The sequence below is a fragment of the Bidens hawaiensis genome, unplaced genomic scaffold, assembly GCF_021521415.1.
Source record: "Bidens hawaiensis isolate Kalapana, Puna unplaced genomic scaffold, B.hawaiensis_p1.1 tig00014036_1, whole genome shotgun sequence".
Lineage (NCBI taxonomy): Eukaryota > Viridiplantae > Streptophyta > Magnoliopsida > Asterales > Asteraceae > Bidens > Bidens hawaiensis.
In genome coordinates this window covers 70,900-215,078 of record NW_027492207.1, presented here as the reverse complement: position 1 = coordinate 215,078, position 144,179 = coordinate 70,900, and the positions used below count along the sequence as shown (strand labels likewise).

Here is a 144,179-nt window from a genome sequence, read left to right as displayed (position 1 = left end):
ACATAAAAAATGTTACAAATATTACAATGAGATATAACAATTATTGTTTTGATTAAAACGTTTAATAAAGTACAATAAAATTCAAACTTTGTAATTTAAACCACCATTTTAATACAAACATCTATATATCCAGTCGCACCGACATTAACCATTCCTTCACCAACAGTAACCGTCTCACATCCACCGAGGTTTTCACTCGCACCAACAACATTTTCACGCGCGTCATCATTAATAAAAACTATATTATTTATGGGAATATCCGGATCTTCCATATTTAATACACAAATATTATTATTGACTGCCCCGCCTACATTTACACCCGCACCCATATCGACATCACCATTCGCGGCCACACCATCACGATTAGCACTAGTTCCAACATCCGCTTTTACACCAAGACCAAGACCAGCATTTTACCGTGAACAGGATTTAAAAAGACAAGTTTGTTTTCTTGAATATAGGAATCTTCTGTGTTTAAGACACAACAATTAAAGGTAGAATCAACAGGCAAATTAAGGCTATTATTAGCAGCAGATTCTTGATTGTTATCAGCAGCAGCAACAGGTTCTTGATTGTTATCAGCAGCAGGTTCTTGATTGTTATAAGCATGTTCTTGATTATCAACTTCGGCAAGTGAATAAGATTGCTTGGAAGACATTTTGAGTAATGTTTTGGGAAGAATGAAGATTAAAAAGATTATCAGGGTTTTCACACTTGTTTGTTATGAAGAAGAAAGAGATTTGAATAATATGAACAAATATTGAGGGAAATGCCGTTTTATTCAAAATTTCTAACAACTGGCCCTTCAAGTTTTTAACAATACAACAATAACCCTTCATGTTTCTAAAAATGGTTAAAAAAATTATTTACTTTCTTTAAAACAACACTCTCTTTATAGTTTTAAAGAAAGTTTTTGGTCATTTAAAAGAAAAACAAATTGTAAAAAGTTATAAAATTTAAATGAATAAAGAATAAATGTTGTTCACTTAAAAGAAAAACAAAATGTAAAAAATTTATAAAATTTAAATGAGTAAAGAAGAATGTAGAGTTTAATACTTTACCAACTAATACCCCTTTTAGACCATCTGTAGTCCAATGTTATTATCGGTGTTTTGGCCAATAACGCCGGGGGCACACCGCCCCCACCGGCGTATTGGGGTGTTTAAATTGGTGTGGCGTTTTGTGTATAACGCTAGAATGGCATAGAATTTAAAAAAAAAACCTTCGTTCCATGAATCTTTTCTCTTCCACCCTCATCAGAATCTTTCTCCTCCATCCTCATCGGAATCAATGGCAGCTCCGGACCCTCATCAGAATCTTTCTTCTCTTTCACAGGAAATGGGTTTCGGAGGATGAAGAGAAAGATTGAAGATTTGTGGGTGGTGTTGAGAGAATAGCCATTAATGAGTTTGGTAGAGAGTGAGGTTTTAAAGCATGGAGATGGAGGCTGAGAATCGGTTGGAATGTTAATAAAGATATTGGGGAGTTTAATAAAATATTATTATTTGATTATTTTTAATAAAAAAAATTTAAAAAACATAAAAGTGTAAAAGTGACTGGCCGTCACGTGGTACATAACGCCTGGTGGTGTGGCTTTATGACTATACAGGGTCTTAAAAACAAGAAGAATAATTAAAAGTTTATAGAATTTTAATGTGAAAAAGTAATGTAAAGTCCAATTTTTTACACGTATACCTAAAGATTTAGTTATGACCATAATTTTTTAAAAATCAACAAAATAATTATAAATATGTTTTTGAAATATTGAAGTATAAAAAATGAATACTTGTAACATATAAGTAAATAATTTTTAAAAAACTTACTAGAGCTATAAAAATAATGTAAAGTTCAATTTTTTACATGTAAACCTAAAAATTTAGTTATGACCATATTTTTTTTAAAAATCAAAAAATAATTATAAATCTGTTTTTGAAATATTAAGTATAAAAAATGAAAACTTATAACAAATAAATAAATAATTTCTAAAAAATTTACTACAACTATATAATAATAATTACTTTCTAGTTTCTACACAAACACAAAAGAAGAATTAAAAGTTTAAATCCTTGGTATGTAAACCTATATTATGTAATGTTAATGTACAAACATAAACACTTATTTATATATATATATATAATAATTATCTTATATATAAATAAAAAAGAAAGGATTAAATATGAACCTCTTTGGTTTGGTGTTTAAATAGATCTAGATCTAGCAACTAATCAGCCAGGATTTGATGGGTCCGGCGAACAAGCCAGCTCTGATTATCGATTTTGTACAAATAGATATAGATCTAAGCTAGATCGATAATCGGAGCTGACTGATTCAGCCGGACACATACTAGACGATGATGAAGCTTGGTTGCCGAAGGCTATTTGTGGTTGTTTAAACTATATAGAGAGATCTAAGAGGTGTTATTTTTAGAGGAAGATGAGAGTTTTGAAAGTTTGAGTTTGAGATACAAAGGTAGAGAATAATAATAATAATAATAATAATAATAATAATAATAGATCTGAAGACTCATCATATGTTTGTTTATATAGAGAGGTTGAGAGAGAGAACGGCTTATAGGTTATTCACTTTTATCTTTTGAGCAATTACGGAAATAGTCCATGAACTACATGTGATTGGTGATATGTATCTTCTAGAGGTACAAACGAGTCGACTACACATGGTTTTAGCTCGTTTCGAGCTCTATTTTCAAAACTCGAGTTTGGCTCGTGAATAGATTTTCAAGTTTGAGTTCGTCTCGTTTACTATTTTTCAGTTATTTTTAATATAGTTATAATTATTAATATATATTTTTTCTTTATAATTTTATGTATAAATAATATATATTATTTAGTTGTTTTTATTTTATTGTTTCATAACATTGTATATTAATTATAATTATTAAATATATATTTTGAAAAATTATATAAACGACAGCTCATTTAGGCTTACTGCTGGTACATGATGTCAGTAGTTCAGTATCTAGTGTCTCTAATTATGTTAGTTGGTTTAGTTATGTGTTAGTTAATGTGTTTCACAAGTTCGCCCATCATAAGCGAACTTGTGGTTTAAGCGAAGTCAGTGACAACTTCGCCTAGCATGTTAGGCGAAGTTGTCGAAGCGTATTTAAGTTAGGCTACGGGTTCTTTTGTAAAACGATTTTTTCAGTACGTGTAATGGTGATTGGGATATCACGTGTTATTAGTTGCAATACAACGTGTCTTTTGCATATTGTAACGTGTGTTTGCTTGTGTTTAACGTATATCGCTTCTACGCTCGTATCGTCTTACGTAGGGATTCCGCACCTACGTAGAACGAGATATTTCCGTATAGATCCGGCTGGGAACCTACAATTGGTATCAGAGCGTTTGCTCGTGATTGTGTGGTTCGGGATTATCACACGGGTGTAGAAATCGTTCCGTTCGACTATTCGCGTGTAAGGCCCCGTTACCGGTAGCCCTACTTTCATGTTGGATTTACTCATAAACGCAGTTCTAAATATCAGAGTTAATTAAAACATTCGCGGAATATAAAAGCTTTCATAAAATTTTTCATAACAAAACACGTCTTGCCTTAAAACATCATTTTGTCTTTCAAAATAAACGAAACATTAAACTTAAACGTCTTGAGTCTTCCGATGCCAGCCTCTTATTCAGTGCCACGTGTCTCCTCAAGCGAGCTGCCTCATCCTACTCACCTGCGTGCATACTAAAAGTCAGCTACGCTGAGTTAGTTCTAGTTAATCATACACTATACAATACACATAAACTTATATTCTTTCATTCATACTTTCATACTTTCATACTTTCTTTTGTATTAAGTTACTTTCATATCTTACGTTATAAAGAGCATTCGCCCTACATTCCTCGAGTATTATTAGGGCTCGGTACCCTCATTCCTCGAGTATTATTAGGGCTCGGTACCCTCTTTCCTCGAGTATTATTAGGGCTCGGTACCATCTTTCCTCGAATATTAGTAGGGTTCGGTTCCCTAGTTCTCGAATATTAGTAGGGTTCGATTCCCTCTTCGTTACCATACAACCATACATCATACCTCGAGTATTATTAGGGCTCGGTACCCTCTTTCCTCGAATATTAGTAGGGTTCGGTTCCCTAGTTCTCGAATATTAGTAGGGTTCGATTCCCTCTTCGTTACCATACAACCATACATCATACCTCGAGTATTATTAGGGCCCGGTACCCTCTTCGTAACCATACAACCATCCTTTCCTTCTTTTATTAACTTTATCACATTCATACACATAAGCATACATATCATACTTACCTTATACTTAGCGTTACAACCTGACAGTACGTGCAATATCCGAAGATCGTTCACGTACCGTCAAGCCATCATTCATACATATCACATTATTCACATAAGGCATACACTTATCTCTTAGGATAAGCGTATTAACAAACATATCGAGTATGCACACAGCCCCGAAAACATAACACATAAATGGGGCTAGAAACTCACCTGAACTCTGCTTCTTCCTCCGATAGTTGTAAATCCCTTCTTTAACTGAGCTCGGCTGACTGTATAAGTTACACGTATCAATACTCGCCTGATTTAATCTGGTGGCCTAGTATTAGCTTACTTTTACTCATCGTTTTTAATTTATTTTCTAATCGAACTTGACTTTAGGCGAAGTTAAACCTTAGGCGAACTTAGCTTTAGGCGAAGTTAAACCTTAGGCGAACTTAGCTTTGCAGGCGAAGTTGTCATCAGGCGAACTTAGCTTTGCAGCGAAGTTGTCATCAGGCGAACTTAGCTTTGCAGGCGAAGTTCATCAGGCGAACTTAGCTTGCAGGAGAAGTTGTCATCAGGCGAACTTAGCTTTGCAGCGAAGTTGTCATCAGGCGAACTTAGCTTTGCAGGCGAAGTTCATCAGGCGAACTTAGCTTGCAGGCGAAGTTGTCCAGCTGCAGGTACTGTTCGTCCTTAAATCCCTTAATCATCTTCGTTTCTTAACCAAATAACTCGATTTAGGTATCCACGGAATCGTCTGACCAACGCCTACAAACCCCAACCATCAAATCGACCTAACATCGATGTTTAAAGGGTGCGATTTAGGCATATAGTTTACGGGTTCTTTTATCAATCGATTAACCCATCAAATCATATCCATTTTCAGTAAGTTTAACTTTGTTGGATTCGTTTTTACCATACAAACACAGATCTATCATTTCTATACTAATCCAAACCTAAACGAACAAGTTCTCGATATAAATGTACCGTAAATGAGTCGAACTACGAACACTAGCTGGTCTTGTTGCTTTGGTTCGTCACGACGATCTAGCACCAACGAGCTCAGGTCCTCGCCTTTGGATCTTGGTTCGGGTTGTGTGTGTTTTGGAGTGTGTAGAGATTAGGATGGATAAATGGATGGAATGGAAAGGATTGGGGTTTAAGGGGGTATTTATACTCCCTTAAGCCCATGGACCGAAGGCCCATATTTCCTTTTGGTCCATATCTAATCCCATCTAATTATCCTACTAAGTCTTCATATTTTGCTATTATTATTATCGTTCCACTAACTCGTTTATTTCACCCAACAAAATAATATAATAAATATTACTTTAGAAATTTCGGGATGTTACATCGCGGGACGAGTTTACGTTGAAATACCGAGTTATTGTGTTCTACTCCCCTCCCTCCATCAAAAACAACCCATTACACCTTCGAATACCTCGCAATACATCAAAATCAAACCTGCAAAAACGTTGTGTTCATCAGGCGAAGTTGCCGCCACTGTTTGTAGGGTTTAGGCGAAGATATAAGTTTAAGCGAAGTTATCATTAACTTCGCCTACCTCACAAGTTCGCTTATCTTAAGCGAAGTTGTCATCAAGCGAAGTTAACATCAGGCGAAGTTGTGAAGAAAGCGAAGTTGATAGATTAGACGAAGTTAGACATAAGCGAAGTTAAAAAATAACTTCGCCTACTGTACTGTTCAGAATAATAAATTATTTTTGGTTTCTTTGAGTGCTCGTTCGTATTTCTTCCAAAGATGACTTCTATAAATATTACGGAACTGGTGAAAATGGAGGTGGAAGCAGGTTCAGCTACTAAGGCTCCGAAAATGCTTAAGGGTATCGATTTCGTTGCTTGGAAAGATCGGTTTGAACAATATGTCAAATATCAAGATGCTAAGATGTGGGTGTGCATTCAAGATGGTTACATTCCACCGACGGCTATGTTTGAGGGTCGTGAACAAATAAAGAAGTACAATAAGATGGAAGAGGAAGAAAAGAAGATGTATGAGGCAGAAAGCAAAGCTCATGCTGCGATAACAATGGCTCTTCCGCAAGAGATTCTTCACACCTTCAGGAAATACAAAACCGCCAGAGAGCTATGGGAAGCACTTGAAAACCGATATGAAGGTAATGTGGGGATACGTGCATCCAAGATTAAGCTTCTCAAAACCCAATTCACGGTGTTTAAGTATTTAAAGAATGAGTCACTTGATGATATCATTACAAGGTATTACCACTTGATGACCGAACTCAGAAACTATTCAATTGACTATAAAGAAGAAGAGATCGTAGAAAAACTTCTTGATGCTCTTCCACCGAAATGGGAAATGTACATTGTCTTGATGAGAGAAAATAAAGAGTTTGCAAACATCGACTTGGAAACAGCAGTCAATAAACTACGAACTTTTGAACTTAACATGGTTCGAAAAGAGACATCAACTGATCAGGTTCAGGATTCGGGAATGTATGGTGCGAAAGTTACTTCAAGTTCAAGTTCAAAGTCAGAATCATCTGCTTACTACTCAAAGGGAGACTCGAGCTCTAACTCAACTCAAGATGGTCATGTAACTCTCAACATGGATGGTGATGTGTGTTTCGTAGCTGGTGGAACAAATTCTTCTAAACCTCAAGCAACAACTGGTAGTTTTTCCTCAAATGTTCCGAACAACAACTACTCTCAGATGCCCATGAGTGTTAAGTCTGCTGAACAGCAGTTTGCACTCTATGCATCTTTCATTGCTTCTTACGAAAATTACATCAAAGGTAAAATTGTCGACCCTGCTACTTTAGACGAAGACTATGATCAGATCGATGCTGATGATCTAGAAGAGATGGATCTGCAGTGGCAGATGGCGATGATAGTAAGAAGAGTTAAAAGGTTTATGAAGAAAACTGGTAAGAAGTTCATTGGCGAAAGACCAGGTTTTGATAAGTCAAAGGTTCGGTGTTATAACTGTCAACAGAATGGCCACTTTGCTAAAGAATACACAAATGAAAGAGTAGAACGTAGTCAGAACAGGCCAACACAACCAAATGGGGGAAGTAATGAGAATAGGGCAATGGTATCCAGACAGAACGGGGGATACAATTGGAATCTTCAGGTTGAGGAAGTGTTCGAACAGGCCAACCTGGTTAACATCAAAACTGAAGGAAGCGACAGAGAGACAAGAGAAGATCAAGCTTATATGGCGGAGGTGAATGATCAGCTCTCTGAGGTAAGTTCTGAACTCCCTTGTATGCAATGTGAAAATCTGTCTGAACAATTGAAAACATTAACTGATCAGTTTGTTAGTCTGGACACTCAATTTAAAACATTAAAAGAAGATCATCATTACACTAAAACTAGAGAAAATAGTTATTCTATAAAGATTAAAGCTAGTGAAAAAGATATCAGGAGTCTTAAAGTAAGTCTAGCTGAAAAAATACAAGTAATTGATCTTAGCTATTAAGTGTTAGAAGAGAAAACCAAACTTATTGCTGAAAGGGATAAACAGATAGCTGACTACCAGGTGAAAGTGGTGGAATTAAACAGAAAACTTGAGCAGTTTAGAAATTCCTCTGCAATGCTTGATCATCTCGTAAGTGATCAACGTTCCCCAGTTAAAAGGGGAGGAATTGGATATTCTGAAGTTCCACCACCTTATAATCATAACTATACATATGATCCTAGTAATTAGAAATCTATTGATGTTGAGATTAGTCAGACAGTTCCTGTCAAAGTTTCTATTAAAAAATCTGAATTGAGTGAAAAAGATACGACAAAGTCTGTTTCGAGTGTTAAGATTTCTGTTCCAAGTTCTGTCTCATCAAATTCGGACAAGACATCTGAAGCTAGTGAGACAAATGAAGAGGTAGTGATACTAAGACGTGGGGAGGAATCTAAACCTACTGAAAAGAATTCCCCTCTAAACCCGTATGTCCCATCATATGTTAGGCAAACGGGTAGTAATGCAACCTCAACATCTGAAACAACTGTTGAGACGAAGGTTGAACACAGGAGCTGTTTCAGATGCAATCAAATAGGACACCTGATTGCTGATTGCCCTCTGAATAAGAGATTAAGAGGTATGAGGCCTCCGAAAACTGAGAATAAAACCAACAGTAATTACTATAATGGTAAGAATGCAAACTCATCAAAGTTCAGACATTGGACTAATCCAGGATTTCAAAGAAATCGATCTCAGTTTTTCCCTGTTAACAACCAAACCACTAGTTATAATTCATTTAATTCACGAAGGTTTGGATGGCCTCATAGTCAATCTACAAGAAGGTATCCTTTTAGGACTTACAGAAATCATTCTAATACTAACTTTGGACAGCCAAAGTACGGGATGCCTTTTAACAGATTTAATCGACCCAAGACCTATTGGTCTTGGGTTCTCAGATTTTAATCCTTTGCTTTAATCGTGCAGGAACAGTTGAACAGGGCTGCAAACAATCTATGGGTTGTGGGTAGCGGCTGTTCCCGGCACATGACTGGTAACAAGAATTTGTTACACGAATGGAAACCTGTTCAGGGAGGTAGAGTAAGTTTTGCTGGAGAGAGTGGTGGTAGAATTACTGGAATTGGGACAGTGACTAATGGTAAAATGAAGTTAGAAAAGGTGAATTTCGTTGAAGAGCTGAAGCATAATTTGTTGAGTGTGTCTCAGATTTGTGACAAAGATTACACTGTGCACTTTACCAAAAATGAAGCGATTGTACTGTATCCTGGTTTTAAGATACCAGAGGCATGGATAGTGATGAAGGCTCCAAGGGAAAAGAACACATACGTAATGGATATGAGGTCGACTGAGATGGCAACAGATGAGTCATGTCTTTTGTCAAAAGCAACTGAATCAGAGTCCGAGTTATGGCATCGAAGAATGGGGCATATACATCTTCGAAAAATGAACTACATTGTCAAGAATGGGCTGGTACTTGGTGTTCCCTTAAAAAATTTCAACTTTGAAGACCAATGCTTATCGTGCAAAAAGGGAAAGCAACACAAGAAACATCATCACACCAAGAAGATCAATTCAATTGTCAGTACCCTAGACTTACTTCACATGGATCTCTTCGGTCCCTTGAATGTAAAAAGCCTAGGTGGAACATCGTACTGCTTGGTGATAACTGATGATTTCTCTCGATATTCTTGGGTATATTTCCTGAAGACAAAAGATGAAACGGTTCAGTTGGTAATTAACTTGATTACCAAGGTTGAGAACATCGTGGGGAGAAAGGTTAAATACATCAGGAGTGACAATGGGACAGAGTTCAAAAACTACCAGATGGAGATGTTCTGCCTACAGAAAGGGATAGACCACCAGTACAGCGCCCCGTATACTCCGCAACAAAATGGGGTGGCTGAGAGGAAAAACAGGACGCTAATTGAAGGAGCCAGAACAATGCTGGCTGATGCTAAACTTCCTGTGGTGTTCTGGGCTGAAGCTGTTGCAACAGCCTGTTATATCCTTAATCGAGTTTTAACTAAGTTGATGAGAGAAGTGCTACGCAGATTCTTTATGATGAGGAAGAAAGTTTTGTGCAACGACCGCAGTACGATGAATGTCAACCTTCCTCGTCAAGTGCTGTTGATACCCCTGCTGCCTCTACAAAAGACGAATTCTTCAATCATTTTCACTCTCAACAACAATCGCCCATTGATGAACTATCTTCGAACCTGGAAGACAATCTGAAAGTCAGTACGGTTCCGACTACTGGAGTTCACAAAAATCACCCTTTGGAGAACGTGATAGGTGATCTGTCCGACGGTGTACAAACAAGACGAAGCTTGAATGAGCACACTTGTGTTTACACAAGCATTAAAGAAACATGCATCATTAACGAATGCTTGTACACCTGCTTCATCAGCCAGATTGAACCAAAGAACTATCAAATGGCTCTGAAAGACAGCTCGTGGGTCGAAGCCATGCAAGAAGAGTTAGCCCAGTTCAAGAAGATGGAGGTATGGAATTTGGTTGCAAAACCAAAGAATGTGCATGCATTCGGCACCAAATGGGTTTTCAAATGTAAGAGAGATGAGAAAGGAATAATAATCAGGAACAAGGCGAGGCTGGTTGTGAAAGGTTTTAATCAGCAGGAAGGGATTGACTACAATGAAGTGTTTGCTCCTGTGGCGAGATTGGAAGCGATTCATTTGTTTTTGGCATTTGCTGCACACAAGGAGATGAAGGTGTTCCAGCTAGACGTGAAAAGTGCGTTTCTTAACGGTAAAGTCGATGAGGTTGTGTACGTTGAGCAACCTCCGGGATTTCCTGACCCAGACTTTCCTGATCACGTGTACAAGCTAAGTAAAGCGCTATATGGGCTACATCAGGCCCCTCGTGCCTGGTATGCAACCTTATCCGATTACTTGCTTGAGAATGGTTTTGAAAGGGGAAATATCGATAGCACACTGTTCATTAAGAGAAAAGGATGAGACTTTCTTCTGGTTCAAGTCTACGTGGACGACATCATCTTTGCTGCATCAAAAGTCGCCATGTGTCAGGAATTTGAAGAAGTCATGAAGAAGAGGTTTGAAATGAGTGCAATGGGTGAATTAACTTTCTTTCTAGGATTGCAGGTGGATCAGAAGAAGGATGGGATGTTCATCCATCAGACTAAATATGTCCAAGACGTTCTCAAACGCTTCAAGATGGAGGACAGCACTCTATTTGATACTCCAGTTTGCGTCAACCACAAACTGGGTGCTGATTCAGACGGTGATGCAGACGTGGACCCCACACAATGTCGGGCAATAATAGGTTCTTTAATGTATTTAACTGCATCCAGACCTGATATTATGTTTGCAGTTTGTCTTTGTGCTCGTTTTCAGGCAAACCCAAAGGAATCTCACATGAAGGGTGTGAAGAGGATATTGCGATATCTCAAAGGCAAGCCTAAGCTGGGGTTGTGGTACACGAAAGGGGGACACTTGGAGTTAGTCGCTTACACGGATTCTGACTATGGAGGATGCAATCAGAATCGGAAGTCGACAACAGGTGGATGCCAGTTTCTTGGAGGCAGATTAGTGTCATGGCAGTGCAAGAAGCAGACCTCAGTAGCCATTTCTACCTGTGAAGCAGAGTACGTGGCAGCATCGAACTGCTGCTCCCAGGTTCTTTGGATACAACAGCAATTGCGCGATTACGGTCTGAATTTCACTCATACTCCTATTTGCATAGATAACACTGCTGCAATCTCAGTAACTAACAATCCCGTAAAGCATAGCAAAACCAAACACATTGACATTCGTCATCATTTTATACGGGATTGTGCTGAGAAGAAATTAATAATGCTCGAAAAGGTTGATTCGTTAGATAATTTCGCTGATTTGTTTACTAAAGCGTTTGACATAACTCGTTTTCAAAACCTTGTTGAGCTTAATGGGATGATCAATCCCGAGTAACCGTATTTCTCGTTTTTACTTAAAAAAAAAACGTCACTATCGCTTAGAATTATGTCGGTTGCTTCAGTTTGAAGGACATATCTTCGGATGTGTTTGGTCCTCACTTCTACCAGTAGATTACGAGGATAGCCATTAACCAACTGACTGAAAGTGATCGGGGCGGTTTAAGATGTGTTTTTATTCTTTCGCTGAAAATTAGTCGTTCATACTTAGTTAGAAGGACACATACTCGTATGTGGTCGGTCCAGCTGATCCATTGGATCTTCATGATAGCCGTTTACCTGAAGACTTTGACTTGATCAGGGCGATAGAATTTAAAATATTTTTAAGGGAGATGATATAATTTTTCAAGTCTATAACTTCGTAAGAAGTTTCTTTACTATGTTTAAATGAAAATTGATCCAACCTTGGAAAGTGATAGACAAACTAATTCTGTGTGCTTAACTAGTGAAGTCATTAGGCCTAAAAGACTTTAGAGCAGTCATTGTATGTCATGGTAGCCTTTTTATGGTGCGTAATAGTTGAAGTGATACTAACTAAATCCTCTCAATTTAAAGGGACAACTCATTAAGAGTTGTATATGTCTCCATATATATCTTTCCGAATGATAGGCAGAAAAGTGATTACCCAGTCATACACGAGCCCGTGAGTGTTCTGATTCGCGAGAAGATAGTGTGTCAAGAAACTGCAGTGATCCAGATTCTGGACTTGCAGTAGTCTACTGTTTAAGGCTATGGAAATCTTTAAAAAAAAATTATTATGATTAAGCCTTCTGAAGCCTATTATGTTATACTTATCAATCAAGAGGCAAGACCGAGAACGAGACGAAGATCAAGATGTATTTACAGCTTAATCAGACACTACGGGTCGAGGTCAACTCGGGGTGACTTGGGGAAAGCCAAATAAGCTTTGAGAATAGATAGGAGGCATCACAACCTCTGATGTGGTGTCCATTTATAATTTGAGCTCAATTGAACCTAACCCGTATCACTGAAGAGATGAAAACCATACTAAGTTGTTTACCTACTTACAGGCTGTTTCTTTATGTCATAATACAGCTGAACATGGATCTATGTGACAGTCACTTAATTAGTATGATTCCTGTTCGGATTTTTTCTAAAAACATGTTGGTCCCCGACAAGACTGAAATTTGATCCCGTGTTCTTTATTTCTAAAATTTTCTTTACATATGTCGTTTCTTCTGGTTTAATACCTGGTTACTTGGTTTTTGATCGTAACATCTAACTCTTTAAAGGAAGTTTTATAAGGTAATTGCATAATGCTAAATTGTTAAGGGTTGGTTATGTAAATGTTATTACTAAGCGAAGTTCTCTTAACAGTTTTTAACGGCGAACTTGTTAAACAGGCGAAGTTATGGGGTAAGCAAAGTTAACCCTAACTTCGCCTGTATAATATAAACAGTATATAAAGAAGACTTATAGTCAAACACTTTTCACTTTTCTTTAAACCCGGCGAACTTATCATCAATTAACCATAGGCGAAGTTGTATCTTAATTCAATCAGTGTTATATTTCCTCGATTTCAACTCGTGTTAAAGGTATGTAGGTTTTGTTTAGATGATAATCTATGTCAATGGCGTAAATCACAGGTCGTTTTGGTCCGATTTGTGACCCCGTTCATACAAACTTTCAACACCCGCTTTTCAAACTTATTTTAACGTGGTCGTAATCAACTTGATCGTCTAGATCTTCTTAAACACATGTCTTGTTGAGTCCTCAATCACCAAATTATCCAACTCTCACCTCGTTTAGCCTCTAAACTGTTGCCGCTTCAGTTCAGGCGAAGTTACAGTTTAGGCGAAGTTATCCTTAACTTCGCCTAAGGTTTAACTTCGCCTGTGCTTTATTAATTAACAAATCTTAAGCGAAGTTGTTCAATGGCGAAGTTATGTTTAGGCGAAGTTGTCCATAACTTCGCCTCATACCTAACTTCGCCTGTTTAATTATTTCATTTAAAATTATATTAACTGTTATCAGGCGAAGTTGTGGTAAAGGCGAAGTTATTAACAACTTCGCCCTTTCCCTAACTTCGCCTATACACAAACTATCATAACTACGCTCATGGTAACAGGCGAAGTTGTGATTTGCTTTGACGTTTATCTAACTTAGACCGTTTGTGGTGCAGATATGGCAGCTGTAGAGGGAGCAGGTGGTGCTGGTGGTGACGATGGAGGAGATAACAATCGTCAGTTTTTCCCGGGGCATAACATGTACATCACTTTGGACCCGGATGCGAGCGGCGTTGATGATTATCGCGAGATCATCTCTTTTCTTATCCGCTCGCGTATCTTCCACGCTATTACTACAAATCTGCCTATCTCTTTACCAAACATAGAAGATTTCTGGCAGACTGTTGAGTATGATTGCAGAGTTGAGCCCCTGGTTATGCGTGCAACGGTTAACAATCAGGAAGTGCAGTTCTCGTCAGAACAGATAAGGGTTGCTTTGCAGTTTGAGGATGAAACGAGAAATGATCCTACGGACTTCGTGGCTCCATTCAGAGATGGTGCTTTTCAAAGAACGGGCTATTCTTGTCCATTGGGGGACACTCAGAGACGCAAGGGGTTTCTGTTAGATCAATGGCGCTTTCTCATGCACGTGATGATCGTGTGCATGTTGGGTAGAAAGGCTGTTACGGATGGAATGGGTGCGACCATGCAGTCGGCGATGACAGCACTGACTTACAACAAGCGTTATAGCTTCAGTCAGATGGTGTTCTATGAGATAGACCGTCAGAGACGAGCGGTGGCACATGAGAGGTTCTTGATGTATCCAAGATTCCTACAAATGATCTTGAATCACGTGGCTCCCTCGTTACCTCAGCGCCGTCCGATTCGGTATGTGGAAAGTGTCAGCAAGCGAATCTTCGCCCAATGCAGATCATCAAGTGCTAGAAGTAAACCTGAGCTCCGTCCTCGACATACTTCGTTATTTGGGTACTTGATCAACCTTGAGTATGTTGCAGCTCGTGGGGACGAGTTTCGGGATCCGACACCGCAACAGGCTGGAGCACCTCAACCACCACCTGAGGTACAACAATCTCCGCCTGCTGCTCCTGTTGGGGCACCGGAGGAACACGTCGACCTTGAAGCTACTTTCGGCGGTCAAGGATTTTTCGATATGGAACGTGTTGATCCAGAGGAAGAGGTACATGCCTCGTCTGCACAGGTTACGAATGTGGATGTGTCGATGGTAGCTACAACTGTGGCAGTGTCTGAAAGAACTGATTCTGACTCCTCAAATGATGATGTGACTGAAGCAAGACAGATTCTGATTACTCAAGAAAGAATTCACGGGAAGAGAAAGAGAGACACAGATGATAGTGAATCAGATTTTGAGGAGGATCTACAACGGTTGGTTCGTCAAGCAAGAAGGGCGAGAAAGGGTGAAGGATCGGGAGCTGGTGAGAGCTCGAGGGTGGTTCGTTTTTCTCCACCCGCACTGTCTGGTATGACTATGGTCCCTACATCATTGACAGTTACAGGGCCGATCACCTCGGGGGTCCCCGTCTTGACTACCTCATCCTCCTTTGGCATACCACCCACTACATTTCAACTCTCGGCTCCAGAGATTGTGTCCTTGCCCCCTCCAACTCTTACTCCATCGGAGGTCGTTGCAAGGTTTGTTGAGTCGACGGTTGTTACCACTGCAGGGTTGTCTGTTACGATACCACCTGCGGTTACGTTTCCATTTGTTTCTGATGTTCCGGTTACCTTGGGAATCCCTCCTCCGTACGCTCAAGACATTTCACATATGAGGTTTGATTTCGATGCAACCCTATCCGACTCGGAAAGAATAGCAGCTCTTGAAAGGGTCGTGGCAGAACAGTCAAGAGTAAATCTGATCCAGACTCACGCTATTCAGCGCCTCGTTGCAGAGAATCAAATTCAGTCATCCCTCTTGATTGAGCATGGTAAAATTTTTGATGCTTTGAAATAGTTCTTGGCATCTCAGGGGGAGACGAGCTGTAAGGGTGATGAGCTGAGGACGAAGATGAGAAACGATCGAGACGATGATCCCAATGCATCGAAAGATGCAGGTGGAGAGTTTCCAAGAACTGAACAAGCTCTTGGGACTTCCACAACTCAGGGGGAGTCAACTGGTGCAACTGGCGGATCGGGGGGTGATGACGTGGTGGTAGTGGATGCTGAGGAGGTGTTGGATGATGATGTTATAGGTGATGATGATGTGTTACCGTTGGAAGAGATCGAGAAGATAGGGGCTGAGATTGTGATTGACAATGAAGTTGAAGAATGAGAGATTGTGGAGGATAACATTGAGCATGAAATTCCCGAAGTTGAAAAGTCAGATATGGGTCAAGATATGGGAAACGATGAGACTGATTGGGAAGAGCAGCCGAGATGGAAAGAAGGCTACGCTCATTGGTTCGTAAAGACTAAGAAACCGGCGGTCCCTACTATGTTCAAGAAAAGTTACAACATCAAAGGATATGCTGAATCGAAAAAGGAGATTATTTGTTGGTTATATGATGAGCAGTTGAGGCTCTTTGTGATTAAACGTTATGATGGGGTTCAGTATTTCAAAGAGGTTGTTGAAGTCGTTGAATACTTTGCCTGAGTGTGAAGTGAGGGACTTAGCCAAGTTGGGGTTGATTAACAGGAGTGATGACAACATGGCTAGGATTATTGGAAAGATAGTCTGGAAAGAAAGTATCAAAGAGAAAAAGTTCGAATTGATAAAACCGCAGAAAGGAAAGCTCGTTGAAGATAAAGACAGAGGTATGAGAGCTGATGGCAAACCTTGGATGATAATGAAGTACAAACCGATTCGGTGTCTAAAAGACGTGCCGATGAAACAAATGCCCAAGGATGTCTTAAAAGGTCTGAAATGGTGGTATGTTGATAGTGAAACGACTGAGGCAGTGATGGAGGATGAAGATGAACAAGAGTTGCTGAGAGTGTATGATCCTATGCACTTAGTGAATTTGTCTCAAGCAGACTTGCAGGCGCTGAACGAGAAAAAGATATTTTACATTCCTGCTTGGAAAGAAGAAGCCAAGAAATACCAAAGAGTAGTTTCAGTTTGTGTACGAGAAGGCGTTCATGCTTGAAGACGGGAGATACGAGATGTTTGGGATTACAAGACACGTGATTGAAGATAGAGATATGAAGCTACTGCCAAGGGGGAGTCTGTTGGTACATGATGTCAGTAGTTTAGTATCTAGTGTCTGTAATTGTGTTAGTTGGTTTTGTTATGTGTTAGTTAATGTGTTTCACAAGTTCGCCCATCATGAGCGAACTTGTGGTTTAAGCGAAGTTAGTGACAACTTCGCCTAGCATGTTAGGCGAAGTTGTCGAAGCGTATTTAAGTTAGGCTACGGGTTCTTTTGTAAAACGATTTTTTACGTGTAATGGTGATTGGGATATCACGTGTTATTAGTTGCAATACAACGTGCCTTTTGCATATTGTAACGTGTGTTTGCTTGTGTTTAACGTATATCGCTTCTACGCTCGTATCGTCTTACGTAGGGATTCCGCACCTACGTAGAACGAGATATTTCCGTGTAGATCCGGCGGGGAAACTACACCTACGAGTCAGCTCGAGTTCGAAAAGTGAAGCTTGGGTTTGAGATCGTTTATTAAATGGGCTTACTTTTAGGTTGAGGAGTGAAGCTCCTTGATGAGTGGTTAAAGAATATACTTTAGTTGCGCGATTACAGATTTAAACTGGATTTTTTTGAGACCACCAAACAACAAACATGCAACCGGTTAACAGGTTCGATTGTGAGCCCTAATTCTCTCAACAAGGCAACCTTACTTCTCACATCGTCTCTATAAAGATTTTTACTTTAATTGAAATGCTTATTTTGTGAATTAGCATGTATAGTACGTTATAGTTACAAATACATACTGAAATTCACAACCAAACATTGAACCCTGACCCTATATAGCAAGCGCTGCAAGACTCTATGTGAATGTATAGAATTTATATCAAACGAGGTATACATCGAAATGAAACCTTTTTTTTTCATTAGTGGTTCATTTTACTTTTATCAAAATGTACTCTTTGTTTTTCATAACATGTTTATATAACTCTTTATACTAACATATCCTTGATTAAAAGAAAAACGGTTTTGTTTTGTACTTTTGTAGTCTTATATGCATTGATGGCTATGAGTCTAATTTATATGAGTTAGTAGATTGGATTAAGGCAATTTAAATTTTCATGATAAAATAGTTAATAAGTTGTGAACCAAATGTAGGCTATTTTATTATAATTATCTATTCTACAATTAGAACTTGTGCGAAACAGTTAAGATTTTTTTTACCACGTGTATGTACCGTTTATTAATATTTACCTTTAACATTTTGCTTACAAATTTTTATTATTATTATTATTATTATTATTATTATTATTATTATTATTATTAGCAGCTTTAGAAACCCGTGTATTACACGCGATAAATTAATGTATAAATTACAATGAATAATTTAGTACAAATACAAAAATGATAATTAAGTCTCTTTATATTATGTAAAAAAATGTATTACAAATATAGTCATTTTATATCATCAAATTTCAAATATATCTGAATTTTAAATCGAGAATATGTTGTTCTACCATTGGTATATTGTAGGTTCCCTGGACGGATCACACGAGATATCCCGATATACACAGGTGCGGAATCCCTGTGTAGATCGTTACGGACGTAGAACACAAACACACGAACACACGAATACGATACGAACAAACACACGTTATATTAATAACTCAACACGTGATATAATCACAGTTACAGACTCTCGACCTCACGTCACTTGACTCACACGAACAATAACTTAAACTCACACGAACTTGAACAACCTCTAAACAATAATCGTAACCTATATAAATACACGACAACTTCGCCTCAGGCGAAGTTGTCCATAACTTCGCTTGGTTAACAAGTTCGCCTAAGCGAACTTGTCAACAACTTCGCTTTAAACAAACAAATACATAAACAATATTACAGACTCGATTACAGACACTAGACATATGAACTACTGACATTTATGCACCAACAGACTCCCCCTTGGCAGTAGCTTCATATCTTGATCTTTCAGCTCTTATCTCGTAATCCTGTAACTTCAAGCGTGCACTCCTTCTCTAACACACACCGACACAACTCGTTGATACTTTCTTGCTTCGTCCTTCCAAGCTGGAATATAAAAGATTTTCTTCTCGTTAAGCACCTTCAGATCAGCTTGCGATAAGTTAACAAGATGCATCGAATCGTAAACTCTAAGAATCTCTTGTTCATCCTCATCTTCCATCTCTGCCTCCGCTGTCTCACAATCAACGAACCACCACTTTAGGTCTTTGAGCACATCCTTGGGCATAAGCTTCATCGGTACTTCTTTAAGGCACCGGATTGGTTTATACTTCATAACCATCCAAGGCTTTCCATCAGCTCTCAAACCTCTATCCTTGTCTTCAACAAGTTTCCCTTTCTGTGGTTTCAACAGCTCAAACTTCTTTTCCTTTATGCTCTCTTTCCATACGATTTTCCCTATGACTCTAGCCATATTATCATCACTTCGATTGATCAACCCCAATCTGGCTAAGTCTTTAACCTCACATTCAGGCAGTGTGTTTAACGATCTCAACATTCTTCTAAGGTACTGAACTCCATCATATCGTTTAATCACGAAGAGCCGCAACTGCTCATCATAAATCCAGCATATAATCCCTTTCTTTGCTTCAGCATATCCCTTAATGTTGTAACTCTTTTTGAACATGGTAGGGACTGCCGGTTTCTTCGTTTTGACGAACCATTGAGCATATCCTTCCTTCCACTTCGGCTGCATTTCCCATTCAGTATCTTCAACTGCCGTCTGATCACCCATATCGGCCTTCTCAACCTCTGGAATGTCATGTTCGACATTTTCCTCTACTATCTCTCCTTCCTCAATCTCATTCTCAATCTCAATCTGCTCACCGATCTTCTCAATCACATCACTCGGCAGCACATCCTCATCAAATAACACATCGTCACTGAACATATCATCGTCAAGTTCCCTCAACGCATCAATCACGTCATCATCAACCAACACCACATCATCACCACCAGAACCACCAGCCGCGTCGGCAGACTTCCCCTGAGCTGTGGAAGTACCAAGAGCTTGAGAAGTTCTTGGCAGCTCACCACCTGCATCTTTCGATGCATTGGGATCATCGTCTCGGTCATTTCTTCTTTTCGTCCTTAGCTCGTCGCCCTTACAGCTCATCTCCCCCTGAGATGCCAAGAACTCCTTCAAGGCATCTATAATTTTCCCATGCTCAACCAGGAGGGATGATTGTAGTTGATTTGCTTCTACTAGGCGTTGAATAGTCTTCGATTGCTCTGCCACGATCCGCTCTAGTGAAGCTATTCTCTCTGAGTCTGACATAGGCGTAGGCGAGACATCAGAAGCAGGCGTAACCGCAGGTGGTACCATACCTGATAACCCTGCAGTAGTGACGACCGTTGACTCTACAAATCGTGCAGCTACCACCGACTGAGTAAGCGTTGGAGGTGGTAGAGACACAATCTCCGGAGTCGACATCTGGATAGTAGTGGTAGATGGAATGCCAGCAGATGATGAAGCCACCACGGGAACATCCGCAGCGCTTGTACTTGTAACCTGTACAGAAGTAGGAACGATAGACATACCAGACAGTGAGGCCGGAGCAAAACGTACCATCCTTGAAGTCTCTCCAGCTCCCATACCTGCACCTGTCCTTTCCCGTCTTGAACGTCTTATCAGCTTATGTATATCTTCTTCCTCTTCTGACTCATCATCATCCTCCGTTCTCTTTCTCTTCCCAAAAGTTCTCTCTCGAGACACCATCAACCGTCTCCCCTCATCCATGATCTCATCCAAATCTGAGTCAGCCATCGACGTAGCTGCTCTAGTAACACTCACACCCAAACCCTGTGCAGCAGAGACCTGCACCTCTTCATGTGTATCAACTTGATCCATATCGAAATAACCTTGACCTCCAAATACAGCATCAAGATCTATATCCTCTGCAGCCGACACAACAGGCACAGCGGATGCAGCTTGAGTTGCTCTTGCCTGTCGTGGTTGAGGATCTCTGAACTCGTCCCCAGCAGCAGGAACATACTCTGGGTTGATTAAAAACCCAAACAGTGGAGTATGCCTTGGACGACGTTCAGGGTTGCTCCTCGCACTCGAAGTGCGGCATTGAGCAAAGATACGTTTGCTCACAGATTCCACGTATCTGATCGGTCGTCTCTGAGGTAGATTCGGAGCCACATGGTTCAATATCATCTGGATGAAACGTGGATACATAATGAACCGCTCCCGAGCCATCGCCCTTCTCTGTCTGTCAATCTCGTAAAAGACCATCTGACTAAAACTATAGCGTTTATTGTAAGTCAGTGCAGTCATTACGGACTGCATGGTCGCACCCATACCGTCAGTGCCCGCCTTCCTTCCTGACATGCAAACTATCATGACGTGCATAAGGAAGCGCCACTGACCAAGTAGAAAACCCTTCCGTCTCTGTGAATCGCCTAATGGACCAGAATAGCCCATTCGGAGAAACGCTCCATCACGAAACGGAGCCACAAACTCAGTTGGGTCGTCCCTCGTCTCTTCTCCAAACCGTAACGCCACCCGAATCTGTTCAGAATTGAACTGAACTTGTTGATTGTTCACAGTCGCTCGCATGACCGGGGGCTCAACATGACAATCGTATTCTACTGTCTGCCAAAAGTCTTCGATATTTGGTAAGGATATCGGCAGAGTGTTCGTGATAGCATGAAAAATCCTCGAGCGTATGAGGAAAGTAATAATCTCGCGGTAATCCTCAACGCCGCTCGCTTCCGGGTCAAGGGTGATGTACATATTGTGACCCGGGAAAAATTGCCTCTGATTGTCACCGTCGTCTCCTCCTGCACCTCCAGCACCAGCTACTGCAGCCATATCTGCAACAAACGAACCAAGTTAGATAAACGTTAATGAATAACACAAGTTCGCTGGTTACCATGAGCGAAGTTGTGATAATCTGTTTATAGGCGAAGTTAAAGGTGGGGCGAAGTTGGGAACAACTTCGCTTCAGCCTTAAGTTCGTCTATTTAACATTCAGTAAAATTGATCTAGGCGAAGTTAATGTTAACTTCGCCTCATCACAACATCGCCTCAGGCGAAGTTAATGACAACATCGCCTCAGGCGAAGATAAGCCTCAGGCGAAGTTACGGATAACTTCGCCTAAACCTTAAGTTCGCCTGAATTTGAATCGGCGACAGTAAGGATTATGGAACAACGTGCAGTTGATGTTTTCGTGATTAAGGAATCTGGAAAACATGATGTTAAGGTTATCTAGACGATCAAAGTGGTTCTTAACACGTAAAAACAAGTTTTGAAAATCGGTTTTTAAATTCCGATGGTCCGAGGTTTCGAAATCGGTCCAAACGACCCCTGATTAGCATGAATGAACATGAAATATATGATAAATCGACATCTCGAACCTTGAATCTTAATGAAATCTGGGAAAAATAACTCGGAATCGAAATAAACAATAAGTTCGCCGGAAAATCAGTAAGTTCGCCGGAGAATACGGATAAGTTCGCTGTTTTGGAAAAGTGATGAACAGTTTGACTCTTGAACATCCTTATATAGGGTCTGGGTTATACAGGCGAAGTTACGGATAACTTCGCCTAGGCGAAGTTATTCACAACTTCGCCTGTTTAACAACATCGCCTATATTTACAAAATCAAACCTTATAATTTGAACATTTTTCAATTAACTCTTTAAAACTTCCCTTTAAGAAATAAATGACATGATCAATTCCAAGTAACCAGTTAAAAATCATAAAACTATCTAAGTACAAAAACTTAAAAAATTTAAAGTATAAGGGATCAAATTTCAGTCTAGTTAGGGACTACCACGTTTTTAGAAAAGATCCGAACAGGAATCATACTAATTACGTGACTGTCACATAGATCCGTGTTTAGCTGTATTATGACATATAGAGACAGGTTGTAAGCAGGTATAACTTAAAGTGGTTTTCATCGTTTCTGTGATACGAGTTAGGTTCGATTAAGCCTCAAAATTTAAGTGAGCAACAACTCAGAGATTTTGATGCCTCCTATCTATCCTCAAAGCGTATTTGGCTTTCCCCAAGTCACCCCGAATTGACCTCGACCCATAGTGTCTGATTTTGTAAGTACTCTTCTTCTGGTTCCCGTTCTTCTTCTTACTCTAAGATTGAGAAGTCTTGATATTTTCAGCTCTAGAATGTTTCAATACTCAATTTTTTTTTTTTTTTTTTTTTAACTCACAAATTTACAAAGACTTCAGAGTAGTAAATAACTGCAAGTCCCGAATCTGGATCACTGCAGTTTCCTGAAACGCTATCTTCACGGGAATCAGAACACTTACGGGCTCGTGTATGACTGGGTAATCACTTTTCTGCCTATCATTCGGAAAGATATATATGAAGACATGCAAAACTCTTAAGGAGTTTCCACGTAAAATCAAGTAAAATTAGTTTGTATCACATCTACTTTTACGCACCATTAAAAAGTTACCATGACATACAATGACTGTTCTAAAGCCTTTTAAGCCTAATAACTTCACTAGTTAAGCACACAGAATCAGTATAACTATCATTTTCCAAGGTTGGATCAATTTTCTGTTAAACATAGCAAATGAACTTCTTACGAAGTAGTAGACTTGAAAAGTAATTTCATTTCCCATTTCTTTCAAAATTTCAACATTAATCGCCCCGACCAAAACAAAGTCTTCAGGTAAACGGCTATCCCGAAGATCCAATGGATCAGCTGGACCGACCACATACTAGTATGTGTCCTTCTAACTAAGTATGATCGACTAATTTTAAGCGAAAGAATGAAAAACTCATCATAAACCGCCCCGGTCACTATCAGTAATCTGGTTAATCTCTATCCTCAAAATCTACAAGTAGAAAATGAGGACCAAAACATATCCGAAGACAAGTCCTTCAAACTGATGTAACCGACATATTTTTAAGCGATTAGTGACGTTTTTTTTTTTTTTTTTTTTTTAAATATCACAAGAAAAGCATGGTTACTCTGGATTGATCATCCCATTCAGTTCAATAAGGTTTTGAAATCTGGATTTGTCAAACGCTTTAGTATATAAATCAGCGAAATTATCAAGCGTATCCACCTTTTCAAGCACAATTAATTTCTTCTCAGCACAATCCCGTATAAAATGATGACGTATGTCAATATGTTTAGTTTTACTATGTTTCACGGGATTGTTAGTTACTGAGATAGCAGCTGTGTTATCAATGCAAATAGGAGTAAGTAAGAAATTCAGACCATAGTCGCGCAACTGTTGTTGAATCCAAAGAACCTGAGAGCAGCAGTTGGATGCTGCCATGTATTCTGCCTCACAGGTTGAAATTGCGACTGAAGTCTGCTTCTTGCATTGCCACGACACCAATCTGCCACCAAGAAACTGACATCCTCCAGTTGTTGACTTCGACTCTGATTGCACCCTCCATAATCAGAATCTGTGTAAGCGACCAGCTCCAAGTCTCCTCCTCTCGGGTACCACAACCCCAGCTTCGGCTTGCCCTTGAGATACCGCAGTATCCTCTTTGCACCTTTCAAATGAGATTCTTTTGGATTTGCCTGAAAACGTGCACAAAGACAAACAGCAAACATTATATCAGGCCTAGATGCAGTTAAGTACATTAAAGAACCTATTATTGCCCGATATTGAGTTGGGTCCACATCTGCATCACCGTCTACTTCAGCACCCAATTTGTGATTGACGCAGATTGGAGTATCATATGGAGAACTGTCCTCCATCTTGAAGCGCTTGAGCACATCATGAACATACTTCGTCTGATGAATGAACATCCCGTCCTTCTTCTGATCAACCTGCAATCCTAGAAAGAAAGTTAGTTCACCCATAGCACTCATTTCAAACCTTTTCTTCATGACGGCTTCAAACTCCTGACACATGGAGACTTTTGACGCAGCAAATATAATGTCATCCACGTAGACTTGTACCAGCAGGAAGTCGCTTCCATCTCTTTTGAAGAACAACGTGCTATCAATTTTCCCTCTTTCAAAACCATTCTCGAGCAAGTAATCCGATAAAGTTGAATACCAGGCACGAGGTGCCTGATGTAATCCATACAACGCCTTGCTCAACCTGTACACGTGATCTGGAAAGTCTGGGTCAGGAAAACCCGGAGGTTGCTCAACGTACACAACCTCATCAACTTTCCCATTCAAAAACGCACTCTTCACATCTAGCTGAAACACCTTCATCTTTTCATAAACAGCAAACGCTAAAAACAATCTTATGGCTTCCAACCTGGCGACAGGAGCGAACACTTCGTTATAATCAATCCCCTTTTGTTGATTAAAACCTTTAACGACTAGCCTCGCCTTGTTTCTTATAATAATCCCCTTATCATCTCTCTTGCACTTAAACACCCATTTTGTGCCTATCGCATGCACATTCTTTGGTTTTTCAACCAAAGTCCAAACTTCCATTTTCTCGAATTGAGCCAACTCTTCTTGCATGGCTTCGACCCACGAGCTGTCCTTTAAAGCCATTTGATAATTCTTCGGTTCAATCTGGCTTATAAAGCAGGTGTACAGGCATTCATTGATTATTCCTGTCTCCTTAATGCTTGTATAAACACAGGTGTGTTCATTCAAGCTACTTCTCGTTTGTACACCTGAGGACACATCACCAATCACATTATCCAAAGGGTGATCTTTATGAATTCTCGTGGTCGGAACAGAACCGACATGCAAATTATCTTCCAAATTAGAAGAGATCTCGTCAATGGTTGTTTCTGGCTGAGAGTGAAATGGATTGAAAAATTCTTCTTCAGTCGAGGCAGCGGGGGTACCAGTAGAGTTTGATGAGGAAGGTTGACATTTATCAATCAGCTGTCTTTGCAATAGATTTTCTTCCTCATCAAGTATCATCTTCGTCGCAACTCTTTCTTCTTCTTCAGAAATTTCCAAATCTGGTATGTTAAAAGACTTAAAAAGCTTAACATAGTCGAAAAGCTCAGCAGGTCTATTGCTTGGTTTTGGCGGTTGGTAACTTGTGATGTCGGTGTTACACACCACCTCCACCTTGCAGGTCGAAGTATTGAAGACACGTCTGTTGGGAGTACCAACAACATAACCGACTAAGATTCCTTCATCGGCTACTTCGCCAAATTTAGAATTTGTCTTCAAGATCGAACAAGGGGACCCGAATGGTTCAAGACCACTCAAGTTGGGCTTCCTTCCATGCATAAGCTCGTAACACGTTTTACCAAGTCTCTTAACAGTTAACACTCTATTCAGAACATAGCAGGCTGTAGCAACTGCTTCAGCCCAGAACATCACAGGAAGCTTCGAATCTGCCAGCATGATTCTGGCTCCTTCAATTAAAGTTCGGTTCTTCCTTTCAGCCACTCCATTCTGTTGCGGAGTATACGGAGCGCTGTATTGGTGTTCAATTCCTTTCTGAAGACAGAAGATCTCCATCTCAAAATTCTTGAACTCCGTTCCATTGTCACTCCTGATGAACTTAACTGTTTTACCCATGACGTTCTCAACTTTGGTAATCAAATTCTTCACCATTTGAGCCGTCTCATCTTTCGATTTCAGAAAATATACCCACGAATATCGCGAGTAGTCATCAGTGATCACCAAGCAGTAAGAAGTACCTCCTAGACTTTTTGCATTCACGGGACCGAAGAGATCCATGTGAAGCAGTTCTAGAGTACTGGCAATAGAGTTGACCTTCTTGGTGAGATGGGATTTCTTGTGTTGCTTTCCCTTCTTGCATGCTATACATTTGTCTTCAAAGTTAAAACTTTTCAACGGAACGCCCATCACAAGTCCATTCCTGACAATGTGGTTCATCTTCCGAAGATGAATGTGCCCCGTCCTCCTGTGCCACAGTTCGGATTCCGATTCGCTTGCTTTCGTCATTAAACATGATTCTTCCGTGGCCATTTCAGTAGACCTCATATCCATCACATAAGTATTTGTATCACGTGGAGCTTTCATCACTATCCACTCGTCTGGTATCTGAAAACCAGGCTTCAACACGATCGCCTCATTCTTCGTGAAATGAACAGTGTACTCCTTATCACAAATTTGCGACACACTCAGCAGATTGTGCTTCAACTCTTCTACAAAGTTCACATTCTCAAGAGTCATTTTTCCATTGGACACCGTTCCTCTTCCAGTAATTCTGCCTCCACTTTCACCGGCAAAGCTAACTCTCGCTCCTTGAACAGGTTTTAAGTCGTGCAACAAGTATTTGTTACCCGTCATGTGCCGGGAACAGCCGCTATCTACAATCCAAAGACTGTGGGTAGCCCTGTTCAACTGTTCCTGCACAATAAAGCAAAGGATTAGAATCTAGGGACCCAAGACCAATTGGTCTTGGATCTATACATCACGTACTTCTGCTTTCCAAAGTTAGCATCTGGATAATTCCTGTCAGTCCTATTAGGAAATCTCCTTGGAAATTGAGTGTGAGGCCTTCCAAACCTATGTATATTGAAAGTATTATATCTTGTGGTTTGGTTATTAGCATTGTTAAACTGAGGTTTGTTTCTGTGAAAACCTGAATTAGTTACATTTCGGAACTTTGAAGGGTTTTCATTTTAGAAGTATTAAAATTACCATTAGGCTTATGCTCAGTTTTAATAGGCCTCACACCTCTGAATTTCGGCGTCAGAGGGCAATCTGCAACAAGATGTCCTAATTTATTACACCTAAAACAACACCTATGCTCCATTTTCTTTTCAAAGGTTGTTTTGGATGTCGAGGCTGTGTTACCGGCCGTTCGTCTCACATAAGGTGGGACGTACGGGTTGAGTGGAGTACTCTTTTTATAGGTTTTATCTTTTTCTCCATCAGTGGGTAACACTACTTTCTCTTTTGTCTTACCCGATTCGGACAACTTATCCGAATCTGATGAGACTGGACTCGTAACAGAAATTTTCACACTTGAAACAGGCGAACTCGTTTCGCCACTACTAACACTTGGTTCTTTACTCGTAACCTTGATTGGAACTGTCTGAGGAACTTCAAAATCAACAGATTTCTGAACACTAGGGTTAAAAGTGTAATTGTGTTTATAAGGTGGTGGAACCTCGTGATAACCAATTCCTTCCCTCTTCGCAGAGGAATCTTGACCACTAACAAGGTGATCAAGAATAGCTGAGGAATTTCTGAACTGCTCAAGTTTTCGGTTCAGTTCCACCACTTTCACCTGGTGGTCAGCAATCTGCTTTTCTCGTTCAGCAATCAGTTTAGTCTTTTCTTCTAAAACCTCATAACTTATATCAATTACTTCAATTTTTTCAGCAAGTTTTGTTTTTAAGCTTTTAACATCTTTTTCACACGCTTTTATTTTAACTTTGTAACTGTTTTCTCTTGCTTTCATAAAGTGATGATCTTCTTTAAGAGTTTTAAATTCAGCATCTAAACGAACATACTGATCAGTTATGGTAGCAAGTTGCTCAGACAAATTCTCACATTTAGTACAAATAGGTTTAGAACTTACCTCGGAGAGTTGATCATTGTTATCTGCCATGAAAGCTTTTTCCTTACCAGTAGCTTTCTCTTCTCCGGTAATCTTCTCACATTCTTCATTCTCAACCTTAGCCATATTTGCCTGCTCACTAGTTTCATTCGAATGCAGGTTCCAGTTGTATTCACCTGCTTCTCTGGACATCATGGCATTGACTTCTTTACTACTCCCAGTGTGCTGTGCAGACCGGCCTAGACCACGTTCAACTCGCTCTTTTCTGCACTCTTTGGCAAAGTGCCCGTTTTGTTGACAGTTATAGCACCTCACCTTAGACTTGTCGAACCCTGGCCTGCCACCAACAAACTTTCTCCCCGTCTTTCTCATAAACTTCTTCTCTCTCCTCACTATCATGGCCATCTGCCATTGTAAATCCATTTCCTCCAGATCATCAGCATCGATCTGGTCATAGTCTTCATCCAGCATCGCTGGATCAACAACCTTTCCTTGAATATAGTTTTCATATGAAGCAATAAACGAAGCATAGAGGCCAAACTGCTCTTCAGCAGATTTGACGCTCATTGGCATCTTAGAGTAATTATTGCTTGAGGAACTTGAAGATCCACTAATCTTGCTTGCTGCCTGTTGAGTACCACTTGATCCACCGGCTACAAAGCAAACATCCCCATTTGAGTTTACTGACACATGCCCCTCCTGTGAAGACTTGGCACACGACTCGCCCTTCGAGTAGTATGCGGCAGAATCAGTCTTTGAACTTGAATTGGAGTTTACTTTAGCACCGTACATGCCTGGATCTTGAACCTGATCCATAGATGTCTCTTTTCTGACCATATTAAGCTCAAAAGTTCTGAGCTTGTTGACAGTGGTTTCAAGATCATAAGTAGGGAAGTCCTTGTCTTCCCTCATCAGCACAGTATGCATCTCCCATTTTGGTGGGAGGGCATCGAGAAGCTTTTCCACAATCTCTTCTTCTCGGTAGGAAATGGAGTAGTTACTCAATTCAGTCATTAGATGATAATATCGAGTGATAATATCATCAAGAGATTCGTTCTTCAAGTACTTAAAGACTGAAAATTGAGTTTTGAGCAACTTTATCTTTGAAGCCCGAATACCAACATTCCCTTCAAATCTGTTCTCAAGATCTTCCCAAAGCTCTCTAGCTGATGTATACTTTCTGAACGTATGGAGGATCTCCTGTGGAAGAGCCATTGTGATTGCAGCATGAGCCTTGCTTTCGGCTTCATACATCTTTTTCTCCTCCTCTTCCATTTTACTGTATTTCTTGATTTGGTCTTGACCCTCATACTCCATGACTGGTGGAATATATCCATCTTGGATGCATACCCACATTTTCGCATCCTGGTACTTAACGTATTGTATGAACCGATCCTTCCACGCGACAAAGTCGGTTCCCTTCAGCAACCTTGGGGCCTTTGTAGCTGACCCCGCTTCAACTTCCATCTTTACAAGCTCCGAAATGTTGATCGACGACATCCTTCTTGAAGACTAAGAAACCCGAAAAATTCTGAGTATGTGAAGTTAAAAAATTTCCTCTGAACAGTACTGTAGGCGAAGTTAAGGAAAACTTCGCTTAAGTAATAACTTCGCTGGATCTTTCTTAAATTCGCGTGACTGGGCGAAGTTGAGAATAACTTCGCTTAGGGTAAGCGAACTTAGAAAGTAGGCGAACTTGAAGAAAAATTCGCTGAGCTAGGCGAACTTGATGAGAACTTCGCTGAGTTAGGCGAAGTTGAGGAGGTAGGCGAAGTTGTAAATAACTTCGCTTCTCCTTATATCTTCGCCGAAACCCTACGTATCCTGACGGCAACTTCGCCTGATGAACAGCAACTTCGCCTGACGAACTCAAACTTTCTGCAGATCTGAAAATCGGATTTTAACGAAGTTTTTGACGGTTTAAAGGCTTGAACACACTGGTAGGAGGCTAGAATGAGCAAAAACACCAAAAACTCGTCCCGCGAAAAGTTGAAACGGGACGAATTCTACACCCGCGTGAATATCCCGAACCACATAATCGAGCAAAAGCTCTGATACCAATTGTAGGTTCCCTGGACGGATCACACGAGATATCCCGATATACACAGGTGCGGAATCCCTGTGTAGATCGTTACGGACGTAGAACACAAACACACGAACATACGAATACGATACGAACAAACACACGTTATATTAATAACTCAACACGTGATATAATCACAGTTACAGACTCTCGACCTCACGTCACTTGACTCACACGAACAATAACTTAAACTCACACGAACTTGAACAACCTCTAAACAATAATCCGTAACCTATATAAATACACGACAACTTCGCCTCAGGCGAAGTTTTCCATAACTTCGCTTGGTTAACAAGTTCGCCTAAGCGAACTTGTCAACAACTTCGCTTTAAACAAACAAATACATAAACAATATTACAGACTCGATTACAGACACTAGACATATGAACTACTGACATTTATGCACCAACATATATAATAATGAAGCAATGTCACTGGAAACAACATTTAAAACAATGAGGCCTTTCGATCTGAAAGATGTACCTATAGTCTTTCACAAAAATGTTATACATTCCGTAGTCGACCATAGACAAAAAAGACACAAGGTTTTCCCTTTTGAACAACTTTCATGTTGTACTTATAAACACATTGTTCAACTATCACAATATTCTTATAATGAATATAAAAAATGAAAAATTTATCTATGATATTTAAGACTAAATATTTGTAAAAGAAACTAAAAAAAATTATTATAGTTTTTTTCAATATGAAGATGTATCAAACAATTGAATATTAATGTACTCTTTAAATATAAACTCTTTTATATATACATTTCAGTTTAAAGAAAATATATTTATGACACGTAACTATTATATTAATATCTTTTTACATTAAGTATGCTTAGAATATAATTTATGGCTTTAATAATTTATTCAATGGAGATTGACCAATTAATACGGTATATTAAATTTATAATCAATACTATATTTAGAACCAATATTTTTTTTCTTTTTCATCATTAGAAAATAAGGGGGTGTTTGGTACAGAGAATGGAAAAGGAGAGAAAATAGAAATGGAAATGGAATTGTAGAGAAAGAGAATTGGTATGGAGAATGAGAATCATTTCTCTTGTTTGGTACACGAGAAAATAAACAGAGAACTCTTCCATACCCAACCCCACCTCCACCCAACCTGACACCACTCACCACCGCAGCCCCACCACCACAGCCCCACACCACCAGCACCACCACCACAGCCCTTTCTTCAACCACAGCCCACCACCGGCTGCCGCCACCAAATCCCCTTCTTCAACCACAGTACACAAGAAATTAAAAAGATTCAAATTTTTGGAACATAAGATATAGAAAAAGGAGGCTCAGATCTGTTATCACTGCCTCTTTGGAGATTTTGTGGTGGTGGTTGTGGTGGCGATGATGATGATGATGATAATCAGAAGCCACCTGCGACCACCGCCGATTTCCACCACCACTGTCACCCACCTGCGACCACAATCACCCGACCATCTGAAAACCCTAACCTACCACGAACCACCACTTGAAACCCTAATCTCCGTTCACCCGTACCACCTGCAACCTACAACCGGTTACCATCTCTGTGTTCACCACTGCGAACGGCGGAGACGGGGTGGCGGTTGCAGACTTGGAGACGAGGTGGCGGCCGGAGACGGGGTGGTGGCCGGAGACGAGGTGGTGGTCGGAGACGAGGTGGTGGCCGGAGACGAGGTGGTGACATGCTATGAGGAGGCTGCTGAGAAATGGATTTCTCTTTGTTTTAAAGAGAAATGGAATTCTCTAGTTTTAGAGAAATAGAAAGAGAAATAGAAATGAAAAGTGGAAACAAACAAAAGAAATATTTCTAATTCCATTTCTCCCCAATCAAATCCCTCTACCAAACACCCCCTAAGTGATTTTGACGGGAATTTGATATTGAGAATTAATCTCAGAATGCTATGTGTCCAAAATTATTTTCTTTTATTAGTATAGGTAGATTATTATTATTATATTCAAGCATGTCTCCTCTTCCTAATTTAAGGTATGTCTATTTCTTTAAAAAAAAAATTCATGAATTGTTAATAAAATCTTCACTCGAACTGACGCACCCTTTGTATATTAAACGGTTACTTCCCATTTTGAAAGTTGCAAATCGAACGGTTGTGTCGTTCCGAAAGGGTGCCAATATCATAACAATCATCCCTCATTGTTTTAAAGTGTTTCCCGTTTCCCATTTTTGTTTTTCTTCCTACTTGGTTTAAACTTTTGTTCAACGGTTTACATATCGATGTTTGTTAAGATAAGATAATGTTTTGATGTTGCTATTCAGACCAAAAGGGATTATATATTGTTTGTTCATTGCATCAAATTAATTGAACAACAAAATGCAATCTTGGTTGGAAAAAAAGTCATATTAAACATCAATTCAAACAAAATGTGGAATTTTGATAAAAATAAAGTCAAAATTAAATATCAATTCATACACCTAAATATATAGTTATATAATGTTTCGATTATGTGAACCAAATATAACGTCATAGCATCACCGTTACCCCAACGTTCAAGCCTTCAAGGCATGATTGTAGACTAGTTTATAAAAGATAATCAGATATATTAGATTAAATCATTAAAATACATTTACGAGAAAAAAGAAAATAAAAAAGAATTCATATCAGCTTTAATTAATCATAAATTTATTTAATAATATTAATAACACGAAATATAAACCGTTCCTTTTACAAACCAACCGGAGTGTGTACAACCACCTCAGTGATTAATTTTGGACTAGTCAGCCAATTAATCAAGTCAATGGTCAAATCCGGTGAAAATCGCGATTCGTCGGACTTAGTCAACATTTTTTTTGGCGAAGTTCCGAACAAAATCAACGGTTTCCGATGATGTTCCAGCCAAATTCAGCGGTTTTCAATGAGATTCTGGCCAATTTCCGGCCAAAATGTATATATGTATATATAAAACTGAAAATTACATATAAAAATGTATATGTATATATAAAACTGAAAATTTTATATTAAAGTCTGATCCGATTAATCCCGACTAATCATTAGTCCCCGACTATCGATTTCTACACCACTAGATTTTAATTAATCAAACATTTATTTAATAATATTAATAACACGAAATATAAACTGTTCCTTTCACAAACCAACCGGAATGTGCATAGCCATGCATATGCATGTCACAAGGCATGAATACTGCTACTTATTATCTTTTATCTTCTACTAGATTCTATATATATAAATAGTAACCAAACTAACTAAACAAAACCATCACCTTAATTAACACACTAGCTTCTTGAACCATGGCTCCATCAATCTCCACTATCCACTCAAGCCCACTAAACATTCTTGACTTTGTAGTGAACAAAGGTCATGGGGTCAGGTTATCGGACCTGGGGATCAAGATATTACCATACCAGTACATTCAACCGCCACAAGAGCGGTTTGATCATACTACCAACGAAGAATTTAATAAAGATTCAATCCCGGTTATTGACTTGTCGAATTGAGATGATCCAAAAGTAACAAAGGCGGTATGTGATGCCGCGGAAAAATGGGGATTTATCCAAATAATAAACCATGGAGTTCCCATGCATGTTCTTGAAGATGTGAAAGATGCAACTCATAAGTTTTATGAGTTGCCAGCTGAAGAAAAGCTGAAATACTCGAAAGAGCAATCGGTTACCAATAGTGTTCGGTTTGGTATGAGCTTTACTCCTGAAGCGGAGAAAGCGCTCGAGTGGAAGGATTATCTTAGCTTGTTCTTTGTTTCTGATGATGAGGCTGCTTCCCTTTGGCCTCCAGTTTGTAGGTACAAGTATTTGTTTAATTTAGAAATGATAAACTTAATTAACTAACTGTGTTAAACTAATGTAAATATTATTCCACTTTTGGTATGTAGTATATATGAAGAAACCATGCATATGTCAATAAGTATGTTAACTATATAGACTTTGAAAATGTCACTAGATCGTCAAAAGGTATTATAATCATTTTGAGGTAACAAAAACTGTTTGATTAGTTAATTTGCATAGTTATATAACCTTTTTTTAAAGAAAATGTAAGAAAATATAACCAAGAATCCAGCATTTTTTAATCTATCAGTTTTTGTTAAGAGTAAACTGCGGTTTTCGTCCCCTTGATTTGTCTAAATCTACGGTTTTAGTCTGACAGTTTTAAATATACGATACTTCCCTGTGGTTTCATTTCACATGCAATTAAACCTGATCCCGTTAAGTCTGGTCGTTAAATCCATCAGCGTGCCCCTAACTTTAATTCGCAAGCCCCCTCACATGAGTGATTGGGGTGCATTCGGGGAAAAGAAAAGAACAAAACGGTCTCTCACGTTGATGGGTTTTTAACGATCATACTTAATGGGGTTGGTGGGGTCGGATTTAATTGCAAGTGAAATGAAACCACATAGAAGAATCGTAAATTTGAAACTATTGGAATAAAACCGTAGATATAGACAAACCACGGGGACGATAACCGCAGTTCACTCTTTTGTTTAATGGTTAACTTTAAGGCTATATTTTGATCATAGTTGATGGGAGTGATAAATTATACAAGAGATAAAAGTAACTAGGTTTGATCATTAAATAAGTAAACTGTATCAAATTTGGCACATCTAGTTAGTAGTTATTTATATACTTATATATACTTGACATCATTATAAAGTTTCAAATATGGAGTATCTTTGTCACCACAGGCATCAAGCTTTGGAATATATAAAGAGTTCCGAAACCGTTGTCAAGAAGCTGCTCAAGATACTAATGAACGGACTAAACGTAAAAGAAATCGACGAGGCTAAAGAATCGATTCTAATGGGTTCAAAGAGGATTAACCTTAACTACTATCCCAAATGTCCTAACCCTGAGCTCACTGTCGGTGTGGGCCGTCATTCAGACGTATCCACACTCACAATACTACTTCAAGATGACATAGGGGGGGTTTACGTACGAAACACTAGTTCTATGAAATGGGTTCACATCCCTACGGTTAATGGATCTTTGGTGATCAACGTTGGAGATGCACTTCAAATCATGAGTAACGGTAAGTACAAAAGCGTTGAGCATCGTGTAATTGCTAATGGAAATGATAATAGGATTTATGTCCCGATATTTGTCAACCCGAGGCCTAGTGACATTATTGGACCATTGGCGGAAGTGATTGAGAGCGGAAAGAAACCGATCTACAAAAATGTACTCTACTCGGATTATGTCAAGCATTTTTTTAGAAAGGCTCATGATGGGAAGGCCACAGTTGATTTTGCAAGGGTGTGAAACAAAAGTATATGCTTTTTTTTGTTTTTTGTTTTATGAATAAGGAATAAATGAGTGTCATATGTAATGTATGGAGAATCAAGCTTGTATAAGCCTGTGACACATAGTATATGAAATCAACGTATTTAAACATTCAATTTGTTACTAGTTTATAGTTTTGTTACTTTTATTTTGGGTGCGACGGTTTATTGTACACCATACTTTACCTTAGCAGAGTATTGATAAAGTCCGTGAGTTTGATTGCTATACAAAAAAGTTCACTTTGTCGATCAAGGTTGGACGGGTTACACAAACTACTTTTATTAAGTTTTTATTAAGAAAAAAAACATCTTAGCGGATCAAGTGTTGCATAGGGTGGGGGGGGAGGACCTCGGGCCCTAAGTAAGCTTCATGTGCGTATATGCATTAGTATTATAAGTGGTGGTACGTAGAACTGTCCAATGGGTCCGAACTGACCTAGAACCGATTGTGCAGAAAAATGTGAACCGAAAATCAACCATGAATGGTAAGGTCGGTCTCTGGTTGATGGGTCTTGCAAGACAGGTACCATCGGGTTTCAGGTCAAGGGTGAAATGGTGAGTTGTTCGATGTGTTACCGTTCTTCCGAGTGTGGTTATCGGAGCCCATACATAAGTGCAAAATACGTACCATTTGAAGTAGCAGAAGTAAAGTACAGAATACGAAAAATCCATATATATTTTTTATTTAATAAACAAAAACCTTTTCACTATTTTCTTCGTCAATCCACACCAGTAAAAGTTGAAAAATGTGGATTGACAAACAATAGGGTGTAGGTTTTTGTATATTAAATTAAACAAAAAGAAGTGTGGTTTTTTTTAAAGAAAAAGAAAAAAACAAACTAAAACCACATATGTACGTATTAAAATAGAACACTTTGCACCAATAGGCTTGTAATGTACCATATGTAGAAAAGGTAGAAAACGACTTCTCCCGGCTTTTAGGTGTTGTCTGTTTATTAATAGATAAAATGTTTACAGTTTGCGGATCACATCTGCAAGCATTTATAGCAGAAGAGGTGGAGCAAACCTCTACAGTCTGCAAAAAGAAAACTGTTTGTTTTTTTAACGTATGCAAACTGCTAATATATAACATAAATTTTTGAATAAGCTGAAATTTAAATAAAAAGGTCATTTAACATAGAAATTTAAATAACAGTCAGATAACACTGAAATAATATTCATAAAACCACAATAACATTTTTTTTAAATAATTTCTTCAGTACTTTGCATTAACTACTCAATAATTTCATCTCGTAATTGCGTCATATATCCCCAATCTGATGCAGTGCCATGTGCTTCAACCTCATCTTCTTCAGCATCAACGTGCACATGAGTATTTCTGAATGACACATTGGGTTGATCGTATTGTTCAAACAACTCATCGCTCAAACCTCTTCGATAAGCATTTTAGATGCTCATCTGACCATTTAAAAGAGGTGAGAAGTGAGTGGTCCATGTATGCGCGAAGAAGAGGGTGCGCATATTTTTTTTAATGAATTATCTTTCGGAAAACAAACAGTCTGCAAACCTCAATGTCTGCCCGGCGTAGACAAAAGAGGCCATGAAGCTCTTTTGTGAAAAAACAAGCACCACCGTAGTCTTTGGGTGAATATTGTTTTGTATAGGATAAAAAAATAGAGAAAAAACAGCTTTTAATTAGAGGCGTACAAAACCGATTTGAGCTGTAATTCAAATCGGATTGATCAACAGATAATAAAAATCGGTTTGTATAAAATGGGTTCAAGTTATAACCTCGTTTACGAGGAATAATGCTCAAACCATATCGATTATGGCCAGATTATAAACCCGGGTCGTTGACATGTTATTACCTTGGGCCGGGTCCAAAACTGGTTTCAAACGCTTTCAGTCAATGAGACTACGAATCGGTACACAAAACGGTTAGGATTATAGGTGGGCAAACAAACCGGTTAACCGAACCAACCCGAAAATCGAACCAGTTTGAAACTGATTATGTAGAAACCGGTTTGGAACCGATTTGAACTGGAGATTTGGAACCGGTTTTTAGTTTTCTCCATCAAATCCGGTTTCAACCGGTTAACCAAACCGAAACCGGCCAAACCGGACAACAACCGGTCAAAACCCGAACCGAAACTGATCGTTACATGGTAAGAAACCGATTTCAACCCGAACTGAAACCGATCATAAACTGGTTTTGACATTTGTTGACCAAACCAAACCGGTTTTGAGTTTTAAACCGGCTTGTGTATCTCTAGTTGGGACAGGTCCAAACCGGTTTGGCCCAAACCCGTTTTTTTTACCGAAGTGGGCCGGGTTATAAACCGGGTGTTTTGGAAACCTATAAAATCCAAATCCATACCTCTGCTTCGTCGGAGACTCTCCGGCCCCCGAAGTTGATAATATTATTCAATTCAAAACCTGTATTGTCATTTCACCTTAGCAACGAATCAAGGTACGATCTCAATCTCAGTGATTCCAGTAATCAATTGTCGTAATTTTTTAATCCATAATAAACCCTGAATCTTCAATTTCATTTAAATTAACTGTATTTCAAATTCGTTATGTGTGTTAATTAATGTTTAATTTTGTTGTGAGTTGGATTACATACAGATGGAGGAGCAGTTTGTGCTTAGGGTTCCACCGTCTATTGCTCAGCAGATTGAACGTCTGTTGTTAACTGAGAATAAAATAATAATGCTTCTGATAATGATAATGATAACAACAACTCACTCGATTTGTTATTCTCTGGTGAGATTATGAACTGAATTTAGTTATTGTTTCAATAATAATATTAAGTTTGTTTACATTAGTTAGTTAGGTAGGTGGTTACATTTTCATATGACATTTCATTCCGGATGTTCGAATTTGACTCGAAGACTTAAAGTTCTTTTAACAAATATACAAGAAAAGACAAACACGGAAGACAAAAGCACGGGGCCGTGCCTTCTCAACCACGGGGCCGTGGTCACCTTTCAAATAAGACAAAAAGAATTAGCACATGTCACAATAAAGCATGGGGCCGTGCCTCAAGAAACACGGGGCCGTGGTTGAGTCATCATGTACGATCTGACAACATTTAATGCAATTGGACACCTAGACACGGGACCGTGCCTCAGGAGCACGGGGCCGTGCCACTTACCTTAGTCAGCCTATAAATAGAGGCTCTTGTGGCATTTGATGAGTGTGCTTGAAGAAGGTTCTTAAACAGTTTTCTCTTATAAAACACCCACATTACACTCATATTGAAGATCTTATAGAGTGTTTGAAGGCTTGGAAGTTATCATCATCATCCATCATCATAATCATCCACCATCATCATTAAAAAGGAAGGTCCATATACATTTGATTAGATTGTTCTAGTTTAATTATGTGTTTGTTATCTTCATCTCTTTTAATGTTCATAACCATGCTCATATTGAGCTAAACTCCATTTACCATCTAAAATCTATGAAGAAACTTTGTTTTACTTGATAATTATGTTTAACATGTGATTTAGTTTAGTAAAGTACATGGTTATTTTGCAATTATCTTTTGATGAGAAATGTTTCACTATCTTAATTCAACAATTCAAAGTTGGTGATTGACAATCATTATTGACAATCATTCATGATCGATTTATGTTCTTGAAAGAAAGAATACTTTGATAATTTATCGAAACATGAATCCTTATATTGTACTTAGAAATGATGAGATATAAGTTATGATCTATTTCTCTAGTTTTGGTTTCTGAAATAACATTGTTAACACGATTGCTTAGGTTATCATGATAGTTAAATAAATCATATGTCAACGGAATGTGTAATTATAACCTATTTAAATCAAGGGGAGGTTGTGTGACTAAACTATAACTACCCGAAGTTGTTAGAATTGGTATTTGAGAAATCGAAGTCCATCCTAATCTTTCTACTTTACTAAACGACCTGCCAACTTAAATTGACATTCTCGTGATAACATGACATTGGTTGACTTTAAAATACGCATACTACTTGCTTTTATGTCATAGAATATGTTCACTTAGAAATGAGAGGCTATTCTATCATATATTATTACGGCAAGTTTATCATGCGTTTATTATATTATAATCATCAAGGATGAATGTAATGGATTCTTGATCTTAGATGGTAACGTTCATATAATTAAATAACTTGTTTAAGAATTTCTCTTCTTCACCTATATATTATATATAAGTATTTATATTTTATAAAAAGTTAAAAATCAACTCCAAAATGATTAAAATTCTCGATTGAATTAAAACAAAGGTTCATTATTAGAAACATTTGTGTCCACGGATCGATACTTGGTTCTTACCAATACTATTCTACATGTACGATAGGTACACTTGCCTATTTTGTGTGTGTTTAGTCTTAGTATAAATCACTTTTATAAATTTAAACACACGATCTTGTGCGAAAGCTAAAATCCCAATCGAAAGCTAAAATCCCAATCTTTGTTATAAGATTTAAACTGTAATTTAAGAAGAAAAAAAAATATGAGTTTGACCCATGCATCGTTTTAGTCGGTTGAGAAAGAAATCGATGATGACCTCACTCAACAAGTTCTGGTATTGCTACCGAAAACAATGATGAAGGTTCAAAATAACAAGTCATAAGCAAATTTCACATTTCTTTGATTTTAAGTTATTAAAGTTATATAGAAATCTGATTAACACTAATACTAAGTGCTTATTTATATAGAAAACAAGTTAAAGTATTATAATAATAAAAAAATAAAGATACAAAATAAAAAAATTTTAGGGTTGTTAAACTATCCGGATAATTGATTGATTAATAAGTGGTTAAGTTTTTGTATTATAATAATAAAAAAATAAAGATACAAAATAAAAAAAAAATTAGGGTTGTTAATTATCCGGATAATTGATTGATTAATAAGTGTTCAAGTTTTTTGTATTATAATAATAAAAAAATAAAGATATAAAAATAAAAAAATATGTTCCTACTAGGTGTTAACTATTCTAACATTCGACTGATTGATGAGTGTTGTGGGCGTAACCCACAACTATAGTTTTTGTATAAACTAATTCAAAACGGCTTGGTTGGCCTGTTCGACAAAAACAACTTGATTTTAACGCTTAATTTTTTTTTTGCTTTACACAAAGTCCTACTATTTGGTTTCATAAAGTTCAGATCAACTTTTTCTATAATTTCTTATGGTTTTTAAGTTGTCATAATTTATTTCATACATTAATATATAATTTTTTTAAAATTACATCATAAAAACAAACACTGTTCTCTTTAATCTAAGTTTTCATAATCTAAAAAAATCAATCATCTAACTTGATTATCATTACGCAAGCACCTTTCAAACATAATATAATACATTCCCTTATTCGATTTTCCAAACCGGTTCAAAACCACAAACCGTCAAACAACCTATGATTTCCGGGTTTCAAACCGTAACCCAAGCCGTATAGACGAAGCGCGGGTTACATAATAAAAATAAGCAAACAAAAGGAACACCTATTTTAGGCGGAGAATTCAATCTACAAACAGTATAGTTTCCATCGATAGACACTCAGTTAGCCTTCATTGCTTGACATTATTCACCACACTCTCCATTAATAACTGCTTCCTCTAATTTCTTCAATATTTTGGCACACCTATAACTAATTTCAGACTTTATTGCCCTAATTAAAGTATACCACTCTTCTTCTTATTAATCTTCATTTCCTCACATACTAATCGGATATAATTGTTGTTTTTGCTGCGTTAGGTTTTACGATATGGATTCTGCGGCAGTTGCATTTTGCAGTAAACCTGCTGTTTCGACTCCTCCGGTATCATTACTAGCTTGTTTATTGCTATAAACAGTTGAATTATATTATGATGCTGTATAACTGATTCAATGTATCATTGACTGTTAGGTCATTGTGATTTCTGTCTATGCTCAATTGTCTTACAGTTTATATACCTGATTCAATGCGTGTGTGTTTGGTTATTGTGATTTGTGCGTGTAAATCGTTAATGCTGATGGCTGACATAACTTCTCTAATTTGATGAATATCTAATGTGTCTGTTTGGTTATTGCAGTTTGTGTGTGTAAATCAGGTGGAAATGTGCAGGTTGAGATTTGTCTCTCATTCCACCATATGCTGTTGCCTTATTATGAACCTTAAAGGCTTAAAGAAAATAGAACTATTTTGTGTTAAACATAAATCGCTTAATTAGCTTTATTTGATGACTGCAAAACCTAGCTCCCTTAATACAAAAAGTTTATATTCTTCTGCAATAATCCTTCTAACAGAATCTTGTGGGCTACGAGCGTGCAAACTATAAAATCAAAGCAAATCGATGTATCTTGAGTGAAAAACTTGTTATATTGTTTTGTTTTGAAATGTATATACAAATTCGATTGTTGACTTGCATGTATGTTAAGTGATTGTGTTTGTCACTTTGTCCTTGTACTAAACTGTCATTAAGGTTAATGAATTTTCATTTATTGTTTTACATGTGATGTTTGATTCTAGGGTTTATTTATTGGGAGGTCTAGTGGAATTAAGAGCACTCAGTGTAGCTTCTTGGTGGGAAATAAGGTGAACTTTCCTAAACAAAGAGTTCAAGCTTCTAAAAAGGCTCATAGCTCAGGAAAACGTGAGGGGGCACTCGGTGTTACTTGCCGAGCTGAAAAGATTCTGGTGGCAAACCGAGGGGAAATTGCAGTGCGTGTGATTCGGACGGCTCATGAGCTAGGCATCCCCTGTGTTGCAGTGTACTCTACTATAGACAAGGATGCACTTCATGCGAAACTGGCTGATGAATCAGTTTGCATAGGGGAAGCTCCTAGTAGTCAATCGTAAGTTGACCTATCTTCATCCCATAATATGTGTATGATATACTGGTACAAGATGACATTTATGTATTGAGTTCCTTTTTCTTTCTTAACAGGTACTTGTTGATACCCAATGTTCTGTCTGCTGCCATTAGTCGTGGATGTACAATGTTGCATCCTGGTTATGGTTTTCTTGCTGAGAATGCTGTTTTTGTTGAGATGTGCAGAGAACATGGGATCAACTTCATTGGGCCAAATGTAAGTAGTTTATCATATTCCATCTAGCCATGTAAATGAACCGAATCGAACGTTCAGTGTGCCGTTCAGCGGGACATTCATTTATGAACAAACGAACAGACATGGACAAGTATTTTTGTTCATTTAGTTAAACGAACGAATATGGACACATCACACATGTATCGTTCATTCATTTATGTTCTTGAACGTTTGTTTATGATCATTTAAGTTGGTTCGTTTACGTTTGTTTATATATTTATTAAATTTTTTTGGATCCGCTACATCTTTAATCAAGTTTTTAGGCCAGGCGAATTGATGTTCAGTTGTTCACATTTACTTTAACTGGTGTTGCTCGGTTGTGTTCGTTCATTCAGTTTATTAATCGTTCGTTTATACCATTAACAAACGAACACGAACACACTCATCTTTTTAACGAATGAACACGAACAAGAAAGCCATGTTTGTTCTATTGTTCTTGGTCGATTGTCTGTTTGGTTAAAGTTAAATGAACAAGCATTTGAAAATGTCCCGTTTGTGTTCGTTCGGTTCGTTTACAAGCATACATCCATGTTTAATATCTCTCTTTTGCAGCCTGACAGCATTCGTGTTATGGGAGACAAAGCAACAGCCCGAGAAACCATGAAAAATGCTGGTGTTCCAACTGTACCAGGAAGTGATGGGCTATTGAAGGTATATTAATTCCTTTACATGAAATCCATCATCTATACATCTTTTATGCCAAGACCATTAATTGATGTGTTTTCATTATCTTGTTAGAGCACTGAAGAAGGCATCAAGCTAGCTGATGAGATCGGCTTCCCTGTAATGATTAAGGTAAGCTGTTTTTTTTTCTCTCAAAGCAGATGCATATTTTTGTATTTCTAAATATGTTACATTAAATAATCAAAATAAAAAACCTGGGTTTAAATTAATATAGTTTTTATGCTATGAAGGCTACAGCAGGCGGTGGAGGACGTGGAATGCGTCTGGCAAAAGAACGTGACGAGTTTGTGAAGTTGTTGCAGGTATGAATTAATATCCACCAACCAACTTTAGATAATGTTTCTTGTGGTTTGTAAATCAAATCATCAATTGTGATATTGAAAATGCTCTTCATTTTTGTTTCTCAAAGAGTTTGTATATATATTTTTTTAATATAGCAAGCTCAAAGTGAGGCTGCAGCTGCATTTGGAAATGATGGTGTATACCTAGAGAAGTATATTCAAAATCCCAGACACATTGAGTTCCAGGTAATTGTTTATTTATTTATGAACTAGAACAAAAGGGAACTTATTACGAAATAGAAAAATTCAATGGGGGCAATATAATAAAAAAAGTAGCTTTTTACAATATGCTTACCTTAAATTTCTTTTGCTTTAATATGTACGCCAAGCTGGTACACTAAACCCTGTCACTTAATTTAAAGTACTTGATAAACATATTACAATCATTTTATTTCTGTTTAGTTATTCAAATTCATTCTACTGATCCATCTTAGGTTCCTTTGATAGGGTATTAACGAAAATTTATAATAATATATTTTATATAAGTTAATTATTGTTTTAATGTCATATATGCATATGAGAAACTTATAATAATCCTGTTAATTTCTAACTGTGCTTGTTTAGGTTCTTGCTGACAAATATGGAAATGTTGTTCACTTTGGTGAGCGTGACTGCAGTATTCAGGTACACATCTTTTAGTTTTTTCACTCACCAAACTTGTGCCTATGAGCTGTTTGAACATGTTTTTACATTTTAAATGAACTTAAAACAATATTTATATAGATGAGTTAGTAGTAAGTGTTATAATAACAGAACATGTATTAAATCTTGTGTATGCAGAGAAGGAACCAGAAGTTGCTAGAAGAAGCACCCTCGCCTGCATTGACTCCAGAGCTGAGGAAAGCCATGGGTGATGCAGCAGTTGCTGCTGCAGCATCCATTGGCTACATTGGTGTTGGTACTGTAGAATTTCTTTTGGATGAAAGAGGTGAATTTTACTTCATGGAAATGAACACTAGAATTCAGGTTGGTTCAACAATCTTTGTATGCATATACATACATATATATACACATACGTATATTGACATATATAGATACATATATTTCAGAACTTCCAAATCATTTTAAAACTAAGAACTCTTTAACCACCAATCAGTTTATATATTTGTTTTAATATTATTTGAGGGTAACTTTGTCATTTGTTATATGTAATTTTATGATTAGATATATGTAAATTGGTTATTACACATGTGTAACCTTGTAATTACATATATGTAACCACAAAATTACATATAATAAATAACAATACTACCCTCAAATAATACTAAAATGTAGAAAATAAACAAATAAAATTGTTAGGAGCTCTTGAAGTTCTTAAGTTTTTTGGAGTCCTGAAGAGATCCAAACCCTTACCTATATGTATATGTATATGTGTATTATAAAGTTCATTTTGTGATAAATATCAACTCCCACTTTGTTTTTATTAAAGGTAGAGCATCCCGTGACAGAAATGATATCATCGGTTGATTTAATAGAGGAGCAGATTCGGGTAGCTATGGGTGAGAAACTCCGTTACACACAGGTACTAATTGCTTGTTTCATCTTTTAAAAATTTAGGTATATAAATATTATTTTTGTATTGATTTACTGCAATGTTTTTACAGGATGAAATTGTGCTTAGAGGACACTCGATTGAATGCCGTATTAATGCAGAAGACGCTTTCAAAAATTTTAGACCTGGACCAGGTATGTCATCAATGGTTGTATTAAAATTATAAAGATTAATATATATTTATATAACTTAAACAATTAACAAATTATTTTTGTTGAGCTTTACTGGCTTGAACAAATGTTATATGTAGTCTAATGCAGAGCTAGAAAGTGTGATGATTGTGTATATTTCCGTTCATTGCCACATAATGTTGCTTTTGAATAAATGAGGTCTTGATTCCTATTGTTAATGAATAACAGGGAGGATAACATCTTACTTGCCATCTGGAGGTCCGTTTGTGAGAATGGATAGCCACGTGTATACTGATTACGTTGTTCCACCAAGCTACGATTCTCTACTTGGAAAGGTTAGTAATGTTCAAGAGTTCTTAAGAATTTAGTATTAGTATTGTGGAAATAGAGAAATGAGGTTTCACGCATTTTGGGTGAATTTTGAACCTTTCGACATGTTCAACCTGTTTCCAGTTAACAAAAGTTTTAACTTTTAACTCGCTTGACCCATTATAAACGAAAGTATAATAAAATTGACCCGTTAATTCATAAGCGGGTTGAAATTATGACCTTGAGGGTACAACATCCTTTAAAAAAACTTGTTTGTATATCACTATATCATGTGGGTCGCTTTGTCTCTAACCCATAACTAACTTATTGATGATGATATTAGCTTATTGTATGGGCCCCAACAAGAGAGAAAGCAATTGAACGAATGAAAAGGGCTCTTGATGATACTATCATCACAGGTAAAATTTAACTTCCTCACCAAGTAAATTTAAACCACCATTTTTTGCAGCTTTTTTTCCCTTAGTTATATTTTCTCAGATTTCCTTCCATTTTAGGGTTTTGTAAAAAGTATTTGTTTTTATTATTTTTATATTGCTATTTCAGGGGTTCCAACAACAATCGAGTACCACAAGCTAATCCTTGATATCGAGGTAGGCAACTTGTCATGGTTTCTACTCTTTTAAAATCTTCATGTTTGTCATGTAGGGGTGTAAACGTGCCGGGCTCGTTTAACTTAAACAGAGCTCGAGCCCAACTTGTTTAACATAAAGAGAGCTTCAGCCTAGCTCGCTTAAGTTAAAAGAAATCGAGCCCAGCTCGTTTAACTTAAAACGGAGCTCGATTCCGGCTTGTTTAACTTAAGAGGGCTCGAGTTTTGTTCATGAGTGATTTTACAAGCTTGAACTCTGCTTGTGCTGCATTTAATTTTATTTATTTATTTATTATTTCACTTCAGGACTTCAAGAATGGAAAAGTCGACACTGCTTTTATTCCAAAGCACGAGGAAGAATTAGCTGAGGTAAGTAATTTGTTAATTTGGTATTAATCTTGTCAATATCCTTCTAAATGTTCCTAATACCGTGCCTAAATTTTGTAATCTTATATTTACCCTTCATAAAAGTGTTAACTAAAAGTGTTATTTGTAACACTTTCATAATAGTTAAAAACGGAATAGTTTCATATATACCTCTAAAAACTCGCATAATATATCATACTTATCCCAACAAAGAGAAGTTTGTACCAAGAAACCTACATAAATTACATTAAATTGCATATTTACTCATTTTAGTAAATACAGTTTATAATATGTCCATTATACCCTTCTTATTTTCTTTACACCTCAAACACTTACAGTCATAACATTTGTTATATGTGGTTGCAGCCAACACAGAAGTTGATAACATCAAATGCTGCTAAAGAGTTGCAAAGGCTGTAGCTTAAAGAGTGAGTTCATTGCTCAGTTTTTTCTGTATTAAAAATGTATTATTAGTGTTTTAAGTCCTTTGATCTACAAATGTATTTGAGATGACCTTCAACCCGTGGCATATGCTTAGTTTGCTGCGACTGCCATTCACGATAAAATCTGTATTTGCTAAATAATGTTTATTGTAAATCCTTAAAATAATATTTCAAATTTTGATATATTTGGTTTTTATCGTATAAAAATTTAATACAAAATCATTAAATAAACGAGTCGCAAAAATTGAATTAAACCTGAAATTTGGATTTGTTTTGAACCGAACTCAATTAAAGAATTCAAATTTTGGCTAATGATTTTCAAACCGAACTAACACGATTATAATTATGCATTTATGCTACAACAAAATACGAAGTAGCGTTACAAAATTACACTACTTGTAAAAGTGTGAAGCAGCTTAATTACAAAAATGTAACTGCAGTCACCTTTTCCTTCACTTCTCAGGCGTTGTAGGGTAAAAACCATTTATACATTAGCCCACCCAACTTTATACAAACTTATACTCACACTAATGTTTTTCTGTTATGTTGACATATAATACACACCATTTTCTATTTTTATACTTCATCTAACATATATTCACACTTAACACAAAACCACAATAATTGTCCAGTACCAAACTAAACATCTAAACTGTATTACGTATTTTCAAGACAGTACGAAACAAACCGTTAACTCCGTTAGTCAACGCATCCACACCATCCGAAAACCTTTTCGCCTTAACCGCCATCTCCTTCACACCATCCTCCAACCGAACCCGAACACCCTCATCATCTCCACCATTAACAACCGCCTCAACAAGATCACGCACCACCACCGCTTGCCTCGCCACGTCATCAACCTCCAAAACCACATTCCTCTTCACCTTCACCCAGTCAATAATCCGATCCAGCTCACCGTTGGCTGAGTCAACTCGGAACAAAACGGTTACCAAAACGCTTCCAACGAATACTGTAGCGTAAAACAACCGACGGACGAGATCTATTTCATTGCCATTGCCATTGCCATTGCCATTGCCATTGCCACGTGGCAGATTATCAATCAATACAATCAAATCCTCAATCAACGCCTTTGCGCGTAAACCTTTCTCCGTCGCCGGAGCTTCACCGACGACAAACCTAGTCAAAGCGTCCTTCGCCTTAATCAATTTTTCCGGCGCCGGTAATTCACCGGAATATTCTAGTAACCGGAGACTGTAATTAATCAAAATCCGTTGATTTGTTAACTGATTCACCGCGGATGATATCAAATTACAGAGATCTAGTACCTTAAAACTGTAATCCATATACAAATCCTAATTTATGTGAGCCTCTGCTTCGGAATGAAGCTTTGATAGACACGTTACCGCTTCTGATAGTGAAATTAAACTGATATTTGATGAATCTGGAGATAGATCTAGGGTTTTGAGATGGTTAATTATGTTCTGATTGAGTAATTGAGGGGTGAGTAGGTTAGGGTTTGGTTTGGTTTGGTTTGGGGATTTGTGGTGGTTTGGTTACGGGTGATCGGAAATGGTGAGATTGGATTGCTTTCTGTACAAGAAACATGGTTAAATGATCAGAACGGAAATTGGGGATTAGGGTTTCGTTACGGTGGTTTTATTTCATGATTTGGGGATTGACAAAGCGTGTGAAAGTGAAGGAAACTTCTAGGAAATACCGGAATTGCCCTTGACGGTTGAAGAATTGTTTTAACGGCCAACCACCCAGGTAATCTAATAATAGCAAAAGCCAACACCATACGTCTAAAATATAATCACAGATAGCGCTAGCTATGGAGAGCAAAACGGGTACCGGTACCAAAATTGTTATCAAATGAGTGTCAAGTTTTGAATTTTCGATATTGCTACTGGGACAGTACCGATATTTCCTGAATTTTGCCTTCAATATCATGATCGGTACCAGCTCATCCCTAGCACTAGGTAGGGGTGCAAACGAGCTAAGCAGCTGCGAGCTATTCAAGATCGACTCAAGAAAAAACTCGATCGAGCCCGAGCTCGATAGAGCCAAGCTCGAGCTCCATGTAAGTTCAACGAGCTCGGGTTCGGCTCGGCTCGTTTGCACCATTAGCGCTAAGTAGTCCAAGTCCACCATCTTCTGTTCCGGGGAAAATTCGTTATGTGAAGGTCCACTGTGGTAAAACCAGGTTGAGATCATGCTCGAATTTTAGACATTGCGGCCTTCGGTCTAAATCTTCACTTCTCCTTCAATGCTAGCTGAGCGAAACCTTAACAGTTGAAGATCTTTTTCACAATTATTTTATTTCTGACAAAATGGGAAAGTATTTTAATTCAATATTGCTACCAACAAAGAGAAAATACAAAGTTATAGTAAAACACTATATTGGCTATATCATAACATCTATCCAACATATGTGGCAACAAAATGTTAAGTAAAGAATATACAACGATTTAGTAAAACAAAATATATGCTATATCACATTTTCACAACATATATCCAACGTGTAAATATTACTTGTTATTGCTCGTCAATATGTTTAAGTTGGTGTTGTCATGTACTGTGCACATACGTTTCAATGTTGTGTCAAGACATTCAAATGTTGATACTAATGTTCTTGGGATGTTTGACATTTTAAGAAAAATGTGTAATCTCGAAAGTAACGTGAGTTAAACCCCTTGATAGGGAAACGACACGAAGCTAAGTTTTGTTTAGAAAAAGCGACACGGAATTGACAACATTATTTGGGACGGTCTAGACAGTATATGCTCTCACAAGTGTACTTTCCCACGACTGTCAAACATTTGTGAGAAATGAAAGGCTATGTCAAACATTTGTGAGAATTGCTTATCACGAGTACGATTTGAATATTAAACACGTGTTAATCTTAATAATGATGATAATTAGAATAATGTGGAAAATGAAATGATGTTGTAGGGCTTGTAGCAACTTCTCTACTTTAGTTTTTGCCACCTTTAGATGTCATATCTTAATGCAATAATATGCCCACTTGAAATTATAACATGTGTATCTTACTATACAAGTTAGATGATCAAATGATGATAATAATGGAGTTTCTTCAACCTCAAGCAACCAAACAAAGGCTAAATTGGTTTGTAATAATTAACATAATCAAACTACTTAGTTTTGGATTAATTAATATTAGCCTACAAGGCTACAACTTTGAAATATATTATTGCTCTAGAGGAATAATAACACCATCTAAAGTAATACTTAAACCACTAAACTTAAAACAAACTTTTTTTTTTTTTAGAAAATATTGATCCTTTTATATATAACACAAACCGAACTACATCTGGATAATGGGTAAGCGAGCAACAAGCTGTGCCGCTATCCTCTTTTGAATCGCAAAACATATTCTACTAAATATAAATCCTTGGTTCCTCGGGCTCTGCGAGTCACTGTGGACCACCTTCTGCACCCGCTCCAAGAAGCGAACCGCCTCGGGAGCTAGGGTCCAAAAGTGTCGAAGGCAAATAGAAAGTAGAAACCATAGTCCCTCGTCTTCCTCGTGTCGAACGATGAGTCAGCATCCTGCTGGCCCCACCCGACCCACCACTCGGTCTAAAATCGCTTACATGGCGGCAGAGGCTTGCCACATAAGCAAAGATTATGTGCATAAGCCGCTGCAGGGAAAATATTTAACGGTCTTCCTTGCGGTATCTCTCCACATAACTTGTTTGCTCTGAAGTTAGCATGCCTTAGATTTTCGACCACCAACAAACTTGTCGGTATTTTCCCGCCTATTGAGTTAACCGATATATCCAGCCACCTTAATTTTGTCAAACTTCCCAAACTTGGTGGAATTGTACCTGTTATATAGTTTCTTGAAACATCCAATGTTTTAAGTCCAACAAGTTTGGAGATTGTACTAGGGATACTACCTGCGATCCGATTGTTTGACAAGTCAACCGTCTCCAAGAACCGGCCTGCTGACGTCAGCAGGCCAGATAGCGGGCCCGAAAGCTGATTCGAGTGAAGGTCTAGTGTGACAAGCCCATCTGGTAAAATGATTTGTGATAAGTTGCCATTAAGTTGGTTGTTTGAAAGTTTGACTTTTTGTAAGCTGGTCAACCTTTGAAAAAAGTTTGATATTCCACCTGTGAAATGGTTATCAGAAAGGTCTATAGATGTGAGTGAACTTGGTTTTGTGAATATTGGTAAAAACCCTTTTAGATTACACCCTGACAAATAGACAGCCGACAGCTGTCTGGTTGTTATCCACTTCGGAATGGTTCTTAAATTGAACTTATTGTAAGATAAGTCTATAGATAACAGAGAAGGAATGCCTTTAGACAATGCATCATTAGGTAAAGGATCCGAAAGCGCGTTTTTGGAAAGATTGAGGTACCATAAGTTAGGTAGTTGTGAAATGGATGTCGGGATTTGACCAACAAAGCGGTTGGAACCTAGAGAGAGGGTGGTTAAAGACACGAGCCGCCCTATCTCAGACGACAGTTGACCGGTCAACTCGTTGTGGTTTAACGACAAGTCTTGAAGCTTGTACAAGTTGAACAACGAATTTGGTATTGGGCCTGAAAAGTGGTTATTGGAAAGGTCGAGAAACGTTAGGCTTGAAAACCGGCCCAAAATGACTGGGATCGAGCCTGATAACATATTGTAGCTTAGATCGAGATACTGCAAACGAGCCTGGCTACCTAAAGGTAACGTGAGAGGGCCCGTGAGCGAGTTTCTTGCCAAACTTAGTTGAACAAGTTTGCTCAACTTTCCAAAAGTGGACGGGATTGGGCCGGTTAAGTGATTGCCACTTAATGAAAGCGTTCGGAGTGAGGACAATTGGCCTAAACTTATAGGGATTGTTCCTTGAAGTGCATTATCTTCTAAACCAAGTTGTGTGAGTCGTAAAAGACCCGAGAAACTTGATGGGATCACACCCGAAAGCCGTTTCATACCGTTAATGACCAAAACCTCCAAAAACTTCAAGTCCCCTAAAGTAGGGGAAAGTGTACCCTTCATGTATATGCTACTATCTTGACCAAATGACCTTTGTAACATAACTTGTGTCACCCTGCCTGTAACACTATCACATTGAATACCCTCCCAACCGCCTCCGCAGCAATCTTTACCTCTCCAAGAAGACAAAATGCCAGTAGTGTCAACCAAGATTCTTGCTTTGAACCCAATAAGGGCTGCCCTATCAACTTCAGAACAAACTTGCGCTTTTGACAACCCGGAGACGTAAACTAAGAAAATGATCAAGATTTTGAAAACCCATGTGGAAATCATCATTTTAGAGGTGGGTTTGGTTTGGTTTATGGAAACAATAAGGTTTTGATGGTGAAAACTGAAATGGGGCATCAAAGGGAGTAATGGGGTTTAAGTATGTTTGGTTACTTTGACAAGAAGGTATGATGATGAAATTGTTAGTGGAAGGATTTAGGATTATAAGATGTGACAGGAGAAAGATATGATAGTGTTGATGAAGAATGTTACACTTATTTATAGGATCAGAAAGCATGCAAGGAGCTAGATACCAATGGAATTAAAATGGGATCATAAATTGGTGTAATTGCATTTAATACCCTCATACTTTAGGCTAGTTTTTATTTGTACCCTGGCATGGTATATTCACTATTCAGCCACAATTGCATCTCTTGTAAAGCTAATGTAAAAATTTCTAGAGACCTTTTAAAGCTAATGTAAAAATTTCTGACTTTTAAACTACATTTTTATGAAAGACTAACAAGTTTCAGATATTGCGTTCTTTATTTGGTTAGTTTCATTTAAGATATAATTTGTCCTTTCCTAGTGACTTCTAATACTCAATACAAATTTATTTAGAAAGTTATTAATTTTATTTTTTTTGTAATTTAATTGGAACTTAAGTTGCCCGCTTGACTTCTGTTTATTTAAAATGGGGGTAGCAGCACAACATGTTGTCCGTTTGCTTTATGTTTTAATGTAATCACTACTTTTTAATTTGCTATGATTTTTGTTTTAATGGCATGAAATTAGAACTTGAGTTGTATTGAGAATAAAGTATTGTAATCTCGTGAGATCCAAAAAATGTTTTATTATATGTACAACTTAGTTTCCAATAGAAATAAACAAATTTAGAAAAAAACAGAACAATACATATATTTAGATTTATACCAAAAAAAACTTACAAATGTAAAGAAAAACTAAAACATATATTAAATAAAAACATAACAAGGAAAGTGTTATATTTGGTAATGGAGTTTAAAAAAATGGAAAACCACACCAATCTTACATAACCTTTTATAACATAAAACAAAAAAGAAAAGAAAAAAAGAAAACTGAAATGTTACATGGATTTTGGTAAGAAGATTTGTTTTGGGATTTATTAAATTTTGGGGTTGAAATTAATATACAGCAAAAGTGAAGGGTTGAAAAGTAAAAAAAAGGTTTTGAAAGTTAACGGACTAACGGGGGAGCTTGACTTTGAATAGATTCACATGGGAGTAATTTCACGAGGACCTCAAGTCTCACTGATAGTTTTTGTAACGTTGGAGCGTAATTTTTCAAATAATACTCCCTTGACGGTAGAATATTAAAAACATGTTTATATCCTTTGCAATTATATTAACCACCACTTATAATTATATGAATTACATCTTTTTTTTTATTTGATTGTAATTTAATTAACTAGCATTACATAGGATTTAACAAGCCAGGTTGTTTTTAGCCTGTTAAAGATTAACTTGCTAAATGCTTGAACTGAGGTAAGCTTAAATAAGTTATATAAATGTATACATGTCACTATACAAATTACATCATTTTTTATTTGATTGTATTTTCATTAAATAACATTACATAGATATTAACAACCCAGGTTGTTTGTAACCTATCAAAAATCAACTTGTTATATGCTTGAATTGAATTGAGCTTAAACGAGTTTTATATATGTATACGTGCAAGTCACCATGATAAAAATAAATAAAAACATATATGTTTTATGTACAAAATTAAAATTATAAAAAAGATACGTATACAAATAATAATTAAATTATATATATGCCTGGGCTTAAAAAATTCTCACGAGTCAGAGCTAAATCTTTGGATATAAACATGTCGACTTCAACATCGAGTGCATCTCTACTCATTTGCACCGTAACATGACAAGAAGAAAAATGCTAATTATTTCAACCGTCAATGTAATCTATAATTTAAACTTAATTAATACACACATGAATCATGTATACTTGGTTCAAAAACGATCGGTCGCTACATGTTTTTTTTCCAATGTCTAGACTAATACTAATTTAAAAGTTGTCGAAACTGATCTCTGCCATATCTAAGTTTCGAACAGCCGCGAAGCAAGGAGTTACCACTAGTCGATACAAAATTGAACTTTTTTTAAAAATGTCCATCACAACGGAACTCAATTATTAGTGTTAACAATTAATCGACTGAGATCTAACTTTGATGGCTTACATTGGAATCAATGGTAATGGCAATTTTGTTACTACTATTGCTCCACAACAATAAATATACTTATTTGCTCATGTTCGAACTTGGGACCTCACCTTTAAAAAGCTTGTGTGTGTCAAGTAAGCTAGCCTCATACTCACAAGTGTAGTTTTTAGTTTGAAAGGCATTTAATCAATGTAAAGACTTATTGTATGATTTTTATAGCTCCTAGCTAAAAGTCTTTTATTCTTTGTTTTTTCAATAAAGTAAGAAATAAATGTTGTTATTTATTAAATATGTTACATACTAGTGTTAGTGCATTATGTGGTGTCCGTAGCCTTTCGAATAAGTTAGAGATAGTCTAGTTTGTATATTTATTGTAAAATAGCTCACTCGTTATGGATTGTATAGCTCGTTATAGACTAGCTATTCCTTAAGTTATGAGCCAATTCACTATGGATTGTATAGCGAATAAAGGCCCATTCGTAATGTAATATAATGAATGGAGGCTATACTGTTAATGTATTCCTCATTCGTTATAGAGAGATAACGAATGGGAAGCCATTCGTGAATAGGATCACTCATTCGTTAGTGTTGTATAACGAATGGGGTCTATGCCTATAAATAAGTTGATTCTATTAGTTGAATGTAGAGATCCGTGTTTAAGTTATTGTAGTGTCGTTACCATGTTGGATTCTCTCTAGACATAAGTTATTCACCCTAATGTATTTTCCCCATTAATGTAATGAATAATATTTAACGTATTCGTCTTATTTGATGTATCGTGTTAGCGGCTAGATCTTGGCTCGTAATGTGTTTCAACAGTGGTATCAGAGCAGATGGTTGCTCTTGATGCATCAAATTAAGGTATGAATCTGGTCAGAAAGGTGTTCTTCGTGTTCATCAAGTTTTGGTACTGTTTTGGTCAGATTTGGTTTAAATTAAGGTGTTATTGATGGTTTTACGGGCGGATTCATGTTTATTGATGAAATACGAAGATTTGTGTTCAATCTGGTGGTTAGTTATGGTGTATTGAAGAATCCACCATTGAAGAGGACGTTAATGTTTGATCCGATTCAGATTAAATCAGTGGTTATTAAGTTAATTTGAGGATAGATTCGAGATCGTAATGAAATTCCGAGTATTCGGAGTGAATTTCATGATTAGTTATGATGTTTTGATGAATCTGCCATGGAAGAAGCTTGATTTGCAGATTCCGGCATTGTAACAACATTTTCTGGTTATGTAACTATTTTTTCGGCTAAACACGTTTTTCCGATGAATAATTGCAGATCCAACAACCCATTCGTTATGTTAGTGTAACCTGATGGTCGGTTAATTTGTACATGTTTTAGTTCATTTATTATTTAGTTTTAACTGTTTATTTTAGAACTATCGATACTTCATACGTGTATTATTGGATTTTAGGTCACAGGCGTTAAAGCACTCATTTTGGACCTGTTGTGACACGGAATGAAGACCCGGGATGTACAGCACGCGAAACGATAACATTTTCTGAATATTGGCTGTAGCAGAACCCATCGCGGTACGCGATGGGTGTGTTGAGGGTCCCATCGCGTACCGCGATGGGACTTAAATGAAGATGTTGACTTATGGTCAATCGCGGTACACGATGGGCCATAGACGACCCCGTCGCGTACCGCGACGGGAGTGCAGGCGGGATTTTGAGTTTATATCTTTATTTTCATCAACAACAAACCCTAGGCCGTTTTGACAAATAGAGGCGATTTCCAGCAGCTCCGAGAGGCGATTTCACCATCCTAGCTCGTGTCAAGACCATATCTATGATCCATATCATCCGTATCGAAGATTTGATGATGTCGCGGCTCGGCTAATCTCCTTGAACCGCACCCGGGATGTAAAGTTTGTAACCATTTACAGTGTTTCTTATTTGATTGGGAATACTTATGTTTTGATTATTGAAGATTGATATATGATTATTGATGTTTAGTATTTCTGTGTGTCCGGTCGGTTTAGGTTTACGTTGGTCTGAACGATCTGTTACCAGTTGCTAGATAATTAGTCATATAACTGTTTGGTTAGATTGAAAATGATAAAACGTACAATTACCCTTAACTGAGTCACACTGGCAAGGACCGTTTGATAACCAGTGTCGTGTGTAAAGTAATTGTTGACGTATAAGGTTTTGTCTGGTTGATCAGTTTTTAATTAATCGTTGATAATCAATCTGTTAGGTTGCATGAGATACTGTTTGGTTTCTTACTTGAATTCCCGGGTGTGGTTTGCTTTGTTAACTGCTTAATATTTGTTTACTTGTTCGTTGCTTAGTTCTCTTAATTTAAACTATTACTTGTGTGATCAGCACTAAAACCGTTTACTTCATAATATTAAACATGTTACACGAATTACATTAACCACATACTCCTTGTGATACGATACCCTACTTGCTCTATCTATTTAGAGTAATTAGGTTTTTGATTGACTCAAACGACGGTCAACAAAATGGCGCCGTTGCCGGGGAGTTAGTGCGCTTAGTGTTTTCGTGTTATTTGATTTCTTTGTTTATTTTAGTTTAGTTTAGTAATTTTAATTTTATTTTTGGTTTTTATTTTATTTTTCCATTTTACGAGGGGTGTGTTGTTTGTACAGGTAACATGTATTTACACACCCGCCACTCGGGAAGACAGTCACCCCTTATGGGTCAAAACCAAAACCCATCCCGAAACCCAAGCACGCAACTGTCACTATGAGCAATTATGGTGATTTTTGTTATTGTGAAGACCCGTATCAATATCGGGATTGTCCAGTAGTTGCACAAAATTGGCGAGAGTGTTGCCATGGGCGAAGATATATGACGACATGCTATGAAGATAAAAAGATTTTGTCATATTATTCACACTCTGAACAACACACATCACCAAATTATGATGAAGATTATCAATCAGACATGGATGGCCAATATAATCAAGAGCGTATTATGCCAACTGCGAACCGGAGATGCCCTATTCCTCAAGTTCCCAAGACACGGTGGAATCCAAACTTGACAAATTGATAAATATTATGGTTGAGCATAACAAGGAATTAGAACAACAAAGGAAATCTCTCGAGTCTAAGTGGACCAATCAAATTAATGAAGAATTATACACACTAAACCAGACTGGGATGAGGATGATTATGAATATTCTCATGAAGAAGATTATTATGAAGAAGATGATTATGAATATTCTCATGAAGAAGATGATTATGAATATCCTCAGTCGGTTGATGAAGACCAACAATATATTCTGCACTCTAAGCTCGATACCATCATGAACACGTTAATGGAACATAAGATACAGATGATGGAAGAAGAAAATGAATATGAGTTAAGACATGAAAGAATTTTGGCCTCGCTCAATCCGAATATTAAGGACAATACTGAAATCAAACGAGACCAAGAAGAGTTGGCTAGTGGTACTATGTTTTATGGTGATGAAGAGAATGATGTTGTTGATCTTCCAAAGCAAGAAAGTGAAAGTGTGATTCAAGTAGAAGATACAACTCCTTCAGAGTATGAAGAGCCCAAGGTAGCCAATGTGAATCCTATGCCTTTTCCAGTGCTTATTATTCCAAACAACAAGCGTGGGGATGAAGGCTTGGCAAAGAATAAAAAGAAAGTAAGCTTGCAAGATATTGGGAAAATTATTAAGAAACGACATCACAATAATCATTCAAGTAGCATGCCAATCACTGTAAAGCGGTTATGGACTTGGCATGTAAGCTACCGAGCGCATATTGGAAACTCGGTGGGTAAGTGTGCACTTCGACCACCGTGAGGAATTCAGGTATTGTCGAGCTGTAGACATCAGTTCAGCGCTAACCGGGAGGCAACCCGGGGTTTGTAAGTATCTTTCCAATTTGTTTTTATTTGAGTTATTATCTTCCGTGTTTGATTTATTTGTATATTTTGTTGTAATCGAACTTTGTGGGTGTAGTTCACCATAAACCCTCACGAGACCCCACTCGTCCTCCCGGGCTACCGGGGGGGGGGGTTACAGGGCTTGTTTCATATGCTAAATGCAATTGTGATTCCCACGAAAGTGAGTTAGGTCTTTTAACGTTTTTAATTAATTTAACATAATTTATTATGAAACGAATTAATTTGGTTCGGTAATTGTTTTAATAAATTAACGAATACTCATTTTCATAACTCTTAAAAGACCTATGTTTTATTTTTGTGATAAGCTTGCTTCTACACATCTCGAGATTTTGCAGGTTCGATTGTCAATTTGGTAATTGGATGAGACGAGAGTATACGAGTGTTAAGAGAGTTCATGTCACACTCCGACCAAAGGCGGCGGAACATGCCGAGGTGTAACGATTGCCCATAAGTGCATGACACTATTTAAAGTGACAATATTTAACAAACTCATTTCATTTCACAACATCGAAAATGTCACATAACCAAATATTCGTAAGTCAAATACAACAAAATATAGCAAAATATAGCAAATCAAATATTGTTCATTTTTTCTAATATCCTAACGGTATTTGTGTCATTTTCTTCACCGAACTCCATAATCAACCTAGATGCAAACCTGTAACATTTCATAAAATAAAGTTGTCAACACAAAGGTTGGTGAGCAATTCATAAGTTTGAACAATAGATATATAGTATGAAAAGCCACAAAACTAGTATACAAAACCATAAATAATAGCTATAAACTTGGATAAATTGACAATCGCTAATAGAATTACGTTAGCGCCACCTAGCTACAAGGGATTGCCATGTAGTCTAGGATTTAATAGAATATCGTTAATTTCATTACGTTAACGACACCTTGCTACAAGGGGATGCCAAGTAGTCTAGGATTTATAGATTCCACCAACCGAAAGCGATAAACACATAGGCATATAAGCATAGAACACCAAATCGAGCAATTATTCAAGTAAAGTATACAACAACGTTTGTGGTTTAAGACTCAAGTATAAATCATTTGATTTGAATAAGTATGAAATGTCACCCCAAAACAAAAGATAGAAAATATGAAGTTACTCACGTTCAAGTATAAAACTTGATCGGTAAAAGATGAATAACCGGATGGATGAAGTTTAACGAGCAATGTCTAAATGACAATAAAATCTTGGATTTAGAATGGTTGTCTTGAAGAGACTTGAGAGAGACTTTGGAGAAGATGAACAACCAAAATGGTGTATGGAGCCTTGATTTTATAATGGTAAGAGTATGGTTCATACAAATAGGGTAAAGATGCATGTGATGGTTGAAATGGTCAAACAAGTTTTTGGTAAATGGCAATAATAGTCCCCAAAGTTTGGTTTAAGTCATTTTAAGGAGTTTTACGGACCAAAAAGAATGTTTTCAAGACCCAACAAGTGTAAAACAATATTGTAACATAAAATCCATCATTTTTATTATATCATAAGCTTTGGTTTACAAAATGAGTCGGTTTACATGATAAACGAATACAAAAACGAATACAAACGAGACCCGAAATTGACGAATGTCACAGTATCCCCTACTTTAGGAAATTTCGTCCCGAAATTAAGATGACGATGATGATGCAAACAAGTGTGGATACTTCTCCTTCATTGTGTCTTCTCGTTCCCAAGTGAACTCCGCGCCACGCCGTGATTCCCATCGAACTTTGACTAACCGAATACGACTACGCTTGGTTTTCTTCTCGCTGCGATCCATGATCTCAACGGGTCGTTCAACCATGATCATCGAATCATCGACGTGTACTTCGTCGAGAGGTATATGGAGATTACCCTCGGCTAAGCACTTCTTTAGATTGGATACATGAAAAGTCGGATGAACACCGGCAAGTTCTTCCGGTAGTTCGAGTCGATAAGCCACCTTCCCAACACGTTCAAGGATTTTAAAAGGACCAACGGAACGAGGAGATAGTTTACCCTTCTTTCCAAAACGGACTACCCCCTTCCAAGGAGATACTTTTAAAAGGACAATATCGTCAACATTAAATTCGATAGGTTTTCGCCGTATATTGGCGTAACTCTTTTGACGATTTCTAGCGGCTAGGAGATTCTTACGGATTTGATTAATGACATCGGTGGCTTCTTGGACCATCTCGGGTCCCGTGATTTGAGCTTCACCGATTTCGTTCCAACAAATCGGGGAACGACATTTACGACCGTAAAGAGCTTGAAAAGGAGCCACTCAATGCTAGAGTGGTAGCTATTGTTGTAGGAGAACTCGATGAACGGAAGATGAGAATTCCAATTCCCACCGAAATCAAGAACACATGCTCGTAGCATATCCTCGAGTGTTTGGATTGTACGTTCGGATTGTCCGTTCGTTTGAGGATGATAAGCGGTGCTAAGATCGAGACGTGTTCCCAAAGCTTTTTGAAGATATCGCCAAAAATGAGAGGTAAAACGGGCATCGCGATCGAAGATGATAGACAATGGCAAACTGTGTCGACACACGATTTCCCGAACATAGATTTAGCAAGCTGCTCGACAGAGTACTTCTCGCGAATCGGAATGAAATGAGCAGATTTGGTTAATCGATCGATGATCACCCAAATGCTATCGTTGCCTTTCTGGGTTTTGGGTAAAATGGTGATAAAGTCTATAGCAATGTCTTCCCATTTCCAAACGGGAATCGGTGGTTGCTCGAGTAGACCAAAAGGTCTTTGATGTTCGGCTTTGACTTTCGAGCAAGTAAGACATTTATATACAAACAACGCTACGTCCTTTTTCATACCCGGCCACCAAAAGGTAGCACGAAGATCGAAATACATCTTATCCGCACCGGGATGAACGGAATAATGCGAATTATGAGCTTCGTCGAGAATACAAGTACGAAGGTCATCGCGATCGGGAACCCACAAACGATTGAGAAAATACAAAAGACCATCGGGTTTGGTTTCGAGTTGAAGTTCGGCTCCACATGACATTTTGTCGTACATATTACCTTCTTCGACGGAGGTGCGTTGAGCTTGAATGATACGAATTTGAAGATCGGTTTGAACAATGACGCTTAGAAGTAGAACGGATTTAACATTAACCTTTTGACTTAGGGCATCGGCGACAACATTCGCTTTACCGGGGTGGTAGCGAATCTCGCAATCGTAATCACTAAGTAATTCGGTCCATCGTCTTTGTCTCATGTTGAGATCTTTTTGGTCGAAAATGTGTTGAAGGCTTTTATGATCGGTAAAAACCACACATTTTGTACCATAAAGGTAATGTCTCCAAATTTTTAGAGCGAAAACTACGGCACCAAGTTCGAGATCGTGAGTCGTATAGTTCTTCTCGTTGACCTTAAGTTTCCTTGATGCGTATGCGATGACTTGACCTCGTTTCATGAGAACACAACCAAGGCCTTGATGGGATGCATCACAAAATACAACAAAATCGTCGTTTCCATCGGGAAGGGTTAGAATAGGAGCATTGCAAAGCATGTCCTTGAGAGTACAAAAGGCTTCCTCTTGCTTCGAACCCCAATCGAAGGGTTGTCTCTTATGGGTGAGAGAGGTAAGAGGCAAAGAGATCTTGGAAAAATTCCATATGAAACGCCGATAATATCCGGCCAAACCGAGGAAGGATCGAATTTCTGTGGGAGTCGTTGGAGTTTTCCAATCCTTAAAGGCCTCAATTTTAGCGGGATCAACATGAATACCTTTGTCGTTTACGATATGTCCCAAAAATTGAACTTCCTCGAGCCAAAATTCACATTTGGAGAATTTGGCATTGAGTTGTTCGTTTCTAAGGAGTTCGAGAATGGAACGCAAATGATGTTCATGTTCGGCTTTGGATTTAGAAAAGATAAGGATGTCATCAATAAAGACAATAACGAATTTATCAAGGAATGGTTTGCAAACGCGGCTAATGAGGTCCATAAATACCGCGGGTGCATTTGTTAACCCGAAGGGCATAACCAAAAATTCGAAATGTCCATATCGAGTACGGAAAGCGGTTTTAAGAATCTCTTCTTCGCGAACACGCAATTGATGATAACCCGATCGAAGATCAATTTTGGAGAAACAAGTTGCGCCTTGAAGTTGGTCGAATAAGTCGTCGATACGTGGCAATGGATAACGATTTTTAATAGTAAGCTTGTTGAGTTCACGATAATCAATGCACATACGAAACGAACCATCCTTCTTTTTCGCGAAGAGAACGGGAGCTCCCCAAGGAGAAGAGCTTGGACGAATGAAGCCTTTATCGGAAAGTTCTTCGAGTTGGTTTGATAGTTCTTGCATTTCCGACGGGGCTAGACGATAAGGAGCCTTGGCCACGGGCATCGCGCCGGGCACAAGATAGATTTGGAATTCAATCGGACGGACGGGAGGAAGACCGGTAACATCATCGGGAAAGACATCAAGGAAATAACGAACAATAGGAATATCTTGGATCTTCCTTTCCTTTTTGTCTTTTGTCACGGAGAGAGCTAGAAACGGAACGTACTTTTGGCGTAAGTACTTTTGCGATTGAGCACACGACATAAGGTTTAGCCTTCGTGACGTTGTATTTCCAAAGACTTTAAGAATTTTACCGTTGACGAGCGGATGCGAATGAATTTATCAAAACAAACGACTTCGGCACGGTGCAAAGATAACCAATCCATGCCTACTATAACATCGAAGCTACCCATTTGCATCGGGATGAGATCGATGGAGAATTTATGCTTAGAAAGAATAAGAGAACAATCGCGGACGACGGAATTGATGGTAATAGAATTTCCATTGGCGACTTCAACAGAGAACGGTCGGGAAAGCTTAGTTCGAGGCATTGCAAGTTTCGACTCAAATTTCAAAGAAATAAAACTTCTATCGGCACCGGTATAAAATAAAATAGAAGCCAAATGATAGTTCACCAAAAACATACCGTTCACAACATCGTTTGCCATTTGAGCTTGATTTGCATTCATCATAAAAGCTCGCCCTTGATTACCATGGTTGACTTGAGGTGCTTGTTGTGGAGGTGGATGTGGTGCTTGGATTGCTTGGATGGGTTGGATGAGTGGTGCATTGAGTTGGGGAATTTGGGGTTGATAGGTTTGGACTTGGTAAGCTTGGGTTTGGTAGTAAGGTACGGTCATGGTTTGGTTAGCAAAGGTGAGGCGAGGGCAATTGTTGCGAAAATGGTTTGGATCTCCACAATTGTAACAAGCTCAGGGTGGTTGGGGTTGGTTTGGTGGATAGGGTGCATATCGGTTTTGGGAATTTTGGGGAAAAGTTCTTGGTTGGTTTGGTTGGTTTGGTTGGTTGGGTTGGGCGGATCGGCAAGTAGTGTTGAGATGGCCAAGTCGGTTACAAAAGGTACATTGGCGACAAGGCGAGTTTGTTGGGTGGTGAAATTGGCAAGCGTTACATAGCGGATAAGGACCGGTATGGGGTCTTCGGTTTTGGGGAGCTTGGGTTTGTTGTTGAGGCTGGGTAACGGCACAGTTTCAGTAGTTGTTTTTGGGTTTCTTGTTGTTGTTGTTGTTATTGTTGTGTCGGGAGGAGTTTGAGTAGTTTATGGCTTGTGGTGCGGGTTCAACCTTGGCTTGCGGTGCGGGCTCGGGCTTGTCTTTCTCTCTTGCTTTCTTGAGGGTTAGGGTACCCGCCTTCACGTGATTTTCCGATAGCCAACCGGCTAACGTGATGGCTTCCTCAACATTCGCGGGTTTGCTACTCATGACCGAGTCCCGGATTTTCATCGGTAAACCCCCAATATATTTGTCAATTTCACGTTCGGGTGGGGTAACCAAGTGAGGTACAAGAACGCTTAGCTCGTGGAAACGGAGCGAGTAAGCGGCGTTATCACCACTTTCTTGTTTTAGGTTCCAAAATTCTTCCTCAAGCTTTTGGAGCTCGTGTTTGGGACATAATTTCTTCTTCATAAGCTCCTTAAGCTCGGCCCATGGAAGAGCCATGGCCACATCCGTACCTTGGAGGTGCATAACACTACCCCATCATGTTAGGGCGGTTCCCCTAAACATGCTTGAAGCGAAGTTTGTCATTTTCGCTTCGGGGCATTCGCTGTGTAAAAACACATTCTCCACAGATTCGAACCATTGCAACAAGGTAGTCGCACAGTTGGTTCCAAAGAATTCGGACGGGTTGGCACTAGTAAATTGTTTAAGCAGGTATGATGCGGGTTTGGGTTCAATAGGTGCAACAACGGGTGCGTGTTGGTTTGCTTGTATTTGGGTCATAAGTTCGGGAATCACCGCGGCCATTTGCTTGGCGACGAGAGCAGCCATACATCGGGTGGAGTCATATCGCGGTTGGCGTCTTAGCGGAGGCATGCTAACATTTATAAAGAAAATGGAATAAGTTTTGGATAAAAGGAAATGAATATAAATGTGTATAAAATGAAATGAGATTTCGATTTTGATTTGTGAATCTTAGAGTTAGTATGGAGAAGATGTTAGTTTTAGATAAAATATAAAACTTTGTTTATAAATAAAAAACCGTAAACAAAACGTAAATGATTTTTTTTTCTGAGATAAGGCTTGAAAATTTGAGATTTGGAGATTTATAGAGTCGGAAGAATCGCGCATGAAATCACCATGACTTGATATTCCAACACTAAATAAAAGGTTTTATAAAACACAACGTTGGAGTCCAAACATGTGCACGTAACCACGCGACTTTTTCATGTTTTAGACTCAAATAACAATGATAACACAATAAATCGAGATACAACGTCATGCCAAAACACTAGTCCACGAAATCACCGTAGCCCTATTGTTTTAACACCGAAAAATTAGGATGGCGACCGGAACGCTCGCATTCGACTACTTAAAGAGTTAACATTTATAACACGGTTTATAGCCTAGAAAACGAGCATTATAACTCAAATATCCCAGGTAAGTAAATCACCTTCGATCCTTGGAATCTTTTTGTCAAATGGTCATTTTATAATGTCTCGCTTTCTATGATGGCTACAAACCCGATATAAACGCAACCTTTAAGGGATTTGAAACAACGGGATCCAAGTTAATCTTGTAATCCATAAAACACAATAAAAATCTACTTTTTGCGTTTTAAGGTAAGGATACCTTGGAAATACTATGAAAGTGTGTGTATGTGAACATTTAGGATATTGGTGAATTTTAAACAAGTTCATAAATAAACATACGATATGAACAATAAAATAGAGTAAACACGTATGAACACACGTATAAGACCCTAAGCATAACAATTCTAGGTCGTTACGTCTAACTACCTATCTTAATTTTCATGGCTCTGATACCAATCTGTCACACCCCGACCAAAGGCGGCGGAACATGCCGAGGTGTAACGATTGCCCATAAGCGCATGACACTATTTAAAGCGACAATATATAACAAACTCATTTCATTTCACAACATCGAAAATGTCACATAACCAAATATTCATAAGTCAAATACAACAAAATATAGCAAAATATAGCAAATCAAATATTGTTTATTTTTGCTAATATCCTAACGGTATTTGTGTCATTTTCTTCACCGAACTCCATAATCAACCTAGATGCAAACCTGTAACATTTCATAAAATAAAGTTGTCAACACAAAGGTTGGTGAGCAATTCATAAGTTTGAACAATAGATATATAGTATGAAAAGCCACAAAACTAGTATACAAAACCATAAATAATAGCTATAAACTTGGATAAATTGACAATCGCTAATAGAATTACGTTAGCGCCACCTAGCTACAAGGGATTGCCAAGTAGTCTAGGATTTAATAGAATATCGTTAATTGCATTACGTTAATGACACCTTGCTACAAGGGGATGCCAAGTAGTCTAGGATTTATAGATTCCACCAACCGAAAGCGATAAACACATAGGCATATAAGCATAGAACACCAAATCGAGCAATTATTCAAGTAAAGTATACAACAACGTTTGTGGTTTAAGACTCAAGTATAAAGCATTTGATTTGAATAAGTATGAAATGTCACCCCAAAACAAAAGATAGAAAACGGGGTATGAAGTTACTCACGTTCAAGTATAAAACTTGCTCGGTAAAAGATGAATAACCGGATGGATGAAGTTTAACGAGCAAGGCCCAAATGACAATAAACTCTTGGATTTAGAATGGTTGTCTTGAAGATCTTTAAATAAAATAATTGTTGCAAAAAGTAAACAATTAAAGTTCAATGTTTAAAATGTAACTATTTAAGAATTTATAATAACAATCCTTTAAAAATGTAAGTTTGCTCGAAACCGGTTTAAAGTATCTAACCTTAATATTTACTTAACCAATGTTAAGTAATAAGGTGGGAAAAATGCTAAAATGCAAGTTACTTTAGGACAAAGATACTAAAACGGGTTTTTAACGAGTGTTCGGGTTGTCGATTCGGGTCTTGACAAAAGGTCAAACCCAAAGTCAACTTTCCAACATATTAATTGTTATGAGATAACTCATTAAAATATACTAACACTTAACCAAGTATGTAGATCTATTGTTTAGAACTAACAACGCACGTTAAGCGAGTGTTCGGTTTTTTCGGTCCAAACTATGTGATGAGATCAAGTTGGATCCAACAATTCCAAGTACTTAAGAAAATAATTAAAATCAGTTTTTAAACTATTTTTAAAGAAATATACAAGTCTTGATAGCTAAAAACACACGTGTGTGTCTTAAGCGAGTAAAAGTCGGTATAGTTCGGTTTGGTTCGGTCTCCATCTCACAAATAGTTCATAGATGGTTTCTACATGCCCAAATATCATAGAACTTGTATATTGGTTTATAAATGAAGAAAAATTAAATTTTACAACTAAAAAGTTAACTACAAGTCTTTTAAGCAAAAGTTTCGGTTTAGTTCGGTTTCCATCTCCCAACGAGTTCATAGATGGATTCCATATGCTTAATATCAAAGAACTTGTAAAAATGATTTTTGAAACTCAAATCTAGAAATAAACATGTTTAAACAACTATTTTAACAAAATTAGTAAACAAAAGTTCGGTTTCCGGTTTGGACTAGTTTCGGTTAAACCGAGGTTAGTCTTATACAAATCCACACCATGGAACTTGTAAATAAGATGAACAATCTAAAAGGGTTAGATGTTAGTCATAAGTGATATGTGTAATAAATTATGTGTGTGTATATATATATCAAGAACACGAAGTCCTCCATGAAGCCTTGCCTTATGACATTTGAAACTTAACCAACCGGAGTCGGTGAAGTAACAAATAAAGGAAACAAGGGGTGTGTATTATATATATGTTGTACCACCATATTCAAGTGTTAGTAATATTAGATGAACAAGTTAAAATGAAAGACTATAGTTAGTTGACCTTAAGAAATCAAAATAACAAAATGTTGAAGATGAATGCTTGGATTTGAGAGAGATTTTGGAGAAGATGAACAACCAAAATGGTGTATGGAGCCTTGCTTTTATAATGATAAGAGTATGGTTCATACAAATAGGGTAAAGATGCATGTGAGGGTTGAAATGGTCAAACAAGTTTTTGGTAAATGGCAATAATAGTCCCCAAAATTTGGTTTAAGTCATTTTAAGGAGTTTTAAGGACCAAAAAGAATGTTTTCAAGACCCAACAAGTGTAAAACAATATTGTAACATAAAATCCATCATTTTGATTATATCATAAGCTTTGGTTTACAAAACGGGTCGGTTTACATGATAAACGAATACAAAAACGAATACAAACGAGACCCGAAATTGTCGAATGTCACATCTATGAACCTTAGAATTATTCTCTTGTAGGGTTTAGTGGTCGTGAGTTGAATAACATCTTATTTCTAACACCAGACATTTCTTTTCGTGTACATATGTTGCTGATCAACACACTCATTTTCCTTTGGTACTTCTGAGTGTTATAGTTGATTCGTAAGGCATCAAATTGTACTGCTGAAATTTTTAGAATGTAATGTACTAAAAAATGCATTTATTTCCATGTGTAAGCCCTTAATTTTATGGGTCATGGTATTTTACATTATGATATATTCGGTAATGCCATTTAACCTTATAGTTAGAATTTTCAAGAAAGAATGCATGCATCTTATGAGTTATTTTGATTAGTCATAGGAAAAACTAAATCAAGAATAACTCTAGTGATAGCATTTATTTAAATAAATTATTGATTATCATTATTATAAGAGACATTATGATTGACGCATCCCATTTGTTATGCTCTAGTTTTTAATATAATGATTGTTATTAGAAAGAGCAGTAGGATAGCCATATCATGTCTTAATGAATAATTAAAATTGGGAGAGCTCAATGTTATTAAAACTCTTTAAGAGACAAAATTCAATTGTATTTTAAGATTAGAGTGGATGATTTGGATGAGATCGTTATTTATGGAAGAAAATATAGTGAGTAATATTATGGGATATTAAAATAATATAGATTAAAGTTTATGATCATTAGATTAACGAAGGATCATTAATATGAGGATGATTATATTTTATTGAAGATGTGATATGTCTATCATTAACATCAAACTAATAGACTATAATAGTTCTACTTAAACAAAAAATTTGGTTCAAATCTTTTTAATGATTAACAATTATATTTGTTTCCTATTTTAAGAGGATTCAAATCTTTTAAGAAAATATTAAAACTTTTAAGTTATCCAAGATTTGAAAAAATATTTCCCTAACTAATCATTAACAAATTTTAATCTAGATTTTGAACCAACATATGTATAATTTTCGATAATAGTGATGAACACGAAGAACATCATCGAAAATTTTAACAATTAAACATAAAAAAAAAACTTGGAATCAAAATCTTTAAACATGAAATTAACAGATTTCGAAAATATTAGAGTTTACTAAATATGAATTTTAGCGATTTTAAACAGTTTCATGTATTGTTTTCGTAATAGAACATGAAAAAAGAGAAACCTAAAAAATTAGGGTTTGTCAAGTTTTAGTCCATGTCTTCTGATTCAATTCCAGATTTAGGTAAAACATGAAGAACTGATTAATCAACATCACTCTGATGCCACATGTTGATCAGTTCTTCATGTAAGTAATATAAAACATGATAAATATTAAACCTATGAACCTGTTACAGCATGGAGAGTAGTAACCGCATCGGAGAATGATGTAGACGACATAGTTGTCAGCATGATCGAGTTCCCCTTTAGAATGTATAGTTAAGGATGGTGTTAGGGTTCTTGAGATGAACCCAGTTTAGGAGAGAGGAGGCACACAAAATTATAATGTGTGTGTGATTAGGATATATACACCCAAGGGGAAACCCTTTATTAGCTATTAAGAGTAATATGGCCCATCAACAATTACCAAGCTAATATATAATAAGATATAATTAATTATTTTGACATATTCTTATATAAATGATAATGATGGCCATATAAATAAATATATAAAATATATTTATTCTTACACTCTTTTCTTCCTCCACCAATATGAGATGAAAAGTCACTTCTTTTATTTCTCCATTTTTCCTTTACTTAGCTTTTGATTTGTTATATTAGCGGTGTGATTCGTGCCCCCACAATTAACTTGTCTAACATGCTAACATTTTACTTTTAGAAAAGTTAAAAGGTATTTAATATTATATTTTATTGTGAGGGGATAAACTAACAATTTTTGTGCAAGTTCAACTAATCAGCTATCTTTCTTCCATCCCATTGGACGGACCTTTAATATTGTATATATAGAAACCGAAATTTAAAGATGATCCTTTGGTTTATGACTATATGAGTGTCAACAACAGCAAAGCAAGAAAAAGCTAAAGTAATAAATCAACATTCAACGAATCAAATGCATGTATGTAGTAGTGAATGATGAGAAGCAAGGTGAAATGGTTCTCTTAACAAACCCTTTTCTTCAACCATTTATCACTTCATGCTTACAATTAAGGGTGGCAAAGGTGACGGTGTCGATCAGGGTGGTGGAGGTGATGGTAGTGGTGGGGGATGAATGGTTTTGATGAAATGAAATTTTATGTGTAATGAGTTATTTCATTTCATTAATCAACCAAACATCATTTTTTTATTCTCACACAATGAATCATTTCATTCATCCTGTTATTCATGCATACCAAACGCTACTTTGGGATGCTTTAGCGGGAATGAAATGGACAAGGTAATAGATGACTATATTTCCTTAGCCTACCAAACACTTTTAATAATTAATTTCAATTCGTCTCTCATTTTCACGTAGCAAACACTAGCTAAAAAACTTTCCCTAATAACCCATGTTTAGACCTAAGTTTAAACCATCCAAAGAAACTCTTTTTTAATTTCTTTAACAAGATGAGCTTTCATGAAATCATGATGCATGAGTTTAGCCATTCCAACTTTCCCCATTAACATTATTATTATTAGCAAACCCCTTTCTTTTTCATCTATTTTTGACTTCATACTTACACCTCAATTTCATCTCCAAGTGTTTCTACCAACAACTTATGATGTAATTTGAAGGTTTCAATTGCTCAATTTCAAGGTTAGCTAGTTTTCAGTTACTGTTTCGTAAGGGAATGAATTGATTTCAGATTGTTTCTATGGTTGTTGCTTATTATGATATATATGATATTAAATAGTGGTTCGTCTTAATTTGATAGGGTTAGAACCGTAAGGAAGAAGAAACACCAGTTTAGGAGAAGAATTTGTTAATTTTGCTGAATGATTCGATCAGCCTTAACATTCCAAATAAATAACCATGCAAGTACAGTATTAGTCCCCATACTCAAACATAATGAAAAACAAACCCAAACAATAGAAAAAGGCCTTAATGGTCCTTGACAAATACAAAACAAACAAACCACACTCAATTAAATAAAAGATAAATAAGAACGTATCAATACTCCCCGCTTAACCACTTTTTGTCCTCAAGAAGTGAGCTCGGTAAAATCTGGAAAACGCAGCTTCAAATCATCAGTGAACTCCCATGTCGCGTCTTGAGTCGTCTGACCTCGCCAATGTACCAACACCTTCAAAGCTGCCCTAATATCCAACACGGCTTGTGGCTGAAGTGTAAAACGGGCTTCCCGCGGAAAGGGAATCACTTTAGCGGGCGGCCCCACCGCCTCTTTGAGTAATGACACATGAAACACCGGATGTATGTGTGCTTCTTCCGGTAAGTCTAACTTGTATGCAACCGCACCCACCCTTTCCAAGATCAAAAATGGCCCGAAATATTTAGGCGTGAGCTTAGAATGTTTGTGAACCCGCAACGAATTTTGCATATATGCTTGGAGCTTAAGGTAAACCCACATACCTGGTTCAAAATTCCTTTCTGACCGGTGTTTATCCGCTTGTTGTTTCATACGATTTTGAGCTTTCAACAGAGATTGCTTCAAGACCTTACCGCTGCCTCTCGATCTTGCATCACCTCGTCCACGTCTTTATCCACCGCGTCCTTAGGAATATATGGGATGTGTAAGGGAGGACGATACCCATAGAGAGCCTCGAATGGAGATCGCCCTAGGGATGAATGGAACGTGGTGTTATACCACCACTCTGCCAGCGCCACCCACTTGACCCATGTATGTGGCCTTTCCATTACCATACACCTCAAGTACCCTTCAAGACACCGATTCACCACCTCGGTCTGGCCATCCGTTTGCGGATGGTAAGCCGTAGACAATTTGGCTTCCACTCCTTGCAAGTGTAAGAACTCGGTCCAAAAGGAACTCAGGAATATCGGATCTCGATCCGAGATGATAGACTTGGGACACCCATGCAACTTATATACGTTATCCAGGAAAACTTTGGCCACGTCTTTAGCTGAAAACGGGTGACCCAACACCATAAAGTGTGCATATTTCGTGAGCCGATCTACCACCACAAATATGGTGTCCTTGCCCCTTGTACTCGGGATAGGGCATCTGCTGCTACATTTTCCTTGCCTTTCTTATACTCGATACAGTAATCGTACCCCATCAGTTTTGCGAGCCACTTATATTGCAAGGGGGTGGTCACTTTTTGTGTTAGGAGATGCTTGAGGCTTCTCTGATCGGTGCGAATAATAAAGGGACCTGTGATGAGGTAATAGTGCCACTGCTTAACCGCCATCATAATCGCCAATAATTCTTTTTCGTAGACGGAGAGGGTATTTTGTCTTGGCGATAAAGCTCGACTCAAGAAGGATAACGGGTGGCGATCTTGCATCAGAACCGCCCCTACTCCCCCGGCTGATGCATCGGTTTCAACTATAAACTGTTTTGTGGGGTCTGGTAGCGCCAAAACCGGGGCTGAAGAAAGCGCTCCCTTGAGTCGTTCAAACGCATCTTGGGCCTCAGGATTCCACTTAAATGCGTCCTTCTTTAACAGCTCCGTGAGTGGTTTAGCAATCATTCCAAAGGCTCGAATAAACCGACGGTAATAACCGGCCAACCCCAAGAACCCCCGAAGTTGTTTAATTGTTTTTGGGACAGGCCATTGTCGCACCGCTTCGATCTTAGCCGGGTCCGTCTTTACCCCATCCTTTGATATGACATGACCCCCAAATGTTACAAGCCAAACAGAAGAACTCAACCCAAAAGACTAGTCTGATAGGTGAGGGAACCCATTTGGCTTATAAACCCCACATCAGTTGCCCATACAACCGATGTGGGACAAGTCCCATACCTTGCAATGCTTTCAGTCCGTAACAATGCATCCTCCTCAAGGGCCAACGTCCTCGTTGGTCACGGCCACGTTGGTCACGGCGCTTCCTCCAGGCCACCACCCCGAAGTTGTTTAATTGTTTTTGGGACAGGCCATTGTCGCACCGCTTCGATCTTAGCCGGGTCCGTCTTTACCCCATCCTTTGATATGACATGACCCCCAAATGTTACAAGCCAAACAGAAGAACTCAACCCAAAAGACTAGTCTGATAGGTGAGGGAACCCATTTGGCTTATAAACCCCACATCAGTTGCCCATACAACCGATGTGGGACAAGTCCCATACCTTGCAATGCTTTCAGTCCGTAACAATGCATCCTCCTCAAGGGCCAACGTCCTCGTTGGTCACGGCCACGTTGGTCACGGCGCTTCCTCCAGGCCACCACTCCGAGGTTGGCTCTGATACCAATGTTACAAGCCAAACAGAAGAACTCAACCCAAAAGACTAGTCTGATAGGTGAGGGAACCCATTTGGCTTATAAACCCCACATCAGTTGCTCATACAACCGATGTGGGACAAGTCCCATACCTTGCAATGCTTTCAGTCCGTAACATAATTTGATTATTATTATGTGGTTTTGTTGTGGATAGGGGAGTAAACGAGCCCGGGCTCGACTAGGCTCAGGTTAACTTACGAGAGCTCGAGCTCGTCTCGTTTCAAGTTTTTAAAAATTTTTTAGTTAAAGCTCGAGCTTAGCTAGTGAGTCGTTTTCTCAAGCTAGGGCTCAGGTCGAACTCAGCTTGTTTATTAATTTTGTAATTAATTTATATATGTTTTTAATTATTTTTATATATTTTTAGAAAAACCATAAACTAGGGCACTAGGCAAAGTTTGGCACGAGCTCGTGTTGTACTTAAACAACCAAAGGTTAGCTGTGTAATGTGAAGTTAATGTATAGAAATCCGGAAGAGGTAAAACTATAAAATACACAACGCTCGTTAAGGCTCGATGAGCCTAATGGGCCTCCCATTTAAGGCTCGAGCTTGGGCTCAATAACTAAACAAGATTTATTTGAGGCTCATGCTCGGCTTGAGCTCGAAAAAGCTCAGCTTGTTTCATGCTTTTTATTGATCCGATCTTGAGTGGCTCTCGAGCGGTTCGGCTCGTTTGCACCCCTAGTTGTGGATTAAGGAATCTAGGGATTTAATTTGGTAGGATGTGAACTTGCAGTTTTGAATGATGAATCAGCACACGATTTCGTTCCGATCGGGTGGTGTAGTCAGCACATCTGAGATGATTATGATGAATCATTATTATCCAGTTAATAGTACAGCAACAACAAGCACAAGACTTTTAGGGAAATCCAGTACATTAAACAACAATTTATCAGGATTTACACAATATGGGAGTTCTTGTGGTACTGTTTTCAGTGATTCGGTTTCAGGGTTGAAGCATGATGCAGGTTTGGCTGTTGAGTGGTCTGTTGAAGAACAAAATAAGTTGAATGAAGGTCTTTCCAGGTATGATTTTTGTTCCAAATTTGTATATACTAATGTTAATATATGCTTAATTTACAAAGTCACATAATTTGTGATATCGGTGCTATTGCGGTTATCAGACCTCTAGCAGGATGTCGGTCCCTATAATATCACCGATATTGACCAATATATCACCGATTTTCCTGGTATTATTTTTTTAAGTCTTAATTGTCAATTGTTAGTGTTTTAAGTCTTAATAAGTTCTTGCTACAATTATTAGTGTTTTGTAAGTTGCAAAAGGTTAGTTTGTTAATGGTAGGATAGTATACTGAATTGTTAGTGTTAAATTGCTATATATATGTGTGAACCCTTGGGTGGGCAAAAGTAAAATTGCACTAATTTTTACGTTATTTTACTAATCAAGTGAAAATAACGTTAAAAGTGGCGGAAGGTTAATCAGGCATCATGTGGTGGCGTTGATAGCCGAAAGACAAGGGCACATGCACCAATCAGCCGGTGCCCCGATGATTGAGTGTTATGTGTCTTATGTCCAAAAGACTAGTCTGATAGGTGAGGGAACCCATTTGGCTTATAAACCCCACATCAGTTGCCCATACAACCGATGTGGGACAAGTCCCATACCTTGCAATGCTTTCAGTCCGTAACAATGCATCCTTCTTTAACAGCTCCGTGAGTGGTTTAGCAATCATTCCAAAGGCTCGAATAAACCGACGGTAATAACCGGCCAACCCCAAGAACCCCCGAAGTTGTTTAATTGTTTTTGGGACAGGCCATTGTCGCACCGCTTCGATCTTAGCCGGGTCCGTCTTTACCCCATCCTTTGATATGACATGACCCCCAAATGTTACAAGTCAAACAGAAGAACTCAACCCAAAAAACTAGTCTGATAGGTGAGGGAACCCATTTGGCTTATAAACCCCACATCAGTTGCCCATACAACCGATGTGGGACAAGTCCCATACCTTGCAATGGTTTCAGTCCGTAACAATGCATCCTCCTCAAGGGCCAACGTCCTCGTTGGTCACGGCGCTTCCTCCAGGCCACCACTCCGAGGTTGGCTCTGATACCAATGTTACAAGCCAAACAGAAGAACTCAACTCAAAAGACTAGTCTGATAGGTGAGGGAACCCATTTGGCTTATAAACCCCACATCAGTTGCCCATACAACCGATGTGGGACAAGTCCCATACCTTGCAATGCTTTCAGTCCGTAACATAATTTGATTATTATTATGTGGTTTTGTTGTGGATAGGGGAGTAAACGAGCCCGGGCTCGACTAGGCTCAGGTTAACTTACGAGAGCTCGAGCTCGTCTCGTTTCAAGTTTTTAAAAATTTTTTAGTTAAAGCTCGAGCTTAGCTAGTGAGTCGTTTTCTCAAGCTAGGGCTCAGGTCGAACTCAGCTTGTTTATTAATTTTGTAATTAATTTATATATGTTTTTAATTATTTTTATATATTTTTAGAAAAACCATAAACTAGGGCACTAGGCAAAGTTTGGCACGAGCTCGTGTTGTACTTAAACAACCAAAGGTTAGCTGTGTAATGTGAAGTTAATGTATAGAAATCCGGAAGAGGTAAAACTATAAAATACACAACGCTCGTTAAGGCTCGATGAGCCTAATGGGCCTCCCATTTAAGGCTCGAGCTTGGGCTCAATAACTAAACAAGATTTATTTGAGGCTCATGCTCGGCTTGAGCTCGAAAAAGCTCAGCTTGTTTCATGCTTTTTATTGATCCGATCTTGAGTGGCTCTCGAGCGGTTCGGCTCGTTTGCACCCCTAGTTGTGGATTAAGGAATCTAGGGATTTAATTTGGTAGGATGTGAACTTGCAGTTTTGAATGATGAATCAGGACACGATTTCGTTCCGATCGGGTGGTGTAGTCAGCACATCTGAGATGATTATGATGAATCATTATTATCCAGTTAATAGTACAGCAACAACAAGCACAAGACTTTTAGGGAAATCCAGTACATTAAACAACAATTTATCAGGATTTACACAATATGGGAGTTCTTGTGGTACTGTTTTCAGTGATTCGGTTTCAGGGTTGAAGCATGATGCAGGTTTGGCTGTTGAGTGGTCTGTTGAAGAACAAAATAAGTTGAATGAAGGTCTTTCCAGGTATGATTTTTGTTCCAAATTTGTATATACTAATGTTAATATATGCTTAATTTACAAAGTCACATAATTTGTGATATCGGTGCTATTGCGGTTATCAGACCTCTAGCAGGATGTCGGTCCCTATAATATCACCGATATTGACCAATCTATCACCGATTTTCCTGGTATTATTTTTTTAAGTCTTAATTGTCAATTGTTAGTGTTTTAAGTCTTAATAAGTTCTTGCTACAATTATTAGTGTTTTGTAAGTTGCAAAAGGTTAGTTTGTTAATGGTAGGATAGCATACTGAATTGTTAGTGTTAAATTGCTATATATATAAATGCTGGATGATATTAAAATTACCGATATCCCACCGCCATAACTGATATCTTAAATATCGGTCCTTGACCAATAAACGATATTTTGCTGCATTAACTGCTTAGGTTTGTCGGTTGGAATTATTGCAGTTCAAATAACAAGACATGCATCTTGTAAATATATGTAATTAGTGTTACAATTCATTACCAATGTGGTCTTTATGCTATTTTTTTTTTAAATTTATATATATGTAACCTTTTAACAATGTATGTAGATTTGCGGATGAATCTAGTATCATGAGGTATATCAAGATTGCAGCAACATTGAATGATAAAACTGTTCGTGATGTTGCCATGAGGTGCAGGTGGTTGGCGGTAAGCGGCTCCAACCCAAAAAAAAATATTATTACAATCTAGTGGTGATTTTGAATTTTTGGCAGTAAAAATGGTTTAACAAGATGAGATTTTTGACAGCGAAAACGAAAGAAACCAGATGAACCACATATGGCGAAAAGGTTAAAAGACAAGGATAACAAGGTAATTATGCAGAAAGAATGTGTTTAGGTCGGTTGAGTTAATAAAAACATATGATTCTGATTATTATATGTTTTCAGGATGGTTTGGTTGTATCATCATCAAAACCAAGTATTTCATCAGTTCCAAAACTGGATGTAGCTCCATTTTCCGTTGCCATGAATAATCGGGACCAGATTGACGATAATACTTTTGAAGGTAATTATTTTCACATTTACATGATTAAATATATGTTAAATTACAAAAATACTCATAAATCTATAGACATGTCAGAATAATTTCTACTCATTGATGCAGCATTATGTGGTTCTATAAAGCAATTAGTTGAACAAAACAAACAACTTCATGGTCAGATCTCAGCTAATATTTCTTCAATGAAAGTAAGTAAATTTCTGTTCTTTTAAAATATATATGTTAAAAGAATCACTATCTAACCTATTTTTGTATATTTATCCGACAATTTGTTTTACGAGCAGCTACAAGACAACCTTAACCTCTTCAGCCACACGAAGGACAATATAACCGCCATTTTAAACAAGTAATGGAGATGTCCATTCACTTACTATTCAAAATTTTAGTTTTATTGTTGCTAATATGATAATATTATTATTATAATTATTATTATTTTCAAATGCAGCATGAGGTATGTGCCAGGGCCTCCATTTCATGTATCACTAAACGAAGATCTTGCTCATAATATTCTACCTCATAGTCCTACAAACCAGGTAACGACATTTTATTTATGGACAGAATGGGTTTGGGTCAAACTGGTCAAATCTTTTTCTTGTTTTGAATTATCTGTCTTGATACTTTCAGAGAATGATGTATATGAAGCAAGAGCCTGAGTTTTAACCAAGACATTTTCGAGTTTGACTGCAAAGTACAGAATTAAACCAGATGTAAATTCAATAGGTATGTATTGTGCAATCTGCTATGATTGATGATCCGGGTTCACACCCGGCTACAAAGTAAATTCTTAAAGATCCCATTTTTAGAAAGTTTCGGTCATTGTTTATGATCTATCATGTTAGATTTTGATGGGACCAAAGTAAAGATCTTATATTGTAATGATTTCAGCAAAGAAATTAGCTACTAGGATGACCGGCTTTTTGGCTATTTTGTAATTTCGTTTGATGCTACTTTTAGACTTTTAGTTGAACTTTTTGCAGACATGATGTATCTGAATATTATGTATAAATGCATAGTGAATCTGTTTTTCGGGTTTTGTTTTACTTTTATATTGTTGTGGATATTGAATGAGTGTTAAGGAATGGATACTGGGCAGGCCCGTTTGCCGTACCCGTCAAGGTATCTTCAAAATGTACTGGTTTTGTTTTTCGGGTTTTGTTTTACTTTTATATTGTTGTGGATATTGAATGAGTGTTAAGGAATGGATACTGGGCAGGCCCGTTTGCCGTACCCGTCAAGGTATCTTCAAAATGTACACAAATAGCCGTTTCACTAAGATGAGTGATAATCAATCCATCGCTAATATGGTAGAGATCATCAACTAGTCTCACAATGATCACAAATTGCAACAGACTGTTTACAATGCATATATTGTATTTTTTATCTTTCAAAGTTGTTGATCTTTATATTTTAAGTATCTTTAAAGTTTGAACATTCTGTATGCTTGTTTCTTCTAGTCTTGAACACTGTTTAGAACCTGAATCTTCATGGATTTAGTGATCATTTTGATTAGGGGTGTAAAGATTCGAGCTGCTTAAGATCAGCCAGTTAAAAGCTTGATATGAGTCACTGCTGAATGTCCAAGTTTCAAACCGTGAATCAAAACATTAAACCCTGTTTTGATGTAAGTTTTAGCTATTACATACTATAAAAAGCTTTAGCAGATTTTGCTGGAAGTTAAATGTTGAATCACTAAATACGATTCCTGTACATGGTTAAGCAAACCGGCCTGGTTGGTTGGATCGGTATTAAAACAATTCAGTTTGACGCTTTGATGGTTCGAAACATTTTTTCCTATATATATATATATATAATTAAAAAGTAGTGTGGAATAAAAGTCAATGTTTGACTATTTTATCTAATTTTGACAAAAAAACATACAAAATTAAATAAATAAAATACAATCCATCATTATCAACAATGTTCAACAAGCACTTTTATACATGACAAAAATCTTTAGAACACACTTTGATCCAAAGAAGACTTAAATCACCCAAAGAGACATAAAATTACAATAACATACATCAAAATCAAAATATTTAAATGCATATAAATAGCACCTGCCACCATTGCTCATGAGTTGAACTCGATATCATCTTCGGATTCATGAACCGCTTGAAGTGGACCGCTTCCAAAGACCGAACCATGGTCCTCTGATATGGTGTCCAACGGACCATTTCCAAACAGACACACTTGCGGTTCTATTTGGTTCAACCGTTGATACTCGTCGTCTGATAAACTCCAGTTATATATGTCTACATTTTGTCTTATCCTCTCGGGTTTTACACTGCACGGAAGCACACTTGTTCCTCTTTGGAGACCCCAGCGCAAAATAACCTGCAGGTGAAGGGTAAATTTGTAATTACACATGCAAGATTAAGCAAGCCCTGCTTGCGGTGCGCGCATATAATGTATATATGTGTGAACCCTCGGGTGGGCAAAAGTGAAATTGCACTAATTTTGACGTTATTTTACTAATCTCGTGAAAATAACGTTAAAAGTAGCGGAAGGTTAATCAGGCATCATGTGGTGGCGTTGATAGCCGAAAGACAAGGGTACATGCACCGATCAGCCGGTGTCCCGATGATTGAGTGCTATGTGCCTTATGTCCAAGGCTTGATGCAAAACTACTATCGAGCCGGGGGTCTCACCGGAAGCAGCCTCTCTATCCCTATGGGGTAGAGGTAAGGCTGTTTACATCTTACCCTCCTCAGACCCTACCATAGCTTTGCTATTGGTGGGAAATACTGAGTACGATGATGATGATGATGACATGCAAGATTAAGCCTATGACACTTCAGATAATTAATATATTCTCTTGAAATTCTTACCATAACAACCAATATACTTAATTGTTTTTGGTACATTAAAATCTCAAAACTTCTAAAAAATACATGAAAAAATAACTAAATTTATTTTGTATATTAATGCCCCTAAACTTGTCTAAAATGCAATACTTTATGAAAAAAAAATTTAAATGACTTGTTAACTTTTAATTGGTTAGTACAATATTTTTAAATTGTTGAGTCTCTTTATCAAATTAAAACCAAGTTAAGAGTTAACCAGTTATTATTTAAAAAAACTCGTGCATTTCAGACAAGTTTAAGAACTTTAACATACAAAAAATAATTTAGTGACTATTTCATGTACTTATTTGGTATACCAAAATTAGGTTGTAAGATTTTTTTTTATAAAAATAAGAAAGTATATTAGTTTTTTATTTTATTTTATTTTCAAAATCAATAGGTGAAATGTACCTGTTCGGGAGTCTTTTTATGTCGGTCAGCTATCTTTGCAACAACTGAAAGTTTGAGCATTGGTCCGTGAACTGATCTGGACCGCCTAAATGATATACGGGGTGTTCCTGGTTCATCTTCTTCACTTGATCCACTTTCAGATGGTTTAGGGGCTGAAGTCGGTACCCCTAAAGGCGTGTGAGCAGATACATGCATATTTTTGGACTGACAGAATTTTACAAGTTCATCTTGCCTCCAAAATGGATGTAATTCCACCTGAAATACCAAAAGATTCATTGGGTTATGTAAAGGGTCAAAACAGCTAAAGGTTGAAACGGGTCATTTCAAATACGGGTCAAACGGGCCAGGGCGAGTAGGGTTGACCCGCTAACATTTATTCACTTTTTTATTAGCAAGGAAAATCTTGAGATTGCAAGATGAATCATGAATGGGTCAAAATAGCTTTCGGTTGAAACAGGTCAGCTTATATACGGGCGAAACAGGTTAGGGTGAGTTGGGTTGACCCGTTAACATTTTTTCAATTTTTGAAAGCAAGGTAAATCTGGAGGTGGGAAGAGGACTCATGAATGGGTTCGGTAATGGGTCAAAAGACTAAAAGCAGCTTCTTGTTGGAATGGGACATTTTAAATACGGGTCAAACAGGCCAGCCGCCGGTGTGAGTTGGTTTGACCCGCTAACATTTTTTTACTTTTTTATAAGCAAGGAATATTTTTATTATAATTTATCTTAAACAGAATTATTAACAAGAATAATCAAAATTCAATAATAAGATTCAAGAGGTTGTATGCAACGATGCATCAAAAAAATAATCAAAATTCTACAAACTTATAATCCAACCTGATTAACCGCGGGCACAATTTTAGCAAATTTGAGCAGTTCTTTCATCTGCTGAATATTAAAATTACTAACTCCAACAGCTCGAACGAGGCCCAATTCAACCAACCGTTCCATCATTTTCCACGCGGTTTTCAACTTACTCAAAAACTGTCTATATTCAGAGCCCGAATTCGCAGGCGGGTCAGTTGCATCACCAAAAGCCGAGCTTTCGGGCCAGTGCATCAAATAAAGATCCAAATATGACACCCCAAGATTCTTAAGCGAAACCCGAACCGAATTTTCAATCTTGTTAATTGAATTCATGGTACAGTAAATCTTGGAGGTCAAAAAAAGATCCTCTCTTTTTATCGAACCTTTCAAGAACTCGGTTAAAGCTTCACCGACCACAGCCTCGTTTCCGTACAAGTGTGCACAATCTATATGACGGTATCCCACGGATAAAGCGGTTTTAACTGCCTCGGCGCAGAAATCGCCACCGCTTTGCCAGGTTCCGAGCCCGATGGCCGGAATCTTGGCTCCGGTATTTAACGAAAAATAAGTCCCTGATGACCCAAATTTTCCTTTCATTGCTTATAACTTTCTTGAAGAAATATTAAAATTTCACAACTGTTTGAATGAGATCTCGAGTAAAGAACGAAAACGCAGATGATTAGAGAACCAGGAGGCTGATTAAAACAAAACAAGAAGCAATTCAAGTAAAAAAAAGTTCAAATTTAAGAACTAAACAAGTGCCCACCAGGTGTTTGATGAAATGTCAGAAAGAAGTTTAAGACATTAAATGTGAAATATCACTAAATATCAAGTAAAGAAGGAAAAGCCAGATGATCAGATGTGTAATCAGAAGAAAACAAGAAGCAATTCAAGTGAAAAAAGAGGTGAAATCGAAGAACAAATGAGTGCCTGACAGGTGTTCGATGAAATGTCTGAAAGAGAAACAACAACAATATAGTGATTTGAGTGAATATTACTTACAGACAACCGAATATACCGGAGATATGAATGATTGACTGATCAAGAACACGAATGCAAAATGCCAATAAATTGGACCTTTGAAATTGTGAAGACAAAATTATGGGTCAATAATGTGACTAGTGGCATTCTCACTTATAATAATTTGGGTGATTTTTGGTAATAAAGAACTTGAGTTATAAGTTTGAATTAAGAGCCTTAGTCCCATCGTGTGTTACGTCAAAAAGTGCTGCTCTTGTGGGTGGTAGAACAATTGTTAAGGGGCAGCCGGTGTTATGATTTCATAAGAAACACTCAATAAAAATTTTAAAGTCATTGTGGGCCCGATTAAGACAACATAATCTGACCAGGGTGAAACAACGAGACTTTTCAAATTAAAGAGTGCGATAACCTGACACACAAGAAAGTCGTCATTTACAAAAAATGAAAAAAAAAAGACAGCCGACAGAAGTAATGTCCAAAACATGAGACAAAATAGTTGGCTGTAAATGATGATGATAATGTAATTTAATGTAATCTCCCACGAGGAAATAAAGTACAATATAAGCATCTAATAAGACAGAATCTTGATGTGTGACATTGTGTGATTATTAGAATCGGACAAAACATTGTTTGGGCAAAGGATTTTAAGGATTAATTAATGATGTTTTAATTAAGACAAGTGGATTAAAAGCTTAAAACTAAGCTTTGAGTTTGGGTTGAACTCGAGAATGTGTAGCTAAACGAGTCGTATGTTATATGATTCTGAGAGGTTTATGGTTGACTTGTTTAATGTGTTTACTATTATAATAAAAAAAAAAATGTTTTATGTAATTATGTCTGGTTGGTTATTTGTTTGAAACCGCTACATAGTCCGTTCCATTTCATAGCTGTTGAAATCAGTTTGAAATTGATTTGAACCGGTTCCTACCATTTCAGATTCTCTTTCTTATTCTTAAAAACCGAAATCATAATTGGTTTAGACTAGAACCCGGGTTTTGACTTACGTTGACCGAAACCAAACCAATCTGGTCCAAATCTAGGAGGTGTTGATATGTTTAGCCTAAACCTTTTGGGCAAAGCTCAAATGAGGTATCCTCTATTATAGGCAACATGTTTTAAATGTGTGTGTTTTATATGCAGCTGAATTTCTAGTTATTTTTAGTTTTATTTTTATTTTAAAATATATATATATATAAAAGAAACGATAAAATAAATTATTTGTGTTTCATATAAAATCTATAATTTGGAATGTGGTTTATAACAAATACAACCAACTAGTACATATAAAAGGGTCATTCCCACTTTCGTGAGGTGGTTAAGGTGTAAAATAAGAGGTCATGGATTCAAATTCGATAGAGTGCAAAAAATTTAGTCGTTTAAAAAAAGTACACATAAAAGGAGCAGGACTAGGGTTGCAAAAATACGATGAAATTTAGCATTTGGACCAAAGAAAATGTTGTAGAAGATTCGATGTCGGTTTTAATGGCGACTTACTTTTGGTTCCATTGCTGCCAACAATTAGGAAAACCTATGGTGGTCTAATTATTCAAGTTGCATAAATGAACGTATTAGCGATTACTAAACAGTTAATGCATATGGTCGGTTATCGTAAGAAGTTAGTTTTTCTTGTGTTGGCGTGTATATTTTTAACGAGGGTAGAGTAAACTGCGGTGCTCGTCCATGTGGTTTGTCCAAATCTGCGGTTTTAATCTAATAGTTTTAAATTTGCTATTTTCGTTCTTGTGGTTTCATTTCACCTGCAATTAAACCCGAATTTATTAACACCGTTAAGTTTGATCAATAAACTCATTAGCGTGCCCCTCGCGTGAGGGGCAGTTTTGTCCTTTTTCTCCCCAACAAAACTCAGTTCTAATTCGCAAGCCCCCTCATGTGAGGGGCTAGGGTGTATTTGGGGGAAAAGGGACAAAATTGCCCATCATGTGGATGACACGCTTATGGGTTTAACGACCAAACTTAAACAGAATTAGTGAATTCAATTTTAATTGCAAGTTAAATGAAATTACATGAACGAAAATCACAAATTTGAAACTATTGGACTAAAACGCAGATTTGGACAAACCATATAGACGAAAACCGCAGTTCCCTCACGAGGGCATATACATCCGTATAATTACGCAACATATGTATATAGCCACGTAAGTAAACTTATAATCAACAAATGCATAATCACGCAAGATACAAAACATAATTATACATATATAAATAAAAAATAGTTACCTAAGGCTACAAACTTATAATCAACATTTGCATAATAGTTATTTTCGTTTAAAAACATAATAGCAGGAGATTTACCAATGAAAAAATAGGTTAACCATATCCAGTAGTAGTAGTAGTAACAGGGCCAGATAATTTCACTTAATTAATTAAGTTAAATAAGAATAAAATAATTTAATCCACATAAAGATTCAGTGTCCCTCTGTATAAGAACTCACTAAAGACTTGACATATTTCACAAAATGTATAGATTACTACAATGAACATATACTCCAAAAGCCCTTGTTTGTTATCAAGGGTTATCAAATCTTTTCAACTCCATTAAAACACAAGAATGAAGCTTCATGTCATCTCTTATCCAATAGCATGATATTGTATGATCCCACGCTTCGGTGGCAGTTTCCTCAAAATATACAGAACTAGAGAAGACAGTAGTATCTCCACCAACTGTCAAAAGCAAAGATAAAAATTTATAAAAGAAAGAGTTTAACCAAGATCGAAGGAGTGAAAGATGCTTACCAAGTAGTAGATAAAGTTTAGAACAGGATGCTCCAGCATGTCCAGGTTGGCACCTTCGTTGAATGCATTAAAACCCATCTAAAAGACGACATTTTAATTTTGATTTATGATCAGAACATATGAAAGGCTGTTCGTTTATAAAATATAAAAGACAAAGGCCCTCACCATGATACATCTCACAAGAAAACATGCACAGCAAATTGCTGTCACGTAGCCAACCTGCACAGTTAAATACACAAAATATTACATACTTATTATATACAGCTCAATCAGGATTGTAATTTATTTACACAGGTTACAAATGGTTTAGATTGTTACTGTTATTGTTGATTTTGTAAACCATAATCATGTATATATATATATAGGATCAGGATCATGAGAGAACTTTTTTGAAATTGAGAACTATGAGAACCATTTTGGACCACAAAAAACCTTAAAATAAAAAAAATCATAAAATAAAAAAAACACAAAAATGAAAAAAGTAAAAAAACCAAAATTCTTATTTTAACATCCCGGTTTCATAAAAAAAAACTCGGTTTAGCCAAATTGTATACACATATGTATAATATATACATATATGTACATTTACATGATTTTTTTATACACGTGTATAATTTAAGATAAATGATAGTGTACATATGTGTATATTACGTAACTAAAGATTAAATAAAATTACACATGTGTATAATACAACGTTTTTTTTTGTTTTTTTTATTTATTTTTTATATTTTTTTAATGAAACCGGAATGAAATATAAGAATTATGGTTTTTTTACTTTTTAAAAATTTTTGTTATTTTTTGTTTTATGATTTTTTTAAATATTTTTTTAAAGGTGTTTTTAGTGGTTCAAAATGGTTCTCAAAGTTCTCAATTTGTAAAGGGTTCTCTTAGGATCCTTATCCTATATATATATATATATATATATATATATATATTATAACTGAAAAAACGCCCTGCTTGCGGTGCGCGCATATAATGTATATATGTGTGAACCCTCGGGTGGGCAAAAGTAAAAGTGCACTAATTTTGACGTTATTTTACTAATCTCGTGAAAATAACGTTAAAAGTGGCGGAAGGTTAATCAGGCATCATGTGGTGGCGTTGATAGCCGAAAGACAAGGGCACATGAGTGCTATGTGCCTTATGTCCAAGGCTTGATGCAAAACTACTATCGAGCCGGGGGTCTCACCGGAAGCAGCCTCTCTATCCCTATGGGATAGAGGTAAGGCTGTCTACATCTTACCCTCCTCAGACCCTACCATAGCATTGCTATTGGTGGGATATACTGAGTACGATGATGATATATTATAACTGAAAAAACAATGTATTTGCGATCAAACCGACCTATTTCAAATTTAACTCACAAAAAGATAACTTCTTTGGCCCGAACCCGTATTGACGGATCAACCAACCCACCATCTTTCCACCTCTAATCCTATCTGGGTCAGATTTAACAAATTATAATACACATTTACACACATACCTCATGTAACTTCTTTCGACGGCCTATAGATTCCACAGGAAACCGCTGCAGCATTAGAAATAGCCTGCATAAATATGTGATAAAAAAAAGATTATATTATTGTTGCAAATTCTCCTTTTCTTTAACTTCTATAACAAAAAAAAAAGTAAAAAAAAATACCTTCCTCCATACACAAGAAAGCCCAAGGCTGCGAATAAAGAGACCCCTAAAAAAAGAAACAGAGAGAAATTTAGCTGAAAAAAAAAGAACATACGGTTTTCAACTGTAAAATATTGCCATTTAACCAGATTAAAAAAATACCTGCAAAGAAAACCTTTGACAGAATCACCAAGATATCAATAGGTTTCCACCAGATTACTAACCACAGAATAATCTGTAAACAAATAATAGGACTTGCTTAGGGTTAATATGATTGTCATTTATAAAAGAAATTGTAACAAAGTAATATCATATTAAGGTTATAATTGTCATAAGTTTATTAAAACTATTACCTGAATTGCATAAACAATTGCATTGATTGCAAAGAAACCTGGTCTGAGACTGTCAGTTGAGACGCCTCTTGCCTATCAAATATTCATAACTTTAATCATCAATATTAACACCAAAAAGAAACCAAAAAATATTATAATATTTAAACCTGGTAATATATTTCTGCCCAAAATAAGACCAGGAGAGCATATGTAGTGAAAAATACAAGACTTGGCAAATCAAGCAACATATGTTGTGAAATCTGAAATATAAAACATATATTCATAAATAATTATTCCATTTAATACATATGATTACAAATTACATTAGTGCAATATTAACTTAAAAGTATTTCTAACCTCAGGTGTTAACTGTTCGATATCGCGACGGACGAAAAATGTCAAACATCTAGCTGCAATAATAACATGATTAAAATTCAGTATATATAAAGAAAAAAAGTTAAAAAAATGCATTTTTTTTATTAAAACAAATAATAAAAGAAATATACAGACCCCCATTAACCAAGATATTCAGAAAATGAAAGACCTTCTGGGTAGTCCAACCATATTCAGGAACTCTTTGTTGTATCCTAACTAATTGTACCTGCAATAATCAGACATTATCCAAATCAAAATTAAAATCCTGCTGCAATTTATCAATTAGACCCTTGTATATCATCTATACGAGTAGCAGAACACATGACTAATACGTCAAATTAGATTTCATCACACGATAAACAAAATGTTGTTAGTTTTGAGTAGAAATCCTAGAAATCGAATAAATGCAATTCAGACAAATTACAACAGTACACAGCAAGGTACACCACCATATATGATTCAAAGTTCAAACCCTAGAAAAGCAACTGCAAACTCACCAGCACGATAACTTTTCGTTTAGGTTTTGAAAGAACAAGCATGCCCGTTTTCTTGATAAAGGAACATGAAAAGAATATATTGTTCAATTATAAGTTCGTAAACGTTCAGTTCGTTTAAAGGCCTATTGAATAAAAAACTGATGTCCAAAACTTATACATAAAACTATAAGTTTTTGTGAGATAAAAGCCGGAATCTATACATCACCAAATAGTTTGCTAGATTTAGTATTAGGCTTACTTACACAGAATGTGTAATGTGTAGTGTAACTAAAAGATAAATTCGTAATGTAACATGCCCAAAAGGATATTCGTATGTGCTTTACATCGATAACTAGCCATGTAAATTATCATGAAAATAAATATGTTATGGAATTTAAAAGTTCTCAAGTGAATTATTTTCGGACGTTATTTAATTACATGTGTTTTATATAAATAGTAAAGTTTATATAAAAGTTAAAGAGCAGTCGACATTAAAGGGTGTGTAAGAAACTGAAAAAACTGATCCGAAACAAAAACCGACAGTTTGGATTTATGTTTTTGTAAAAACCAAATTAACGGTTCGTTTTGGTTTTGCATGTAATAAAAATCGAAAAATCCAAACTGAACCGAATTTCTAGATTTTTACTTTAAGTAATTTATAAGAATTTAATGCATATGTAACTCAAATACTTTTGGCCAAATGTATAATAGTCTATTAGTTAAGATTTAACAAAATTATTTATACCTAAATTCATTATTTTCGGCCTAAAATTTTCAAGCTCAAATGGCAAAATCCAAAAAACCGACACCGAACTAAGGGGGTGTTTGGGATTCCTTATTTTACCTCCTTATGACTTATTAAAGTCATAAGTTATAAGTTACAAAGTTATAACTTATGACTTATACGCTCACAATCTTTAACTTTCCCAAACACTAAAACTTATAAGTTATAAAACTCATAAGGATCTAAAATATGCAATCCCAAACACCCCCTAAAACCAAAAAACCAAAACTGAACGGTTTCAAAATTCCAAAACCCGAAACAATGGCAAATTGGTTATATAAGTTTGGTTTTAGCCAAAAACCGCACCACTAGTTGACATGGCAAATTGGTTATATAAGTTTCAAATAAATTACTACATGAAGGGTAATCTAACTAACTAACTAACTGCTAATTTATCAAATTTCATGATACACCAAACATAAATAATTTATTACTTTCAATTAGAAACCCTAGTAATCAAATACCACAAATTCAGATGAAATTACAACACAAACTTAAAATTACCAGCGCAACAACGGCAACGGCGCCGTAGAGAGCAGCAAGAGCATGAAAGATTCGATCTTGCCAAAGAGGTGAATGGTTTAAGTAATCCCATAAAGTGTACGGCTCTTTCAGCGTGTACATCGTCACCCAGGAAGCATCAGCTTCTTCAGGTGGGTTGGCAACACTCATCGTCGGAGATTAGATTAATAAACAACCGGCCGGCGAGATCTGTACGGAAACAAAAATGAAATGGAGATGTTTATTATTATTATTATTATTATTATTATTATTATTATTATGTAGTTGGAGTGTGTGTTTGTATGAAATGATTTGATGATTTATTGGGGTTTGGTGTTTACAAGTTGGAAGTTGAAAACGGCCGGCAAACGTAAACGTGACAAATTATGAGATCACGACGGACGGAAATATAGGGGAGAGCGGCTTTATTAATATCACACGAAACAACCGAACCAAAACCAATTATGTAAAATCTGGCTTGGAACTGGTTTGTAATTTTATCCGCCGAAACCCAAATTGAAACCGATCAAAACATGAACCGAAACTGATCGTAACCTGTTTAATAAACCAGTTTAACTTGAACAAAACCGATCATAAACTGATTTTGACATTTGTTGACTAAACCAAACCAGTTTTTGGGTTTTAAACAGGTTTGTGCAATTCTAACAAAGAATGGGGAAAAGTTAGGGGGTAAAATAATATTTTAATTGCTTTGATTGGTATCCAAATCTTGTAGGTAAAACTAGAGTCTTCCATAAAAAAAATAAAGAAAGAAAGAAAAATGATCTACACTTATTAGATGTATAATTATATAAAATGTATTGCGTGTAACCAAAAGATAAAGTTCTAACATAAGATGCCTAGAAGGATATTGGTATTTGACTTACATCGATAGTAGTTATGTATTATAGCATATTGGCATGCATCATAACATTATATATCAACTTGACAAATGAAGATAATAGCCTTGAATATCATTTGAAGCCATTTGGGGTCTAATAGCCTTTGCCTATACCTTTTATAATCAGAATTGGCTTTCTTTTTGGTGTTATATGTTCATAGTTATGTTTTTTTAGGTGTTATATTTTTTTGTGTGCGTCTAGGATGTTAATATGAAGATTATATCCTTTGCTCAACATGAAACGCGGAAAACTGCGTCGTGATTGCAATCTCGTGGAAAACTGCGAGAAAATGAAATTAGATGTTCATAAAAACTAAAGAAATAATCATTTAAAATTTTACAGGACCTGGTGTTTTGAGGCGCAGTTCAGGTGTTTATTTCTATCGGTTTGAGACCAATTAAACTGAAAACAGAACCCAAACTGATAAAATCATGCTTATGTGTTAATGATAAAAACTAGAAAAAAAGACTCTGGGGATTGATGAACTCATAACTAGTTTCTCAAATGGTCTACCAAGCAATACTTCTTTTATGTTATGATTTTTTAAGCTTAATATTCAGCTTTATTAAAATAAAAAACTAAACATTTACTAATGATTACTGTACTCTTCACAAAATCAATATCAATATTAAAATCAACAATCAAACTCATGCCTCAACAACAAAGTTTGCCATTAGGATTAACATAACATAATAACAGTCTTTAACAATCACAAGACCAAACCGACCACAAACCTTCAACATTCATCTTTTTAGTCCCTAATCATCACCAATATAACCAACCAAAGATAATCCAAACACAATTCAAATTACTACAAACCTTACTTAATCCTTTGTGGTCCTACGCCACGAGTGTTCGCGGCCCCCATCTTGGTCCACAATCTTGATGATAAAGTTCTGAGGAGCCACAACAAGCCTGGACCGAATTTCCTCAATGCACTGGTCTGCAAGCTTGATGGCTTCATCAACAGTCATGTTTGGGTGGTAGTGACGGTCCATCATGGACAGGGCAAAGTAGGAACCGTAGCCAAACGCTGCCTTGTCGACTTTGTGCAGGGTTGCAATGTAGTCGATGAAGTATAGTGACGGGCCTGTTTCCTTGTCAAAGCCCGCTAGCACAATGTTGACCTGGTAAGGATTCTGCAAGAATAATAATTTAGTTCAGATAAAAAGAATTATGCTTACATAAAGTTGATTTAATCAAAATATAATGTCATTCGAATACAATGATTCAGGATGCTTTGACCCGTTCAAACAAATACAGCCCGATTTGACCCGTTCTCATATAAAACCTCCTTATAAAAAACCGTTAACTGTTTTATATTTATACACATTTCGTGAAAGCTATTTTTCAGAAGATGAAATTTTTGTTAGATAACTAAACTAGTATAGTTAGAGATTACGATAGAAACACTGAACTACCGCAAAACACAAAACATATCATGAAATTGTTTTTCCCCGAAAATAATAAAAATAAATTATACCTTTCTCAGAGCCGTGGCGAGCTCACCACGAATGAAATTTGCAGTAGCATTGGTAGTCAGTGGAATATTGTTTCGGTATTGATATAAAGCCACATTTTTCTGTACGTACTCCGTGAATTGAGCTCTAAAAATAAAAAAACAAAAAAACAAGAAATTAAACAACAAATATTTACATCATGACCATTGTAACATAGCATGTAACTCTTGATAAAGTAATCTTCCAACTTATAATAAAATATAAAAACTAAAATATCAAGAAGATTAACTACTTAAACATCAAGAAATGTCTTATGTAACAAAATATGTAAACAAATGCCATCATAATCAATCCATGCAAACTAAATCAAATTACTAGAACACTAAACTGTAAAATAAATGTTACATGCTGATTGAATAAACTGAAGCGGGTAGTTACCGGAGGAAGGTAAGAAAACAAGCTAAATCGGTTGTGAATTCGGGGAATATGAAGAAGAAAGGTATTCCATGGAGTGTTGAGGAACACAGGTATATATTACGTTAACTTTTTTTATAATTTTTTAATTGTTTCGTCTCCATGAACTAAATAACAATTTGCATGAATACAATGTTGTTGGGTTAATGAGTCAATCAGTTTTGTTTAGCGCGGCAGGGGTGTTCTTCGGGTTTGAGCTCAGATTGACCCAAAAACCGATCCAAATAAGATCATATATAAGTTAAACGGGTCGGGTAAATTCGGGTAACAAGTTAAAAATATATATAATGTATATATATATTCACGCTTTAACATCATATATAAGCTCTTTTTTGCTTGTAGTCAGTCAGTCTTGTGTTGCCATTCTTTTGTGTATAGTGCAGTCAAAACTCTTATATTTAAATAACATTATTATCAACTAAAGGCGAATAATATATTATTACAAATTATTATTATGATATACAACAAAATTGGAAATCTGATAAACTTTTGTTTGAAACTAAACATATACCACAAAACTATAATAATCTGGGATGCATGCACCTGAATTTGGGTTTTTCAGCCCAAATAACAACCCTACTATTTGATCTCGGGTTCGGGTTAGAAGTTAAACCGGTTCAGGTCAGTTCGGGTCTCAGGTCGCTTCGTGTCGGGTTTGGTATGGTTAAAAAACACACCCCTAGTATGCAGGTCACCAGTTTGTGGTTACGGGGCATGGGTCAGTAGGTAAATATGTTAACGTGTAAGACTCACTTATTTTTCATTAAAAAAAAGAAGGTCAAACTAACCGCTTCAGTTTCAACAAAGCTAACGCTCTTTCGCCTCTCAAAAGCCCTAATTTCCTTCACACTCAAAGCCCAAATTCAAGCTATAACCATTTCGCATATTTTACCCAAAAACACATGAGATCATGACCCGTAGTAATCTTCCAACTTATAAAAGGAAACAGAAATATCAATGAGACTAATTACTTGAATATTAAAAAACACATCTTATATGTTCTTTCTGTAATACTTTATAAGCAAAAAAAAAAAACTCACTTAAACATGTAAACAAACAATGGACATAAATACCATCACATTCAATTTCTGCAAACCAAATCAAATCACTAAAACACTAAACACAACAAATTAGTTTCATATTCAATAACACAAAACCTGCAAAATAAGTTTTCTAAACAGTAAACATGTAGCACAAAAACTATGATGTGAGCAATAACCAAACCAAATATTAATATTATCTGTTTTTTTCTACCCTCGGTGAACCATAATAAAAAAAAACAAGCCCTTCAATTTTCATATATTGCTAGCCTTTAAAACCTCAATTTCATGTATTACTAAGCAAAAACTTTATCCCAAGCTTGGTTTCGGTTATAACCGAAACGAACCAAAAACCAACAAAACCAAACCAAACATTAACATTATCTGTTTATTTATACCCTCTGTGAACCGAAATTAAAAAAACCGAACCATTCAGTTTCATATATCGCTAGCATTTATAACACCTCCATTAATCGAAATTAACCGAATCGAACCAAAAACCGACAGCCGATTACTAATTCAATAAGCCAAAATATGAACCTGTTAAAACAGCCTCTAAAACGCCCTAATTGATCAGAAACTCAAAACCCTAATTCAATCATAAACACCCATTACCCTAATTATATTATAATAATAATGAAATTAAAAGTAAACCCATAAGAGAAGAGAATGAATCTGACCGATCACCAGCTTCACCACTAGCACCCATAAGCTTATGCGAATCAAGAACCATGATCTTGTCTTCGTTTGATTTGTGAACCAAAATACTGTTGACCGCCGAAGAGTCAGCCACCACTAGTGCGAATCCTTTGCCCACCATTCCGAATACACACTCCATGATTGATTGATTCTCTGCGTTTGTTTTGTTTTGTTTTGTGTTGTGTTGATTGAATAATGTGAATCAGAAGTGTATATTGAGATTGGAAGTGACTTGGGGAAGAAGAAGAGAAGATGGGTGACCCGGATTCTAAAGTGGGTTGGGGTTTTGGGTTCTTGGAAGTCCGGCCCATGCAAAAGTTTAGCACTTTAGCCCATATTTAATTCTTTCTAGAAAAGGTCCATGTTTTGATGGATAATTTTTTTTTCTTTGTAGCGGTAGTAAATATGGGGTTTTAAGTGGAGATACGGGTTTGATCTTCATATACAACATTTTCGGAGGGTACGATTGGCTCAATGAAGGAAGATATGGACCTTTGTGATCTCTGGTTTGATTTTAAAGGCGTCTAAGTTTTACCACCAGTGGGCCTTCGGGGGACTGGGTTTTCCCCGAAATTGGAAATAACTTGTAGACGTTTAACAACTCCGTACGGCTAGATTGAGTCAGGTGACGGTGAATTTTTACTATTGGTTTGCATGTACAGAATATCTAGGCCATTATATGTTTGTTGGTCGTTTAAAAAAATTATGTTTTTTTTTAAATGTTGGGGGTTGAGAGTGATATTATATATAACTATTATACTTTATGTTTTTTTCTATAAAAATCACTCAATAATTAACTTTTAGACATTAAAGTTTGTGTACATGTTATTTATTTTTATTTTTTTTGTGGGAGGTGGGGTGGGTGGGGGGGGGGGGGGGGCTGCTTAAACAATTGATTACTAATTTCATATAAATCAAAGACATTATCCTAAAATTACGAATAATAGGGATGCAAAAAAGAACTTTATACTATTGAGTTTTCTTGTTTGATTAGAAGTTTGGTATAAATACCGTGAATCATAGTTGTAAACTTGTAATAATTTATGATATTGGTTTTATTATTTTACTTATCGATCTCACATAAAAACTCTTTGAATCATAGGATCTTAACTTTAACCATGTGATCAAGAATCATAACTAATATTGTTTGATTTGAATTACTGAATAATTTTTTTAAACACTAACATAAGAAATCAAGTGAACTAGGTGTTAGATAAGTAAATCGTTTCCGAATTGTTTAAAATTTTCTTTGTCACAATTGTTTTCATAATTAATATGTACATGGATTATAACGTGGAAAAAAATGTAGAGATATTTTTATGAGAAAAAAAGAGAAAGCATATTAGTTATTTATGACATTTGCTCTTAAAAAAAGTTCTTCATTTTTTATATTTGTTGTAGCAAACCCTAAACACGTATGACTTATGACTTGGTGACGGATCACACATTTATAATAGCATAGTATAAACAACCACACATTTTATTGCCCTAAGTCATATCTTTACAACCACGTATGTAGCTTAAGCGTATATATGAATACTAGCTTTTAGCCCGCGTGTTACGCGGGTTTATTTAAGTTTTCTTCTTTTAATTTTGTTTTCAATATGTAATTTTTATATTAATTTTATGATTTATGTGTTTAGTTGAATATCTAATTATTTATATTATTATAATTAACCTATATGGAACATGAATGTCGCTTTTAATGTCATTATTTTTCTTCAAAGGAAATGAATATTGGAGATTTATTTAGTAATTCATAAATGGTGCGCGTGTGTTGGACATATAGGTTATTGTAAATTACACCCCTTCGTCTTTGCGGATAGGCACAATATGGTATAGTCGGAATTGATAGTGTATGGGCTTCATCGTGAGAGGTAGCTTGGTGATATGGTTGCATTAGAGGAGTTGGCAGCAATTGAGCATATTCAACTAATATATATCCCTTTTGTTCTTTCATGTAGTGTTACTCGAACATACAAATATTATAGGCGGGGTGGGGTTTTGAAGTGTATTAGGCTATCTCTCTATACATGTATCAATTTCTGCCATCAAAACTTGTGCTTTTTCAGTATTTAGAACAATGGTTAGTTTGCTCATAACAATTAAGAGAAAAAAAAAAGAAGAAAGATGGCTATTATTACACCTTTAAGATTAAAATCCATACACTACTAAATAAAAAACGAGTGTTGAAACTACTATATAATTCGGCAATTATATTTTAAATAGTTAAACCTTATAGTTTCCATTTAATAATCAAATATGATTTTTGTTTTCTCTTTTACAATAATAATTAAACTAATGAAATATTATTTCACTTTTATCAAATATTCTATAAAATATAATGAATCCTTTGACGATCCCAAATATATTATAAACCCATGTTTGTTCCCGATTCACTATTAGTTATGTGCTTCTTTATAAACCGATTCACTATTAGCATACATGTTAATACTATTCTTGCATATTATTTATGATAATACGTGAACTTGCTTGTAGCGTGTTTACTATTCTTTTGGTGGAAGTTACGCAAACACATACACATAGTGGGAGGGTCCGACGAGACATACCTACGCCGTCTAACGTTACGACTTCGGTTGTTCGTAAGGTGGTTCTCATTTCCCCTATTACTATGGCCTCGGCTAAGGGAACGGGTGGACGACATTAATTGATTTCATTTACTTTACGCTTGAATATTTATTACATTACGAATGTGAATCGTGCCTTTTATATATATGTATACTCAAAAACTTATGAAAACTCACTAACTTAATTGTTGACAAATATATTATTTTCAACGTGCTACAGGTTGAATCGATGGCATGCTAAGGATGAAGATCATTAGTATACCTTAGTATATTTGAATAAAGAACTTATTTATTGTATTGATGAAATGTTTCTTTTATTTTTAATTTTGAATAATTGTGTACTTGTTACGTTATGAAATGAAATAAATATAATTATTGTCACTTTAATAGTGTTACGAGCTATGAGTGATCTGTACGTTACACCCGGGCGTATTCGCTTAAAGCCGGGGTGTTACAGATTGGTATCAGAGCCGTAACTATAAGATAGGTTGTTAGACGTATCGGCCTAGTATAGTTATAGTTTATTTTAGGGCCTAGTTTGCATGTATACCCTATGTGCTATGTGCCCGCACTTTTATTAAAAGTCCATTCATACGCTCGAATTTATTATGTTTTATAGCGTCACCTGTACATATATTCACACAAAAACTCCTACGCATATGCCTAAACAATTTTATTTATATTTATTTATTTTCTTTCCTTTTGTTTTTGTTTTACGATTTTCAAAACGACGATTTTTATTCAATCCCCTTGAAGATGGTTCTACGTGATGGGTATGTCGTAACTGGAAGGGTGACACACTTGTTTTTCGAGCCCTTGACACCAAGGTTTTTAAACCTAAGGATAAGCAATGCGCATAAATCTCAATCAGACGCGGGACCCGATTGCTTACCTGGAGAGTTCAAAAATGGTGCTGGAACTTATTAGATCAAATCATACCACCCCAAACGTCATATGAACCATAACTTTAATTTGTCAAACGTGGCCATTTTCCTTTGTGAATAGAGAATGGCTGCACTCCTGCTCTTAAATTGCATACAAGTCATGGTGGTAAATGAATATCCTAATTTCAATATAATTTTCATGTGATTTTAGTGTTATTAATTTTTTTTTCTTATTTTATTCAAATGGTTTAAGTATTTCACTTCTCGAAATCTTCACTCGATTACTCATGCACGTAGTATTCTCTTTTCAACATGTCTTCTTGTAACCCTCGTCGCCCTGCAAGAAAGTCCTGCCGTAAGATGACAGCCCGGATCACTAAGCAACTGGCTGCTGTGTTCCCGGAAATGGTGGCTCAACTGCACTAAACCATTGCTTCCAATTTGAACTCAGCCACTTCGGGTTCGAACTCCAACTTTTGTCGTTACAAGACCTTCACCGATACGAAACCTCTCAAAGTTTGATGGATCTTGTCACACCCGGCCCTGAGTGGCGGAAACAGCCGGGCGCGCGCGAGTGGGGATTGATAATTAAGCACGGGCCATTGCAAACATTTATAGTAAGATTTTCATTGCACATGAAATGTTAATACAAATACATTACATTGTTTAAAAATTACATAAAAACATCAAAGTATAAATCTGTTGAAGATTTCCACGCCCTATCCCCTTGCGCGGCGGGAACAACCACGCGCATCGAAGGGATAGAACTAAAATCTTCCAAAGAGCTAGTTTTAGATGTTCAGCGTGAGGTGCTCTAAGTGTGACTCCATGCGCTACCTAGTTATCTCCTGAAAGACACGTAAAAACATTTGAATCAGTATAAACTGAGTGAGTTCACAAGTTTTAGTAACTTGATAAATCGTATTGCATCATAATCTTGATACAAATCATTCTGAAACATAATTCTGATAGCATCATTAAAACACATGCTTGGTAAAACATAGTTCTATCAACATATTCTGATAAAATCGTTCCGCGGGTTACGCGCGAACATTTCTGGGAACTGTGCTCGTCTATGCAAAGTGGCGCTGCCACTACGAGCTAAAATAAGTAATACCGTCCCGCGGGTTACGCGCGAACGTTTCAGGAAAATGTGCTCGTCCATGCAAAGTGGCGCTGCCACTACGAGCTAATCAATAATTCCGTCCCGCGGGTTACGCGCGGACGTTGTGCCGGAAAACAAGGCGCTCGTCCATGCAAAGAGGCGCGACCCCTACGAGCGGGCTCAAACCCATAGTACTGCCCCATGACCATACTAGGCACTCGTCCATGCAAAGAGGCGCGACCCCTACGAGTGGGTGGATCAAACCAGCAGTCCCTACCCTTAGAGTTCCAATGGTAAAGTGATCACTTACTCGAGTTCTAGCGCACATACATCTAAAACCTTAGATAACCGTTCGCATTTCTCATCATGAAATATAATTTAAACACATAATCGCTTGCATAGCTTGTAAGTATACCATGATAAAACATTATTTAAGTACGTGTCCCTCGCCCCGAAAACAGTTTAAAAACAGTGAAAACAGCGAGAATAGGGGCTGTGAGACTCACCTGTGGTTCTTGTTAAGGGATTAATCGAGATTCGGGTTTTCTTGGTGTTGGCCTCGGAATCGAAGGTCTAGAATACGATTAAATAACAAGAAGTATATATATTAAGATCAAGAAATGGGAGAATATAAGGGTTGGAAAGTAGATCTCAAGGTTATATTCTCGACTTACCTAGTAACAGGATCGGAAATGAAAACAACGGATGCTTGGGAGAGGATTAGTGCAAGTTTGCAGTTCTTTGAAGTGTGTTTTGGGTGATAATTTAGGTTACATATTTATAGGCAAACTCAAGGGAACACAATCCCTTGCTTTAGGGGATTGTAATCTTTTCATATCTAGGGGTAATGATGATAAAGTATGGAAATTATTATTATTTATTTAAAAGTGGAGTAGTGGATAAAAGATTTTGATTTTGATTTGGTCAGGACATGCAGGTCTGTGGTTGGTGGGAGTAGGGTGGCTGACAGTTGACTTTTCATGTTACAGTGTGCTTTTTCGGGTACTTTGTCAGTGTACAGTAAAAGTGGAAAATCTCTGAAACACGCTACCGTTTCTTTTTGGGCGGGAGTAATCTCCTTACAACTGGAGAATAGACTAAGTGTTCTGCGCGTATTACTTTGTGCGCATAGCTTTCTGCGTGAAGGACATTTCTTTGCTGCGGGTAGGTGCGTGACCTTCTCGCAGTCAGGGACATTGAGTTTCATTTGTAGATTCTCCAGGTGGTCTTGGTATTTCAACATAGTGATCAGTTATGTTGAAGTCAATTCCATCTTGGAGCTTCAGACAAACTAGCTCTCAATGTTCCCGCCATGCGGGGAGGTTAGTTCCCTTCCGCACGCGCATAAACGATTTAGGGTGCACCCGCCTTAGCATCATGCGTGACGGTCAACCCATTAGACAACATAACGTTAAGGTACATGAAAACATAAAGCCAAAACATTCGCGCATGGCGCATATAACATATGCTCACGCTGGTTCTTAACATGGCGCGCTCGCGCAGGGCGCACATAACAAATGCACGCGCTGACTAACATGGCGCGCTCGCGCAGGGCGCACATAACAAATGCACGCGCTGACTAACATGGCGCGCTCGCGCAGGGCGCACATAACAAATGCACGCGCTGACTAACATGGCGCGCTCGCGCAGGGCGCACATAACAAATGCACGCGCTGATTAACATAGCGCGCTCGATATTTACAATCACCTAATTATTAGGTTGATTACTTAGTTTATAGGATTGGGAAATTTACCGGGTGTCACATTCTCCCCCTGTTAAGCGAATTTCGTCCCGAAATTTAGGAGACGTTGCTGGCAGAAGCCATGCTCTGAAAGAGGTGTGGGTATTTCATGCGCATCTGGTCTTCTCTTTCCCAAGTGAATTCAGGCCCACGCCTCGAGTTCCATTGAACCTTTACTAACTTGATTCTGCTTCTGCGTAACTTTTGTTCTTTCCAATCGGTTACGGCTATAGGCTCTTCTACGAAGTGCAGTTGTTTGTCGATGTGAACCTCTTCCAACGGTAAAATCAACGTTTCATCAGATAAACACTTTTTGAGGTTGGACACATGAAACGTATCATGAACTTCACTGAGTTCGGCGGGTAAACGGAGTTTATACGCAACCGGACCGATCCTTTCCTGGATCTCAAATGGTCCGATGAAGCGCGGATTCAACTTTCCTCGCTTGCCGAAACGGGGGACTCCTTTCCATGGAGAGACTTTCAAAAGTACTTTATCCCCTACTTGAAATTCCAATGGTTTCCTTCGCACGTCTGCGTAGCTCTTCTGTCTATCGCGCGCTGTCTTAAGGCGATCCCTTATCTGAAAAATCTTGTCTGTTGTTTCTTGGATCAATTCTGGACCAGTCATTTGCTTGTCACCCACTTCAGCCCAGCACAGTGGGGATCTACACTTGCGCCCATACAAAGCTTCGAACGGCGCAGCCTTGATGCTTGTGTGATAACTGTTGTTGTAAGAAAATTCAACCAATGGGAGATGGGTATCCCAGCTACCACCGAAATCGATTGCGCACGCGCGCAGCATATCTTCCAATGTCTGGATTGTTCGCTCGCTTTGCCCATCCGTCTGAGGATGATAAGCTGTACTCATATCAAGGCGAGTACCTAGAGCTCCTTGTAACGATCTCCAAAACCTTGATGTGAACCGACTATCTCTATCAGAAATGATGGACACTGGGACTCCATGTTTTGAAACTACTTCTCGAATATACAATCGGGCTAACTTTTCCATCTTATCGGTTTCCTTGATCGGCAGGAAGTGCGCTGACTTAGTTAGCCGATCTACAATAACCCAGATCGTGTCATAACCCCCAGGTGTCCTTGGCAGTTTGGTGATGAAGTCCATAGAGATTTGTTCCCACTTCCACATGGGAATTTCTGGCTGCTGAAGTAACCCCGACGGCTTCTGATATTCAGCCTTTACTTTTGAACATGTCAGGCACTTACTGACATACGTCGCGATGGCGCCTTTAAGATTGGGCCACCAATACAGCGCTTTAACATCTTGGTACATCTTGTCTGCGCCAGGATGTACGGAATACCGCGTCTTGTGAGCCTCGTTTAATACTCGCTCACACAATCCTCCCTTGAGAGGGACCCATATGCGGTTAGCGAAATATAGATTGCCGTTCTTAAGTTCCAAATTCTTAATCATACCCCCAAGGGATTCGTTTTTAGCAAACTCTGGTTTCAAAGCTTCTTGCTGAGCGTCTCGGATGCTGGTAAAGAGATCTGTGCGAATGGTCAGCCTTAGAGCCTTGACTCGTAGTGTTTTTATTCGCTCCTTCCTACTTAGCGCGTCTGCTACCACATTCGCCTTTCCAGGGTGGTACTTAATTTCACAGTCATAATCATTCAACAACTCCACCCATCTTCGTTGCCTCATGTTTAAATCCTTTTGATCAAATATATGTTGAAGGCTCTTGTGATCCGTAAAGATTACACACTTTGTACCATAGAGGTAATGGCGCCAAATCTTTAGCGCGAAGACAACCGCTCCAAGTTCCAGATCATGCGTTGTGTAGTTCTTTTCATTGGTCTTGAGTTGGCGCGAGGCATACGCTATGACTTTGTCTCGCTGCACAAGGACACATCCGAGTCCCTGATGTGAAGCGTCGCAGTAAACGACGATGTCGTCCGTCCCCTCGGGCAGAGACAAAATTGGCGCACTACATAACTTCTGTTTCAACATTTGAAACGCTGCTTCCTGATTTTCGCCCCAAACAAACTTCTTGTCTTTCTGAGTTAGCGCGGTCAGAGGTAGAGCTATCTTGGAGAAGTTCTCAATGAAGCGTCGATAGTAGCCAGCTAGTCCTAGGAATTGCCTCACCTCAGTTGGGGTTTTTGGCGCTTCCCAGTTTTCGATGGCCTTGACTTTGGAAGGATCAACGTGTATTCCTTTCTCGTTTACAACGTGACCGAGAAAGTGAACTTCTCTAAGCCAAAACTCGCACTTGGAAAACTTCGCATACAACTTTTCTTTTCTCAACAATTCCAAAATCAATCTCAGGTGTTGCTGATGCTCGGCCTTGGTCCGAGAATAAATCAGAATATCATCTATAAATACAATCACAAACTTGTCCAAGTATGGTTTGCACACGCGGTTCATCAGATCCATGAATACAGCCGGCGCATTAGTTAGCCCGAAAGGCATCACTAAGAACTCATAATGGCCGTATCTAGTTCGGAAGGCTGTTTTCGGCACATCTTCCTCATGGACCCTAAGTTGGTGGTATCCGGACCGTAGATCTATCTTCGAATAATAACTGGATCCTTGCAACTGGTCAAATAAGTCGTCAATCCTCGGTAAGGGGTACCGATTCTTGACTGTCAGCTTGTTCAGCTCCCTATAGTCAATACACATCCGGAACGAACCATCCTTCTTCTTAACAAACAGTACTGGAGCTCCCCAAGGTGAAAAGCTTGGGCGTATGAAACCCTTATCCAATAGTTCCTGTAACTGATTGGATAGCTCTTGCATCTCAGATGGAGCTAGTCGATAAGGCGCTCGAGCTACTGGCGCAGCTCCTGGGACCAAATCAATACGAAACTCGACTTGTCGCGGCGGCGGTAATCCGGGCAAATCTTCAGGAAAAACTTCTGGAAATTCGCGCACTACTGGTAAGTCTTCAATTCTTCGCTCATCTCCTTTCTTCTCTACGACATGCGCCAGGAAGGCGTAGCACCCTTTCCTTAGGCACTTACGCGCCTTTAGGCACGAAATTAGTTTCGTCGCAACTCCCCTTCTTTCCCCTTGAATCACCAAGGTTTCTCCGTTCAACAGTGGGACCCGAACCTGCTTCTTATGGCAAATAACTTCCACGTGGTTCTCGACTAACCAATCCATACCTATCACAATGTCAAAACTTCCCAAGTCTATTGGCAACAAGTTAATATTAAACCCGTGACCTCCCATGACTATTACACATTGTTCAGTTCTTTCGTTTGCGCATAACTGCCTACCATTGGCTAGTTCTATAGTATAAGGTGTGTCTAGCCTACTGGTTGCTAGGCCTAGGGAGTCTTTAAACTCAGCGGATATAAAACTTAGGTCAGCGCCAGTATCAAATAAGACAGATGCAAAATGTCCGTTAAGCAAAAACGTACCGGTTACCACATTCGGCTCTTCTTTAGCTTCGCCTGCGCCGATCACAAAAGCTCTCCCGCGAGCTTGGTTTCCCTTTTGCGGGCAATCCCGACTAAAATGCCCTGGCTTCCCGCATGCGTAGCAGTTGTCGCTCGCTCCAGCTTCTCTGACACGGCAATTCATCGTCTTGTGCCCTGGTCTGCCACATTTGGCACATTCGATTCTTGCGCATTCACCCTCGTGGTGATACTTGCATTTGTTGCACCATGGGCGAGGCCCGCTGTATCCTTTCCTTGATGGCTCCGCGGCTTGGATCGCGTAAGCCCTTACGCTCTCCTGCTTCTTGAACGGTGGTTGCTTGGAGTCGGACCCTCGGTGGTGAGAGTTCCACTTCCTCTTGGGATCAGAGGTTCGCTGCTCGATTCCGCGCGTGGTTAACATACCCGCACGGACCGTATCCCTTGTAAGGGTGATGGCCCGCGCTACCGCCTCATCAAAGGTTGGAGGCGCTGCGGCGTTGAGCGGAACCCTAACAACAGGAGGTAACCCAAAGATATACCTCTCGATCTTCTTTTCCTCCGTGTTTGCCATGTCTGGCACCAACTGGCAAAGCTCGTTGAACCGGTTGTTGTAGGCGTCGATATCCGTTCCTACCATTGTGTGGTTCCAGAATTCCTGTTGTAGGTTCTGAATTTCTGCGCGAGAGCAGAACTTTCTCATCAACATTTCCTTCAGTTTCTCCCAGGTCTTGTGAAGAGCAACTTCTCGCCCCAAGGTTTTCACTTGAAGCTTCCACCAAGACGAAGCTGCTTCTTGGAACATGCAGGTCGCGTAAAGGACCTTCTGGTTCTCACTACATCCGCTAATGGAGAGAACTGTCTCCATCTTGTCAATCCAGTTGTAGAGCCCAATGGCCCCTTCGATACCCTTGAATGGCCAAGGCTTACAGGCCATGAATGTCTTGTAGGAGCATCCTTTGTCCAAGGCTCCTGATTCGGGTTCTGGGGTCTCATTCTGACGACCCTGACTTGATTCGGCCTTGCTGGCCTCATGTGTTGCGATTGCTTGCGCGATTATTTCCGCGAGTTCCTCGGGTGTCATGGTAATTCCTTTGGCTTTAGTTGGAGGCATTCTCGCTTTAAAAGATAATGAAAATATATCAAACTTAGCGCATGTATTCCGAGCACATAATATTATCATTATTTACTAGACACTGTGTGACCCGTGTTCCTAAGTGTGTGTATAGTTTCTTTTGAAAATATTTCATGCGATTTCCCCCAACGGTTATAGTCTAGGTTAAAACTTCTTTTCCTAGTTCGCTATAACCAGTGCTCTGATACCAATCTGTCACACCCGGCCCTGAGTGGCGGAAACAGCCGGGCGCGCGCGAGTGGGGATTGATAATTAAGCACGGGCCATTGCAAACATTTATAGTAAGATTTTCATTGCACATGAAATGTTAATACAAATACATTACATTGTTTAAAAATTACATAAAAACATCAAAGTATAAATCTGTTGAAGATTTCCACGCCCTATCCCCTTGCGCGGCGGGAACAACCACGCGCATCGAAGGGATAGAACTAAAATCTTCCAAAGAGCTAGTTTTAGATGTTCAGCGTGAGGTGCTCTAAGTGTGACTCCATGCGCTACCTAGTTATCTCCTGAAAGACACGTAAAAACATTTGAATCAGTATAAACTGAGTGAGTTCACAAGTTTTAGTAACTTGATAAATCGTATTGCATCATAATCTTGATACAAATCATTCTGAAACATAATTCTGATAGCATCATTAAAACACATGCTTGGTAAAACATAGTTCTATCAACATATTCTGATAAAATCGTTCCGCGGGTTACGCGCGAACATTTCTGGGAACTGTGCTCGTCTATGCAAAGTGGCGCTGCCACTACGAGCTAAAATAAGTAATACCGTCCCGCGGGTTACGCGCGAACGTTTCAGGAAAATGTGCTCGTCCATGCAAAGTGGCGCTGCCACTACGAGCTAATCAATAATTCCGTCCCGCGGGTTACGCGCGGACGTTGTGCCGGAAAACAAGGCGCTCGTCCATGCAAAGAGGCGCGACCCCTACGAGCGGGCTCAAACCCATAGTACTGCCCCATGACCATACTAGGCACTCGTCCATGCAAAGAGGCGCGACCCCTACGAGTGGGTGGATCAAACCAGCAGTCCCTACCCTTAGAGTTCCAATGGTAAAGTGATCACTTACTCGAGTTCTAGCGCACATACATCTAAAACCTTAGATAACCGTTCGCATTTCTCATCATGAAATATAATTTAAACACATAATCGCTTGCATAGCTTGTAAGTATACCATGATAAAACATTATTTAAGTACGTGTCCCTCGCCCCGAAAACAGTTTAAAAACAGTGAAAACAGCGAGAATAGGGGCTGTGAGACTCACCTGTGGTTCTTGTTAAGGGATTAATCGAGATTCGGGTTTTCTTGGTGTTGGCCTCGGAATCGAAGGTCTAGAATACGATTAAATAACAAGAAGTATATATATTAAGATCAAGAAATGGGAGAATATAAGGGTTGGAAAGTAGATCTCAAGGTTATATTCTCGACTTACCTAGTAACAGGATCGGAAATGAAAACAACGGATGCTTGGGAGAGGATTAGTGCAAGTTTGCAGTTCTTTGAAGTGTGTTTTGGGTGATAATTTAGGTTACATATTTATAGGCAAACTCAAGGGAACACAATCCCTTGCTTTAGGGGATTGTAATCTTTTCATATCTAGGGGTAATGATGATAAAGTATGGAAATTATTATTATTTATTTAAAAGTGGAGTAGTGGATAAAAGATTTTGATTTTGATTTGGTCAGGACATGCAGGTCTGTGGTTGGTGGGAGTAGGGTGGCTGACAGTTGACTTTTCATGTTACAGTGTGCTTTTTCGGGTACTTTGTCAGTGTACAGTAAAAGTGGAAAATCTCTGAAACACGCTACCGTTTCTTTTTGGGCGGGAGTAATCTCCTTACAACTGGAGAATAGACTAAGTGTTCTGCGCGTATTACTTTGTGCGCATAGCTTTCTGCGTGAAGGACATTTCTTTGCTGCGGGTAGGTGCATGACCTTCTCGCAGTCAGGGACATTGAGTTTCATTTGTAGATTCTCCAGGTGGTCTTGGTATTTCAACATAGTGATCAGTTATGTTGAAGTCAATTCCATCTTGGAGCTTCAGACAAACTAGCTCTCAATGTTCCCGCCATGCGGGGAGGTTAGTTCCCTTCCGCACGCGCATAAACGATTTAGGGTGCACCCGCCTTAGCATCATGCGTGACGGTCAACCCATTAGACAACATAACGTTAAGGTACATGAAAACATAAAGCCAAAACATTCGCGCATGGCGCATATAACATATGCTCACGCTGGTTCTTAACATGGCGCGCTCGCGCAGGGCGCACATAACAAATGCACGCGCTGACTAACATGGCGCGCTCGCGCAGGGCGCACATAACAAATGCACGCGCTGACTAACATGGCGCGCTCGCGCAGGGCGCACATAACAAATGCACGCGCTGACTAACATGGCGCGCTCGCGCAGGGCGCACATAACAAATGCACGCGCTGATTAACATAGCGCGCTCGATATTTACAATCACCTAATTATTAGGTTGATTACTTAGTTTATAGGATTGGGAAATTTACCGGGTGTCACAGATCTGAAGGTGCCACTGCCCTACTGCAATGGTACCAAAGTATGGAGAGTACTTTCCTCCATATCGAATGTCCCGAGGACAAGAAGACACACTTTTCTTCTAGTGTCTTCGAAAAAAGAGCATTAACTTGGTGGGTTCAAGAAAAATCCACTCGTGGTGCTGATGTAGCCATGGCTATGCCATGGGAAGAACTTAAGGAAATCATGACCGAAGAGTTCTGTCCACCCAATGAACTCGTGAATCTTGAGGTGGAATTTTGGAATCTTAAGCAAGTGGGTGGTGATAATGTTACTTACACCGCTCGTTTTAACGAGCTTAGCGTCTTGGTGCCACATATTGTCACCCCTCTTTCTCGTGGAATTAGCAAGTATGTTCGGGGTTTGCCAAGGCAAATCCAAGACTTTGTCCAAAGCAGTGCCCCCAAAACTCTTCGCGAGGCTGTTGTCCTTGCTGCATCCTTGTCTGACAACCACGTTAAGGCGGGAACCTTCAAAGGCAGCAAGAAGACTGTTGAGAAAACCGAGGCCAAACCTTCTAAAGAGGTCAAGGCCGAAGCCACACCCAAACCAAACCCCATCAACAACAACAACCACTTCAAGAAACGAAAGCAAAACTATGCCTTAACCCAAAAAAACCCACCTCAACCTCAATACCAACAAACACAAACCCAAAACCTTCAAGATCCACCCCCAAAGAAACCTTACAACGGACCATACCCGTTTTGCCAAATTTTCTAGCGACACCACCAACTCAGCATCCCTTGCCAACAATGCACCCATTGTGGCCGTTACGGACACCTACTAGGCGCATGTTTCGAATTCATGCGTACCCAACCAACCCTCACCAAACCACCCCGCACTCCCCACACTTTCAACCAAAACCGTGCTTTAACTCAAGCTCAACCCATTGCTCAAGCTTACCCCACCCCTCGAGCGTGTTTCAATTGTGGAGATCCTAGTCATTTCCGCAATGCATGTCCCCGACTCGCATATCAAGTACAAATGGCCGCTCCGCCTGTGTACCCTGCTCAAGCCTATCAAGTTCAGGCCTTTCTACCAATTCCGCAACTTATGGCAAACCAAGTTGTTCAACCGGTTCAAGCCAATCATGCCTCGGCTTCTCAAGCTACACCAGCCGTCCCAATGCTCATGGGAGGGCATTCGTGATCAATGCAAATCAAGCTCAGCATAACAACGATGTGGTGAACGGTGCTTTCTTGGTTAATAACGTTTATGCATCCATTTTATTCTATACCGGTGCCGATATAAGTTTTGTGTCTTTTTATTTTGAGCCTATGCTTTCGTCATCTCGTTCTAAACTCGAAAGGTCCTTTACAGTTGAAGTCGCGAATGGTAAAACTATCTTGATTGACTCGGTTATTCATGGTTGTACTCTAAATCTCAACGACTATGATTTTTCTATCGACCTCACTCCTATGCAACTCGGAATTTTTGATATCATAGTAGGCATGGATTGGTTAGCTCAACATCGTGCTGAAATCGTGTGCATTGAGAAGTATATTCGAATTCCGCTAGATGACGATCAGATTTTGCGTATTTTCGGCGAAAAGCCTTCCAAGGGGCTCAAACTTATGCGTGTACTCAAGCTCAAAAATACTTACGTAAAAAGCATGTGGCTTTTCTTGCCAACGTCTTAGAAAAGCAACACGAAAAGAAGATAATAAAAGACATTCCGGTAGTTCGTGATTTTCCCGAAGTTTTCCCTAAAGATGTTTCTGGTTTACCTCCTACTCGTGAAGTGGAGTTTTGTATGATCTTGTACCTGGTGCGAACCCCATCACCAAATCTTCTTATCGTCTCGCACCTTCGAAAATGCAAGAGCTAGCGAGTCAACTCCAAGAACTCTCTAGCAAAGGTTTCATCCGCCCAAGTTCATCGCCTTGGGATGCACATGTTCTTTTTCGTTAAAAAGAAGGATGGTTCCTTTCGAATGTGTATCTATTATCATGAACTCAATAAACTCACGATTAAGAACCGTTACCCTTTTCCTAGAATTGACGACCTTTTCGATCAACTCCAAGGCGCATCTTGATTTTCAAAAATCGATCTTCGTTCGGGTTATCACCAATTGCGCGTTCATGAGGACGATATACCCAAAACCGCTTTTCGAACTCGTTACGGTCATTAAGAATTTATGGTTATGCCTTTCGGCTTGACCAATGCACCTGCGGTATTTATGGACATCATGAACCCGTATGCAAGCCTTATCTTGATAAGTTCGTGATCGTATTTATCAATGACATTCTCATTTACTCGATATCTAAAGTTGAGCATGAAAAGCATATGCATGATATCCTCTTGTTGTTGAACAAAGAACAACTTTTTGCCAAGTTTTCCGAATATGAGTTTTGGTTAAACGAAGTCCAATTCCTTGGACATATCGTTAACGAAAAAGGAATTCATGTTGATCCTGTTAAAATCGAAGCCGTTAAAAATTGGAAGACCCCGACTTCACCTACGGAAGTTCGATCCTTTCTTGGTCTCGCTGGTTATTACCGTTGTTTCATTTTGAACTTTTCCAAGATCGCTTTATCCCTCACCGCTTTAACTCATAAAGGTAAACCTTATGAGTGGGGGGGCTAAGAAGAACGAAGCTTTTCAAACCTTGAAGCGTATGCTTTTCGACGCTTCTATCCTAGCCCTTCCCAAGGAAACAAGGATTTTGTTGTCTATTGTGATGCCTCGAATCATAGTCTCGGTTGCGTTCTCATGCAACGAGGCGAGGTCATCGCCTATGCGTCACGACAACTTAAGGTTCATGAAAAGAATTATACGACACACGACCTTGAGCTCGGTGTTGTTGTATTCGTGTTGAAAATTTGGAGAAACTATTTATATGGAACGAAATGTGTGGTATTCACCGACCACAAGAGCCTACAACATATGTTCGACCAAAAAAATTTAAACATGAGGCAACGACGATGGGTCGAACTTCTTAGTGACTAAGATTGCGAAATACGTAACCATCCCTGTAAAGCAAACTTAGTAGCTGGTGCCCTTAGTCGGAAAACCCATGTCAAAAGCATTCTTCTTCTAAGCGTCGTTATCCAAACTGATCTTCAACTACGTATCTTTGACGCCCAACACATCTCCGTCACTGAAGGCAATTTGTACCAAGAGATGTTGTGTGGTGCTGAACTCCAACTCGAAACCAAGTGTGCTGGTTTGCTCTTCTTTCTCAACCGCCTTTGAGTCCCAGATCGTGACAATCATCGCACGTTTATAATGGACGAAGCTCATAAGTCACGATATTCTATCCACCCCGGTGCGGATAAAATGTATTTCGACCTTCGAACTACTTTCTGGTGGCCCGACATGAAGAAAGATATCGGTATCTGTAACATCACAGAAAATATCGAGCTAAAAATGTCAATTTCCAAGGTAAAGGGACCAATTCTGCCAATTTCTAAACTCCAGGGATCTAAATGAAAAATCTGTTTTCTTGACCCATCGCGCTACGCGATGGATCAAGAGAGAACCCCATCGCGATACGCGATGGGGTGTCTGACACAAAGTGACACGTGTGCCACGTGGCACACGGTGGCAACGATTGCCGCCACGTGGCAACACGTCCGCCACGTGGCAGTTCTATGCCGTGACTCAGCAAGCCTACATCGCGGTACGCGATGGGCTTGCCAAGGGACCCATCGCGTACCGCGATGGGGTTCAAAAGCAGCTTATAAATAGAGGGACGCGGATTCATTCCAACTCACACCAAAAACACACACATTACTCTCTCTCTAACTTCTCTCTAAACCCCGAGAACCCGACTCTCGAACTACCTAGAAATCCGTGCCCCGATTCATCGTTTTCTGTGCCCAATACCCTGATAAATGTGCCACCTCCCGATGATGTTATAAGCAAGGAAACAATATTGGTGTGAAGTCCCAACGACTACCTCGAAGAGCGTGCCGTGAAGTGTTGGTGTCTCGATAAGCGTGTCAAAGGATTGATCAAGTGGTTGTTGATAAGGGAAATAGAGTCGAAGTGCTGCTCGAGTGAATAGGGTTTATTGAGCTGACAAAGGTGGGCATAATTCCCGAATAAAATAATAATAAAATATTATAAGGGCTTAATACCCCAAGTCGAAGTTATTCTCGATAAACAAAGAAATATATAACCAAGAAAATAAAGAAAAGAAAAATGAAATATATATGTGAGTATATATATGTATATGATTATTCTTTGTTATAAAATATATTATTTAAGGATAATGAGTATTCTTAAATAATAAAGAAAAAAGTACGTTTCTTAATGAAGAAGAAACGTAGGGTTTAATGAATAAACTAAAGGTTTATAAAAATTACTTTTTAACTAAAGGTTTTAAAGTAAAAAGAGATATTGAACTAAAGGTTCATCGAGATAGATAAGACTAAAGGTCTTAAGCCGGATCGTGTATCCGACTAACAAAAGTTATACTCGTACTATAGGTGCGAGATAGCAAATGAAAGACTCACGGACGGTGTTGGAAGCCGATCCCACTGAAAAGGTGAATACGCCCCACTTTTACAAACTTGTTTTCAAACAAACAAACGTGTTATGTGTAAAACTTTACATGAGACTAAGTGTCTCTAAAAACATTATAAATAAGAGTATGAGCCTAGCCCTCAGGCTGTGGTATACGTTTGTCTGGATCCTTACATATGTGGAACGCGGTGGGCACATCGCACCACGCTTGGTCACGACCTCCAGCCACGATGGGCCGAACCAAAGTATGTTCGAGTGAGAATGACCTTGTGTATATTTATGGTACCTAAGTACGTCGAAACGCTGCGGTGTTTTGCTGAGGTGACCTAGTGTAGAGACTCGAGTTTATAATGATTGTTTAACTTGATTATTCCTAAGCCAAGATGGGTCGAGGCTTACGTGGTCTTGAGGGGTAATTAAGTAAAGAAAATATTTTTAGTGTCAGCATATTCACCAGCATTCGTTGCTGACGTATTTTATTAACATTTTGCAGGTAACCAATATTAGAGCTTGAAAGACAAAGAGCTCAAGAATCCGATGGTTCGGATAATTTTGTGTAAATATTAAAATATGGTGATTTTGTAAAACATATAAACAAGTAAATACTAAACGAGACTTTCGTCTCGTTTTTTTGTAATGTAAATATTTATAAGAAAGATCCTTATGTTTTTATAAAGTCTTCCACTAATAACCGTAACTCTGATATATTTACAAATATGGTACCAACTATTGATCATACTTCTAGGCCTAGATTGGGGGTATGACACTATCTATGTCGGAAAATGTTTAACATGCGCTAAGGTAAAAGCCGAGCATCAAAAACCTGCTGGTTAGCTCATGCAACCTTTTATTCCAGTCTGGAAGTGGAAGAAAATTACGATGGACTTTGTCACAATACTTCCAACCACCAAAAGGCAACATGATAGTATTTGGGTAATCGTCGATCGATTGACCAAATTAGCCCATTTCATTCCCATTCGGGAAAAGTTTTCGATCGAGCAGCTCGCTCAAGTCTATGTCAACGAGATTGTTTGTCGCCATGGTATATATACCTTTGAGTATTATATCTGACCGTGATGGTCGTTTCGTGTCTCACTTTTGGAATTCGCTTCAAACCGCTTTGGGAAACCCGTCTAGATCTTAGCACCGCTTATCATCCTGAAACGGATGGTTAGTCTGAAAGAACCATTCAAACACTTAAGTACATGCTAAAAACTTTTGTGCTTGATTTGGTGGTAATTGGGATACTCATCTTCCATTGGTTGAGTTTTCATACAATAATATATGTTATTCGAGCTTCTTAGTGACTAAGATTGCGAAATACGTTACCATCCCTGTAAAGCAAACGTAGTAGCTGGTGCCCTTAGTCGGAAAACCCATGTCAAAAGCATTCTTCTTCTAAGCGTCGTAATCCAAACTGATCTTCAACTACGTATCTTTGACGCCCAACACATCTCCGTCACTGAAGGCAATTTGTACCAAGAGATGTCATGTGGCGCTGAACTCCAACTCGAAACCAAGCGTGCTGGTTTGCTCTACTTTCTCAACCGCCTTTGAGTCACAGATCGTGACAATCTTCGCACGTTTATAATGGACGAAGCTCACAAGTCACAATATTCTATCCACCCCGGTGCGAATAAAATGTATTTCGACCTTCGAACTACTTTCTGGTGGCCCGACATGAAGAAAGATATCGCTATCTATGTAGGAAAATGTCTAACATGCGCTAAGGTTAAAGCCGAGCATCAAAAACCTGCTGGTTAGCTCGTGCAACCTTTTATTCCAGTCTGGAAGTGGAAGAACATTACGATGGAATTTGTCACAAAACTTCCAACCACCAAGAGGCAACATGATAGTATTTGGGTCATCGTCGATCGATTAACCAAATTAGCCCATTTCATTCCCATTCGGGAAAAGTTTTCGATCGAGCAGCTCGCTCAAGTCTATGTCAACGAGATTGTTTGTCGCCATGGTATACCTTTGAATGTTATATCTGACCGTGATGGTCGTTTCGTGTCTCATTTTTGGAATTCGCTTCAAACCGCTTGGGGAACCCGTCTAAATCTTAGCACCGCTTATCATCCTCAAACGGATGGTCAGTCTGAAAGAACCATTCAAACCCTTGAGGACATGCTAAGAACTTGTGTGCTTGATTTTGGTGGTAATTGGGATACTCATCTTCCATTGGTTGAGTTTTCATACATTAGTATTTGTCATTCAAGCATCAAAATGGCTCCATTCGAAGCGCTCTATGGCCGTAAATGTCGTTCTCCTATTTTTTTTGGAATGAGAACGGTGAGACTCAACTCACTGGACCCGAAATGGTACAAGATACCACCGCCAAAATAGCTCAAATTCGTAATAATTTGTTTACTGCTAGAAGTCGCCAAAAGTCTTACGCTGATAAGCGACGACGACCCTTGGAATTCGAAGTCGGCGACCTTGTCCTCCTCAAGGTTTCACCTTGGACACGAGTAGTCCATTTCGGTATGAAGGGTAAACCAGCCCCCCGTTTTGTTGGTTCATTCAAAATCCTTGAATGAATCGGAGATGTTGCTTATCAACTCGAGCTCCCGCAAGAGCTTCAAGGCATCCATCCTGTGTTTCATGTTTCGAACCTTTGAAAGTATCTAGCCGACAAGAACCTTCATATCCCTCTCAACTAGGTACGTATCGATAAGACAATGCACTTTGTTGAGAGACCGGTGGAAATAGTGGATCGAATGGATAAGGAAACCAAGCGTAGCCGAATCCCTTTGGTCAAGGTTCGTTGGGAATCTAAGCGCGGTGCGGAAGTCACTGGGGAACGTGAAGACCAAATGAAGTCTAAGTATCCGCATCTTTTTGCAATGGATGTTAATTCCTAATTTCGGGACGAAATTTCCTAAAAGTTGGGAATGTTGTGACATTCATAAAATTTCCATTTAGTATTTGTACTCGTTTTATTACTCGTTTGTAATCGGATCGTCGCATTTAATGAAACGTTGAGTTATTAATTTTGATATTCGGTTTTATCTTTAATTACGTGCGACTCGTATTAAAATACTTATAATCAAAAGTATACAATATGTACAATCTAACCCCTACCTTTAGTTTTACAATTTCTGACCACCAAACCTAAGATTAAGGACTTGGTTGCAAATTTTATTCAAACTCCCTCCTTCCCTCCTCCCTTCCCGTCACCACCATCAGCGCCCCCCTCCCCCTCCAATTTTTTATTCTTTTAACCCATAAATCGCGGAATTTGATTAATTAGTTGGATCCTTATCATATACGCTACTTCTTATTATAGTATAACGCGTAATTGACAACCAAAATGAATCAATTATGAATCATTTTTGCTAAATACGAGCGTGGGCTGAAATCGACCCCGTTGCACTATAAATATCCATTTATATTACAATTAGCGAGTCCCACACAACCCTTTCTTAATCTCGAACCTAAACCCTAAACCAATTTCACCTTTTATGCTTTCCAGAATCGGGTTAAAGTCCTTGTTCAAGCCGAAACCCTAAGTTCTTGTTCTCCATCAATCCTTATCCAAACCAGGTAATCTCTATATGGGTTATGCTCGATTTGGAGCGTTTTAAAAAACCCCTCTGTCAATTTTTATCAACAAAGGGTATATAATCTTCAATTGGGATCAATATGATTTAGGGTTTATAATAGAATTGGGGAAATCAGAACAACAATATACATATATTATATTCTGTGTTCTAAGCATGTTAGACACTGGCTCCGATGGCCAGTGCATATTTGTTAATGCCCTGAACCGGTCTGGGGCGCGGGTTCAATTCCCCCAGGCCTGGTTTTTGTTGATTTTTTTTGTATTAAGTATTTTAAATCTTTTTTAGTTATTAAATACTTTACTATACTAAAACTAATATAATTTTCACTCGTTTAACTGGACCAAACCCTGTTGAACTTTTAAAATAGAAATCCTTAAAATGTTTTCATAAATATATATAATTCGGCAATTATATTTTAAATAGTTAAACCTTATAGTTTCCGTTTAATAATCAAATATGATTTTTGTTTTCTCTTTTACTATAATAATTAAACTAATGAAATATTATTTCACTTTTATTAAATATTCTATAAAATATAATGAATACTTTAGCGATCCTAAATATATTATAAACCCATGTTTGTTTCCGTGTTAGTTCGTTTACGTTGTTTTAGATATTTATTTTGTATATACTTTAATAACTAGGACAAATTATCGAGACTTCTCGTGGAACCATCTAGTTGCTTATATCGTTACCATCTCCTCGTTACCGTATTCCCTATTCCAAGTGAGTTCTTCATAACCCCATTTTAACGCTTTTAATATTTTTGGGGTGTAGCATGTCACAAGTTTTATTTCGTTAGTTATGTGTTTAATTATAAACCGATTCACTATTAGCGTACATGTTAATACTATTCTTGCATATTGTTTATGATTATACGTGAACTTGCTTGCAACGTGTTTACTATTCTTATGGTGGAAGTTACGCAAACGCATACACATAGTGGGAGGGTCCGACGGGACGTACCTATGCCGTCTAACGTTACAACTTTGGTTGTTCGTATTCTCATTTCCTCTATTACTACGGCCTCGGCTAAGGGAACGGGAGGACGAAAGTAATTTATTTCATTTACTTTACGCTTGAATATTTATTACATTACGAATGTGAATCGTGCCTTTTATATATATGTATACTCAAAAACTTATGAAAACTCACCAACTTAATTGTTGACAAATATATTATTTTCACGTGCTACAGGTTGAATCGATGGCATGCTAAGGAAGAAGATCATTAGTATACCTTAGGTTATTTGAATAAAGAATTTATTTATGTTTTGATGAAGTGTTTCTTTTTTATTTTTAATTTTGAATAATTGTGTACTTGTTACGTTATAAATGAGCTATGAGTGATCTGTATGTTACACCCGGGCGTATTCCGCTTAAAGCCGGAGTATAACACAACCGATATCCGATATTTTTCCACATTAACTGCTTTGCTTTGTGGCAATGGAAGCGTCTCCAACTTATCTCCATTTCTGTATAAAACTCACCTACCCTTAGTGCGGTGAAACCCCAGACGCCCTTAGAATCAAAGCGGATATCACAAAGGTCATGGTCCTCCTTCATCAGGCCACGCATGCCCTCTTCAAAGTCTTAGCTGTGATGATTAAAACCGGGTCTCCATTAAGAACAACCCAAGTTTTTTTGACCAAAATTTTAAAAATCTAAGTTGTTAGACATGCATTATCTACATTTATTAGTGGACTAGGTTTATCTGATAAGAGATTATTTACTTTGTTATTCAAGAATAACTTAATAATTAATGAATTGGTTTATAATAATGATAATACTAGGGTATAGCCCGTGTTACACACGAGTGGAAAAACATGTCAACAAACATAATAAATTTAAACAACAAATTCAAGCAACACAAAACTTCTTCAAACTTTCGGACCAAAACGTTAACCATTTATATGTTCTAAATATTAAAAGTTAAAAGTTACAATAAGTTAATGTAGATCGAACAACCAAAAAAATCAACAAAAGACATAAACATGTTCTTTCATATTAAACCACCATCAACTTCTTCAAACATTCTACCAAAAGAAACTAATTTTGCTTCACCACCTGAAAATATAATAAAACAATAGCATTCAAATTAAATATATTTAATAATGAGTAACATTTGAACATTAATAAAGTTATTTTTATTAAAACAAAATAACATACAACAACAAAAAAGTAAAATGACAATATAAAACATATTTTAACTTAAACCATTAAACGAAAAAGATATATCAGTAAAAATCTTTTTTTGCCGTAGTTTTATACATAACAAATTTGATACTCTTTTAAAACAACCCGTTTTGAAATATTTTCAAAATAATTACAAAATATAAAAAAATTGGAATTAGTCAAATTCAAAAAATTATGATTTTTTTTTATTTTTGACCAAACAAACTTTTAAATCAATGACATTAATATTTTGTTAAACTTGCAAAACATAAAAACGTTTTACAATAAATGAATTTTTAAATAACTTTGAAAAGATTAAAAAAAATTATGTTGACTTTGAAAATATTTTAAAGATGAAAAAATATGATACAAAAATATACATACCATATATACATGTATTTTAATAAAAAATATATTAAAAACATGAAAATTAATTGTTATATTTAAATGAGAATATTATTAAAGGCATCACTAACGAACGTATATTAATATCCTGTAAAAACAGAAAATGTAATAGACATGTATTTAAGATATTGACATTTTATGTTGAGTATATATTAGGAAAATGAATTATATTAGAATATATTAAATGACTATTTAAGTTATAAATCTGTTTACCAAAATTTTTGGAACTATTAAAACTAATAGTCGATCAACAATATTAAAGGAAGTTATTTACTTTAAAAATTTTAGAAAACACCGACCCACATTGTAGTCAATTCCAAAAATAAATAAATAAATTATACTCAACTTATTTATTTGAAATTCAAATTATTAATTTGAATACACGTAAAAAAGTGATTATAAATAATCACTTTCAACTTTATAATATGATTTGATTAAATTAGAATATAATAAACTGTTATTTAAGTTATAAATCTGTTTACCAAAATTGTTAAACGAAATTTGTTATAGTCAAAGATCCTAAATACAAAAAATATTACAAAAATCATGGCATAATATAATCTTGAAATTATTACATTTTTTAGTCGATCCATAATTAATATTATTTTATTACAGTCAATGAAATCTGCATTTAATTTTGTTACAAACTCATTATCATTAATTGTGACATTTATGTATAATTATAAATTGATCAAACATATAAGATAGGAAGATTGTGGAGATTGGAAACTAATAAACATAATAATATTGACAATGGAAACAAAAATTTTCCATAACCAACTGTAATATATCTTTTTTTAGAATGCAAATTTAAATAATATTTCGAATTTTTATAGTGCATTAATTGTTACAGTTTCCATAACCAAATGATGACACTCATTAGCATTAATTATGACATGTATGCCTCATTATACATTGGTTAAACAAAAAAGATGGAAAATGTGTGAAAATTAGGAACTACTCAAAACTTAATCTTACTAATGTAGATTGACAATAATATTGACACTTGAGAAATGTTTTTTGGAAGTGCAAAAAATATACATAAATAATAACATAAATATACATCAATATTAAACAAAAATACATGAATACATGAATAATAACAAAAATATACATCAATATAAAACAAAAAGTAAGAAATCTTATCAACAAATCCTCAATCCATGAAATTAACTATATCAAGTTGAATACATAACCTGAAATGAGAAACTTAAATATTAATATTAATATCACATAACAAATAAATTACCAATTATAGAATATTTGAATTATGTAAACAAATATTTTAATTGATAACCGGAATATTTGAATCGCGTTACCGGAAAAACGAAATAGGAAAAATCTTCATTGTATATTCGATTTTGATATAGAACCTAAAGAGATTATAAGAAAATCATTTGATAATTAATATAAATACAAACAAAAACGGAAAACAAAAATCTTACCGGAAAACCGTAATAACTTCAAAATATCAATTCAATCTTGGATTTTGATATACAACCTAAAGAGATTATTACAAAATCATATAACAATTAGAATAAATATAAAACCATATCGGAAAACCTTACCGAAAAAAGATATTACCTTTCCGGAAAATCATATTACATTGTTGGCCATTAGAGTATAATATATAACCATACCGGAAAATGATTAATCCCGATCTACATTACCAGAATATAGAAGATGGTGGATGGTGGAGTTAGTAAGCCGAGAGAGAGAGAGAGAGAGTTAAAATGATTTGGGTGGAAAATCTTAAGGTTTAAATAAGTTTTTTGGGTGTTTGGTGAACAGGCCACGTGGCAGCGTAATAAACAATATGAGAATGGAAACCTGATGACTTGGATGCATAGGTGGACATGCTAGTAGAAGGACATGTGGAGAATTTATTTTGATTTAATAGATTAGTAAGATTGGTAATAATAGTAACTGATGATAAGTTTTGTCAAATGATCAACTATGACAATTATGTGTATGTGTATCGAAGCCTTTAGATCACTCCCAATGAATGAACAAGATAAATGAAGCAAATTATATACAAAATGAAATATAATGAAAACTATATACAATGGATGAACATGTCGGCGTGGACGAAATTAACTTAAATCTTTTCGATGTGGACGGATTAAAAATAAATCTTGTCAGTGTGGACGAGATTTCAACTTATAATAACAAAACTAAAATATCGTCTACTTTTTACAAATTAATCTCAAATGCGTTTTGAAAGATGGAATTTAAAGCACATTTTTCCATATTTTTAGAATTTGTAGGCTCAAGTATAAAACATTAAAAAGCCGTCTGGCAAGACTGCTTTTAAGAAGAAGATTTAGTGAAAAAACATGGACGGGTCCCTCAATATTTTCAAAAATTTAGTCGGATTTTTAGAAATCTTTACACATGTCAAAATATTATTGATTTAAAAATTTGGTAGGATCTTTTCCCAATAGTCGGATTTAATCACCAACAACCAAACACTATAACTTGCAAACTCCCACACATAATTATAGGGGATGAGATGAGAATTCTCTTACACACTTTCTCTCTCTTTAAAAAAATTCTTTTTAGATAATTTTTCCAAAAATATATCATAAAATGATAAACATACCCTCACTTTTACCTTACATGCAACACTTTCCCAAATACAAAAAGTTTGCAATTTTAAAATTGAAGGACCAAACTTAAAATTCAATCAAACTACATAAACCATTTTTATAACTTTTATATCAAACTGAATATCCACATAACAATAATTTTAATAAAAAAATAGATCATCCCCAATTCCAAAAGCCAATCTTACAATACTAATAAACAAAAATAATGATGCCTAGGTGTCCTAACCACATTCATCCCTAGATTAAAATTCAATACTAATCTTCTAATCTCTCTTCTCCTTAATTCATGATATCCATGGGTCATTGGTGAAAATGGTTTGACCCATGAGTTACATCTCAAAGATATAATGCATACATTAATGACTATTTACAATAATATAAAACCTAAAACATAATTTTACTCAATGTATACATTACTTTTTATTAAAGATGTCAACACATGTTTTAACAATAAGGACTCATGAATTCAGTTTGAATTATGCGAGACTTCTCACTTCATATATATAAATTTTTAATTATGATATTTAATTTAAATTTCCAATTAATGTGATTAATTATTAATTTTGTATCTTTAATTTAATATTCTAAACGTAATCATTCTAAAAAAACTTTTAAGCATTGAAACAGTGATTAGTTATACCTAAAGAAATTTGGAGTCATGTTATTCAGATTTTTTCTAAAAATTTATAAAATCGAATTCTTTGTTTTTTGGAAACTGTAAAATTTCATTTTTTTATTTCTTAAACATTTATTACATAATCAATTTCAACAAAACAAATCTTATATTACTTTACTAATAAAAGAAAGTGTTGATGCTTAGGTGTCAAGCCTACATTCACTCATAGCCTAATTTTTCATCATAATTCCTAATATCTCATCTCATTCATAATAACTATCCATTAGTCAAAACCATTTTATCAATTGGGCTATAGCACATTAGATGTGTTAAAGGTGTATAAATGACACGTTTATAATCACCATTTAAGAAGATTTGATGCTAAATATAATCAATTATTGGGTTGGTTGTGGTTTTTCAACATTGCATAAAGTATATATTTAGGTGTGCATATATGTAATCTGATGACATTATACTATAGATTATTGTCTATATGCACATTGATCATCATCTTTTAAACATTGTCACACGAAACACGAAAAATTACATTAAGTTCATATTATCCACCATGTATAGTACACGTAGTGAAACATGGAAAAATACATTTTATAGGTCGTGAAACGCGAAAAATTTACAATTCATAAATAGTTTACTTTGTCTAATACATTAATTTACATGGTAAATGAGACCTTAAAATGATTATTACAAATTTGAAAATACTTATTTGTATACAAAATTTGTATCACATGTTGCGTTTAATGTGAAGACACCTTTCGGACATACAATCCTATTACCAAATTGTGTTTGTCGCATTTCGGACTACATATGGGTCATTTTCATTCTGAACAACAGCTTCAATAAAAACTAATATAACCTTCAAAGGCTTGTGTAGGACATTGCATTTATAGCAACTCGGTTTATCATCAATGAATCTTTTAGATTTATTATATGGTATGTTAAGCTACACACAATTACACTCATAAAAAGTATTTTAAGAATCACAATTAAAATATCATACCTGATTTAACATTAATTTTGTTTATTTTTTTAAATAATAGAACTTATTTATTTTGTCATTTGACTAAGTGTAATACACGCCAGTAATAATATAAAAAACCATCACAGATATAATCATCGACTCTCTTCTTCGTTATCTTCTTCCTCCAATTAGGGTTTCATCTCTCTTCCCAAATTACCCCTCCAATCCTTCAAATTACCCAAATTAATCCTTAGATCCAACTCATCACACCAACATCTTCAAACCCAAATCAAGAATTGACCCACAAACCCTAGATCCAAGAACAATTAAAACCCCAACCATGGTTGGTGGTACAATTCATCAGCAACAACAACAAGGTTCTCAATTGACCCATCAATCATCTGAGGAAGATGAAGTCTTGAAAAGAAACACTGATTGTGTTTACTTTCTTGCTTCACCCTTAACCTGCAAAAAGGTAACTTTTTTATTATTATTTTATTTTTTAAATTTAGATCTTTGATGGGTGTGATTGGAATTAGGGTTTTTGATTTGGGGATCTTGAGATTATTGTCTTTTGATTTGAAATTTGTTGGATCTTGATTTAGAGCTGATTACTTGGTGTATCAGTATTATGCATGTATGTAGGGTTTATATGGCTGTTTTAGATATGATTAATATGTGAATTTGAATAAAGATTCTAACTTTATTAATCTATTTTGTAATATGTGGCTAAAAACTAAGCAGGAAGAAATCACTTATCTTTTTTGATGTTCTGATTGTTACATTAGCTGCAAGTTTTATTTTTTTGAAGTTACAAATTTAACAAAAACTTGATAGTACTTAACTCACTCTTGGTGACAATATGTGTGTGTGTGTGTGTATGTATGTTTGATAGGGTTGATGAAGCTATTTTACAAATGAATGATATGTATATTCAAAGAAAGAATCTAACTTTATTAATCTTTTTAGTTATATGTGGCTAATAACTAATCAGGAATAAGTCAGTGATGGTTTATAATGGTTTTGATTAGCTAATTTAGCAGCAAGTTCTTATCTTTTTAAAAGTAACAAATTTAACAAATACTGTGGTTATCTGGTAAATATGTATGTATATGTATACATAGCATGTATTATGCATGTTTGATAGGGTTCACAAGGCTATCTTACAAATGAATAATATGTAAATTTAAATAAAGATTCTAACTTTATTAATCTTTTTGGTAATATGTGGCTATTAACTAAGCAGAAAGAAATCACTATTTTTTTTATAATGGTTTGTTTGCTACATTAGCTGCAATTTGTTATCTTTCTAAAGTAAAAATATGAGTTTATATAATTTGTGGTATATGCATACTTGATGTATCAGTATTATGCATGTTTATTAGGGGACATAAGGGTATTTTACATATGAATAATATGTAAATTCAAATAAAGATTTTAACTTTATTAATAAGAACTAAGCATGAAGAAATCACCAATCTTTATATTTGTTTGATTGCTACATTAGCTGCAGGTTCTAATCTTTTTAAAGTAACAAACTTGTGCTTATATTATTTGTAGTTCATAAGGCTATTTCATAAATGACTAATATGTAAATTCAAATAAAGATTTTAACTTTGTTAATTTTTTTTAGCAATATGTGGCTAAGTACTAAGAAGGAAGAAATCAATAATCTTTTATAATTGTTTGATTACTACATTTTCTGCAAGCTTTTATCTTTTCAAAGTAACTAGTTAAAGTTTATATATTATGTGATTTATACATACTTGATGTATCAGTGTTATGCATATTTGATAAGGGTCATAAAGCTATTTTACAAATGACTAATATGTAAATTTAAATAAAGATATTAACTTTATCAATATCTTTAGTAATACGTGGATTAGATCATTATATTTAAGCAAGAAAAAGTCACTAATTTTCTATAACGTTCTGATCATTACATCAGCTGCAAGTTTTTATCCTTTTAATGTAACAAATTTAAGTTTATATAGTTGTGGTTTGTGCATACTTTGATGCATCTGTGTTATGCATCTTTGGTAGGGTTCACAAGGCTATTTACAAATGAATAATATATAAACTTAAATAAAGATTCTATTTTGTATTAGTCTTTTTAACAATGGGTGGCTAAGAACTAAGCAATAAGAAATCACTAATCTGTTTTAATTGTTTGACTGCTAATTCAGCTGCAAGTTTTTATCTTTTTGAAGTTACACCTTTAACAAAAACTTGAAAGTAATTAACTCACCTGTGGTGACTATATGTATGTATGTGTATACATATCATATATTGCTGGTTTAGTACTATTTTTGTCTAATATTATATCATTTACAGGGAAGCGAGTGCGAGTTTCGCCATAGTGATGCTGCAAGGGTTAACCCGAGAGATTGCTGGTACTGGTTGAACGGGAACTGCCTAAATCCAAAGTGTGCTTTTCGTCACCCTGTAAGCATTCTTTTTCTTTATATTTTATATATTGATTGATCTTTATTATTATTATTGATTACTAATCGTCATTTTTATTTCAGCCTCTTGACGGATTGCTGGGATCTGACGTGGCGGCGACTCCCATGGTACCCCCTGCATCTGCACCACACGCCACTCCTTATGCTGTACCGAAACAAGGAGTTGCTTGTATCTTCTTCCAAAAGGGTTATTGTTTAAAAGGACCAGTATGCCCTTTCTTGCACGGCCCATCAAATCCAGTCAATAACAAACCTGCACAATCCGGGCCCAATAACACTGTTAGTGACCCTCCTAAGATGGCCCAACAGAAAAAGCCCGTTCAAAAGCCTGTTATTGAGCCTTCTAAGATGGCCCAACAGGTAATCGTTCAAAAGCCTGTTAGTCTTCTAACGAGAACCGTTGTTGATAAAAAGATAGCACCACCAGCCCGTGTGGGCCCGCCAGCTGTCATAAATGAACCACCATCCAACAAATCTAACCGTGGTTATCAAGCATCAAACAATGAGAGAGTTTTAAAAGATGATGAATATTCAAGAGAGCCGTCTCCCGGTTTTGATGTTCTTGTGGATAATGAAGTTGAAGATTCCAGTCACTATTATGATGTTGACCATGCTGACCGAGTTGATCGGGATATGTATCGCGAGCATCGTGATTATGACCGTTATAACGACCGTGATGACCATTTTGATGTTGACCATCCAGAAAAGCGGTCATATACTAGAAACGACTGCGAAAACGAGTTGGATTTACGCCAGCGCTTATCAAAGCAGCGGAGGGGGTCTGATAACGGTTCGAGGTCGGTTGTCAACCGTGAAAGTCATGCTGACCGGATTGACCGGATGCAGCCAGGGAGGGACAGCCGCCACAACCGCCACGATGACCATCGCCGCGTGGATCAGGGATCTCTTAGTAGCAGGCTTAGAGGAAGAATAAAGATTCCGGGAAGGTCGGTTTCTCCTACTAAAGATTCCAACCCAAGGGTAGAAAGGGAAATTGGCATGGAAAGGAGGAATCTTTTAAGGTATTCACCTGAAAGGCGATTGCGGGTCGGTGACCGTTTAAACGATACCAAGTTTGCTGGTCCGAAAAGATTGTCTGAGCTAAAAGGCGGTCGAAATGAACATCAACCGAAAGATGAACAATTTTCAGGAAAAAGAAAACACGAAAAAACAGAAGACGGAGGGCTGTCATTTGAAGGCCCAAAACCGCTTAGTGAGATTTTGAAGCGCAAACGAGGGGCTAACAATGATAATATTGCCAACAACAAAAATAATAATAATAATGTTACTAATAACACGGAAGATGATACTCAAAAGAAGGCGGAGATTGTATCTGCTAACGAAGAGAAACACAACTCGGATGCAGAAAAGGAGAAAGATAAAGCGTTGGATGGCGATGATTCTGTAAATTATGGTGAAGCGGAGGTGGGAAACGAAGTGGACGAAGATGCATTGCTTGATGAGGAGCTGGAAGCTTATGATGAAAACAGAGATGGTGATAATGAGTATGAGTATGAGCAGATGGAAGGTGAAGAAGATTATATGGAAGAAGGTGAAGAAGAATATGTTGATGAAGAAGAATATGAAAATGAAAAGAAAGAGAATGCTGTGTACTCTTAGAATAAAGAAAGATACAAGTCTTCTAGTAATTTATTATTTTCACTTCACTTGTATGGTTAATTGTTTTAGATTTTGATTTGTATTCAAGTAATTTACTTTTAGTGGCTTTTTTGGCCAACATCTTTCATCTAAATATGCTTATAAATTTCCTATTCTTTTCTTTCTAAGCAATTTATGCTTTTAAACTTTAGTTTAATTTATTATAACCAACATTTCTGCCAGTTACATGGTTCTTTTGGTAACCAAAGTTTCTGATAGTTACATGGTGGATGGTTCTTTTGGTAAATTTTCTAAGTATCATCGTCGTCGTACTTAGTATATCCCATCAATAGCAAAGCTATGGTAGGGTCTGAAGAGGGTAAGATGTAGACAGCCTTACCTCTACCCCATAGGGATAGAGAGGCTGCTTCCGGTGAGACCCCCCGGCTCAATAGTAGTTTTGCATCAAGCCTTGAACATAAGGCACATAGCACTCAATCATCGGGACACCGGCTGATCGGTGCATGTACCCTTGTCTTTCGGCTATCAACGCCACCACATGATGCCTGATTAACCTTCCGCTACTTTTAACGTTATTTTCACGAGAAATAACGTCAAAATTTTCTAAGTATATGTAAGTTAAGACTAAGTTAGGGATCTTATCTCGTTTATATGTCTTGTAATGGTATTTATCGCACACTCGAGAGTCGAGAATTAGTTAACTTCATACAAAATATTATGACATGCTTTTTTGCAAAACACGAGTCCTTTGTTTTGGTTAGGGCAAGATTTTTCAAATTCTTCTTTGTTTCATGAAAGCTAGGAGGTAGTTTTCACCCTTGGGTTAGATAAGGGCCAACAATGAGGCAAGGCCGGGTGGTCAACCGACCTTTGGCCCGGCACGATAGACCCAAATTTTTTTAAAATTATAAATCTTTTTGAAAAAACAATATGTGTTCTTAACGTTTAAACTCAATTACTTAACTAATTTAAGGTCTAATTTTTTTCACCTTCGGCCCAAAATGTTTTCATGATTCTTGGAACCAACCTTGGGTCAGATATCTTTAATGATGGGAAGAACTTAATTATAAGCCACCTTAGATATATTGCGTCATGCTTTCTACTTAAAAAAACAAAAAGAAAAAGTCGCAACTTCTATTTCTACTTAAAAAAACAAAAAGAAAAAGTCGCAACTTCTAGCTTTGAGTAATTTCGAAACGCATCCCACAAATCCTTCGTTAACGTCTTGTAATTTTAAACAAGTGAATCACGTTATCCCTGTTCGAGTGATGTAAATTTCCATATTTGAAATATGGGCATCTAATAAGAAACATATATATCGGGCCTTATCATGTGTTAATGGGTTGTTTTAGTCTATGCCCGTAGGTTATAACAGAGGTGCAAAAAACAAACCGGTTCCGTCCCCACCCGGTGGAGGTTCCAGGTCATACCCGGTATGACAAAAACCCGGTTAGGACCTTATCCTACCCTGAAGTTCCTACTCGTTTCCACCCTTTATACTTAAAATCTGTTCCTCCCCGAAATACCCTGTTCCACCGGGCATTAACTTTACCCAAATATAAAGGAGCCGTTGAACCGGTTCCAATGGCATTATAGCCGTTTATGGCCGTTTTAGATCCGCTGGAACCGGTTTTTGACCTCTCCAAGTGTATAAATAGATGTTGGATCAATTGGTTGAGTACCCAAGTCAAAACGCACTAACAAACTGATAGAGATCTTATTCGAGTTTGTTACTTAATAGTCTTTTGTAATTGTGGGAGGGGGTAAGTGTAAGTTCTATTCCTATAAATAAGGGTTAATAGTTAATTAGAGGGGGGGGGGGGGAGAGAGATATTACATAGTTGTTAGGCTCATTGCAGTAGTGTGAGAAGGGCATAAGCCTAGACCACTTCGGTGGTTAGTTACCCAATCGTAGATCCTTGAGATCATCTTCTTCAATTCAATATAGTTTACACTTTTGATTTCATCTATTATATATTCAGTTCCTATCATTGGTCCGACTTGTCTCACCTCTACTCTCATTTCAATCATCAAATTCCAGATCTGGGTTTTTATTCAGATCTCAAATCCGATTCCGATTCAATTCAGATCCAATTTCCGATTCAATTTCAGATCCGATTTCAGATTCATTCTCAGATCCGATTTCAGATTCAATCTCAGATCCGATTTCACTCCTTGAATTTCAGATTCGATTATGGTGAATCAAACATCTCATCTCGATACTCATGATCAGCAGATCACTTAATTACAGCAAGACGTTGCTGAGATTAAGGCATCTTTGGCTGCGGCTCGATCAGAATCAAGCGAATTTCAAAAAACCGTACTCGCTTGGATGAAGCAGCAGGATAAACGACCAATTGATTCTCTATCGTCTGGATCTGGTCTTTCAGGAAACGGAGGGTTTTCTTCACAATCGCCGTTTAATTCCGGCGTTGATAATAGTGCACCGTCTGGTTTACCATGGGCTGTAAAGAAGGTGAAGTTGCCTGAGTTTTTCGGTTTTGATCCTCAAGGCTGGATCGATAAGGCTAATTTGTTTTTTGATCTCAACCACTCTTCCGATGCTTCTCGTTTGCATCTTGCTCGATTAAGTATGGTCGGTGTTGCCCAGCACTGGTTTACAATCATCCTCCAGGTTCGCCCTTCTTTGACCTGGATCGAATTTCAGTCTGAATTGATACAACGTTTCAGTGGTCTCGCAATTCAAAATCCTTACGAACACTTAGCTACTATTCAGCAATCAGATTACATAGATGATTACATAGATGATTTTGAGTATTTGTTGTCATTGGTTCCTCACTTACCGGAGTTCCAAACTATCGGTTATTTTATCGCGGGATTAAAGGATGATGTCAAACCGAGGGTTGGTTTACGTCGTCCATCTTCTTGTATTGATGCAATGTCTTTGGCTAAGGATGTTGAGTTGATTCTTCGGCCATTGGATTCCGCCACATTGCTGTCTCGTTTTCGGTACAATACACGTGCGGGGCTGCCATCGTTGGACTCCGGGATTAGGCATCGTTTGCTGGGCAATACGATGTCCAAACAGGTTGGGACTTACGGTCCTGCTAATGGAAATATAGGCTGTCGTGATAGGGGTGTTCGTTCCTTATCTTGCACTGAGTGGGAGGAACGCAGGAAGAAAGGACTTTGATACAAGTGTGGATAACACTATAGTTCAGCTCATAGGTGCCCGGAGGGTAAACTTCGTGTGTTGTTGCTAGGGGATGATGAATCTGATGGACTCGAGGGGATGAATTTTCAATTGGAGCATATGGAAAATTCCCACACGGATGGTTTCACTCTTCCAACTGTGGGGTCTTTTATCAAGCCTTGAGGACAAGTCTTGTGTTATGGGGGAAGTATTGATAGAGATCTTATTCGAGTTTTTTACTTAATAGTCTTTTGTAATTGTGGGAGGGGGGTAGGTGTAAGTTCTATTTCTATAAATAAGGGTTAATAGTTAATTAGAGGGGGGGGGGGGGAGATATTACATAGTTGTTAGGCTTATTGCAGTAGCGTGAGAAGGGCATAGCCCTAGACCACTTCAGTGGTTAGTTACCCAATTGTAGATCCTTGAGATCATCTTCTTCAATTCAATATAGTTTATGTTTTGGACAAAAATCTACTAAGGATCAAGTATCCAAATCTGTTATGTAAGGTAAGCTGCTAACTCGATAACGACAAGTGTATAAGCGTAATATTGGTGAACACAAAGATTTGATCACGAGGGAAAAAACCCTTAACCAAGATAGTCTTACTTCGGTCAAAACTTATCAAGGTAATCGTTGGTAAAATAACTTCGGTCAAGGATTAATAAGATAATCTTTGGTCGAATTACTTTAGTCAATGATCAACAAGGTAACCTTCGGTCGATGAGTATGTGGTTATCGTGGTCTCCGGCACAAAAAACCCCCGGACGGTGAAAACTATCACCGTCGATTATATTGATAAATAAAAGGTGATTACAAGTGTTGTGGAGTATATGATCGAGATTACAAATAAAGCTAGTGTGTAGAGAGAATGTTTGCTTCTGCTCTAGTGTGTGTGTAAGTACATGTGTTTATCTACTCGATCATAGCTCGTTTAAATAAGATAATATCAATAACAATATTTCCTAATTATCCGGAAGTCTTCCACCTAGCCGCTCCACGACCTTTGACCACGTGCCAATAGCCACCCAGTAGCGAGATAAGCGGTAGACCAAGTCTAAATACCGTTGTTGTTATTTAAACATCAATCTTCAAGTGAATTCGTCCATAATCAGCTATGTTGAATTAGGATCCTGGATCCACGTTCCAGCTAGAGGATGTTCTGTGAGGATAACTCGTACAAGTACGTCTTAGAGTTGCTACACCTGTCTAACACATCACCATACTAAATGCAATCATTAGTAAACAAGTAATACTGAGAATCATCGATCCTTCATATCCTGATACATATTTTAAGGATAAACTATCCATAAGATAGTCAAGGATAAAGGATCCTCAGTGTAGAATTCATGGCCTAACAGTTTACACTTTTGATTTCATCTATTCTATATTCAGTTCCTATCACAAACGCAAAAAAACAAAAACAAAAAAAAAAAAACCCTCCTCGGTTTACACTTGTTTTACACTCACCTACACTTGCATTTTTTTCACTCCCACCACCACTATTTTTTTAGACCCGGAGGTTACACGTGCCATACCGTATAACCACAACCAATATGTATGGTGCAACTGGGATTTGGTGGAGTTGGTCAACGGGGATATCAAGGCTTATTACAGATATCGTGGCACTTTCTTAAAGTAATATTCGAACTCAACTTTAAGAATGCATATTGATAAAAAATTTTGCAAGGTGTTAAAAGAAATTCCCAAATCAGACCAAGACGAATTGGGTGGAGATGGTACAATATTTCATTGCAACATGAAATCGGTTCATGATAGAATGACAAAGTTCGTGATTCAAGAAGGTTTGCCGTTTAACCACTTCGACAACCCTTGTTTAACGACCATGATTCGAGAGATGCTCCAACCTCGCTACACTCATGTAAGTAGTACCAACCTTAGACGTCATTGTTTAAAATTGTGGGAATGCATGTGTAAAAAAGATTTAATTGAGTTTTTAATTATAACAAGTCATTTAGGTGTTAATGTCCAATGATAGATGATAAGTTCAATAATAAACATTGTCATGTGTTAATGGGATGTTTTAAACTAGAACCAATTAAAAGTATGTAAGCGATTACAGACAATGGTCTAGCCGTCACTATTAGTGACTATAACAAACCACAAATAAAGGATAAAGAAATAAGTAAAGGAAATTCCATCCCACATTGGTGGAGGAAAGAAATGGAGAAGGAACCATCATAGTATAAATAGGTTTGTAAATTCTTGTCCCACATCGCTAGATTAACAAACTAGTGAGCTCTTTATAAGGAAGGAAATTTCTATGTTAATCTTCTTATAAGACATATCAAACCAGTGGTCCTAGCAGAGGGTGCGAAGGACCCGAACGCGCACGGTGTAACGATTCCGGCAAATCCAGGTATACCCTAGCCGGAATATACTATTTACGTGTCATTTAATATTGATTATATGAGTTATAGTACGTTTATACGAATATATATGGTTCACAGTATGAATCATACTCAATTATATAGTGAATCGTATTGGAATTACAATTAATCAATGATCGGTTATTGAAACCCGAACGAATCGGGAATTACATTATAGACGAAGTATATAATGTTTAGTGATATTTACGAGGTATTAATGCTTCGGGATAAGTGAATTATAGCACAGAAAAAGGATTTCGATTTATTAGTACGTCGGTACGATAAACGAAACCTTTAACACCAAACCAAGCAAGAGACGATCAATCAAGCCGAAAAAGATGCGTAATTATTAATAATATGATGTTTTAATGTCATGGGTTAAGTTTTTAAACTTTTTAAATCAGTTTTATATAAATTTTATTTTAACCCGAAAAACAACCATTTTAGGCTCGTTTCAAGCCAAATTACGAGTTTAAACGAGAAACGAACTGAACCAGATTATCCACAACATTATCCGGATTACACAATCCAAATGTGTGGACAATATTTGAGATGTGGGCCCCCCCCCACACACCTCCATGTGGCCGGCCCTATATGCACACACACACATTCATTTGTTTTTTCTTTTACAACATATTTCACTCAAAAACTCTCTCAACCTCTCAATCCTTTCAACATCCATTCAAAGTTCTTTGATTTCTACCAAGATTTTGAAGGTAAAAACATGGTTTAGTTGGTTAAATCATAGTATTGATTTCTTTATTTTGAGTTGTTTTGCAAGAACAAGAGGTTCCAAGTGAAATATGGGTGAAAACCCGAGATGGAACCGGTTCTCGTATGATCAAGGGATGTATACAAGTTATACAAAGGATCTTGATCCAAGTAATTACTTAAAAGTGTTTAGAAGGAATTTTTACGGTTGAAATCTTGTCAAATGAATTTTCCATGTGAAAGACGGGTGAAAATCCGAGATGAAACCGACTCTTGCATGACCAAGAGATGTATACAAGTTATACAAGGGATCTTGGTCCAAGAAATGAGTAAAAAGAGTCGAGAACGGATTTTTACGGTCAAAATCGTAGTTTTGATGTTTTAACCGACACTAGGAAAGAAATGGCTTGATTGTGGGTATAACTTGCTTGGTGTGGTGTTGATGTGTTTGTAAGTGTTGTATCTAGCGGCTAGCAAAGGCTAGAAACCGAGATCCTTGCGATCTAAAGCTAGAAAACACAAAATAGTTCGGTTTTCGTGTGTTTATGAAATTTGGACAGATTTTCGTGTGCTTAGAGTCGGGTCACGAAATTTCACAGAGATGATCTACACATGAAAATAAGAGATCTGTGAATTTTTGGTAATTTTTGGATAAAAGATGAATATTTGGTGAATTTAATGCTCGGTTTTGGCCAAAAATAGTGAAAAATAGTAAAACATGATGAAAAATTCCGGAAAATTTAAGATAAGCTTTTTATAACATATAAAAGTCACCCACAAAATTTGAGCTCAGTTGGAAAAGTCTAAGTAGGCTTTTCGGTGAAACGAGTTCTAGGGCTTTCTAGCTCGGTTTTGGGTGAAAATGGCTTGAAAAATAAGTTTTAAATTCTGGAAAAATTCCAGAAAGTTATGAGGATGATAGAGATCATCCCAGAAAAATTTGGGATTTTTCTAAAGTGTTTTGGTATTTTTGATATATTTAGTATTTTAATAAGATTTAAAAATAGATAAATAAATGTAAATATAGGAAAATAAATCTGGGAAAATTCCAGAAAGTTATGAGGATGATAAAGATCATCCCAGAAAAATTTGGGATTTTTCTAAAGTGTTTTGGTATTTTTGATATATTTAGTATTTTAATAAGATTTAAAAATAGATAAATAAATGTAAATATAGGAAAATAAATCTGGGAAAATTCCAGAAAGTTATGAGGATGATAAAGATCATCCCAGAAAAATTTGGGATTTTTCTAAAGTGTTTTGGTATTTTTGATATATTTAGTATTTTAATAAGATTTAAAAATAGATAAATAAGTGTAAATATAAGAAAATAAATCTGGAAAGTTTTTACAAAATTCCTTACTGTCAAATTAAGTTTTGTGCAAAATTTCAAGACCCGAGACTAATCGGATAATTATTTGTGCTAAAAAGAACATAAAAACAAGTTTTTAAAGCTTAAAACGTGTAAACCGGCAAAGTTCGCATAAGCGAGCTGACTGGTACATGAAAACTCTAAAAATGGACTATTTCATAAATCTAAGTAAATTAAGTAAAAATAAATCATCCGAAAATAATTCGGATGATTTGGGTAATTTTACCCGATTTTACCGTTTCCGGCACCGAAATATCGGGAACGGGCCCCACGGCCAAACGGGGTGTCAAACCGAGCTATAATTTCATCACCTTAACTAAATTGACTGTCAAACTCTAAGCAATGTCACAATCTGGGTCCTTAGGAGTGTCACGGGGTTAACATAGTCCCCGAATCGAGTACAGTACTGGGTTAACAATGTTCCCAGATGTACCGATTGATACATATTTAAGTTATGAGAATTATATAGTAACGACTAGATATTATATTACAGATCCAGGCACGTAGCTGTTCCTTGTATTACTCACCGACTCACAAAAGGTGAGTTTTCACGAGCCCCTTTTAATGAATTGTTTTAATTATATTTTCCCGGGGCGGAAAACATGTCTTATTCAAAGTATTTAAGTACATACCGATCGTATGGAAATACTTGTACATTTATATATATATGATCTGATGCACAGAATATATAAAATGTTTATCATGTGTTATTGTTCTGGGGTAACATAGTTCCCAGGGGTTATTATTGTTCTGGGGTAACATAGTTCCCAGGGGTTATTATTGTTCTGGGGTAACATAGTTCCCAGGGGTTATTATTGTTCTGGGGTAACATAGTTCCCAGGGGTTATTATTGTTCTGGGGTAACGTAGTTCCCAGGGGTTATTATTGTTCTGGGGTAACATAGTTCCCAGGAAGTTAATGGAAATGCTCTGGGGTAACATAGTTCCCAGCATGATTATATTGTTAATAAATGATTATTAAAATGATTTGTCAGTGTTTATTTAAATTAGTGAAACTCACCAACTATTCGTAGTTGACCCGTTTTCTTTACATGTTTTCTAGGTATGCCCAAGTTGGATTGATTGATGTGTGCTTAACTATCTGTGCTACCTGTTGGAAGCTTGCTGCTCTATGTTTTGTAATGAATTTATTAATGTCTTATCGGTAAAATATGTGTGTAACACCTAGACAGTAATGAAACTCGCAACAATGTAATATGTTATAAATTAATGTAGTGGTATTTTCTTTATAAGCAATGCTGTTGATATCAGATGTGTCTGTTGCATCCCGTGTACGTTTCCGCTGCGGTTACGGGGTGTTACAGTACTTGGTATCAGAGCCATTGGTTATAAAGAATTAGGATGTCTGAAAGAGATACCTAAAATATAACCAGTAGCTCAAGTATTATAGGATCTGAATATCAACTAATAATATATTGTGACGAGATCGGGATGAACTTGGATGGACAAGTGGGTTATTATGGTCCGGAACATAATAACAGGCTTGTCTGCACGAGGGAATTCAGGGGAAGTCACGGGGAACTTAAATAGGTAAAAATTGGCAACATATGTGTAAATGTATAATAATATTACTATGTGGCAAAATTGTATAAGTAAGTGCATGAAATTAAATGATTAATTTAATTATGAATTACACTATGGAAAGGGACTATATGTTTGTTAACTTGTGTGCAGGTAAAAATGGCAAGAACACCTAGTGTGTCGACGGAAGAGGACCCGGAAGAGGTCAGTTCCGGGGCCTCTGGAAGCCCAAGTGTAGCACCCAGCTCCGAGCCTTCAGAGGCTAGTCTTAGTGCCTCTAGACAGACCACCCCAGCTAGGAGTGCTAGTTTACCCTCCCCTGCTAGGGTTACCAGGTCTCCTACACCACCCGCACCACAGACCGCCCCGATTCCCCCCAGGCACGGTCCCCGCCTCACGGCGCGGATCAGTGCCCCGTATGTTCCGCCCACTGTTACCCCACCCAGATCCACATACCACCGGGGCGAGTCTTCCCGCCCCCAACCCGAGCCTGCAACCCTACCTGTGTGGGGTCTTCCAAGGCAGGAGCGGGACTTGGCGGCTTGGCTACGTGTTCTCACCGAGCAGGTGAACGAGCACTCTGCCGCCCTGGTCGTGGGGGTACAGAGGCGGGCGTACCTCGGGGACAGCATACTGGACCACCAGTATGCTATTAACCAGTTAAAAAGGGAGTGCTCATACTCCCACTGGTTGATCGACCAGATGGAAACCCGAATGCGGGTTATGATGGCGGTGTTGGTGGTGCTGGTGGCGGTGTTGGTGGGGTTGGTTTACCACCATGTGTAGATGTGTTGGATGGTAGAATCTTGAACCGCTTTTTGATACTCCGTGTAAGTAGTTAGTGGTGATACTAACACGGAGTGAATCTTGTTTAGTTATAGTACAACCACTGGCCCATAGGGGGTCTCTTGTAGGGCATATCATTATCGATACTTTTGGGTATCATTCAAGCACTGACCCATTTCGGGTTATGTCGAGGATGATACCAACATAGGCCCTTTGTATTAAAACTTAGTTATGTAATGATGACTGGGAAGTATGTAAATGGATGTTTGTGTAATATGTACTAATGTTTATTAATGTATGGAATGTGTTTTGTGTTTCATAATTTGGAATGGTATTAATTATAGGTGTTTCCTTGATGTTGTGTAGAATGGCACCGAAACGATCAACGAAAATATCGGAAGTAGATGTGAGCCGTTTGATTGCTCAACAGTTGGAGGCGGCGATACCGGATATAGTATCGCGCATCGCCGCCAGTATTAATAACTCGACCAATCCAACCCCTCCGAGCAATCAAACGCCCATAAATAATGACGGGGAACAAAACGCTAATCCTCCAAGGAATGACAACACTATGCCGAGTAATGACGCACCGCCTACGGTGGTCGCTACCGACAGTAATGGCCCTATCCCTACTGTAGAGACCAACCGCACTGGACCATCCAGGGGTTGTTCAATCAAGGATTTTATGTTATGCAAGCCTTTAGAATTTAACGGGTCGGAAGGACCGAATGGGTTGGTGAAATGGTTAGAGAAAATAGAATCAGTGGTAAATATCAGCAACTGTCCCGAGGATTGTGTCGTTAAGTACGCCACCTGTACGTTCACAGACCATGCCTTGACATGGTGGAACACCATAGTACAGACTCGAGGTCAGGCGGCGACAAACCGCATGACCTGGACAGAGCTTAAGGATCTTGTTTTGAAACATTTCTGCCCAAAGAATGAATTGCAGAAACTGGAACATGAGTTGTGGAACCTAGAGATGCATGGGGCGGACCACTTGGGATATACCAACCGGTTTAATGAACTGTCACGATTAGTGCCGTGGTTGGTCACCCCAGAGTCAAAGAGGGTGGAACGTTATATTTGGGGACTTACTCCAGTAGTGAGGAGTATAGTTAACGCGGGAGGGCACCAGACGTATGAGGGTGCAGTGACACAGGCTGGTATTGTCATGTATGATTTCTTAAGGAGCGGATCGATAAAGGCGACGGGAGAGTCGGCCGGGGGAAAGCGAGGTACGTATGACAATAGGATCCGAGAGAAACAGCAAGGTAAACGAGCTAGACCCGCTGCCCAGAGCTATGCCATGACTAGTTCGGGCGGAAGGCAAGAACCGCAGAGGGGAACGTTTCCTAAATGTGGGAAATGTGGTTACCACCATAGTGGCGTGTGCAAGGAGGTGGTGTGCCACCGGTGTGGCAGGGTTGGACACTACGCACCAAATTGTAAGACAAATCTGAACAACCTGAACCGTCAACCGCAACCTATTCGGGCGCAACCATTTAGAACTCAACCAGCCCGACAGCAGAACCCGCAAGGAAACCAGATGGTGACCACTAGCCGTGCTTGCTACGAATGCGGCAGCACGGATCACTTCAAAAGGAACTGCCCGAAACTGAATCAGGGAGGAAACGGGAGACAACCCGCGGGTCAGCCATCGGCGTCCAATCCGGCGCGAGGCCGGGCATTTGTGATGGGAGCGAACGAGGCGCGCCAGGACTCCAGCGTAGTGACAGGTACCTTCCTCGTCTCTGATCATTACGCTTCTGTATTATTTGATACAGGCGCCGATAGAAGTTTTGTCTCCGTTAGGTTCCTTTCGATAGTAAACCTTCCTATTGGTGAAACCATAGAACCCTACACCGTAGAGGTCGCTAACGGTAAAACCATGATAGTTAATCGGATTGTTCGGAATTGCTCTTTTATTCTGAGCGAACAATCCTTCCTGATTGACTTGTTACCGGTAGAATTGGGTAGTTTTGACGTGATAGTGGGAATGGATTGGTTGGCACGTAACAGGGTAGAAATAAACTGCGAAAAGAAAACCGTCAAGATCCGGGTGTCGGATGACGAGGAGGTATTAGTGCAGGGAGAAAAATCCGGCACCATGATACCATTTGTATCCCACCTCAAGGTGTTGAAATATATACGTCAGGGATGTGTGGCGTATCTAGCGAGCCTGACGGCCGCTGATTCTGAGGAAAAACGGGTGGACGATATTCCCGTGGTACGTGAATTTCCACAAGTTTTTCCAGAGGAACTTCCTGGATTACCGCCAACCCGACAAGTCGAATTCAGAATCGACTTATTACCTCAAGCTGGCCCTGTTGCTAAGGCCCCTTACAGACTTGCACCGTCCGAGATGCAAGAATTATCCAACCAGTTGCAGGAATTGTTGGATAAGGGATTTATTCGTCCCAGCTACTCCCCGTGGGGTGCACCTGTACTATTTGTGAAAAAGAAGGACGGAAGCCTTCGAATGTGCATTGACTACAGGGAATTGAACAAATTAACCATCAAAAATAGATATCCTCTTCCCCGAATCGATGATTTGTTCGACCAACTACAAGGTGCGAGCTATTTCTCAAAGATTGATCTTAGATCGGGATACCACCAAGTTAGAATTCAAGAGGAGGATATCCCAAAAACCGCGTTTCGGACTCGCTACGGCCACTACGAATTTTTAGTTATGCCTTTTGGGCTAACAAATGCGCCAGCGGTGTTCATGGATCTCATGAACCGAGTCTGTAAACCCTATCTTGACAAGTTCGTCATTGTATTTATTGACGATATTTTGATATACTCGAAGAGTAAAGAGGAGCACGAGCAACACTTAAAGTTAGTTTTAGAGCTCCTGGATCAGGAGAAGTTATATGCAAAATTCTCCAAGTGTAACTTCTGGTTACAAGAGGTGAAATTCCTCGGTCATGTTATAAACCACCAAGGAATACACGTTGATCCGAGTAAGGTTGAAGCTATTAAGAATTGGCAAGCGCCTAAATCTCCGAAAGAAATCCGCCAATTCTTAGGCTTAGCTGGATACTATCGTCGATTTATAGAGAACTTTTCCAGCATCGCCCAACCTTTAACCCTCCTGACTCAAAAGGATCGGAAATATGAATGGGGTGAAGAGCAGGAAACGGCGTTTCAAACGCTAAAACAAAGATTGTGCCAAGCGCCAATCTTAAGTCTCCCCGACGGAGACGATGGATTTGTTGTATATTGTGACGCATCCCGTAAAGGGTTAGGATGCGTGTTAATGCAAAATAAAAAGGTCATAGCCTATGCGTCTCGACAGTTAAAAGTTCATGAGAAAAACTACACTACTCATGACTTGGAACTGGGAGCAGTCATCTTTGCACTTAAAATCTGGAGACACTATCTCTACGGTACAAAGTGCACCATATTCACTGATCATAAAAGTTTGCAACACATATTCGATCAGAAAGAACTGAATATGAGGCAACGAAGATGGGTCGAGTTGCTGAGTGACTATGACTGTGACATACGATATCACCCTGGCAAGGCTAACGTTGTAGCCGATGCCTTGAGTAGAAAGGATCGAGTCAAGCCACTACGTGTGCGAGCGTTGGGGATGATAGTCCAGTCGAACCTTTCAGATTTGATTCGAGTCGCTCAACGCGAGGCGTTGAAAGAGGGCCAATTGGATAAAGAAGGACTTTACGGGAATGAGAAGAATTTCGAACAGCGTGTGGACGAAATTCTTTATTTCAAAAATCGGATTTGGATCCCGACCCTCCATGACCTTCGTGATTTAATCATGGACGAAGCGCATAAGTCGAAATATTCCATACATCCGGGATCTGATAAAATGTACCAGGATGTGAAAGAATTTTACTGGTGGCCAGGTATGAAAAAGGATATAGCCACATACGTCGGCAAGTGTACGACTTGTGCGAGGGTTAAGGCGGAGCACCAGAAACCTTCGGGAATGTTGCAACAGCCAGAAATTCCCGAATGGAAGTGGGAGCAGATCACAATGGATTTTGTGACACACCTCCCCAAGACACCCCGAGGTCATGATGCGATTTGGGTAATCGTGGATCGATTAACCAAATCGGCACATTTTATTCCAATTAGGAATACTTTTAACACTGAGAGACTTGCGCAAATTTATATAAATGAAATAGTGTCTCGTCATGGCATCCCCATCTCGATCATCTCCGATAGGGATAGCCATTTCACCTCCAAACTTTGGCAAGCTGTCCAAGAAGCATTGGGAACACGTATTGACCTAAGCACAGCTTACCACCCTCAGACCGATGGTCAGTCTGAGAGGACCATTCAAACTTTGGAGGATTTGCTTCGTGCTTGCGTACTGGACTTTAAGGGAAATTGGGATCAACATCTCCCACTCGTTGAATTTTCCTATAATAACAGTTACCATAGCAGTATAAAGGCAGCACCTTATGAAGCATTGTATGGGCGGAAGTGCCGATCACCACTTTGCTGGTCTGAAGTGGGTGACCCGCAGGTCATTAGATCGGATCTGGTCCAGGAGACGACCAGCAAGATTCTTGAAATTAAGAACAACCTGAAAGCCGCGCGGGATCGGCAGAAGAGTTATGCTGATACCCGTCGAAAACCGTTGTCATTTGAGAAGGGTGAAAAGGTATACTTGAAAGTATCACCCTGGAAAGGAGTGGTCAGATTTGGAAAGGCGGGGAAGTTGGCCCCTAGATATATTGGACCATTCATTATTACTGCAAAGATCGGTCCGGTAGCTTACCGACTAGAACTGCCTGAGGAACTAAGTGCAGTTCATAACGTGTTTCATGTGTCGAATTTGAAAAGATGTCTGGCGGATGAGACATCGGTGTTACCCTTAGAGGGTGTTCAAATAAGTGATAAGCTCAACTTCGTAGAGGAGCCCATTGAAATAGTGGACGGTAAGATCAAGCAACTTAGACACAATAAGATCTCGTTGGTCAAAGTTAGATGGAATTCGCAACGAGGCCCATAATTTACTTGGGAACGAAAGGATGAATTTCGGAAGAAATACCCCCACCTATTTCCTCAAAAGGAAGTAGTTGACGCATAAAATTTCGAGGACGAAATTTTTATAACGGGGGGAGAATGTAACGATTCCGGCAAATCCAGGTATACCCTAGCCGGAATATACTATTTACGTGTCATTTAATATTGATTATATGAGTTATAGTACGTTTATACGAATATATATGGTTCACAGTATGAATCATACTCAATTATATAGTGAATCGTATTGGAATTACAATTAATCAATGATCGGTTATTGAAACCCGAACGAATCGGGAATTACATTATAGACGAAGTATATAATGTTTAGTGATATTTACGAGGTATTAATGCTTCGGGATAAGTGAATTATAGCACAGAAAAAGGATTTCGATTTATTAGTACGTCGGTACGATAAACGAAACCTTTAACACCAAACCAAGCAAGAGACGATCAATCAAGCCGAAAAAGATGCGTAATTATTAATAATATGATGTTTTAATGTCATGGGTTAAGTTTTTAAACTTTTTAAATCAGTTTTATATAAATTTTATTTTAACCCGAAAAACAACCATTTTAGGCTCGTTTCAAGCCAAATTACGAGTTTAAACGAGAAACGAACTGAACCAGATTATCCACAACATTATCCGGATTACACAATCCAAATGTGTGGACAATATTTGAGATGTGGGCCCCCCCCACACACCTCCATGTGGCCGGCCCTATATGCACACACACACATTCATTTGTTTTTTCTTTTACAACATATTTCACTCAAAAACTCTCTCAACCTCTCAATCCTTTCAACATCCATTCAAAGTTCTTTGATTTCTACCAAGATTTTGAAGGTAAAAACATGGTTTAGTTGGTTAAATCATAGTATTGATTTCTTTATTTTGAGTTGTTTTGCAAGAACAAGAGGTTCCAAGTGAAATATGGGTGAAAACCCGAGATGGAACCGGTTCTCGTATGATCAAGGGATGTATACAAGTTATACAAAGGATCTTGATCCAAGTAATTACTTAAAAGTGTTTAGAAGGAATTTTTACGGTTGAAATCTTGTCAAATGAATTTTCCATGTGAAAGACGGGTGAAAATCCGAGATGAAACCGACTCTTGCATGACCAAGAGATGTATACAAGTTATACAAGGGATCTTGGTCCAAGAAATGAGTAAAAAGAGTCGAGAACGGATTTTTACGGTCAAAATCGTAGTTTTGATGTTTTAACCGACACTAGGAAAGAAATGGCTTGATTGTGGGTATAACTTGCTTGGTGTGGTGTTGATGTGTTTGTAAGTGTTGTATCTAGCGGCTAGCAAAGGCTAGAAACCGAGATCCTTGCGATCTAAAGCTAGAAAACACAAAATAGTTCGGTTTTCGTGTGTTTATGAAATTTGGACAGATTTTCGTGTGCTTAGAGTCGGGTCACGAAATTTCACAGAGATGATCTACACATGAAAATAAGAGATCTGTGAATTTTTGGTAATTTTTGGATAAAAGATGAATATTTGGTGAATTTAATGCTCGGTTTTGGCCAAAAATAGTGAAAAATAGTAAAACATGATGAAAAATTCCGGAAAATTTAAGATAAGCTTTTTATAACATATAAAAGTCACCCACAAAATTTGAGCTCAGTTGGAAAAGTCTAAGTAGGCTTTTCGGTGAAACGAGTTCTAGGGCTTTCTAGCTCGGTTTTGGGTGAAAATGGCTTGAAAAATAAGTTTTAAATTCTGGAAAAATTCCAGAAAGTTATGAGGATGATAGAGATCATCCCAGAAAAATTTGGGATTTTTCTAAAGTGTTTTGGTATTTTTGATATATTTAGTATTTTAATAAGATTTAAAAATAGATAAATAAATGTAAATATAGGAAAATAAATCTGGGAAAATTCCAGAAAGTTATGAGGATGATAAAGATCATCCCAGAAAAATTTGGGATTTTTCTAAAGTGTTTTGGTATTTTTGATATATTTAGTATTTTAATAAGATTTAAAAATAGATAAATAAATGTAAATATAGGAAAATAAATCTGGGAAAATTCCAGAAAGTTATGAGGATGATAAAGATCATCCCAGAAAAATTTGGGATTTTTCTAAAGTGTTTTGGTATTTTTGATATATTTAGTATTTTAATAAGATTTAAAAATAGATAAATAAGTGTAAATATAAGAAAATAAATCTGGAAAGTTTTTACAAAATTCCTTACTGTCAAATTAAGTTTTGTGCAAAATTTCAAGACCCGAGACTAATCGGATAATTATTTGTGCTAAAAAGAACATAAAAACAAGTTTTTAAAGCTTAAAACGTGTAAACCGGCAAAGTTCGCATAAGCGAGCTGACTGGTACATGAAAACTCTAAAAATGGACTATTTCATAAATCTAAGTAAATTAAGTAAAAATAAATCATCCGAAAATAATTCGGATGATTTGGGTAATTTTACCCGATTTTACCGTTTCCGGCACCGAAATATCGGGAACGGGCCCCACGGCCAAACGGGGTGTCAAACCGAGCTATAATTTCATCACCTTAACTAAATTGACTGTCAAACTCTAAGCAATGTCACAATCTGGGTCCTTAGGAGTGTCACGGGGTTAACATAGTCCCCGAATCGAGTACAGTACTGGGTTAACAATGTTCCCAGATGTACCGATTGATACATATTTAAGTTATGAGAATTATATAGTAACGACTAGATATTATATTACAGATCCAGGCACGTAGCTGTTCCTTGTATTACTCACCGACTCACAAAAGGTGAGTTTTCACGAGCCCCTTTTAATGAATTGTTTTAATTATATTTTCCCGGGGCGGAAAACATGTCTTATTCAAAGTATTTAAGTACATACCGATCGTATGGAAATACTTGTACATTTATATATATATGATCTGATGCACAGAATATATAAAATGTTTATCATGTGTTATTGTTCTGGGGTAACATAGTTCCCAGGG

General features: G+C 37.5%; 8 protein-coding genes and 1 pseudogene across 9 annotated transcripts; 4 read left to right on the top strand and 5 right to left on the bottom strand.

Moving 5' to 3' along the window:
* The first annotated feature begins 33,532 nt into the window (after positions 1-33,532).
* LOC143545770 (feruloyl CoA ortho-hydroxylase F6H1-1-like) lies at positions 33,533-35,603 on the top strand. The gene is made up of 2 exons (XM_077037593.1): positions 33,533-34,043; positions 34,941-35,603. The coding sequence occupies exons 1-2, from the start codon at positions 33,823-33,825 to the stop codon at positions 35,512-35,514; spliced, it is 795 nt and encodes a 264-aa protein (XP_076893708.1). The 5' UTR covers positions 33,533-33,822; the 3' UTR covers positions 35,515-35,603.
* Positions 35,604-41,219: 5,616 nt separating this feature from the next.
* On the top strand, positions 41,220-47,121 carry LOC143545784 (biotin carboxylase 2, chloroplastic). Its single transcript, XM_077037605.1, has 16 exons — positions 41,220-41,307; positions 41,998-42,323; positions 42,416-42,557; positions 43,128-43,226; positions 43,314-43,370; positions 43,490-43,561; positions 43,697-43,786; positions 44,165-44,224; positions 44,381-44,566; positions 45,030-45,122; positions 45,205-45,286; positions 45,512-45,618; positions 45,936-46,011; positions 46,157-46,203; positions 46,509-46,571; positions 46,935-47,121. Exons 1-16 carry the CDS (start codon positions 41,254-41,256, stop codon positions 46,986-46,988), a joined length of 1,608 nt encoding a protein of 535 aa, XP_076893720.1. The 5' UTR covers positions 41,220-41,253; the 3' UTR covers positions 46,989-47,121.
* A 446-nt stretch (positions 47,122-47,567) lies between these two features.
* LOC143545774 (uncharacterized) lies at positions 47,568-55,942 on the bottom strand (annotated as a pseudogene).
* A 15,215-nt stretch (positions 55,943-71,157) lies between these two features.
* Positions 71,158-71,595, bottom strand: LOC143545773 (uncharacterized). The gene has a single exon (XM_077037595.1). The coding sequence runs from the start codon at positions 71,593-71,595 to the stop codon at positions 71,158-71,160; it is 438 nt and encodes a 145-aa protein (XP_076893710.1).
* A 4,606-nt stretch (positions 71,596-76,201) lies between these two features.
* LOC143545769 (uncharacterized) lies at positions 76,202-78,336 on the top strand. Its single transcript, XM_077037592.1, has 8 exons — positions 76,202-76,497; positions 77,070-77,169; positions 77,269-77,331; positions 77,409-77,526; positions 77,626-77,708; positions 77,805-77,866; positions 77,966-78,053; positions 78,145-78,336. Exons 1-8 carry the CDS (start codon positions 76,214-76,216, stop codon positions 78,178-78,180), a joined length of 834 nt encoding a protein of 277 aa, XP_076893707.1. The 5' UTR covers positions 76,202-76,213; the 3' UTR covers positions 78,181-78,336.
* A 1,090-nt stretch (positions 78,337-79,426) lies between these two features.
* LOC143545783 (aldo-keto reductase family 4 member C10-like) lies at positions 79,427-82,264 on the bottom strand. 2 transcript variants are annotated; one of them, XM_077037604.1, is made up of 3 exons: positions 81,621-82,264; positions 80,775-80,978; positions 79,427-79,854 (listed from the first exon to the last, which is right to left on the bottom strand). In XM_077037604.1, the coding sequence occupies exons 1-3, from the start codon at positions 82,176-82,178 to the stop codon at positions 79,591-79,593; spliced, it is 1,026 nt and encodes a 341-aa protein (XP_076893719.1). In that variant the 5' UTR covers positions 82,179-82,264; the 3' UTR covers positions 79,427-79,590. The 2 variants fall into 2 exon arrangements, with proteins under 2 accessions (XP_076893719.1, XP_076893718.1); XM_077037603.1 differs by having other exon boundaries at positions 79,429-79,854; positions 80,775-81,029; positions 81,612-82,264.
* Positions 82,265-84,763: 2,499 nt separating this feature from the next.
* On the bottom strand, positions 84,764-89,625 carry LOC143545768 (tobamovirus multiplication protein 3-like). Its single transcript, XM_077037591.1, has 11 exons — positions 89,409-89,625; positions 87,780-87,870; positions 87,627-87,679; positions 87,437-87,529; positions 87,291-87,362; positions 87,100-87,172; positions 86,959-87,004; positions 86,800-86,863; positions 85,482-85,535; positions 85,317-85,394; positions 84,764-85,244 (listed from the first exon to the last, which is right to left on the bottom strand). Exons 1-11 carry the CDS (start codon positions 89,574-89,576, stop codon positions 85,152-85,154), a joined length of 885 nt encoding a protein of 294 aa, XP_076893706.1. The 5' UTR covers positions 89,577-89,625; the 3' UTR covers positions 84,764-85,151.
* A 1,312-nt stretch (positions 89,626-90,937) lies between these two features.
* On the bottom strand, positions 90,938-94,126 carry LOC143545767 (proteasome subunit beta type-2-A-like). The gene is made up of 3 exons (XM_077037590.1): positions 93,962-94,126; positions 91,791-91,914; positions 90,938-91,446 (listed from the first exon to the last, which is right to left on the bottom strand). The coding sequence occupies exons 1-3, from the start codon at positions 94,117-94,119 to the stop codon at positions 91,132-91,134; spliced, it is 597 nt and encodes a 198-aa protein (XP_076893705.1). The 5' UTR covers positions 94,120-94,126; the 3' UTR covers positions 90,938-91,131.
* A 28,187-nt stretch (positions 94,127-122,313) lies between these two features.
* Positions 122,314-126,381, top strand: LOC143545782 (zinc finger CCCH domain-containing protein 17-like). Its single transcript, XM_077037602.1, has 3 exons — positions 122,314-122,665; positions 124,525-124,635; positions 124,719-126,381. Exons 1-3 carry the CDS (start codon positions 122,531-122,533, stop codon positions 126,273-126,275), a joined length of 1,803 nt encoding a protein of 600 aa, XP_076893717.1. The 5' UTR covers positions 122,314-122,530; the 3' UTR covers positions 126,276-126,381.
* Positions 126,382-144,179: the final 17,798 nt, after the last annotated feature.

What these genes read in the sequence shown, in the direction of transcription:
- LOC143545770 (XM_077037593.1), top strand. Translation starts at nt 33,823, where the DNA reads ATGCATGTTCTTGAAGATGTGAAAGATGCAACTCATAAGTTTTATGAG. An exon ending in CTTTGGCCTCCAGTTTGTAG is followed by an intron (nt 34,044 to 34,940) that starts GTACAAGTATTT and finishes TTGTCACCACAG; the next exon opens with GCATCAAGCTTTGGAATATA.
- LOC143545784 (XM_077037605.1), top strand. Translation starts at nt 41,254, where the DNA reads ATGGATTCTGCGGCAGTTGCATTTTGCAGTAAACCTGCTGTTTCGACT. An exon ending in AGTTTGTGAAGTTGTTGCAG is followed by an intron (nt 43,562 to 43,696) that starts GTATGAATTAAT and finishes TTTTTAATATAG; the next exon opens with CAAGCTCAAAGTGAGGCTGC. An exon ending in AAATGAACACTAGAATTCAG is followed by an intron (nt 44,567 to 45,029) that starts GTTGGTTCAACA and finishes TTTTTATTAAAG; the next exon opens with GTAGAGCATCCCGTGACAGA.
- LOC143545773 (XM_077037595.1), bottom strand. Translation starts at nt 71,595, where the DNA reads ATGAAACAACAAGCGGATAAACACCGGTCAGAAAGGAATTTTGAACCA.
- LOC143545769 (XM_077037592.1), top strand. Translation starts at nt 76,214, where the DNA reads ATGATGAATCAGGACACGATTTCGTTCCGATCGGGTGGTGTAGTCAGC. An exon ending in TGAGGTGCAGGTGGTTGGCG is followed by an intron (nt 77,170 to 77,268) that starts GTAAGCGGCTCC and finishes GATTTTTGACAG; the next exon opens with CGAAAACGAAAGAAACCAGA. An exon ending in TAAAAGACAAGGATAACAAG is followed by an intron (nt 77,332 to 77,408) that starts GTAATTATGCAG and finishes ATATGTTTTCAG; the next exon opens with GATGGTTTGGTTGTATCATC.
- LOC143545783 (XM_077037603.1), bottom strand. Translation starts at nt 82,178, where the DNA reads ATGAAAGGAAAATTTGGGTCATCAGGGACTTATTTTTCGTTAAATACC. An exon ending in TTGTGCCCGCGGTTAATCAG is followed by an intron (nt 81,030 to 81,611) that starts GTTGGATTATAA and finishes TTGGTATTTCAG; the next exon opens with GTGGAATTACATCCATTTTG. An exon ending in ATAAAAAGACTCCCGAACAG is followed by an intron (nt 79,855 to 80,774) that starts GTACATTTCACC and finishes CTTCACCTGCAG; the next exon opens with GTTATTTTGCGCTGGGGTCT.
- LOC143545768 (XM_077037591.1), bottom strand. Translation starts at nt 89,576, where the DNA reads ATGAGTGTTGCCAACCCACCTGAAGAAGCTGATGCTTCCTGGGTGACG. An exon ending in CAATTGTTTATGCAATTCAG is followed by an intron (nt 87,173 to 87,290) that starts GTAATAGTTTTA and finishes ATTTGTTTACAG; the next exon opens with ATTATTCTGTGGTTAGTAAT. An exon ending in GTCGAAAGAAGTTACATGAG is followed by an intron (nt 85,536 to 86,799) that starts GTATGTGTGTAA and finishes TTAACTGTGCAG; the next exon opens with GTTGGCTACGTGACAGCAAT.
- LOC143545767 (XM_077037590.1), bottom strand. Translation starts at nt 94,119, where the DNA reads ATGGAGTGTGTATTCGGAATGGTGGGCAAAGGATTCGCACTAGTGGTG. An exon ending in AGTGGTGAAGCTGGTGATCG is followed by an intron (nt 91,915 to 93,961) that starts GTCAGATTCATT and finishes TTTTATTTTTAG; the next exon opens with AGCTCAATTCACGGAGTACG. An exon ending in TCGCCACGGCTCTGAGAAAG is followed by an intron (nt 91,447 to 91,790) that starts GTATAATTTATT and finishes TTATTCTTGCAG; the next exon opens with AATCCTTACCAGGTCAACAT.
- LOC143545782 (XM_077037602.1), top strand. Translation starts at nt 122,531, where the DNA reads ATGGTTGGTGGTACAATTCATCAGCAACAACAACAAGGTTCTCAATTG. An exon ending in CACCCTTAACCTGCAAAAAG is followed by an intron (nt 122,666 to 124,524) that starts GTAACTTTTTTA and finishes TATCATTTACAG; the next exon opens with GGAAGCGAGTGCGAGTTTCG. An exon ending in AGTGTGCTTTTCGTCACCCT is followed by an intron (nt 124,636 to 124,718) that starts GTAAGCATTCTT and finishes TTTTTATTTCAG; the next exon opens with CCTCTTGACGGATTGCTGGG.